General features: G+C 41.1%; 2 protein-coding genes and 23 non-coding genes across 26 annotated transcripts; 1 reads left to right on the top strand and 24 right to left on the bottom strand.

Moving 5' to 3' along the window:
* Positions 1-17,940: 17,940 nt before the first annotated feature.
* LOC120553001 (amphoterin-induced protein 2-like) lies at positions 17,941-23,883 on the bottom strand. The gene is made up of 2 exons (XM_039791040.1): positions 23,638-23,883; positions 17,941-20,748 (listed from the first exon to the last, which is right to left on the bottom strand). Exon 2 carries the CDS (start codon positions 20,663-20,665, stop codon positions 19,154-19,156), a length of 1,512 nt encoding a protein of 503 aa, XP_039646974.1. The 5' UTR covers positions 20,666-20,748; positions 23,638-23,883; the 3' UTR covers positions 17,941-19,153.
* Positions 23,884-51,506: 27,623 nt separating this feature from the next.
* trnal-caa lies at positions 51,507-51,617 on the bottom strand. The gene is made up of 2 exons: positions 51,580-51,617; positions 51,507-51,552 (listed from the first exon to the last, which is right to left on the bottom strand). It is a non-coding gene; the product is annotated as a tRNA-Leu (tRNA).
* A 631-nt stretch (positions 51,618-52,248) lies between these two features.
* Positions 52,249-52,359, bottom strand: trnal-caa. The gene is made up of 2 exons: positions 52,322-52,359; positions 52,249-52,294 (listed from the first exon to the last, which is right to left on the bottom strand). It is a non-coding gene; the product is annotated as a tRNA-Leu (tRNA).
* Positions 52,360-53,960: 1,601 nt separating this feature from the next.
* trnal-caa lies at positions 53,961-54,071 on the bottom strand. Its single transcript has 2 exons — positions 54,034-54,071; positions 53,961-54,006 (listed from the first exon to the last, which is right to left on the bottom strand). It is a non-coding gene; the product is annotated as a tRNA-Leu (tRNA).
* A 429-nt stretch (positions 54,072-54,500) lies between these two features.
* trnal-caa lies at positions 54,501-54,611 on the bottom strand. The gene is made up of 2 exons: positions 54,574-54,611; positions 54,501-54,546 (listed from the first exon to the last, which is right to left on the bottom strand). It is a non-coding gene; the product is annotated as a tRNA-Leu (tRNA).
* A 235-nt stretch (positions 54,612-54,846) lies between these two features.
* On the bottom strand, positions 54,847-54,957 carry trnal-caa. The gene is made up of 2 exons: positions 54,920-54,957; positions 54,847-54,892 (listed from the first exon to the last, which is right to left on the bottom strand). It is a non-coding gene; the product is annotated as a tRNA-Leu (tRNA).
* Positions 54,958-55,192: 235 nt separating this feature from the next.
* On the bottom strand, positions 55,193-55,303 carry trnal-caa. The gene is made up of 2 exons: positions 55,266-55,303; positions 55,193-55,238 (listed from the first exon to the last, which is right to left on the bottom strand). It is a non-coding gene; the product is annotated as a tRNA-Leu (tRNA).
* A 236-nt stretch (positions 55,304-55,539) lies between these two features.
* trnal-caa lies at positions 55,540-55,650 on the bottom strand. The gene is made up of 2 exons: positions 55,613-55,650; positions 55,540-55,585 (listed from the first exon to the last, which is right to left on the bottom strand). It is a non-coding gene; the product is annotated as a tRNA-Leu (tRNA).
* Positions 55,651-58,551: 2,901 nt separating this feature from the next.
* On the bottom strand, positions 58,552-58,662 carry trnal-caa. The gene is made up of 2 exons: positions 58,625-58,662; positions 58,552-58,597 (listed from the first exon to the last, which is right to left on the bottom strand). It is a non-coding gene; the product is annotated as a tRNA-Leu (tRNA).
* Positions 58,663-59,092: 430 nt separating this feature from the next.
* trnal-caa lies at positions 59,093-59,204 on the bottom strand. The gene is made up of 2 exons: positions 59,167-59,204; positions 59,093-59,138 (listed from the first exon to the last, which is right to left on the bottom strand). It is a non-coding gene; the product is annotated as a tRNA-Leu (tRNA).
* Positions 59,205-59,969: 765 nt separating this feature from the next.
* On the bottom strand, positions 59,970-60,080 carry trnal-caa. The gene is made up of 2 exons: positions 60,043-60,080; positions 59,970-60,015 (listed from the first exon to the last, which is right to left on the bottom strand). It is a non-coding gene; the product is annotated as a tRNA-Leu (tRNA).
* Positions 60,081-60,510: 430 nt separating this feature from the next.
* trnal-caa lies at positions 60,511-60,619 on the bottom strand. Its single transcript has 2 exons — positions 60,582-60,619; positions 60,511-60,554 (listed from the first exon to the last, which is right to left on the bottom strand). It is a non-coding gene; the product is annotated as a tRNA-Leu (tRNA).
* Positions 60,620-62,774: 2,155 nt separating this feature from the next.
* trnal-caa lies at positions 62,775-62,885 on the bottom strand. The gene is made up of 2 exons: positions 62,848-62,885; positions 62,775-62,820 (listed from the first exon to the last, which is right to left on the bottom strand). It is a non-coding gene; the product is annotated as a tRNA-Leu (tRNA).
* Positions 62,886-63,460: 575 nt separating this feature from the next.
* Positions 63,461-63,571, bottom strand: trnal-caa. The gene is made up of 2 exons: positions 63,534-63,571; positions 63,461-63,506 (listed from the first exon to the last, which is right to left on the bottom strand). It is a non-coding gene; the product is annotated as a tRNA-Leu (tRNA).
* Positions 63,572-63,806: 235 nt separating this feature from the next.
* Positions 63,807-63,917, bottom strand: trnal-caa. The gene is made up of 2 exons: positions 63,880-63,917; positions 63,807-63,852 (listed from the first exon to the last, which is right to left on the bottom strand). It is a non-coding gene; the product is annotated as a tRNA-Leu (tRNA).
* A 768-nt stretch (positions 63,918-64,685) lies between these two features.
* On the bottom strand, positions 64,686-64,796 carry trnal-caa. The gene is made up of 2 exons: positions 64,759-64,796; positions 64,686-64,731 (listed from the first exon to the last, which is right to left on the bottom strand). It is a non-coding gene; the product is annotated as a tRNA-Leu (tRNA).
* Positions 64,797-64,930: 134 nt separating this feature from the next.
* On the bottom strand, positions 64,931-65,041 carry trnal-caa. The gene is made up of 2 exons: positions 65,004-65,041; positions 64,931-64,976 (listed from the first exon to the last, which is right to left on the bottom strand). It is a non-coding gene; the product is annotated as a tRNA-Leu (tRNA).
* Positions 65,042-66,295: 1,254 nt separating this feature from the next.
* On the bottom strand, positions 66,296-66,406 carry trnal-caa. The gene is made up of 2 exons: positions 66,369-66,406; positions 66,296-66,341 (listed from the first exon to the last, which is right to left on the bottom strand). It is a non-coding gene; the product is annotated as a tRNA-Leu (tRNA).
* Positions 66,407-67,184: 778 nt separating this feature from the next.
* trnal-caa lies at positions 67,185-67,295 on the bottom strand. The gene is made up of 2 exons: positions 67,258-67,295; positions 67,185-67,230 (listed from the first exon to the last, which is right to left on the bottom strand). It is a non-coding gene; the product is annotated as a tRNA-Leu (tRNA).
* A 237-nt stretch (positions 67,296-67,532) lies between these two features.
* trnal-caa lies at positions 67,533-67,643 on the bottom strand. Its single transcript has 2 exons — positions 67,606-67,643; positions 67,533-67,578 (listed from the first exon to the last, which is right to left on the bottom strand). It is a non-coding gene; the product is annotated as a tRNA-Leu (tRNA).
* Positions 67,644-67,777: 134 nt separating this feature from the next.
* On the bottom strand, positions 67,778-67,888 carry trnal-caa. The gene is made up of 2 exons: positions 67,851-67,888; positions 67,778-67,823 (listed from the first exon to the last, which is right to left on the bottom strand). It is a non-coding gene; the product is annotated as a tRNA-Leu (tRNA).
* Positions 67,889-68,022: 134 nt separating this feature from the next.
* trnal-caa lies at positions 68,023-68,133 on the bottom strand. The gene is made up of 2 exons: positions 68,096-68,133; positions 68,023-68,068 (listed from the first exon to the last, which is right to left on the bottom strand). It is a non-coding gene; the product is annotated as a tRNA-Leu (tRNA).
* A 237-nt stretch (positions 68,134-68,370) lies between these two features.
* On the bottom strand, positions 68,371-68,481 carry trnal-caa. Its single transcript has 2 exons — positions 68,444-68,481; positions 68,371-68,416 (listed from the first exon to the last, which is right to left on the bottom strand). It is a non-coding gene; the product is annotated as a tRNA-Leu (tRNA).
* A 480-nt stretch (positions 68,482-68,961) lies between these two features.
* On the bottom strand, positions 68,962-69,072 carry trnal-caa. The gene is made up of 2 exons: positions 69,035-69,072; positions 68,962-69,007 (listed from the first exon to the last, which is right to left on the bottom strand). It is a non-coding gene; the product is annotated as a tRNA-Leu (tRNA).
* An 8,199-nt stretch (positions 69,073-77,271) lies between these two features.
* Positions 77,272-129,760, top strand: slc38a4 (solute carrier family 38 member 4). Of its 2 annotated transcripts, none has more exons than XM_039792250.1 (16): positions 77,272-77,381; positions 105,806-106,049; positions 106,954-107,050; positions 108,514-108,629; positions 110,021-110,094; positions 110,853-110,945; positions 111,540-111,621; positions 111,714-111,796; positions 113,347-113,405; positions 114,222-114,479; positions 116,280-116,359; positions 117,608-117,708; positions 118,918-119,042; positions 126,738-126,882; positions 129,064-129,161; positions 129,408-129,760. In XM_039792250.1, the coding sequence occupies exons 2-16, from the start codon at positions 105,925-105,927 to the stop codon at positions 129,510-129,512; spliced, it is 1,641 nt and encodes a 546-aa protein (XP_039648184.1). In that variant the 5' UTR covers positions 77,272-77,381; positions 105,806-105,924; the 3' UTR covers positions 129,513-129,760. The 2 variants fall into 2 exon arrangements, with proteins under 2 accessions (XP_039648184.1, XP_039648182.1); XM_039792248.1 differs by lacking the exon at positions 77,272-77,381 and adding an exon at positions 98,318-98,457.
* Positions 129,761-143,419: the final 13,659 nt, after the last annotated feature.

Here is a 143,419-nt window from a genome sequence, read left to right as displayed (position 1 = left end):
GACTTGCGAGCTGGAAAAACCAAACTCTGGTCAGGCCAATAACATCGTGTATAGAGTCGGTGGGCGGGCTTATGGCTGCTGCTGCTGGGAACAGCGGTCTTCTGGAAGACTTGGAGTTAAGCTTTTCTTTGAGAAAAGAACAAAGAACGGCACTGTAATCATTCTTAAAAACGGAAGATGTGTTCGGAGTTTTGCCGACTGGATATGGCAAAAGTTTAAAGTTTAATCTATCAACTAGCTCCGTTACCTTCTTCGTTGCTCTGCCTGGTTGTAGCGCTATCCTATTGCGTGCAGAGGGAATTTGGAAAACAACCGTTTATCCCGCCCCTTGGATTGAGCTCCGTTAATGGTGAGTTTGCCACCATATTTATTCTCCGAGCTATCCCACCATAGCCTAGAAATCTAGACGCACCCTAGTGGCAGCAAATTGAATTTGCGGCCAGGGGGGTCTAGGCACTCTCCTTTGACTTGCGAGCTGGAAAAACCAAACTCTGGTCAGGCCAATCACATCTTGTATAGAGTTGGTGGGCGGGCTTATGGCTGCTGCTGCTGGGAACAGCGGTCTTCTGGAAGACTTGGAGTTAACCTTTCTTTGAGAAAAGAACAAAGAACGGCACTGTAATCATTCTTAAAAAAGGAAGATGTGTTCGGAGTTTTGCCGACTGGATATGGCAAAAGTTTAAAGTTTAATCTATCAACTAGCTCCGTTACCTTCTTCGTTGCTCTGCCTGGTTGTAGCGCTATCCTATTGCGTGCAGAGGGAATTTGGAAGACAACCGTTTATCCCGCCCCTCGGATTGAGCTCCGTTAATGGTGAGTTGTCAGGCTAATCCCCCCAACCCTCAGCGTCCTCTACCCCCCTATTACTATTTCCCCTCTATATTTCTATTACTCTGCAGCCATTCGTAGAGAGGTGATCTCTTGGGTTTTCTCCGGGTGTCTCCGGTTCTCCCACAGTCCAACATCCAATCCGACATGCAATCAATAAGTATGTACAGTGGAGTATGTACTGTATAATTATCAATAAAAACAACTTAATCAATCTGAATCTAAATATATTTCATCCATATATAAGTTTTTAAGTTAAGTTTCTAAGCATGACAGAGTGTTGGAGAAGACTTATAAAATAAGTATTCACAGTTGTTTTTTTAAACAAACCATTTTTTATGATATGATATTCTCTGTAGATTCTAAGTAAAACAACGAAAAATAAGATTGTGTGTTATGATTACTGCTACTGGAAAAAATAAAGTATATATATATATATATATTTATTTCTTATTGCATTTCAACACAGAAAGAGCTTTTAACTACACAGGTTACTGTGACTCCAACAGCAAAGGAGTCACTGTAGCTTTAACCTAGCCACATCACAGTCAATGATGACATTAACGTTTACTTTGTGCAATTGGCTCTCAAAATTAAAAAAAAACAAGAATTGAGAATTTAACAACATTGGTAGCCAAGATGACATGTTTACTGCTGTTAGCATGTAGCTACTATAGTTAGCAGTGGACACTAATAGAATATAGCAGCACTTTCTACAGTCAAAATAAAGGCTTTTAAACGAAATACTACATAAACAGAAAATGTTTCAGGAGTAATGTGAATTGGACAGAATTTAACGACACTGGCAGCCAAGATGACATATTTTACTGCCGTTACCATGTTGCAGTCATTACCATCATTTTGAATTATAATATTCAGTGCAATGAACACTTCCCTGCTGGCTGCTAACTGGTAAGGAGACATAAGCAGCTAGTGGTGGGCGACAACACCACCTGCCATTGGCCTATTGCCTCTGAAAGCATGACGCTGTTCTAACAGCCTAATTGTGTCCCACTGCCATTACAACACTGTGAAATTAGTGTACATTCATATCAAATGTCTTTTATGTCTGAGAAGTACTGACCAACTAGTACACATGAAATAGGGTTTTTAAATTTCATTCAACATTCCATAGAGCAATTTCTTAAGGTGACACAAATAATACAGCCGAATTGTACGAATTGTAGAGTAGATTGTGTAGCTCGAGTAAGTAGGTAGCAATGTTTTTAACTTCAAAGCGTATTGTGTTCCAGGTTAAGTGATTTTTTCTCTAATACATATAATGTTGTACTTACTAGTAGCTTACTAATAGCCAGCCACTAAATTAGTCAAATTTAACAACTTAATATTTCATTCACACGCTTTTGTCACTTTTGACATCGCCAGATGATTGACAATTTATGCTAAGCATGTTGGGTGGATTTAGCAACTAGCTATTGTTAGGTTGTAAAAAGTTAAAACCATAGATATAGAACATGTTCTATATCTATGGTTAAAACTATGCTTATGTATTATGTTTTAAATAATAAATTGTATGCTGCAGTCAGGTTATGAAAATAGGAATGGAATCTTGAATGACTAGCCTACTAAGGTAAAAACAGCTGGTTATTCCTCTCCCCCTCTCTTCCTGTCTTTGGTTAAATTGATTAGGTTAAAACCAACTATTATCATATAAAGAGAAACCTTCTGCCACACAGCAGGAAATAACCTTCTGCCTCTATCAGTCTCCAACCCCCTGGTACTTTAGTCTGGGTTAGGACAATAGAATGTTAATTCCTGTAAACTTGTAAAGACTTGACATCTGCATGACATAACCTATTGATCTGTGGGTGCAAATGACCCCTAGGGGGCAGATTTTAGGGCATGTCCTTCCTAATTGGACAGTGAAGAAACCAACAAATCGCGTCCAACCTGTCACCATGCCAACAAAGAGCCTATGAGGAAGGCTCTTACTCACGAAGGAGAAAAGTAACCGCCCCTGGGATTGGAGGAATAAAGCAGGGGGGCAACCGTGATTCTGGGCGAAATAGATGTGGAAACTTAAGGGTTAAGCAACTATTTTCAAGGCCCGCTGCAGCGTAATTCTCTGTATTTTGACCTTGATTTTTATTAATAAATCTTTGTGTTAACCTTTCATTTGGACCAAGCCACTCCTTCTTCAGAGATTCTGAAACACGTAGATTCTCTACAAATGGTGACCCCGACGTGATCTCTGACAGAAGGACGGAGGAGAATCGAAAGGACTGAAAGGTTGAGGCTGTTGTCTCTTTTATGCGGGCCCAAAACTAAAAGGTAAGCCAAACCTGTTTCATCATAACTTGGCATAGGTTTATGTAGGAAATATTAGGCATAAGAGTCTCAACAGCCCTCAACTCGTAAGTCTATTAAAATCTATAAAAGTAACTGATAAAAGTAATGCCCAATTGAGAACTATGTTGAAAGCGATAAGTCAAAAGTAATTGTATTTGTGTGTGATTTATGTGGTGATGGGAAGCTTAAATGGCCTGTGAAATCCATGGTATTATTAGGCTAATGCACACACAATAAGTCCGTAGAAGTTGGCCAAAGTGAAGCCTTTGAAAGTGTTGGTACCGTGTGCATAGCCTATAGATGTCCGTACAGTCGGCCGGGGTGGAGCCCCTGAAAAAAATATTAAAATGTCCGTGAAGTCGGCCGGAGTATTAGACTTTGAAAAGAATAAGTACAAGTCCGTAAACAGCCGGCCGAGTTAGACCCTGAAAAATTTTAAATAAAAAACCGCGTGGGCGGCGACAGAGTAAGTCTCTGTAAGGCACTGAGGAAAGATTAAGACTTTTTCAAAGCCAACTTAAACAGTTTTGGGGACGTAGGCCCTGGAGAAGCTACTTTCGCGGCGGCGGAAGAAAGGCGTCAGTGGAAGACCCCCCAGTTTTTTCTCTTGACCACAGCATGGAAATAGGAAAATCAATTAAATAGGTATAGTCGAATTGTGTAAAAACACTTAGGAAATTGTACAGAGGCCTACTGTAAATATTTTTGAAATAGAATTGTGGTGTTGGGATTTGAGTCCGCGGCAGCGACTCTGCGCTGTGTGTTTTGTGAAAAATTGTAAATAAGATTGTTTTGTTTGAATCGAGAGCGCGCAGCTCAGCAGCGTTGGTTGTGATTGTAAAATAACTCATTGTATAAATAAGATTGGTTTGTTGAATTGAGAGCGTGCAAGCTCAAGCAGTGTGGTTTTAAACAGGAAAAAGCGTCGATTAGCACCTATTCTGTAGTGACTGGGAAAATGTGGGGTGGATTCTTAAACTAAAAAAAAAAAAAAGTTATCTTTACTCTGTGGAGAAAAGGGCTTGGAAATACTTGGTATTAATCACATTTGGTCACTGCATAGTAGAAAGAAAAATTGCCTGTCCCTGTGTGGCAGAACGAACAGTGGCTTCAACAGGTGGACAAAGTAACTAATTGAGAGTAAAATTACATAGGTTATTTGTTTATGAGTTTCTGTTTCTTTTTTTTTTTCTTTTTTCATTTTTAGAAGTCAGGGATAGACTAATCAACATCATGGCAGAACCAGTCCTGCCACAACCAAACCTCATGCAGTACCAGCAACCCCACAAAAAAGAAAAGCATAGAAACAGAACAAGAAGATTCTTTGGCTGCTTCATCTGCGGACAGCTTACACACTGGGTCAGAGATTGTCCTATCAGGGGTCCCCCCGCACAAATACCTTATGATTACAACAGACAATTGATATGTCTACAGACAAACAAGAGCCTTGAATTAACTGAAGAAAACATACAGAGAATGCAGGAACATGCAAGCCTCTGTGAGGACAATTTTAAAAAAAAAAAAAAAAAACCCCCCAGAAAAAAAAAAAGCCAGCGGGGCCACCCCAAAAACCCCCTCTTTTTTTTTAAAAAAAAAAAAAAACAAACCCCCCCCACCACAACCACAAAATAATTTTTTAAAAAAAAAAAAAAAAAAAAGGACTCTCACTAATTTTACCAATTCATTTGATCTGGTCCAAATCTGCACAGAACCGGACAACAGAACGACACCAACTCAGGACAGGCCCCCTCCCAACCTGAAAGTGGAGGTTAGAACTAATTTGACCACGCTGTGACCAAAAAGTAGGTTTTGGATTGGCATAATGATGAATTATGAATAGATACAGCCACCCAGAAAAAAAAAAAAAAAAAAAGGCTTCTGGTAGTTTGAGAAACTCACTCAAGAACCTTTTTGTGAAATTTGTCCCACAGTTATCTCATTTGATTTGAACCAGAAGTTTTACCAGTAACACAGAATGGAGTATGAACTGAGTAAAATTAAAATGTAATAAAATGATAAGTTTCATTTAATTACATTTCCTGTTTGTGTTTAGTGTTGTCTTATAGGGACAATATGTCGTATTGGGAATACCTTAGTCTTAGATTTCTTTAAACTTTAAATCCATTTTTCTGTTCCTTGACTAAGTTTCAGTTATTCTTCCAACAAACAAACTCTTAGAGTATTGTCTCCTGTGTTAATGAAGGACTGTCTAGGAGACACAGGGGGGTTTTCACACCTCATTCAATGCAATAGATGCAGACAGATTTCCTGAGTGAATGCTTGAATCATTGTAATCTTCTCTCTAAACTATTTGATATGTTCCCCCATGCCAGAATATTTTGTAATTGAAATAAGGGATTAATCATTATATTCTAAGTAGGTTACTGGATTTTGAGTTTGTTTTTCTTCTGCTACATTTTTAATACATTTTACTCTGATCCTTCTGTTATCTTTTTCTTTTCTTTTACTTTTTGGTTGGTTGCTTTTGAGTAGGATTGTGTTTGAGTGACTGATGAAGCCCATTGCAAGTCAGAGCATTCCAGGGGGTTCTCTGAAAAGGGGAAAATAATTTGAGGTACTTTAAGCAATTTAACATTAGCTAAAATTGGACCAAAATGAATTTAAGATTCTTAGGGGGTTTTTCAATGGATCATTTGGTAGATATATTTGGCATTTTTGTGTATCTTGACTCAAAATTGGTTTGTTTTTCACTAAAAATGATAAATAACAGGCATATGGAGATACTTTTATTGTATTTTTAAGCATTCTGATTTTACTGTAGCTAATCTTCTTCCACTATTTTATGTTTTGTTGGTTTTTATTCTTTTCATGTTTCTGATGATGTCTCTGAGAAATCATAGGGTTGATAGAGTCAAGGCAGTAGCCTTTTCCACTGATGTGTCTTTTCTAATGTGTTTGTTATTTTTATTTATTTTATCCTAGTTTGTAAAGAAATAAAAAAATGGGGGGAGATCTGAGGATTTGTAAAGCTTCTCTGTGGTGGCCACGCAGAGTGCTATGCAAATCTTCTGCTCAGAGTATTAAATGTGGCACAAAAGAGTGACACGTGACTTATATAGAAATTGATTTGCTCAAAAAATAGCAATTTGCTGATCAAATTTGTTAAAAATGTTTGAAGTAATAGTAAAAGATGAATCACGCAGCCCATTTCCCCCATTGAGAAAGAAAATTGTGGAGTTTTTATTTTTTGTGTTTTGTATTGATGATCTGTACTGTATGTTTACAATGGACTCATGACTTTTTGGGATCATTTATTGTGTTATGGACTGAAGCTTTTTGCCAATTGTCTTAAGGACTTTGGAAAACACAGATGACAGCGGAAACATTTCTCCTCTATGAGAAATTAATGGCCAAATCAAGGACAAACTATCACATTTTTTCTTCTTCCTTGTTTTCACACCTAGACATTTCCCAACAATGAAAACAATGATATGACTTTTCGCAAGGCAGTGCGTCGGCTTGTCGCAGCCATTTTATTCACAGGTAAAAGCAGCCTCCAGATTCCTGCTGATGAAGCCATTCAGCCTGATGACTACATCTGATCAAGGAGATCAAGGAATCCAGAGTGTCAAGGGGAGTCCGGGTTCAGACGCCGACGGAGAAAACCAACAATGCTGACTTCTGCAGACCAGATCATTCCTGCGGTGGTTTCCTGACAGAGCAGGAAGACTGGAGTCCCTGCTGAAGCACCGGGAAAGCCAAGGATGGCTTTTTCCTACAGGCTGGAGCAGGCAGCACACACAGCCGGCCCATCTTCATGTTTCAGAAACAGGAGCTGTCCTGTTTCTGAAAAGGAGGGAGAGAGAAACTGTGGCTGCTCTAAAGGTCTCTGAGAGGGCGTGCAAAGGACACCAACGCCAACAAGGGGAGTGATGAGAATTGGGCCAGCGGTAAAAGAGACCCTGGGCTCCCCTCTGATCTGTCACCAAAAGGATTGTTGACTCCAGAGTTTTGGGCCAATTCTCCAGACAGCCCACCCAAGGCTGCTAGGGCCTTGGTGACGATGCCATCTGGTCCTGTGTTGTCCGGAATCATACCCATGTATCTATGTAATACTCTGTCTCCGTAGGTGCTCCCAGGCGCACACCCTTCTTCATCACAAAACGTGTTTCCAAACAGAAGACACAAACACAGCAGCTCTAGTACAAACTTCATATTGTCGATTTAGTCTGAGATTTTGTCCAAATTTTCAGATTGGACAATATTGAACAAGGAACTGTCAAAATCTGGATTTCAGACTTTTATCACAAGTCTGCATCTTTCACTACAGAAAGGACATTGATGAAGACTGTTTCTTTGTGGTCACTCCATCTGAACTGATAGCATATATTGAAGTGTGTGTATCAGTTTTTAGCTCCTTTGAGATTAAGATCAAACCTAATGCATTCTTTCCTTGAGCCAGATAAAAGATATTTTCTGCCATTGAATAGATTTCTGCCCACCTGATTGCATTACAGATTTGAGACAAGTTATTACTTGTGCAGTATTTGAAGTGCAGTGTGGAAACTTGAATTTGGTTTTGTTTTCTTTGATTTCTAAGATGTTTTCCCTTCCATTGTCTTTACCTGGTCAACAGCTTTAATATCTTCTGGTTTAATTAAGTGTATCTGTTTTTGTTTCAAATGGAATGCTAGTCACTAATCACTGTGAGTAAAACCAGCTAAACATATTTTCTTAAGAGAAATAACCTTCTTGATACTAGATGAGGAGTCAGATGATGAGGTCAGAGAAGGACATGAATTTCTTTTATAGATTATGATTTAGTTCTTACAACTTTGCTAATGTCTACATTTTTGTTCAGTAACTTTATAGTGTTATTCACACCTTTTTAAGGTGTGAAGGGGTGGAGCAGGAGAAAGATTCGAGGCTTCAATCTGTGACCCCGACAGGGGAAGCACGTTGAAGTCCGCTGTTTACAGCGTATTGTTTTGTCATGTCGCATGGCTGCTAACTGTGACCCCACAGGGGAAGCGTGTTTTGCAGTCTGCTGCTGGCAGTGTTTTATGTTTCATGTTTTATATTTGATTGTGCTTTGACTGTCGTTTTCACCGTGTTGTTTTATTAAACCTTTTGCTTAATCTTTCAATTTGACCCCAGCCTCTCCTTCTCCTCAGAAATCAGAACGAACACGTCTTTTAGTGATTTCTTACAGTAGCCCTGTTTTACCTGATACTTTCATAAAGGTACAAACACATGAAGTGAGAGGTATATACACATGACTTTATTTAAAACACGATTAACCTGAATAAGGGCGGAATCATGACTTAAAACACCCAAAAAGGCTTCTAGCTCAGGCTAACTAGCGTTAGCAAATTACCTTCAAAGTTGCAAAGAAATGAGGAAACATTAAATTTGAAGCCTTTATCCAACTACCTATGTGGTGTCGTACTGCAGTGGTTCCCAACCTTTTTTCCTTGGCGCCCCCCCTACTCATGTCTAAGAAAAGCTGAGCCCCCCTCGACCCCAAAATCGAAGTTGAGGTAACTCTTGAGAGGGTCCCAGGTTAAGAGGTCCCGGAGGTTTGGCCTACTAAGTAGCCTGCCTACAATTTTAAGCGAGAACAAAAATATATAGTTTTTATACAGACTTTTGTACACGTTATATATTCTAGTGTATTATCATAATTCGTTTAACGTCCAAATATTTTTTTTTTACCTCAACCTCAAACCAGATAAAGACTTGCGCCCCCCTGAGGGGTGCCCGGACCCCAGGTTGGGAACCACCTCTAGTACAAACACAAAATACAAGTATCATCCTTAAGATGCTAAATAATAGTTGCCCTTAAAAACTCTTATTAGCAAATTCAGATGAGTCATATTAAAACAAGCCTCACTTCATACCAGGATGGGAAAATGCAAGTCATTTAAGCTATTTGTCATTTAAAAAATAGATAGATAGATAGATAGATAGATAGATAGCTGAGTAATGTATTGCCATTTCCTTTCAATACTTTTCTGCTCCTTCACTCCGTCACTTTGCTGTTATATTAATTAAATAAATAAAAAATGATTGTAATATAAATATTGAATTGAAATATTCAATATTGAACTATTCAATTGACCGTTCGCAAAACCCCGCCCTCGAACGGTCCTCGTCCAATCCTAGCTCAGCAACTGTAACTAAGGAGAAGGACCCCCGTCAAACATTGCGATTTCAGCAAGATCGTGAAACGATGCACCTATGGTACAAACGTACCCCAAACAACCTAAACGTTGTCCTTTTTGAACACTGATTAAACGAGAACTCCGGGCAATTTTTACGTTAATCTTGACCGCTATATGTGTAGGAGTACTGTCGATAGCAAAAAAGACGAGCCGAATCGGTGCTAGCAACACGGAGCTGCTAAAGCTAAGCTCCCACTCAGCTAAAACGGCAGTTTTGGGGGCATAAGATAAAGAGTGCCTTTGTGCCTCTTAACAGACACAAAATGCAATTAAAATGTGCAACATGAACAGGGCCCTTACATGACAACAAGATGCGTTTAGCAACTTAGCCATTGTTTAAATTCACCTATACCTCTGCCGTCTGGGATGAGTGAGTGTGTTCAGCCAGGCTCCGGTAATAATCATCACGCAGCAGTTCCATGTGTATTTGTAGCATATATATATATATATATATATATATATATATATATATATATATATTTTAGGGCTGTCAATCGATTAAAAAAAATTAACTAATTAATCGCACAATTTGCTGTAGTTAATCGCGATTAATCGCGTTTTTAAAATTGAGAAGCTTGTAGTAATGGATATTTAAATGCTAAATCACTTAACTTTGCAAATATGAAGAGAAAACAAACAAGGAAAGGTTCTGCTAAGTTCAGAATGTTTAATATCTTTCAGAACAACAGCAGCAACAATTTGGCTTATTTAGTCCTGCTGAACGCTGCTGAAACGGCTAGAAACTGTCCGACTTGAGAGCAGATTTTTGTTTAAATTACAATCAAAGATTTAAATTACAATGATTTAAATTACAATCTATATAATATAAATTACAATCTAGGCAGTACTTAATATCATAAATATTATAATATACATAGTGTTTAATCTGAATGACTAAGCAAAGCACATATATCTAAACACAGAAATGCACATCAATATCACTATCAATGTTACACATGAAACCAGTAACCCAAAACCACAAAGGTGTATGTTGGCCTAAAGTGAAAACATTGAGTGTAGTTTTAGATAGCGACGCTGTGCACAGCAATCCATTACCAATGTAAAGCGATTGACTTAATTTCCCTTCCAGCACCGCAACCAGGAAGTAGCTTGTGTGACAGTGAGACGCACCAATTTCAAACATTTACTGGAATATAGTCACGGATACTATCGAGTCGACAGCGTTAAACATCAGACTCCAAATAAGGTTTTTACCAGCGTGACCAACGTAACAGTTATCAAGCAAACAAATCGCGCACGTACATATCGGCAGCACAGCAGTAGCGCAACAGACAAATCAAACTTAAACTGCAGCTCTATGTAGCGAAACTGCAGCTTACCGGTGGCGCATCTCTCCTGACGAGACAACATGTCGGAACTAGTACTCGGTCCCGTTTATAGCCCGTGCTCATTCATTTCTGGATTCTAACACATCATCTTTTTTCTCTTTTGGGATTTTACTGGTCCATGTTTAAACTCTTGACTGGCCCGTAGGCCTACTTCAATCAGGTAAGTCCCTCCTAGAGTAGCGCCGCCTGCTCTTATGGAGACGTATTACGTTTCTCAGCCGCCACATGAAGTAAACAAACACAGCTGCGTTAATTTCGTTAATTTTTTTTAACGAGTTAAATATTAAAAAATTAACGCGTTAATTTTGACAGCCCTAATATATATATATCCATTTTGGCGTTGGTGAATATGAGTCTCTGCAGTGGCGAATTGTGTGGTAGCTTCCTTAGCCAGGCTAGCAGCCCCGACCGGGCATCCTTCTACTTCCTCCCTCGCCTGCCGTGGCCGACAACAATCCACAGGCGGCCGCTGGTCTGGTGGATGTCCTCCAGAGGACAGTTCATGCTTTCGCGGCGAAATTTTGAAGTTTATTCCCTCCTCAAAAATAGGTATTTGAGCACTGTAGTGGTTATGATCATATCAGTGACTATGTAACTACATGGAAACGGGCCAAATTATGCCTGTTTCCCGTACAGTAACAGCGCCACTGAAGGCTAGCTCTAGCTCAATAGTTACTCCAAGCTTCTTCCCTTGTGAACACCTCCGCTCTCCACTTTTCACACATTAAGCTCCGATCTGCACACTGCTGTTTACCTTTTCCTGCTACAACTGAATTCCCACGGGACTTAAACGCAAGACTACAGCCTTCTGCAACGCTAGTTACTCTACAAGAAACAGGCATCACTTGGTCCGCCATGGCTATGTGTCTGGTTCTCAATTGTTTGACGGGCGTAGTAACAATAACTAGGGGGCGTGGCTTTTGCGAACGGTCAATTGAACTAACTAATTGAAACTATTGTTGTCTGGCCTCCCATTTCAAAAGATGCACTTTTGAAAATAAACAAAAAGAACATTCCATCCTGTTTCTTTTGACGCATCATCATTGCATTCCATTCCTTTGATGAATCTTTAACATAGGATCAACACCCTTTAAAAAACAACAATCTCACAATCTCAACCAGAGCCGCAGACACAGACACTCAGAGACTTAACAGAGCTTAACAGACAAACTGCCAAATCTTTACGATGGAGAACTCCAAAGTTAAACAAAACAAGAAAGGCAAGAATAAAGGGAAAAAAAACATCATCCAGCCGGACGGGAGTTCTCCCAGTTCCTGGAATAACAGGATTTACTCACTTCGCATGTGGAACGAGGCTTTTATTTTTGCAGGGGAAAAGCCTCCACAGACCCTACCCAAAACCATTCTCATTAAAGAGACCGAGACACTGAAAGGGGGCCAACCACAACAGGCTGCTACAACCACGGATGCTCCACAGCCTGCTGCTAAACCCGAGGTTGCTCCATTCCAAGCTGGTGCTGCACCAGAAAATGCTCCAGAGAAGGTAGCTCCACCTAAAGATACTCCCCAGACGGTTGCTGCTACAGAACTTAATGCTAGTGACGTTACACCAATAGACGTGCACCAAAGACATGCACCAAAGGGAGATGCACCAAAACCCGTGCCACTGAAGATCCTTAAACGGACGGATTTTCTACAGCATGAAATTACCATCAAGGTGGCTCCACAGCCTGCTGCTAAACCCAAGGTTGCTCCATTCCAAGCTGGTGCTGCACCAGAAAATGCTCCAGAGAAGGTAGCTCCACCTAAAGATACTCCCCAGACGGTTCCTGCTACAGAACTTAATGCTAGTACGTTACACCAATAGACGTGCACCAAAGAGCGCGCCCAAAGGGAGATGGCCCAAAAACCCGTGCCACTGAAGATCCTTAAACGGACGGATTTTCTACAGCATGAAATTACCATCAAGGTGGCTCCACAGCCTGCTGCTAAACCCAAGGTTGCTCCATTCCAAGATGGTGCTGCACCAGAAAATGCTCCAGAGAAAGTAGCTCCACCTAAAGATACTCCCCAGACGGTTCCTGCTACAGAACTTAATGCTAGTGACGTTACACCAATAGACGTGCACCAAAGACGTGCACCAAAGGGAGATGCACCAAAACCCGTGCCACTGAAGATCCTTAAACGGACGGATTTTCTACAGCATGAAATTACCATCAAGGTGGCTCCACAGCCTGCTGCTAAACCCAAGGTTGCTCCACTGCAAGCTGGGGCTGCACACAAAGATCTTCCACAGCAGGTAGCTTCTACAAAACTTAATACTAAAGACGTGCCATTAAAGGAAGCTACACCAAAACCTGTGAAGGTTGTTAGATGGAAGGATCTAGAGCAGGAAATTCCCATCAAGGTGGCTCCAAAGCAGGCTGCAGCTACACCTGAGCGTGTATCCCTACAACTGAATACACCTTCAGGTGCTGCACAGCAGGTTTGTGAAGCCTCTGAAATGATAAGGGGCCCTGTCCAGAGGAAAACACTTTGGAAAGCCCCACCACCCTACCGTACTCCTAAAGATGTTTCACAGAAGGTTTCTCGACAGAAGGGTGCTCCACAGCAGGCTGCAGCTACACCTGAGAGCGTATCACCACCTTCAGGTGCAGCACAGCAGGCTGGTGAGGCCAGCGACCTGACAAGGGGCCCTGTCCAGAGAAAAACTCTTTGGAAGGCAACACAACCTCACCGTACGCCTAATCAAAAACACTTGGCCAGGGTTTGGGCTGGTAAGGTTGAAGCCAACGATTATAAACGGGGCCCAGTTAAACAGAAACAACTTTGGACAGCACCAACCTCTCCAAAAAAAAGAATTAACTGGACACCACCGCAGTTGCGTGAAGCTAAGGCAAGTGGGGATGAAGCCACTGATTTTACGAGCTGTCTTATGCAGCAGAAAAATATCTGCACAGCGCAACACAGCACAACTCAGGCCTGTGATGAGGCGGAGGCTTCCTCCCAGCACGCCGTGACGGTCGTCCCGGAGCACCAGCCTCAGCAGCTCAGCAGCAATCAAACGGAGGAGATCAACGCACTGAAGGAGGAGAACGAAGCTTTGAGATCTTCCCTCCAGCAGGCGAGCTGCGACAAGGAGGAGAAGATTAAGCTCAAGGAGGAGAATGAAGCTTTGAGAGCTGAAGTGGAGCAGCTGAAACAAGGGATGGAAGCAAAAAACGTTCTCCTTGATGAGGTCAATCAGAAGAACCAGGGAAAGATCAGCGACCTGGAGAGTCAGCAGCTGCAGTGGCAGGAGGAGAGAGCCCGTCTCCTCCAGTCGCTCAGCGACATCCAGAACACCCTGCAGGAGAATACATGCAGCGGTGGGAATGACAGGATTCAGAACCAGATTGAGGACCAAGGGGAGCACCTGGACAAAGGCAACAAAAAGACCAAAAAAACCTCTCTCTGGAATAGACTCTTGAGGCTATTCAAATAAACTTCCAGCAATTTGCCACCATATTTATTCTCCGAGCTATCCCACCATAGCCTAGAAATCTAGACGCACCCTAGTGGCAGCAAATTGAATTTGCAGCCAGGGGGGTCTAGGCACTCACCGTTGACTTGCGAGCTGGAAAAACCAAACTCTGGTCAGGCCAATAACATCGTGTATAGAGTCGGTGGGCGGGCTTATGGCTGCTGCTGCTGGGAACAGCGGTCTTCTGGAAGACTTGGAGTTAAGCTTTTCTTTGAGAAAAGAACAAAGAACGGCACTGTAATCATTCTTAAAAAAGGAAGATGTGTTCGGAGTTTTGCCGACTGGATATGGCAAAAGTTTAAAGTTTAATCTATCAACTAGCTCCGTTACCTTCTTCGTTGCTCTGCCTGGTTGTAGCGCTATCCTATTGCGTGCAGAGGGAATTTGGAAGACAACCGTTTATCCCACCCCTCGGATTGAGCTCCGTTAATGGTGAGTTTGCCACCATATTTATTCTCCGAGCTATCCCACCATAGCCTAGAAATCTAGACGCACCCTAGTGGCAGCAAATTGAATTTGCGGCCAGGGGGGTCTAGGCACTCTCCGTTTACTTGCGAGCTGGAAAAACCAAACTCTGGTCAGGCCAATCACATCTTGTATAGAGTTGGTGGGCGGGCTTATGGCTGCTGCTGCTTGGAACAGCGGTCTTCTGGAAGACTTGGAGTTAACCTTTCTTTGAGAAAAGAACAAAGAACGGCACTGTAATCATTCTTAAAAAAGGAAGATGTGTTCGGAGTTTTGCCGACTGGATATGGCAAAAGTTTAAAGTTTAATCTATCAACTAGCTCCGTTACCTTCTTCGTTGCTCTGCCTGGTTGTAGCGCTATCCTATTGCGTGCAGAGGGAATTTGGAAGACAACCGTTTATCCCGCCCCTCGGATTGAGCTCCGTTAATGGTGAGTTGTCAGGCTAATCCCACCAACCATCAGCGTCCTCTACCCCCCTATTACTATTTCCCCCTCTATATTTCTATTACTCTGCAGCCATTGGTAGAGAGGCGATCTCTTGGGTTTTCTCCGGGTGTCTCCGGTTCTCCCACAGTCCAACATCCAATCCGACATGCAATCAATAAGTATGTAAAGTGGAGTATGTACTGTATAATTATCAATAAAAACAACTTAATCAATCTGTATCTGAATCTAAATGTATTTCATCCATATATAAGTTTTTAAGTTAAGTTTCTAAGCATGACAGAGTGTTGGAGAAGACTTATAAAATAAGTATTCACAGTTGTTTTTTTAAACAAACCATTTTTTATGATATGATATTCTCTGTAGATTCTAAGTAAAACAACGAAAAATAAGATTGTGTGTTATGATCACTGCTACTGGAAAAAATAAAGTATACATATATATACACTTTATTTTTTCCAGTATTTTTTCCAGTAGCAGTGATCATTCTGTGTTGAAATGCAATAATAAATAAATATATATATATATTTATTTATTATTGCATTTCAACACAGAAAGAGCTTTTAACTACACAGGTTACTGTGACTCCAACAGCAAATGAGTCACTGTAGCTTTAACCTAGCCACATCACAGTCAATGATGACATTAACGTTTACTTTGTGCAATTGGCTCTCAAAATTAAAAAAAAAACAAGAATTGAGAATTTAACAACATTGGTAGCCAAGATGACATGTTTACTGCTGTTAGCATGTACCTATAAAAAACTGCTTTTGTTTCAATTGGCCTATCCATAATTTACAATAATCACTCATCTTGTTTGTTTGTTTGTTTGTTTGTTTGTTTCTTTTGTTTGTAAAGCGTCTTTGAGTTTCATGTAAAGCGCTATATAAAACTTATGTATTATTATTATTACTATAGTTAGCAGTGGACACTAATAGAATATAGCAGCACTTTCTACAGTCAAAATAAAGGCTTTTAAACGAAATACTACATAAACAGAAAATGTTTCAGGAGTAATGTGAATTGGACAGAATTTAACGACACTGGCAGCCAAGATGACATATTTTACTGCCGTTAGCATGTTGCAGTCATTACCATCATTTGAATTATAATATTCAGTGCAATGAACACTTCCCTCCTGGCTGCTAACTGGTAAGGAGACATAAGCAGCTAGTTTTCTCTACTTGACTGACAACACCAGCAGCCCTCCAATTGTCACTGTCTTGACCCGTGAAAAGCACCTTGTCAGGAAGAGAGGCGAGGGACGGTTAAATTAGTCCCAGTGGGATCCATACTGATGTCGTTATTCACCACCTGCCATTGGCCTATTGCCTCTGAAAGCATGACGCTGTTCTAACAGCCTAATTGTGTCCCACTGCCATTACAACACTGTGAAATTAGTGTACATTCAGATCAAATGTCTTTTCAGTCTGAGAAGTACTGACCAACTAGTACACATGAAATAGGGTTTTTAAATTTCATTCAACATTCCATAGAGCAGTTTTTTAAGGTGACACAAATAATACAGCCGAATTGTACTTGTAGAGGATATGTGTAGCTGTGGAACTCCAGTAAGTAGGTTGGCAAAGCTTGTTTATTCACTTCAAACATTGGATGAAGTGATTCTTTTCTCTAATACATATAATGTTGTACTTACTAGTAGCTTACTAATAGCCAGCCACTAAATTAGTCAAATTTAACAACTTAATATTTCACTAGGCACTAGGATTAGGCAATGGTTGTGGTTAGGGTTAAGGCTAGGGTTAGGTCCCTTGAAGTCAACGGTCGCAGCGCTGCCTGGAAGGAGACGATGGGGGCTTAAAACACCATCGAGCCTCAGCATCATCAGTATTAGAGAAAATAACCCCCCCCCCCCCACCTATGGCCATTAGCCACTAGCCAGTGAAAAGGCTTGTAAGAGGATTTTTGAAAATGCTACTTGCTGACTCACTAAGAGGTTATCTGTCATCCTAAAATCCTTCTGATGTAACACTACTTTTTCATTTTTCATCCAAACTGCCTTTTTTTCATTTGAGCTCAGAGTAATACCAACAAAAAAAGAAAAAGAACAGATTCTGCAGAGAGGAGTAAAATAGATACTGCACAAGTCAAATAACATTTCCGTGTAAGGGATAAAAAGAACACAGTCATCCTCCAAATTGAAACATTTTATTTCATACCTGCAAATATCAGACATTGTAGCCATGGCAAAGCTTCACCTTCACTGCTCTACTTGAATTTCATCCTATTTTTAATATAACAGAAGACATATAAGAAGTTTATATTCAGACAGTGCGAGCATGATCATAGGAAACTTGGCCCCTTGGAAATGATTCCACCAACCTATAAAACAATCAAACGAAGGGAGGACAGAGGAATGTGGGTCACGGTGGGCTCGGAGCAAACTAGCAACCGTCCTTCTGATTTCTGTGACACTAATCTTGGTTGACTGGAGCCTCAATGTCGAGCCCAAACCCCCCCCCCCCCACTGCCTGAACTGATAAGGATCAATTCCATTGTGAATCTGCTGTTTGTAAAGGTGTCGGTCGATGAAACAAGTAGGTGAGCAGAGATGAACAAGGATCAGGTTGACAAGTGTCCAGCTGGCTCAAGTGTCAATCCTCACACCCCTTTGGAGAGCTGTGGACTGAAATGTCAACGAGTACTACTTTTTTGATATATATTTGCTTCCTTCCCAATAAAATGAAGGCAAATGGAATGTTGTATGTGGTCTCGCAGCATTGAAAAATGGCATTTTAAAAAGTCAAACGTGTCCCTGTTACCCTACAGTAGATCAGTGTTTCCAGAATCTTTTTAAAGTATTGTACCCCTTCAGCCTTTTATCGTCCAGCTACATACCCCCACCCCCACCCCTGCACTCTTGCATACCCCCTACGTCACTTTGCGTACCCCTGGGGGTACACATACCCCAGTTTGGGAACCAATGCCCTAGTTTTTAAATAAGGGTTTGCGTACCCCTATGGCTACTTTGGATTACTGCACGGGGTACGTGAGATTTAAAAAAATAAAAATAAAAAGTTAATTTAACTCTGCTAACTCTGTCTGTTACTTGGTGCTAAGCAGACAGAGTTCACTGGGTCTATGCCTTCTGTGGCTTAAACAGCGTTGATGAAAGTGGTGGGACTGAGCCAAAACATTAAATTTGCGGGCCATTAATCCAAAAAAACTGAGCTGAAAGACGTTAAAATGCTTTTGAGAGCCGGGAAGAACTGTAGAGTGGGTTAAAATAATAGTTTGGCACTTTGAGTGACCCCCTTTCACATTACATGTAGTTTGATTTATTGTTAGCAAAAAAAATTATTAATGCAGCTTCAAATGTAATTTTTAGTGTGATGAACAACACAGAAAATTCCATTCACCTCCATTGTATTGGTGTGGAGACAGAAATCTCAAGAGATTGATAATCTCAAAACACAGCAGGCTACTCCGTCTGTTCTCACTTCATAGTGTTTCTTTGCTTTTGATAAAGGAACTTTCACAAGATTATAACTGATTCACATAATTCGAAGAGGGTGTGTAGCAGACACAGCGTGATCTGCAAAACATCAAAGTTCAGATAATTTCACACATATTACCGACATGTTTAAAAAAAAACATCCACAGTACGAGACAGGTGGTTGAAAATTACAAAGGGTCACTGTGATGGCAGTATTCACAAAACATACAGAGTATAATGACCATCAATGCCTCTAGCAGCTTATCAAATCAGGTGTGAATATTCCTCTCAGCCCAATTAAAAACACCACCCACATTTATATGATCTGTGTGATCCCTGCAATAACAATTTCTTGCAGTAACAGTGAGATTTCCATATGAACTCTTAATGTAAAAAACAGACACCACTTACATTCGAGACATTTTTGAAATTCTGCCTACGAAAGGACTGCATTTTCTGCCTCAGACCAAACACCAGAACCCTACAATGCATAACTACTTCACAAGAATCCAAGTACACTACTTCACATGAAATGGATTTTCTCATCGTGTACTGAAACAAGACAGTGAAAACAAAACACTTGGATCAGACTGTCAGAATTCAGGAATGTGCAAAAGGTTGTTTTCTTGCTATGCCATGTGAGCAGGGTCTGAAAGGGACAGTCCCACTGTCCTACTTCCATTCTTGAGAATTCCCTCAGTGGTAACATGACCCAAATGCATCGCTGGTGTTTTTGGACTACCAATACCAGAGTCCTCTGTCTGAGGCTCTAAGAAAGCCACCCTTTTCCCATTTGACCTCAGTTGTCCTGACTCTACCTCTCTGGGGTCTGAACAGAGGATGAAGGCTCGTCCGCCGCACCCTCTCGATCCCCGGTTTTCCCGGCATCGACAGGGAGTGAGGTAGAGGTAGAGCAGCACCAGTATGATGCTGACCACACAGGAAGCCAGGGTGGTGAATGCTGTGTTGAAATGCTCGGCGCCGCTTCTGTCTGCCAAGCCGCTGGTGGAGGCCTTGCTTAAGTTTCCGACCACCACACTGACTTCCGGAGACTCGTTGGGGTCATAGTGGCGCCCACGGGCAGCTACGCACCCATACATACCAGAATCTTCCATCAGGGCTCCTTGGATTTCAAGGGTGCCATTGGGTAAAACTGTTAGGTGGGCACTTGGATCATTGGTTGATGAATTCAACACAGTCTTGGGGGTAACCCAGAACCAATCCAACCCCTCCTGGGCAGGAGAGGCAAACCCTGGGCATGGCACTCTTAGCCATTTACCAGGCTCTACTTGGTAAGTCTGTGCCTCAAGGGGAATATCTGAAACTACCTCCTGGCTACATTCAGACCATGGTCCTGAATTGTCTCTACATGGGTATTCACCTCTGAATTCCACCAGGGGGCGATACTGTTTCCACATCCAGTACTCCTGCAAGGCGAGTAAAGCACAGTCACAGACCAAAGGGTTTTCCTGCAAATAAATTCCACTTTGCTGGGTGAGAGATAGCAGGCTCTGGACGGGCACCTTGGTGAGCCTGTTGTAGGACAGATCGAGAAAGGTCAGATTACGAGGCCCTCCAGGTTCCCAATAAAGCCCCAGGGGGAAAGCTGTCAGTCTGTTCCCAGAGAGGTAGAGCCTCTGCAGGCTGTAAAGATTGCTGAAGGCCCCTGGGTTCATCTGGATGATCTGGTTTCCAAACAGCAGCAGCTCTTTCAGTTCCTTCAACCCAGTAAAGATGGATGAATTCAGCACTGTTAGTCGGTTGGAAGAGAGGTCCAGGTGGAGGAGATGTGGCGTCACAGTGAAGGCATTAACCTCAATTTGGCTTATGGAGTTTCGGCTGAGAATCAGTGTAGCAAGCCGGTCGAACGGTCGGGAAATCCAGTTCATGGACAGGTCAGTAAGGGCATTGTGGCTTAGGTCCAACCGTGTGGCATAGCTTGGGAGATCAGAGGGTAGCGCAGACAGATTGCAACCGCTGCAGGAAATTATATCACTGGCACAAAGGCAGTAGGGTGGGCAAGTGGCCACAGAGGGAGGGAAGCCAAGACACAGGGAGAGCAGCAAAGCTGCAAATGCAGGGTTCCAACGACTGCCTCCAACACTGGTCCTGCCTAAAAGCTGTGAGGTGATGGGACGCATCCTGGTGTTCCCTCAGAATGGGGTCTCAGGTTACTGTCTCACTGGGTGTACACATGTCAGGTTTACAAGCCTCTGATAGTGAACTGAAGAGAGATACAGAGAGAGGAAACAAGAGAGAGGGAACATGGAAATTAATCTTTTTCAATTTGCTCAATACTCGATTCTGATTGGTCAATTTGGGCAGACTGGAGGACCATTTTGAAGTCAATAAAAACAGTTTTAAATCAATATTTAGATTTCTTTAGTAAGTAGCCGTGTAACAAGTGCTTCGCATCAGGGTCCTGCATCACCCTGTCGGGGTTCAATTCGCAATAATGACCCGCTCACTCTCCTTTACTTAAAGGTCCTATGGCATGAAAATTTCACTTTATGAGATTTTTAACAATAATGAGTTCCCCCATCCTGCCTATGGTCCCCCAGTGACTAGAAATGGCGATATGTGTAAACCAAGATCTGGGTATCCTGCTCTGCCTTTGCGAAAATGAAAGATCAGATGGGCCGATCTGGAATCTTGGGGGAGGTAACCTTGCTCCTTATGACCTCATAAGGAGCAAGGTTACCTCCCCTTTCTCTGCTTTGCCCGCCCAGAGAATTTGGCCCACCCATGAGAGAGAGACATCATGGCTTGCAACAAGCAGGCGGCAGTTGGTAAAGGCCACACCCCCACCCTCCACCTTGCCCCCCCCCCTCTCCTCCTCAATAGTATTTAAAGCTACAGACACAGAAATGGCACATCCTAAGGAAAGCTCATTGTGGGACTGGCTCTAGTGGCTGTAATTCTGCACCAAGGTTGAATTTCGGGAAAGAGACTTCAGATACAGTATTAGGGGACCACTAAGGCCTATATAAAAGCATCCAAAAAGCAGCATGTCATAGGACCTTTAAACTAGTTTTAGAAATAATCTTGCACTGCTGGCACTAAACAAAGTTCTTACCTGTGAAGGCTCATGCATGCCTCAAATTTCTTGTAGACAGGTGCATAGGAGGAAATGTCCAAAGGCAAGAGAGGAGAGAATTCCTGCATACTGTACTTTTGCTTGCAATAAACTTCATTGTGAAAAAAAATCCGACCTTCATCGGGTAAAGCAATATATGACAATATTGTCATTACGGAAGAGATGATTTTAGATATGGTTTTATCTTTAACTGTGTTGTTCAATGTTTGTATATAAATGTATGTGATTGCTGTCCATTATAGATTGTGGAATGTCCACCTTTGTTGGTGAGAAGTGCATTCTAGTAGACTAAATCTGAGATCTTCAACAAGGGGTCCATGACACTAAGGGGGTCCTTAGAGTTAGTGCAGGGGGGCCGCTAAATTATGTTAAAAAAAAACATTTTCAAAAGTTAAAATATGTCTGAAAATATACATTAACATATTCATAGCAAAGATAAATTGGCCTATCTGTGAAAACACATTTAATTTACACATTGAATATGCTTACTATAGGTAAGGTAGTTATACAGTTAACCTTAAGGATTCACTTTGCATTCCACATGTAGTTTAACATTAAAATAATATTTTGATATCCATTCATTTTCATCCATCTGGCCCAGTTTACTATGCAATATATTTAGTAGGGGCTCCCTACTCCGTCTCTCTTTCAGCGTAGGGGTCCTTGGCCTAAAAAACATTAGAAGACCCCTGGACTAAATGTACATAGACTGTGGTCCCTGATTGGCCTCACCTGAAGAGGTGATAACTATATCTGTCTAGAATGTTCTTTGTTCCTCTGCTTTTACCTGATGAAGGACCAAAACATTGTATTTCTGAATAGAGTATATACATACCTATTTGTTTCTTCTGTAATAATGATATTGTAAAGTAGGATAAGCATTATAGGATAGGAGTGTGGTTCGATTAAATGTTAAAATGGCTTGCCATATTCTTCTGCCTCACACACTTCTTCTCGAACTCATCCTTTTTTTGTTCTTTGATGGCATCTGATTAATTTATCGATGTTTGTGTTTTTATGCTTTTGTATGTTGAATGTTCGAGATGCATTAAGAAAAAGAAAAACAAAAGTGTGCAGGAATTCTCTCTTCTCTTGACTAAACAAAGTTCCAAATGAGCTTAACAGTCACATAAAGTAAAATTAAACAAAGTAAATAAAAAAAAAAAGGCAGCACGATAAACAGTAAGGGCACGCAGAAGGAATATATGAGAGCATAGTAATACAGGTAAGGGAACTCTAAACATAAATTGTAATCCAAATTAAATAATCATCTGCACACAGTAACTGTTAATATGTCTATCTATCACCTGTGTTGCTCCTGCAATATTTATAGTATAATTCAATTACACAACTCTATTATTTCAAATCTCCATATGCAGCTGTTTTCCCTGTCAAACTGTTCTCATAATAATCATCTAAAAAAGGTGCTGCCAAAAGCCCAGCAAATGAATAGTAACAAGCCAAGTCTAGCTGCAACTATTAATAAATCAACAGAACATCAACCGGCAACCGATTTACATAATCGATTAATCATTTCAGTCATTTTTAATTATACCAGTCACAACACCAATCGTTCTGTGGTTGCAGCATCTTCAGACGTGAGGACTTGTTGAAGAGGTCACGTTGGGCTTTAGAATAATTCTGATGAGCATTTTTCACAATTTCCTGACTCTCTGTAGCTCAAACGATCAATTAATTAATCAAGAAAATAATTAGCAAATGAATCCACTGAAAATATGTGTTAGTTACAACCCCAAGTGACTATGTAACTGTGAGAACATAAAAAAAATAAAAAAAAGCAGAAATAGTAGCTAAAAGACAAAAGACTGTTACAGACTGAGTGAGAAATGTAGGAAAGTGGCAGTGGATGAAAGATGAACTCTTCTACAGTATTAGTATTAGCCCACTCTGTCCTTCTCTGTTCTATTCCCACACAGAATCTGGCTCCGAAAGGGAGAGAAGAGCCCGTATTTGACGACTATTGCGGAACCAAAACAAACGCAGCCGACGGCTCACCTTTACGCCCACACTGCTGCCTGCTCAAATCATCTTCTCGTCTGCCTTCACATCCGCACGCGCTCTCCGGACGCGATGCAGGACCGCGTCCCGTATGCCAATCCTAAAAAAAATAAAAAATAAACTAAACCAAAACAAGTCTCCAAAGGCAACTTCGCCCTGCCCTCCGCTAACGATCCAGCCGGAGTGCGAGGAGAAAGTGTTCACCTGTAGGTCGGGTTGCATGCTGCTGTGCACTGCTGTGGGAGGGGTCGCCCTGCCTGAGAGTAAAAACGGAACACATCACCGGGCAATACACCAATAACATGAGAGAGGGGGGGGGGGTGAGAAGAAGGGCAAGTATAGCCAAGAGGAGAGAGGTGCAGCAGCAGCATCAGCACCACTCACTCACATGTTTCTGAGTATTTTGTGAAACCATTTTTAAAATACGTCATTTAGTTATCCTTACAACGGTTTCTTCTGTGAACATTTCTACATATAGCTTCTGTATAAAAGCTATTGAACTATTGAAACCAGATGGCAAGGTCATATAAAAAGGTGTTCATTGCACTTTCACACCTATTAAATATGAAAATCTATTGAAATGCAATAGTAACATCTGTTATTATGTACTTGAATGTGAATAAATGCACACTGTATACCTGCAAATTGACAACAAAGTATTTACGAGGTAGCAGATTAAAGCTGCACTAATCCATATTTTGATATCAACAATGGATCAGATGACTACATGTAATGTGAAAGGGGTCGCTTGCAGTGACACAACCAGAAAAAAAAAAGATCACCTGACTCTGCAGTTCACTTTATTAAAATATCAGTCATTTTGGAGATGTTCCTCCTCCCAAAAACGACCCTATAGGTCGTTTGTACAAGCAGATGGTTACGACCTATTATACGTTAATCGTGGTGGCGACATCTGGTGGCTGCAGTAATTATTACTGGAGTAAAGGAGGAAGTCAGCTGATGTAGTATAAAGAACCCCAATGTTCACACAAACATACTTACTTAAGTTATGTAACGTAGTAACGTGACGTAGTAACGTGACGTAGTAACGTGACGTAGTAACGCGACGTAGTAACGCGACGTAGTAACGCGACGTAGTAACGCGAAGTAGTAACGCAACATAAGGTAGTAACGTGACATAAGGTAGTAACGTAACATAAGGTAGTAACCTAATGTAAGGTAGTAACGTGACATAAGGTAGTAATGTAACATAAGTAGTAACGTAACATAAGGTAGTAACCTGATGTAAGGTAGTATCGTAATGTAAGGTAGTAACGTAACATAAGGTAGTAACGTAACATAAGGTAGTAACGTGATGTAAGGTAGTATCGTAATGTAAGGTAGTATCGTAACATAAGGTAGTAACCTGATGTAAGGTAGTATCGTAATGTAAGGTAGTATCGTAATGTAAGGTAGTATCGTAACATAAGGTAGTATCGTAACATAAGGTAGTAACGTAACATAAGGTAGTAACCTGATGTAAGGTAGTATCGTAATGTAAGGTAGTAACGTAATGTAAGGTAGTAACCTGATGTAAGGTAGTATCGTAATGTAAGGTAGTAACGTAATGTAAGGTAGTAACGTAACGCAGCAACGTCACGCAGCAACGTCACGCAGCAACGTCACGCAGTAACGTAACGTAAGGTAGTAATGTCATGCTCTATGTCACGTACATAAGTACATCACGTACTTACGTATAAAAGTGAAGTTACATAACAAACGTACTAATTTTAACACAAATCACAATCTTTTCCTTAAAAAAAACACTGACTTTCACCCAGGAGACCGCTGGTCGTGTCCAGTGTGAAACCAAAAGTCAACGTTGACTTATTTGAACTTAGGTACATATAAGTTAACTTGTAAGTTATGGGTATACATAGCTTAGTAACATCACGTTCTATGTTACATTCTTACGTATGTAAGTTAAGTTACGCAACAAACGTACTTATTTTAACCCAAACTACCATCTTTTCCTAATCCTAACCAAGTAGTTTCGTTGCCTAAACCTAACCAAACTGCGACCGCTTCACAACATTACCTTCGTGTATGACCTGCTGCCACGAGTAGGGCAGCTAACTTAGGAAACACACAGAAATGAACCGGGAATACATTCTCAAAACAGGTCCTGGAATTCTTAAATTTTACAGAAACATCTGTCCATTCGTGCATACGGTCCATGTCAATTAAAAGGTTAAGATATTATTCTTGTTACCCCTGCAGAGATTGCCAAATAGAGGCAATGTGGCATGAGGCAAAGGGCAATTTGGTTTAATTAGACATAACACCATTGTAATTAAACATCTGCGACCTTAAACATGTCTTTCTCATTTTCTCTAACAGAGCAACTGCTTCAGCGCTGCTGGGTTGCGCTGCGCTGTTAAAGGTCTTTACAAGACTATGTGCCAGGAAAAAAAAAGGATTGAGTTGTAGAAATAAGTAAACCAACACTGTTGAGCTTACAAACCTGTTTTTACTGTAAAAGAAGAGCAGCATTTAAGGATGTGCTTGTTGAGGCAGAATATTTCAGACGGCGCAAAGCTGTGCAAAGGGTTTACATAATCCCCCTCATTTTCCAACATGGTGTTCATGCGTGTAGGGTTGGAATACAGAACTTAGTCTGCTGCCTTGTTTATTGCCTTAATGTGGCCACATTCGAGCCCAAGTGTTCCTCATTGCTATGACATGAAGCTTTATTTTCAACGTGTTTTACTATATGTGCTTCGGGAGCTGTTTACCACTGTGCGTGGGTTTGTGTGCCAGTTTGCAACTAGCAAGTGGTGTCTTTCATACCAGATGAAAGTATTCTTCAACCTAATCAGTTCGTCAAGGTTGTATGCTGCAAGCTTGAAGCTCCGTCGGCTGTTTTCTCTCCCGATATTGTGGCTCCTCGCACACACGGGCAATTCAATACCTGACAAAAAGAAAGAGAAAAAAAAAAAAATCAATTGAATTCTCATTTCAAAAGATGAGTCAATTCCATTAGCTGAAAGATAAGTGAGTATAAGGCCTTGTTGTTTTACAGTCCAGACTTCAGTCTAATCACAGTGCCCTCGTAATTATGAGCTTTGTGACTGTCAAATGGCTGTACGTTTCCATGGCGCCGATCATCAGAGGGGAGGTCTCCCTTGGGATTTTGCCAGTGTCCATCTTCGCTCCAGGATCAAACAGTCATACGCTCTGTAAATACATTTCAGTCCTTCACCTTGCTAGATTCAGATGGCCTGTAGCTTTTATATTCCTCAGCAACTCCGCATCCACCTGTGCCTGCTGGTCTTACCTGGCAGTTAGATGCATGTAATTGCCTCTATTTCCCATCCCAGGTGTAAAATAGTCACTGATTGCACGGTTAAAAGACGAAAGCCAGCAGGGTTCTGAGTGCTGGCTGAGGACAAGGGTTGTAGAGCACTGGATGGTTATTAGTTGAGCTGGATTTCAACAACCCATCTATCTGTCCATCCGCTGGCTCTAACCACTTATTAGTTTTCAGAGTGATGAGGAGACCATCCTATCATCCCAGCATGCACTGAGGAAAAGTCACGAGAAACATCCTGAACTGTAGAGAGTAGGTTAACAGTTTCAGAGGTATTAGGACAGTTACAGGCAGTGAAATAAAAACTGAAATTGCAGTTCTCTGAAGGTATTCCCCCCCCCCCACATTTAAATCATTCTATCAAAACACTAGCAAGTATTTTGCAATTTTAAGATCTGTTCAATGTTTTGGGAAATGCGGTTATTTGCTTTCTTGCCAAGAGTCTGCCTAGCATCAAAATATGCATCAACAGCCAGAAGATGATTAGCTTAGCCTAGCACAAAGAATGGAAACATTGGGAAACAGCTAGCTTGGCTCTGTCCAAAAGGTAACAATGTCTGCTTTACCTGCCAATACTTCCACTCGATCTTCCGCTCAAAAAATAGAAGGGTTTTATATATACTTTATTTAATCAGGAAATCCAATTTAGATCAAGATCTCATTTGCAAGTGAGACCTGAGTACAAAGTGAAATATCAAACAGAAATACAATTAAATGAAAATAAGAAAATATTTAAATATCAAGACAAGTAAACAGCAGTATGCAGGCATCAATGGAAAAAATTATAATTTTATTTCATACAAATAAGTTAAGAATAAAAAAAAATGTCATTAAAAAACCCATTTATAAAAACAGTAAAAAAGTGAGAAGTGCATTCTAAAATGGCATTGATGCCAATACAAAGGAGCATGACTATGCTATGTAAAACAGTCACAGTTCAAATTAATGAGGTCTCTAATCTAAATTTTGAATCAACCCATTGGTATCAGTGCATCCATTTTGTTTTTAGATTACTCTGTAAATTATTCCAGAGAAATGGGGTGAAATATCTATATCTTTATACCAGTGGCAGACTGATCTCATAAAGTGGCGTATGTATGACACGGCAATTCTTATGCCATTTTGGCGTGTTATCAAGACGCAAAATCGCTTTTTAGCGTGTTTATCAACGCCGTACGGCCGCCATTGACCTATATGACGTGTGACTTTTCGCCGTAGTGAGTAGTATGAAAGGACGTAAGTCCACAGTAGGGGAGGGAGAAAGGTTGGTTGGGGTGGCAGATGGGTAAGACACAGGACTTTCACCCAGGAGAGCTGGGATTGCGTCCGTGTGTGTTGTTTTTCAACATGTGGCGACGCCACGTGGTGTGTATGTTTACATCCGCTGTATACAGCGTAGACATACACGTGGATAGCACAAAATGCGTACAGATAACACGCCGTTTGGCTTTAGGAAAGTGGCGTGTATGTTTACGCAAAGTCATGATGCCATGTTGCCAGTGGAGACTCCAGGAAGCCAGTGCACCCAGACAATAGCCAGGCACGTAACCCCACATCAACTGCAACTTGTTGTTTTTACACTCTGCACTGGATGACTCGCTTCAGAAGGGTTGAAAATCAGCAATTTTCCCTCTTTAGCGTTTAGCTTAGCGCAGCGCCATTGCAACCATGTGAACACTGGCTTGGCCCTCGTCATCCTCCGTGGATCCACCCTCTTGTCCAAGAATTGCCAAACTTGAGGCTTCAAAATGGCAGTCCAAAAACCGATGGGTGACTTCACTGCCGCTGCTATGGTCTGGATACAGATGTATGACCGGGTCAAGCAGCCAACATCTGCTTGTTGCTTGGGTCACTGTAGGATTTAGAGGGAACTTAAAGGTAAGTTAGGTCAGGGTTAGAGAATGGTCTCCCCTGTCATAGGGCCTAGTAGGGCTAAGTGGTAGGTCAAAACACCCTTTAACATTAATACTGGGCTTCCATAGGAATGCTCACCCAACCTTTGGCACATTTAACCATATAGGGATTAGTAGCAGAAAGGAGTGACCATTAAAAAAGACTTTTTTACGATTGGGGTTTAAACAAATGAACAGATAAAATTATGTGGATCTTAAAGCTGTGGTAGGCAGATTATTGTTTGCGTCGTTGGGCAAAAATTCTTCTGAAGCTCCTCTTGAATCTGTTTCCAGAATTTAGCCATGACCAGAGACTGGTCAATCACAGATCATTTCAGAGAGATAGAGAGAGAGAGAGAGTGTTCCTATTGGCTGCACGTAGAGAGTAAAAATCCAATTCATTTTCTCCATCAGGATTTTGATTATTAGCCATTATATCTTTTAACTATGCAGGGTTGACTGACCACGAGCTTGGAGGTAGTGAAAAGAAGGTTTCTGCTCCTGTTGAAGCCACAAGTTTGTATGAAATCAACCTGGTTTTTAAGGAAAACATGTTTTATTTGCAATGTCATGGAGAAGTATTACACTACCCACAATCCTAAGCGTAACAGCGACGTCTCTGAATGGTGGAGCTCGCTGTTATCGTGGAAATGTTTACCGCGCCGGCGAACCCGCTAAGCAGGGAACAGCTACAGTGAACTGCTACCATTGAAGTCTATGATCATTTAGGTACACAGTCTTGCACCTTCGCCTTTTTTGCCGTTTCCAAAATGTTCTTTTGAGCCGAATCCAGTGTTTTATGATCACAATTTATCTTCTAACTGGTTGGCTTGGTTCCAGACTAAAAAAAAATCTCTATATAAGCATTTAATGAAACCTCAAAGGTGCAATTGAATGATGAAAATCACTTCTGGAACCAGAGACAGAGAGAGGGGAGAGGAGAAGCTGCAGGAAGAGGTCTCGCTCTACTTCAAATTCTAGAGTTTTTTACTCATTTTTTTTTGGCTTTCTACCCACTGCAGCTTTAAGCAGACATGTATGGTTAAAAATGAGAAGTTTCAACTTCAAATGAGAAAAACCAATCTCTTTTGAATTCTTATCAATATGACTTTTTTACACCCGTTTAGCCAGCTGCTGCACCACCATGCATGATGTAACACCCCTTACATGTTTCAACTCTTTGTTCACTTTAGCACTCCCAGCCGCAGTGCCTATAGAGACCCTCTATGTTATGCCTGGGTGTTCATACACCAAACGCTCCTGTTTTGCACTAGAAACACTGGTGTTGACCTCCACACATTCTCCCCTGTTCAAAAGCTGCCTACCACCTCCTCCGTGTGTGTGTGTCTGTGTGTGCGTGTGTGAGTGAGTGAGACAATGTGTGGGCTTAAAAAAAAAAAAATGTACGTAGCGCGTTGCAGGACCCTTGTGACATCCAAAACAACTTTGTAGTATTTGAGTGTCCAAACCTGTGAATAATAATAAAAAAGACATCAATTGCACTGCAGCACTGAGGTTTTGGTTTTATCAGTAGCAGTACTAGGATTTATTCATCTTAACCCTGACAATCATTAACCACACAAACCGCAGTGGCATGGAAACCACTATAGCAAGATGGTTTTCATGAGACCTTGGACCCTTTTTAGGTTCAAGGGGAAGTATCATTTGAGCGTGACCTAAAACCAGTGTGTTCAAAATTCAAAATGTATGAGCTTGTGTTGACAGCAGAAGACAGACACACGTCATGTTAAAGCGCTGAGTGACATTTTGTTGCACATTATCAATACATTCTTATGAACAACTTTCAACTCTGGTTTAATTTAAGGGCAACTAGATTTCATTCACTCATGTTATCAATAAGAGACGGGTAAGGGTGATGTGTTCGATTGTAGGAACTCTCTTTTTGTGCCTCGCTGGAAGATATCAAAGTCTTAACTGCTAAAAAATACCAGCTAGGGGATATCACTAAACTGCCTGTGTATCGTCTGATTTATGTTTTAACGTTTCTGTGATTGGATGTAAAACTTCCTGCATCAGATGCAACCAATAACTTGACTCATTTCTAGTTTGAAATGTGTTACTGTTAACCCCCGCCCCGCTTAACACGCACTCCAAAAAAAAAGCCACGGTGCCGCTACAAAATAGGCTCGGAAGGAACTTGTTTTGGTGTAACGTGTACGTTTAAAAGTTGTTTTAGTCGTCAGATTGGACAGATAGTCTAGCTAGCTGTCTGGATTTACCCTGCAGAGATCTGTGGAGCAGTTAACCATAGTCCTCAGAAATCCACCGGAGTTTAGAATGCCAACACAAAGGAAGAGGAAGGTAACCGATAGTTGAATAAAATACAACAGATTTTCAGCGGCAACGGAGCAATCCCAGAAGTGGAACGTCAAGGATATAGACTATTTCTGTGTATACTGTATGTTTCAGTTGTTAAGTCTGGTCTTGGTCTTGACTCGGTCTCGCCCTGCCGTTGTCTTGGTCTTGTCTCGGGCCCTATACGCCTCAAAGTCTCGGTCTTGACTTGATCTCAACCCCTCAATGTCTAAGTCTAGTCTCGGTCTCAACCCCTGAAAGTCTTGGTCTTGTCTCGGTCTCGATACACTCTGGTCTTGGTAATGACTTGGGACTCGGTTTAGGTGGTCTTGACTACAACACTGCAAGCTGGCATTACCATCACTTCAGCTAGTGTTTTTAAATTGTAAAATGTCCCAAATAGCAAGCAACATGTTCCCCCAAGGTTTTATTAGTTTATAAAACTGAACAAAGAGCACCTACGTCAGAAACTAATCCTCAACAGAACACCGAGGAGAAACAGCTGACAGCACCGCACACAGGGTTTGATTGACAGGTGCTCTCTGGACTATTCAGTGCCGACACAGCAGATAGTACCAAAGATAAAACTAAATCAAGTGAACAAGAATCCTGTGGATTATGCTTCACATTTTCACTGTTCAGTTTAAAATTCTCACTACGAGTGATACTTGGATACTGGAATAATACATAAAATGTCCACATCACCAGAGTATACTGCAATGAAAATAACAAAGACTCCTCTGATTCATTAGGCTAATGAAGCGTAAGGAAAGAAATTGGAAGAAGAAGAAGCGCTGCTGCTGCAGTATGTTAATGCATGTGACAGATTTAGCTCTTTGTGATTGCAGCTAACAATGTCGGCTTTTAACTCTCTGTTTGATGTGAGCATGATTTCCTCAGAGAATAATGTACAGCTCTGATCCTCTAGCCGGGCACCAATTTGAAACATGTTTCATCCTGAGCCATGTCTCATTTCAAAAAACTAATTTTCATTCAGCAGCTAAAAAAGTACAGGAGCTGCAATCAGCTCAGGATTGGAAATCCTTTCCAATCTGACTGGATACATATTTCTTTCTAAATATACAAAAGAGAGAAACATCCTTTAATTGGACTGAACCCATTGAAAGTCCCAAAACAACAACATACAAATCGTCAAATAGTGAAAATGATTTAACTATTTAACTATACTGATAGAATTTGCAATCAATCTTGTTCTTTTTTTGTCTTAAGAAGTTAAGACCCGACCTGTAAGACAAGTGGCCATACCTCCACTGAATTTTTTGTAGAGAAACGGCGCTCTCAGGTGGACACATGTGGTATTTCTACTCACTCACCGCTCATTTCAGTGTGTGTAATGGACAAACTGGTCAGACATATCTTCATGTTTGGTGTCTTTTACTCTGAAAAAGTACACATTTTTGGTAGGCTACTCGCACTTTCCAATTCATGCACTCCACTACACTTCTGTCTAGACAGTTTTAGTTACTTTTCAGATCACCATTTTTCATCTACCTTCCTTTCCAGTGAAAAGCATGAATCTCCAAATTTGGTCACTTTGAATTTGAATGTTTGTGGTAAACGTAAGACGTGTTCCTTTATGTGTTGAGAAAACTCGCCTACTTCTTAAGCTAAATAAAATGTTTAAAAATCCTCTTGGATCAGCTGGAAAATGCAGCGCCACAAAGCTGAAAACAGGGCAGTGGACTTTTTATATGGTTCTCACAGGAAAGCGACACTAAGACTAAGAAAGTGGATCACATCCCTCCAGTTCTGAAGTCCTTACACTGGCTTCCTTTAACAATTGACTTTACTTGTCTTACACTGCAGCCTCAACAATTGCTGGTGGTTCAGATATTTCATAATGCCTGAAGCTTTACAGTATTAACATAACTCACATAAGTCACTTGGTTAAAAAAAAATAATGGAACTGTAGATTTTATGTATTTGTCTATTGATTTGGATTAATTATATAACTATAAATCAAGGAACCTCTGTGTGTGTGTGTGTGTGTGTGTGTGTGTGTGTGTGTGTGTGTGTGTGTGTGTGCGTGTGTGTGTGTGTATGTGTGTCTCTGTTGTCTTTCAAATATCTCAAGAATCGTTCATCTGTACTACTTCACACTTGGCTTCCTGAGTACCCAATGAACTTGGCATTTGGAATTTGGAGCACTTTGGACAGGGTTGGATATTGTAGATTGATAAACTGTGAATAAAACTAAACGGCCGCATAATAAAGGTTGAGGGGAAAAAAAAACGCTGCCATAATGCTGACTTCCCTTCGTCACATAAAAGCCGAGCCCAGCAACTTCGCTTTTTTTTGAAGACTAGATATTAAACATAAGCCAGACGCTATATATCATATTGAGTTGCTGACATTGGGGTTGCATATTAAGTGCTTTGGGACCTTATGTAAGTGCTTTTGAGGTCCAATGGTTGTGGAGTAAGCCAAGCAGCAATACAGGAGGCCAAGCAATCAGCCCGTTCCAAACAGCCACATTTTGAACGGGCACTGCTAGTAATGTACAAATTCCAAAAGGCAGCAAATGTTGGAAATCAATTAAAGCTCCAAAAACCAGAAATTCTGTAATATGCAAACAACATGTCTTGCAACAAGTCTAAGTGCTGTTGTGCCAAAAATCAGAGTCCAGTTTTTTTGACAGTGTTTTCCTCGTACTTTGTGCTTGTCTGCCGTTTTTCAGCATGTATGTGATCATCAATTAGATTAGAAGTACTGTCTGACAGATTAGACAGAAGCCTTGAATACTTATCTGACAGCACAATGGTGCATTTTATCGGAGTAGCAGCTCCACCCTTTCATATATGATCGTTACAAATGTCTGTGTCCCATACATTGTTGGATTACAGTAGGTGACGTGGTGATAGACATGACACGGAGATAAGCCCTTGAAAAGTTGCCACGTCATGAGCACTGTTGGCGTGTTACTCAGTCCGTGTTAAGAATCTTTGTTTTGGGCTGCCACATACTGTACCATACAGAGTCTATAGCCACGACGTTCCGCTTCCGGGACTGCTCCAGTTCCACCGATGAAACTCTTTTCGGCCGGATGCCCGTCACCTTCCTCATTCTTTGTGTTGGCGTTCTAAACTCCGGTGGATTTATAAGGACCGTAGTTAACTGCTCCTCAGATCTCTGCAGGGTAAATCCAGACAGCTAGCTAGACTATCTGTCCAATCAGAGTTTTCTGTTGCACGACTAAAACAACTTTTGAACGTACACGTTCCACCAAAACAAGTTCCTTCCCGAGGCTATTTTGCAGAGGCACCGTGGCTCCGTCCGGCGCTTAGCTCCGCCCAAGACGATTGTGATTGGTTTAAAGAAATGCCAATAAAGCAGAACATGTTTTTGTCCCATCCCGGAATGCTGTGTGGACTAGTCAGACCCTCCACCACAGCGCTGTGGAGGAGGGTCTGGCAAGATAGCTTTATATCAGAGTTTTTCAATGCTACATATCTTCATGACATCTTCAAGTGCATGTTTATTACAAATGTTTTAGACCATTTCATGTAAGACTGGTCGGCAGCTAACCAGAGAAATACAATAGGATCTCTTAAAACGACAGCAGGATCAGTCTTGTTATAATCATATTTCCAATCACAGAATCACATTACAGCTGCTCTGCTCTGCTACATGGACCAGGAGGCGGCAAACACTTGAGATTAAAAGCCATTTGGGGGGAAGTCAATGGAAAAAACAAAGTCCCTTTACAGGTTGCTGATCTCAGAGATATCTTCATAAGACGTTGAATGTTGAGGAAAGCTTGACATGTAACTCTTTTAAGTCAGTGTCAAGCATATACATTGTCATATACAAATGTTTAAATCCACATGTTCTACTTTTCCATTATGTTTGTGTAGCTGTATGTTCTGTATGTATAGGTGTGTGTGTGTGTGTGTGTGTGTGTGTGTGTGTGTGTGTGTGTGTGTGTGTGTGTGTGTGTGTGTGTGTGTGTGTGTGTGTGTGTGTGTGTGTGTTTTGAGCCTGCTTGTCAAGATACTGTAAGTGTGTGGCCCTTCATGTTTGGGATCTTTTTTGCTTTTTTCCGACATGTTGACACACGTGTGCTTGCAGTGACAACTGCGGGAGGTAAAAAGGGTTGTGCAAGTCATACATCACGCTATCATCACTGTATGAACATGAAAACAAGCTCAACACACACACACACACACACACACTCCCCTCTTTCAGCCTTTACCCAGCAGCCATTGCAGGGGAAAGGTGTAGCTTGGTGGAGGTTGGAGAGTTCACATTCCAGGTAGAGGACATGGGGAAGTCCTTGAGTGAAACTCCAAGATGCAACAGTGTCAATTGTTCCACCAGCTTTGAGTTTGTGTTTTATTAACTCCATTATGCTTTCTAACCAGTGATGGAATATGGAGTATTATCAGGAAAATGTAGGCTACTTAAAGTATTAAAAGTAAAAGTACTCAATTAGGGAAAATCCTTACATATTTAGAAACTGGAAACAAAAAAGTTAAAAACATTTAAAAAAAGGGTTGAAAGCATCAAAAGAGCATCAAAAAAGCTACTTTGTGTGCAAAAATCTTAACTTGTGAAGTAACTAGTAACTAAAGCTGTCAGATTAATGTAGTGGAGTAAAAAGTACCATATTTCTCACTGAAATGTAGCAAAGCAGAAGTAGAAAGTGTCATGAAAAGAAGAGACTCCAGTAAAGTAACTTAAATGGGTACTCAAGGACAGTGCTGGAGTAAATGTACTTGTAGTTACATTCCACCAGTTTCCAACATGCAAAACTGCTCCTTTTTAGAGCCGCTGATTTTGTTTTTACACCAATTTCCTGCTAAGTCACCCCCACTCTGTGGCAGGTCAGAGGGTCAAATCCAAAAATATAATGTTGACAGGAAGGTGGCGGGGCCCATGCAGGTGGCAGGCGTTCAAACAAAGCGGTGAGCTCGCGCTCGACAGATCCTCCCTCGGCCGTTTAGAAGCGTGTCATCTGCAGCTCCGGAAACAATAAGATTCTCCCACAGGGACCGAACCCCCCTTTCAACCTTCCAGACAAAAGCCCAAGGAGAAGAAGGGGGGAAAAAAAAGATTCCCCTTGATAAGGCACGGCCCGCTTAAAAGCTCCCTGAGGCCCTTTCCATTTGTTCAGCTGTCCGAAAAGTTCAGGGCTTGGGCCCGCCCGCACCGCCCGCCCACCAACCCACACACCCACCTACACGCATGGGTGGTAGCATCTCATCCTCCTGAGCTGCAGCTCTGTGTGTGGAATTAGAGCAACTCAATTTGTGAAAACAACTGGCGCATGACGTCCTGTCAGACAAATCCCTGTTTGTGCGAACATCCTCACGAGGGGACAGCGTCTCATCATGAGTTTGGACACAGCAGGGACAAAACAAGACAGGGAAGGACACTGGCATTTGCTGAGGTGCTCCGAGACATTAAAAGGTCTATGTAAATATCTAAATATATTTTTTCCTCGATCACATGTTCCCTTTGAGCGAACGGATCAGACATGAACACACAACTTTCTGCCACAAACAGTTTGGGTTATTTCACAGAGATTTCTGTACTTGCATTTGCGCTGTGGTCTTGCCACTGGTTTAAAATGGCTGAATTCGTAAAGAACGTGAGGTCACATCCTTTGAAGACTTGAACTCCGATCAAACTGTAAAACTTAGCAGCCCCGATCAAAGATAAATCAAGACTATTTCCGCATTGTCTATTTCTCGCCTCAAACATATTCTACACATATTCCAATTACCATTTAGCAGTAAAATGAGAAAGCTTGCTCCCACCTGTGGGGGCGGTGCTTGGTTTTGGCTCGACTTGGTCACAAACTTTTTAAAGCTAAACAGTTCACTAAAATCATCATCAAAAATCACTGACACTGTGTTGGAGACTTCTCAGCTCTGATTGGGTGTTTTCCTTCTGGCGTGGTGGAAACTTGCAGTTCAGTAGGTCTACTGAACCTTTTTATGGGCCATAAAACGAGTTTAAGTAATATAATAATAGTTGCTGCGGGCCGAAAGTAGTTGAGCATGTACAGCTAAAGAGCCAGATATTTCCCTCAGGAGTCGGTAGAGACCAAAGCGAAGCAAAAAGGACAGTAAATATTAAGACTTATATGCTACATTCTCAGATGGCCATTCATTTGGATGAACAATGCTAATGTTGCTCTGTATGATATGTAAGTAGGCAAATGTTTGCTAGCAAGTCAACCACTCTTAGATAAGGCTAACAGCCCTATTTGATTTGGCAGCACTCCACTCTCGTGACGTTGGCTGTATTGTGACAGCTTATCTAGAGCCACTGTGGCCTTGACTGCCCACTCCCCAAAAGAGATTTGACACATTTTTGTATCTCCTTTCAAAGCATTGTCCTTTTCACCACAGACTGCAAAATGTTAAGAGTTGATATTGCCAAAACTCTGTTTAGATGGAATAATGTTATATAATATCCTTCTCCATTTTCCTGCAGAAGTGTCTTTGAGCATGACATTGACATTGACATTCCCCTGTGGCTGCAGGAGGGCAGTAGACACAAAAAGGGACAAATATGATGAATGTATCCAGTGAAGGTAAATAACCTTTGTTGGTCACATGGGGAGAAAGATAGCTGATGATGGCTATTTTGGGGTTTCAAAGAGAGAGGTCTGCTTGTTGGGTTTTGTGAGAGGGTTATATTGCAAGGTTTGAGTGCCTCCACATATAATTTATTTTTATATAGTAGGCTAAGGGTTATTTTTAGATAACAGATGGTGAACTCTAATGGTTATGTTATAGCAGATTAGATGCTAAAAGATAGAAAGGGTTATGTGTACAGTAGGTATTTGAGACTGGAAGTATGGAACTAATTCACAGATGGTTTGGATTTTACAGTAGGCTATAGTTTTAAGTTAGAGTAAAAAGTTTAGGATGGTCACTGATATGTTAGATACATGATACAAGTTACTTCTGAGGCTCTCCTCCAGCTGCACTGATATCTAAAGAAAATGGAAAAAATAAAACAGTCATGACACATTATCACCTGGAAAGGAGGCCAAACTGACCCCAAGCTCAGGATTAAGAAAAGAGAATAGTTTATATGCTTTTTTTCCCGTGGATTACAAATGTAGTTTTAATTAGTCTCTCATTTACAGGAGCAGTAGGTAGCCGTTTTCAGCAACAACAAAAAATTCACTGTATGCTACATGCCCCAGCAACAGACAGATAGTTAGCAACTAGCTAGTGAACACAAAGGAGCATTTAGCTGCTAAAAAAACCCAGATAATTGGTGGAGAGGAACGCAGAGCTAAAAGGAGAGTAAATTAGCTCATTGCTTTGACTTTATGGCTCACACATTTACTGTTTTGTTTAGTCTCGTTTCCAGCAGCAGCAGGTAGCTGTTTTCAGCAAAAAAAAAGATTGTTAATTGACTGTTTGCTACATGCGGGGCACCAAACATTAAACTTACAGATTTTGTAGCTATTGAAGAAGGTTACATCTGGCTAATGTTAGCTAAAGACTGGTGTTAGCTGAAGGAGATCAAGCTAATGTTAGCTAGTAAAGACTGATGTACTTCAGCTAACTAGCTGAAGAAGATGTAGCTAATGACCCAGCAATTTTCTCAGGAGTTGTTGGAGACCAAACTGGGCTAAAGAGAGAAGGAATATTGGATTTAGGTGGCTAGTAACAAGATTTGAAATGAATGCTAATGATGCTCTGTTTGCTAACAGGTTTGTTGTGTTTAGCTAGTTTTGCCAAGTAGCCAAAATAGAATGAACTAATGTGAGTTTAAAATGACTAAACGACTTTATGTTACAACTAATAAATTAAACTTCATTAAAGGATTTCATGAATGCAGTGTTTCCTCTAGGATTTTTTTTGGCAGTGGGGGCAGATCTGTCGGACCCCCACCCCCCCGCCGGCAAATGATTTACGTATTAAACAGAACTGACACTTCGCTGCTTTTGAGGAACTGTAGGTCTACAAAATGAATTTTACAAGAAATTCTTCATAGGGAAACCGAAACCCAAAGTAGGCTGAAACCATTCATAATGAAACTAATTGCATATTTGCCTCAGTGGCAAAGTTGGCAGCCTTGCAGTGTGTATTTGATTTTTCTTGGCTTTTGGAAAAAAAACTCCAAGGCTGGGTTACACTAGAACGGCCAGGACGGTCATTTTGACCGTTTTCGAAATTTATATGTGTAATACTGTAACTTTGCTAAATAAAAAAATACAATCTTGCTGGTACCTGACTTTTCCTAAAAGAGTCTTTATTTTCATTTAAAATAGTTTTTATATACTGTACATTACACAAAAGGCAAAGAAAATACAATCACTTTGACCTATTTTGGCCATACTGTCATATTGACCGCTCAGATTTTCGCGGTTTTGTTTTTAATCTTTTGCGTGGTTGAAGATGCATCTTGGTTGCTTAGTAATAATCATACTCTCTGTCAGAGAAACGTAACTAGCGGTCTCGAGTAACAAGTGTGGGCAATGCATCACCGATGGGCCGAAGGCAAAGCCAGAGTCGGTAACATAGGCTACAGCGTGGATGGTTCTGAATCAGAAGAAAAGCACCGGGCGATCGCTCTGTGAAAGGCGCAGTACACGTAGACGGTAGCTGTCTACGTGTTCATATAACTTTATACATGCTACAACTGGCTGGAATCATTGCACACATCCTCTCCAAGGCGTGCACCAGCTGTAAAATGTCCCGGAGGAAGTTCATGCAGCAACTGGCAGAGGAGCTGAGAGCGGAGGAAAAAAGGGCAGCGGCGCACGGTCCGAGCTGCGCTGCGCACCGCAGCAGACACCAAATCGGAGGCATTGCCTGCCAGGTTAGGTTACGTTATAAATGTTCAAATAACTTTTACTTTTAATTGTTATTTGGCTGTGAATTATGTTGAATGAATTTCCCCCAATATGTTTCATGAATGTAAGAAATAATCACGGTTTAGCCTACTAGGCCATGATATGATATCAAGGGCGTTGTATTGAATCAACAGCCACGTGCAATTTAGCTAGCAGGTGAAGGTGAAACTAAAAATGTGCGAGAACTATAGACTAATACAGGCTTAAATGAACTGACAATATAAGTTATACGACTTACAGATGTCAAGAATGCACACATGCCATCTCAACCGGTCCTCCGGACAGCCTGTCTCTTTTTTCTTTCTCCCTTTTCTCCGAGTGGCGCGCGTGCCCACTCGCGTTGTGAAGCGCGTGTCTGCGCTATTCTCCGTCGACTCGCTCTTTACAATCACTGCTGATTGACGGCTTTTTGTATATATATATATATATATTTCTGATACCGTGGCGGGAGAAATCTAACCGTGGCGGACCGCCACTTGCCAATCAACATAGAGGAAACACTGGAATGCATCAAACAAATACAAAGTCCTTCCATTTATCTTTTGGATTAATGAGGATAACCCAAGCTGTGCAGTAACTGACAAACTGCACGTGCAGCCCTGTTTTCCCCAAAGCTATTTGGGACATGTGCGCGTCATGGCGGTGGTCCCTCCAACCCAGCCGACCGTTTGGCCTGTTTGGGTTTGTTTCGGCTGGACCCCGACAGCAGGGGACAAGCCGGGGGCTCCTTTCATGAATGCGCATGTGAATGTCAACAGCAGTCCTGAGCCACCCCAAAAACCTGCCCCCAGACCCATTAGCAAGCAGGGGCCAGAAAAATAGACGCCGGAAAAACACATTGCATAAGACCTTATGCAACACGCCACAGAAATTAATAGCTGAAGCAGAGAAGCGGAAGAATCGGGAAATTATGGAGAGGCCTTGAACTATTGTGTTGTCGTCCTGGCATGAGGGGCACACAGGAGTTCTCAGAGGATTCACAAACAGGAACGATATGACTTGCTTGTCACGGCTATAGTCACTGAGAGGGACAGTTTCAAAAAGCTGCAACAAGTGTTACCTTTTTGTATTTTGTATTTATTTGTTTATTTCAAGCATGTGAAATTCAACATAAAAAGACAACAGCAGGTGTTGAAAACATAGCCAACAAAATAGAAAAAAAGAAGAAATAGATAACTCATTTCATTAGCGATTTCCTTGATTTACATGCACGAAAAGGAGTAGGAAGAAGTATAAACTTATTTAAGCTTACCCCTTAATAATTAAATCATCATTTACTAACGCTTAATATAAGTATAGAGTTTGACAGACGTGGCACTTAACCACACCCATAGTTACCTAATTACAGTTAAATACAGTACATAGTTGACATAGTTTCTTGAAAGGCAAACACAATGTTCTTTTAACTCCCTCTAAAGTCTAAACTGTCACATTTTTCGGTAAAGGGGTTAAGATAACACAACAGCAACATTTACTTTCACATCTGCAATCGTTTGTGTACATTGGTTACAATCTGATTCTGGAAATAAAGTAAAGATGAAAGTGAATTGACTCAGACAAAACATATTAAACATGTATATGAAATGAACAGTAAATACTTCTACAGAAACAAATACATACAAAATAGCTGAATATAAAACAAAGGAACCATTAAGAAATATATTTTTCCTGTAATTCTCTAAACTGTCACTCTTGTTTCTCCACACCTATTTGAGCTGTATCTGGGGCAAAATATGTCATAATCTGTGTAAAGTATTAGCAAACATTCTTTAACCTAAGTAAAGATAAGAAGAGACCTGTCAGTTTCCTCCTCCTGGTTGTTTACTGTGTGAAAGGGCAAAAACCTTTTTGCAGTGATATCTCAGTGCTGATAATGAAGCTGCAGGTTCATTTCCATGTGATGCAGCACATGCATGCTCATGTGCAATAAGTTGCAATATTATTTTTGACTCCTTATGCCAACTCCTGGAAGTAAGGCTGCTGCCGGGGCAAACTAAAAAAAGGGAATGTCAACACAAGGATTTCAATTAAAAGCTATAGAAAACCCTTCTTTCCCTTCCTTTTATTTGACAATCACAGTCAAAGAGTTTGGACAGGGCAGATTGGTAAGGAACAGAGAAGTGAAACAGGGTATAAGGGTCATACAGTAATGAGCTGACAAACTCCCGACACACATTGCTAGTAAATAAAAGTTTGGAACTTAGAGCAACTTGATGTGATATGAAGCTCAGCTTATTCCCTAAATTAGGTAGAGTATGTATTGGAAGAGCAAGATGGTGTCTTTGTAAAATGGTGACTCTGCTCTCTGAGTCCGAATCAGTTTGAAACATTTCAGAGCAAAGTTACTGACATGAAACAGACACAAGAAGCAACGGTTTCTTTTTTCTTCTTTTTAGATTCAACTTTATTGTCATTTAGCAGAGTGCAGGTACAGAGCCAATGAAACACAGTTGACATCCAACCAGAAGTGCAAAACAAGCATTAAATACCAAAGTGCAGTATTCTTTGCAGTTATCTAGACCAGTGGTTCCTAACCTGGGGTCCGGGCACCCCTCAGGGGGGCGGCAAAGATCACAGGGGGGTGCGCGTCTTTATCTGGTTTGAGGTAAAAAAAATATATATTTGCACATGTTAAACAAATTATGATAACACACTAGAATATATAACGTGTACAAGTCTGTATAAAAACTAGATATTTTTGTTCTCGCTTAAAATTGTAGGCAGGCTACTTAGTAGGCCAAACCTCCAGGACCTCTTAACCTGGGACCCTTGCTGTCATCAGGTCAGCTGCTAGCTGCTATCATCCTCGTCTTTCCTGCCGCCACGGCATCACTATTTTATGAATGAAACATGGCGGAGGGGCGGGGGGTGTGCTCAGCTTTTCTTAGACATAAGTAGGGGGGGGGGGCAAGAAAAAAAGGTTGGGAACCACTGATCTAGACGATAGAGATTAATTATATATTAACAGTGTATAGTGAGATAAATACAGGTTTTCCAGATTACATGTCTACAGTGACATACCATAATATAGAGGGTTTATGTACAGAGATATCCCTAGTATAGATACTAGGGTTAAAAAAGACTTCTGTAGAAGTTGAAGTATCAACTCAAGCTTTTTACTCAAGTCAAAGTGTAAAAGTACTGGTTTCAAAACTACTTAAAGTATAAAAGTAAAAGTAATGTAAGGGGGAAAAAATGCCATTAAGGACAAAAGCTTAGGCCGCCCCACAGGGGCCTATAGTGCACTACCCCCACCTCCACAAAAAAACATTTTTTAAATGCCATCATGACTATAAGGTTATATTAAAATGTTAATGTTGAAAAATGTGGGATGCACCTGATTCAGCCGCATTCATGCCCATTGAAAATGAACACATTTTAGTACAACGCAAATACATTAAAGAACCATATATGTACTACTGAACATTAACGTGTTTCATGGAGCGGAAGATATGATGACTAGTTGCCTATAAATATTGTAATGGTGCAAAAAGTCAGAGGCATATTACCAATAGCCTTTATTGGAATGTAAATGTCCATCCAAGCTTAGCTGCAGGAATCTGTGAGGGCAACGGATGTAAGATAACCAAACTGGACAACAAAATTGCCGCTGCTTGGTCTGGACATTTCGCTTGAGTTCTCTTTGAGTCTCTGCCACGGACATCTTGGTACTAGGCCACATACGTCTGCTATTTCCTTGCTGGAGCGTGACGTAATTTGTGTCATGTGCAGGTGCGATGGATCGCATACAAACCAATAGGGTGTCGGAATGGTATATGTTTATACTTCTCATCCCTCCACAATCAAATTCACTCTATCTGGATGCCACAATTTACAGTATCTCACAAAAGTGAGTACACCCCTCACATTTTAGTAAATATTTCATTAAATCTTTTAATGGGACAAAACTGAAGAAATGACACTTTGCTACAATGTAAAGTATTACGTGTACAGCTTGTATTTTTATTTTTAAAGGCCAGTTATTTCATGGATCCAGGATACTATGTATCCTGATAAAGTTCCCTTGGCCTTTGGAATTAAAATAGCCCCACATCATCACATACCCTTCACCATACCTAGAGATTGGCATGGTTTTATGTCAGTTAGCCTAATAGCTGGTTTGATTTGCATTGAGAGATGATTTTATGGAAAGTACCCCATGCCAATCTCTAGGTATGGTGAAGGGTATGTGATGATGAAAAGTTGAAAGAAAGGCAGCTTGCTGTGCTTTGCAATTGTACACTTGGAAATAACTGTTCAACAGACTAACATACAGTAGAAGCTCTGATTAGCTAATACATTATTTATGCACAGCACAGTCTCCTCTAGATCACCGTTAAGGAGTCAGCAATGCATGCTGGGAAATCGGTGACTCTTTTTGACTCCATGTCCACTCTTTATGAATTGACTTTTGTTGTTGCGACATGTCAGGTTTATTAAGCGTTCTTATTGAAAGGCTTCAACCTTTCCAGTTCAGTTATTGGTGTTGGAGACGTGAGGCTATTCTTAGACTTACAGTCTTTGCTCTCATGGTCAAAATAACACCCATCTGGATAAACATCCACTTGTAAGAGGTTAAGAGGTCTGTGCTCTCTCTCTCTTCTACAGATGAGCTTTTTTTTTTTTTTTTATTACTCCGAGTCGAGCGGACAGATGTTGGATTTAAACAAAACACATACATGTACACTGGATCTGAGTGTTCACCCTCCAGGGCTGTTTGTCCGTCAGACTTTCAACCACAGCACAAACACAGATGGGCTTGTTATCAGTGGTGGAATGTAACCAAGTACATTTACTAAAGTACTTTAGTAAAGTACAAATGTTGAGTCTTTTCTTTTCATGCCACTTTCTACTTCTACTGCGATACATTTCAGAGATGAAATATTGTGCTTTTTACTTCACTATATTCATCTGACAGCTTTAGTTACTTTACAGGTTAAGATGTTGGCACACAAAAACACACGTAGTTTATAAGTTGTTTTACTGTGAATTACCTGCAGCTGAAATGATTAGACCATTAAACACAGAATTTGTTTTTTTACACTTTCTTTGACGCTTTTAATGCTTTTTTTGGACACATTTAGCGCTTTTATTTGTTTCCGGTTTCTAAACTGTGAGGATTTTTCTGCACTGAGTGCTTTTATTTCCAATACTTTAAAGTAAATTTCCTTGATGATACTTGCATATTTTTACTTAAGTATCATTTTCAATGCTGGGCTTTTACTTTTACAGTGTGGTATTAGTACTTTTACTCACGTAAAAGGATCTGAATAGTTCTTCCAACGCGGTTTATTATCGAGGAAACAGCGGGGGATTGCACCACGCGTTTCTCTCTGACCATGAGCAAGGCACTGCCACGCTGAGAGCTTCAATTTTCCTACATTTCAGTTTTTTTTAGAAAGTCTGCGTTCGTTCAAACAAGAGCAGACATTTGCTCTGCACATTTGTGTCATTTGTCATCCGGTTACATAACGAGAGCTTTTGTTCGACTGGTTTGCTCAATGGGAGTTTCCCCGCAGTAACAGGTAGCCTGTGTTCCAGCCTGGAGTTTATGTAAGCTTTATTTGTCACCGTTATGCTCGAGTCCAAACCATCAAGTTCAACAGTGTTTGAAAAGAGCGGACAGGGACGGCTGATGTGGGTTCAGACCAAATTTAATCTGGGGAAACACCAGCAGCTACTGGGCAGAGTTATGTTTTTGTTTTTGGTCTTTGTTGGCCTATATTCGATAGGACAGCTGAAGACAGGTAAGGGGGGGAGAAAGTTGGCAACGACAAAGGGCAAAGGGCAGCAAAGGGCCGCGGGTCAGAATCGAACCCTGGTCCGCTGCGGTAAGGACTGAGCCTCAGTACATGGGGCACATGCTCTATACCCAGGGTTTCTACAGCTTTCACTGAGTCACATTTAAAGTGTTCATATTATGCTTGTTGGCATTTCCCCTTTCCTTTATTGTGTTATATATATATATATATATATATATATATATATATATATATATATATATATATATACAGTACAGGCCAAAAGTTTGGACACACCTTCTCATTCAATGTGTTTCCTTTTTATTTTCATGACTATTTACATTGTAGATTCTCACTGAAGGCATCAAAACTATGAATGAACACATATGGAATTATGTACTTAACAAAAAAGTGTGAAATAACTGAAAACATGTCTTATATTTTAGATTCTTCAAAGTAGCCAGCCTTTGCTTTTTTATTAATAAGGGAAAACATTCCACTAATTAATCCTGACAAAGCACACCTGTGAAGTGAAAACCATTTCAGGTGACTACCTCATGAAGCTCATTGAGAGAACACCAAGGGTTTGCAGAGTTATCAAAAAAAGCAAAGGGTGGCTACTTTGAGGAATCTAAAATATAAGACATGTTTTCAGTTATTTCACACTTTTTTGTTAAGTACATAATTCCATATGTGTTCATTCAAAGTTTTGATGCCTTCAGTGAGAATCTACAATGTAAATAGTCATGAAAATAAAGAAACACATTGAATGAGAAGGTGTGTCCAAACTTTTGGCCTGTACTGTATATATCTTTTTTGTGCATGTTATAGGTTTACTAAGTGAAAAAGCCCAAAGTCCCCCCGAAAGGGACTTACCATCTCCAACAGAAAACACTGTTCACAAACTGCTCCAAACAGCTCTATTGTAGTCCAGCCTTTACGTGACGAACGTGCGTCACTTTGTAACACACGTTATAATGCTCGCCTAGCTGCTGGCGTGGCACTCCCTCATACTCTGCTTCTGACTGGCTAGTAGTCCTTACCTAGGGGCTGCGCACAAAGATGGAACAGAAGTGAGATGTCTCACTCTGTAGCTAAACCAGAGAGCTCAACACACAGGGTGAAAAGAGGAGTTGCAGCAATGTGCAGTACAACAAAAATGTGGTGTTTTTTGAAAATGAAACCATGTAAACCTATTCTGATATAACCTCTAAATACAATTATGAACCTGAAAATGAGCATAATATGAGCACTTTAAGACTTTTTCATGCCATTATGAATGGAATTTAAGACCTATATCACGGCATCAAAAAAATATATAAACTTATTTAATCCTACCCCTTAATAATTAAATCATCATTTACCAACACTTAATATAAGTATTTTGTATGTATGTAATTTGACATACGTGGCACTTACCACACCCTTAGTTACCTAATTGCAGTTAAATACAGCACATAGTTGACATAGTTTCTTGAAAGGCAAACACAATGTTCTTTTAACTCCCTCTAAAGTCTAAACTTTCACTTTTTCCAGGTAAAGGGGTTAAGATAACACAACAGCAACATTTACTTTCACATCTGCAATCGTTTGTGTACATTGGTTACAATCTTCAGAATTGGATACAGGTCATGTAAACAGCATACCATCCGTTTGGATATTCCGATTAAGGCCTTTTTCCCCAATATAACATTTTCCGATTAAGACATGGGATATGCTGGTATAAATCGCGTTTTAGAGCATTCTTTGGACATGTATACAGCGCATTTGGAATATCAGAGTTTTTACCACAGTTTACGGCCTGTTTACGGCTTACGGTCAACTCTGCGCGTCAATATGGTTGTTGTATAGTGTACAAACCAACAGTTTGTAGGGCTGCGGTAGAGATGAATTTTAAACATTATGAAAAGACTTGGATATCAACAGGTTTTTGCATATGTGCAAACATTGCAAAGCTGACATTTTCAAGAAGGTGGTTGAAGGAATGAAAACAGCAATAAACAGCTTAGTCGGTATTAAGGATGTAACGGTATGAAAATGTAACCTCAGTTACAGTGACCAAAATGATCACGGTTTTCGGTATTATCGCGGCATTTTTAAAAGTGTGTTCAATATGTTCAGAAAGCACTGATAGGCCTACACAAGCTGAAATAGTTTCAAAAAGTTTAAGTGTTTATTATATTACAAAAATATAGGCAAAACCGTATCAAAAGTGCAACTTTTAACATCAAAGGAACAAGGGTTCAGCATGTAAACAGCTTATTTGTCAGGAACATTTCCAGTAGTCCAGGTTTAAATTATACAAATCCAATCATTCAAGCTATTACAGAACAATAGGTAAACAAATCAAAGAAATGCCACTAATTATAGACTTGTTTTCTTCATCATCAAAATTAAAATGTAAAACCGTACACATGAACACTTTAAAGTAAACCTTAAATAAACAAGACAAAAAGTGAAGCTGGTAATCCACTGTGATAATGATGATATTTTAAATAAAAACGGTAATTGCTATCGTCAACATTTTTATCGTGGTTTACCTTTACACCGGTAATCGTCACATCCCTAGTCGGTATATTGTCTTTTTTCAGAAAACAAGGGCAAAAAAAAAACGGAATATTGTGTGCACGTTGACATGCCATTTGATCGTTAATGTTATTAGACACACATGGGATTTTGCTGCCCCTTAAGTAACACCAGGACACCTCTAAGTCAACCTGCAATAGGCTTTTTTTTTCTTCTCCACATTAGACATTTTGACATGACATAGAAGGAAAAGCACACGTGTAAAAAAAAAAAAAATGAAACGAATGATGGCTGCATTCCATTTAGCTGCCTTGATTTCAGGGTCCAGAGGTACCGTGCGTGCTGGCTCACTGCCACTCTCACAGAGCATCCGTTAGTGGTATTGGTAACACCTGCGCTGTTCCTTTTATGGCAAGTCAACATTTCTGCTGTTAGTTAGCTCTGCAATGCAAAAAAACTAAAAAATAAACACTTCTCACTGAGAAATACTTTTTCATGTTCAAATCAATTCCTTTGGTATTTGGCTATAAAAGGTTCAACCACGGATGTATTTTATTAACTGGATCCCGGATCCCAAAATGGTGCCTATTCAGTTCAATGGCATTACTCACCTGGCGCATATGCCAAAAAAGTTTTTTACTGCAGCGATATGCGACCCACTGAATATGCGCAGTAGTGTTTCTCCCGCCTGCCGCTGATTCAGATATTCACTCACATTCGTACATGTCGTACATCATTCCATTTCGTTTTTGTTTTTTTTATCTGATATTGAGGTCCACTACTGTCAAATTCATTGAATGGGTCACTAAAGCCATGAACTTCCGTGCCAGCCTTTAGGTCACAGTTAAAGTTTCATCTTAAACCTTATGGCAGGATATCACTGTTGGTTTAATTATTGACTAACTCTATGGTTTGTTTTTCTGTTTGCCTTGTCTTTTTGCTTGCTTTATTTTTTTTGATATGTATATATTTTGCACGTGTTATACGTTTCACTGTTTGCTTGTTGTATTTCTAGTATTTTTTTGTAGAGTATAATTTTTTTTATATTTGTATTAGGGGAGGACTCTGAATAAGCCTTATAGGCTTTCCATTCCTGCACTGAATTATTATTTTTTATTTTTTGGGGTTTTAAATCCATTGTATTTACTTTTAAATCTTCGTTCGTGCAAAAAAAAAACTAAAGTAAAGTAAACTAAACTTAGGAGAGAGGGTTGCATTGTGAGGTTCCACCATGTCATCAGCAGCTTTAAGTTTCTCACCTCTCACCACAAGTGAATGGCATTTTCTATTTCGGCTAACTGGGTCACTCGGCTTTGTGAGCCACGATTCGCACGCTTTGGACGTGCAGTCCAGTATCTGAGCCTGCAATCCTCAGTCTCAGGTACAGTATGTAGCTACTGGATCAGCAGCTATCGTGGAATTAGTTCAACTGTAATTAGATAGATAGATAGATAGATACTTCTTCTGGTGAACTTAAATGCTCTCGAGTCGCTTTCTTCCCTGGAACTAAACCTGACGTCTCACAGTATTTAATCATTATCAGCTGAAGGACGCCTGCTCTCATGTGAGATGATTTACTGAGTCTTTTTGTACTGTGATTTAGAACATGAGACAACTCATGTCACAAATTCTAGCAGCGCCAACGCAGTGAGAATCCCCGCCCCCCCCGACACAGGCATGGGTGTATTGTAAAGACTCATCAAAGGGTGATAATGGGGCATTCTGGCGCTGCAACTCAGTGGCAGCTTTTCATCTTTCTATGTTCAAGCATATTCTTTTGTCTTTCGCATGAGTGTTAGGACCCTGGCTCAAAGGAAGCTACAGGAAGGATGAAATGTAGATGGATAAACTATGTTCTAAGCTTATTAAGTAAATGAAAGAGAACAAAGAGTGACCAAAGTGGTGTTGAGAGACTCCGCTCCAGCAGTCTGCAGGGTGAGAGAGCGAAGGAGGAAGGGCCTTTTGTAGATGGACCAGGTGCCACTGATTGGACAAGAGGAGTTGGTTAATTAGGAGCTTCCTGAAACAAGGAATGGCAGCCAGGTACACACAGAACACTACATTGGTCGTCATGAAAATCAGGAAATACAATCCAGCGATCTTAAGAACCGCACAGTTGATGATTGTCTTTGCATCCCTGCATGCTTTATGTGCACTTACACTTTGGTGAACACTTCTTAAAATGTTAAGGTATAAAGGTAAAAAGAAAATGACTGCATTCTACTGTTGTTAGGTTGGCCAAGCGGTCTGAAGCGCACTCAAGGTTTGACTCCTTCCTGACTTAAGGGACTTCTAGTCTCCAAATGGAGGTGTGGGTTCAAATCCTGCTCTTGACACAGCTTTACTGCATTTCATTTTTCTGAGTACCTGTACATCTATAAATGATGAGAATAATGTTGAATCTGATACAGAAAGAACATTTTGCTCCAGCGCAGCTGCATGAATATAATCTAACCATCTCAATGTCAACTGTTGGCTTCAAAAGGAAACATACATAATCATACCACTGACAGCTCACTTAACCCCACCCCCAAACAGTGATTGTCCAATCATAGCTTAGTAAAAATTGAAATACAGTAGTGGTAGGAAGTGGATTTGAACCCACACCTCCATTTGGAGACCAGAAGTCTGGCACCTTAGACCGCTCGGCCATCCTGACCACTGCTTTAATAGGATGGACTGCTATGATTTTTTACCTTCTATGTTAATATTTAAGAAATATTTACCAAAGTTTCAGTGCACATAAAACATGCAGGGATGCAAAGACAGTCATAATCTGTGTGGTTCTAAAGATGGCTGGATGATATTTCCTGATTGTTAGGACCAGTTTAGTAAAATTTGCACTGAGGCTAAAGCTACGTTTAACAGCGGGACAACAAAATGCAGTAAAGCTGTGTCAGGGGGGATTTGAACCCCACGCCTCCATTTTGAGAGACCAGAAGTCCCTTAACTCAGGAAGGTGACTAACCTTGAGTCTGGCTCAACCGCTCGGCCATCCTGACCACTGCTGTAATAGGATGGACTGCTATGATTTTTTACCTTCTATGTTAATATTTAAGAAATATTTACCAAAGTTTCAGTGCACATAAAGCATGAAGGGATGCAAAGAAAGTCATCATCTGTGTGGTTCTAAAGATGCCTGGATGATATTTCCTGATATTAGGACCAGTTTAGTAAAATTTGCACTGAGGCTAAAGCTGCGTTTAACAGCGGGACAACAAAATGCAGTAAAGCTGTGTCAGGAGTAGGATTTGAACCCACGCCTCCATTTGGAGACCAGAAGTCCCTTAACTCAGGAAGGAGTTAAACCTTGAGTCTGGCGCCTTAGACCGCTCGGCCATCCTGACCACTGGTGTAAGAGGATGGACTGCTATGATTTTTACCTTCTATGCTAATTTAAGAACATATATATAATTTGACTAGGGAACTATATAACAGTGGGAAACAAAATGAGTAAAGCTGTGTCAGGAATGGATTTGAACCCGCCTCCATTTGGAGACCATTTAAAAAAAATTTTTTTTTTTTTTTTTTTTTTTTTTTTTTTTTTTTTTTTTTTTTTTTTATATTATTTTAAAATATATTTTTTTTTTTTTTTTTTTTTTTTTTTTTTTTTTATTTTTTTTTTTTTTTTTATAAAACATGCAGGGATGCAAAGACAGTAATCATCTGTGTGGTTCTAAAGATGGCTGGATGATATTTCCTGATTGTTAGGACCAGTTTAGTAAAATTTTCACTGAGGCTAAAGCTACGTTTAACAGCTGGACAACAAAATGCAGTAAAGCTGTGTCAGGAGAGGATTTGAACCCGCGCCTCCATTTGGAGACCAATAAAACATGAAGGGATGCAAAGACAGTCATCATCTGTGTGGTTCTAAAGATGCCTGGATGATATTTCCTGATTGTTAGGACCAGTTTAGTAAAATTTGCACTGAGGCTAAAGCTACGTTTAACAGCGGGACAACAAAATGCAGAAAAGCTGTGTCAGGAGTAGGATTTGAACCCACGCCTCCATTTGGAGACCAGAAGTCCCTTAACTCAGGAAGGAGTCTAACCTTGAGTCTGGCGCCTAAGACCGCTCGGCCATCCTGACGACTGCTGTAATAGGATGGAATGCTATGATTTTTTACCTTCTATGTTAATATTTAAGAATTATTTACCAAAGTTTCAGTGCACATAAAACATGCAGGGATGCAAAGACAGTAACCATATGTGTGGTTCAAAAGATGGCTGGATGATATTTCCTGATTGTTAGGACCAGTTTAGTAAAATTTGCACTGAGGCTAAAGCTACATTTAACAGCAGGACAACAAAATGCAGTAAAGCTGTGTCAAGAATGGGATTTGAACCCCGCCTCCATTTGGAGACAGATTGGAATTAAAAGGTAAGTACGTCATCCTGAAACTGCTGTAAAGGATGGAATGTATGATTTTTACCTTCATGTTAATTGATTACCATTGGCAATAAAACATGCAGGGATGCAAAGACAGTCATCATCTGTGTGGTTCTAAAGATGGCTGGATGATATTTCCTGATTGTTAGGACCAGTTTAGTAAAATTTTCACTGAGGCTACAGCTACGTTTAACAGCTGGGACTACAAAATGCAGTAAAGCAGTGTCAGGAGTGGGATTTGAACCCCCTTCCATTTGGAGACCAGAAGTCCCTTAACTCAGGAAGGTGTCAAACCTTGAGTCTGGCCTATGGAGCCGCTCGGCCATCCTGACGACTGCTGTAATAGGATGGAATGCTATGATTTTTTACCTTCTATGTTAATATTTAAGAAATATTTACCAAAGTTTCAGTGCACATAAAGCATGAAGGGATGCAAAGACAGTAACCATATGTGTGGTTCTAAAGATGGCTGGATGATATTTCCTGATTGTTAGGATCAGTTTAGTAAAATTTGCACTGAGGCTAAAGCTACGTTTAACAGGGACAACAAAATGCAGTAAAGCTGTGTCAGGAATAGGATTTGAACCCACGCCTCCATTTGGAGACCAATAAAACATGGAGGGATGCAAAGACAGTTATCATCTGTGTGGTTCTAAAGATGGCTGGATGATATTTCCTGATTGTCAGGACCAGTTTAGTAAAATTTTCACTGAGGCTAAAGCTACGTTTAACAGTGGGACTACAAAATGCAGTAAAGCAGTGTCAGGAGTGGGATTTGAACCGACGCCTCCATTTGGAGACCAGAAGTCCCTTAACTCAGGAAGGTGTCTAACCTTGAGTCTGGCGCCTTAGACCACTCGCCCATCCTGACGACTGCTGTAATAGGATGGAATGCTATGATTTTTTACCTTCTATGTTAATATTTAAGAAATATTTACCAAATTTTCAGTGCACATAAAGCATGAAGGGATGCAAAGACAGTAACCATATGTGTGGTTCTAAAGATGGCTGGATGATATTTCCTGATTGTTAGGATCAGTTTAGTAAAATTTGCACTGAGGCTAAAGCTACGTTTAACAGCAGGACAACAAAATGCAGTAAAGCTGTGTCAGGAATGGGATTTGAACCCACGCCTCCATTTGGAGACCAATAAAACATGGAGGGATGCAAAGACAGTTATCATCTGTGTGGTTCTAAAGATGGCTGGATGATATTTCCTGATTGTCAGGACCAGTTTAGTAAAATTTTCACTGAGGCTAAAGCTACGTTTAACAGTGGGACTACAAAATGCAGTAAAGCAGTGTCAGGAGAGGGATTTGAACCCACGCCTCCATTTGGAGACCAGAAGTCCCTTAACTCAGGAAGGTGTCTAACCTTGAGTCTGGCGCCTTAGACCGCTCGGCCATCCTGACGACTGCTGTAATAGGATGGAATGCTATGATTTTTTACCTTCTATGTTAATATTTAAGAATTATTTACCAAATTTTCAGTGCACATAAAGCATGAAGGGATGCAAAGACAGAAACCATATGTGTGGTTCAAAAGATGGCTGGATGATATTTCCTGATTGTTAGGACCAGTTTAGTAAAATTTGCACTGAGGCTAAAGCTACATTTAACAGCAGGACAACAAAATGCAGTAAAGCTGTGTCAAGAATGGGATTTGAACCCGCGCCTCCATTTGGAGACCAATAAAACATGAAGGGATGCAAAGACAGTCATCATCTGTGTGGTTCTAAAGATGCCTGGATGATATTTCCTGATTGTTAGGACCAGTTTAGTAAAATTTGCACTGAGGCTAAAGTTACGCGTTAAGCAGGACAACAAAATGCAGTAAAGCTGTGTTAGGAGTAGGATTTGAACCCACGCCTCCATTTGGAGACCAGAAGTCCCTTAACTCAGGAAGGTGTCTAACCTTGAGTCTGGCGCCTTAGACCGCTCGGCCATCCTGACGACTGCTGTAATAGGATGGAATGCTATGATTTTTTACCTTCTATGTTAATATTTAAGAATTATTTACCAAATTTTCAGTGCACATAAAGCATGAAGGGATGCAAAGACAGAAACCATATGTGTGGTTCAAAAGATGGCTGGATGATATTTCCTGATTGTTAGGACCAGTTTAGTAAAATTTGCACTGAGGCTAAAGCTACGTTTAACAGCGGGACAACAAAATGCAGTAAAGCTGTGTCAGGAGTAGGATTTGAACCCACGCCTCCATTTGGAGACCAGAAGTCCCTTAACTCAGGAAGGTGTCTAACCTTGAGTCTGGCGCCTTAGACCGCTCGGCCATCCTGACAACTGCTGTAATAGGATGGAATGCTATGATTTTTTACCTTCTATGTTAATATTTAAGAATTATTTACCAAAGTTTCAGTGCACATAAAACATGCAGGGATGCAAAGACAGTAATCATCTGTGTGGTTCTAAAGATGGCTGGATGATATTTCCTGATTGTTAGGACCAGTTTAGTAAAATTTTCACTGAGGCTAAAGCTACGTTTAACAGCGGGACAACAAAATGCAGTAAAGCTGTGTCAGGAGTAGGATTTGAACCCACGCCTCCATTTGGAGACCAGAAGTCCCTTAACTCAGGAAGGAGTCTAACCTTGAGTCTGGCGCCTTAGACCGCTCGGCCATCTGGACGACTGCTGTAATAGGATGGAATGCTATGATTTTTTACCTTCTATGTTAATATTTAAGAATTATTTACCAAAGTTTCAGTGCATATAAAACATGCAGGGATGCAAAGACAGTCATCATCTGTGTGGTTCTAAAGATGGCTGGATGATATTTCCTGATTGTCAGGACCAGTTTAGTAAAATTTTCACTGAGGCTTAAAGCTACGTTTAACAGTGGGACTACAAAATGCAGTAAAGCAGTGTCAGGAGTGGGATTTGAACCCACGCCTCCATTTGGAGACCAGAAGTCCCTTAACTCAGGAAGGTGTCTAACCTTGAGTCTGGCGCCTTAGACCGCTCGCCCATCCTGACGACTGCTGTAATAGGATGGAATGCTATGATTTTTTACCTTCTATGTTAATATTTAAGAAATATTTACCAAATTTTCAGTGCACATAAAGCATGAAGGGATGCAAAGACAGTAACCATATGTGTGGTTCTAAAGATGGCTGGATGATATTTCCTGATTGTTAGGATCAGTTTAGTAAAATTTGCACTGAGGCTAAAGCTACGTTTAACAGCAGGACAACAAAATGCAGTAAAGCTGTGTCAGGAATGGGATTTGAACCCACGCCTCCATTTGGAGACCAATAAAACATGCAGGGATGCAAAGACAGTCATCATCTGTGTGGTTCTAAAGATGGCTGGATGATATTTCCTGATTGTTAGGACCAGTTTAGTAAAATTTTCACTGAGGCTGAAGCTACGTTTAACAGCGGGACAACAAAATGCAGTAAAGCTGTGTCAGGAGAGGGATTTGAACCCACGCCTCCATTTGGAGACCAGAAGTCCCTTAACTCAGGAAGGAGTCTAACCTTGAGTCTGGCGCCTTAGACCGCTCGCCCATCCTGAGGACTGCTGTAATAGGATGGAATGCTATGATTTTTTACCTTCTATGTTAATATTTAAGAAATATTTACCAAATTTTCAGTGCACATAAAGCATGAAGGGATGCAAAGACAGTAACCATATGTGTGGTTCTAAAGATGGCTGGATGATATTTCCTGATTGTTAGGACCAGTTTAGTAAAATTTGCACTGAGGCTAAAGCTACGTTTAACAGCAGGACAACAAAATGCAGTAAAGCTGTGTCAGGAATGGGATTTGAACCCCGCCTCCATTTGGAGACCAATAAAACATGAGGGATGCAAAGACAGTCATCATCTGTGTGGTTCTAAAGATGGCTGGATGATATTTCCTGATTGTTAGGACCAGTTTAGTAAAATTTCACGAGGCTGAGCTACGTTTAACAGCGGGACAACAAAATGCATATAATGAACAGGAAAGAAGACAGTTGGTAAATAAAATAAAAAAAAAAAGATAAAAAAATGGTTTAAAATGTGGATATATTTCTTACATTATAAAATTTGCACTGAGGCTAAAGCTACGTTTAACAGTGGGACAACAAAATGCAGTAAAGCTGTGTCAGGAGTAGGATTTGAAACCACACCTCCATTTGGAGACCAAAGTCCCTTAACTAATTACTTATTAAGCGATTAATTTTATTCTATTTATATTAAAATATTTAAAAAATAGGTGAAAAACTTGTGTGGTTCTAAAGATGGCTGGATGATATTTCCTGATTGTTAGGACCAGTTTAGTAAAATTTTCACTGAGGCTAAAGCTACGTTTAACAGCGGGACAACAAAATGCAGTAAAGCTTGTGTCAGAATTGGATTTGAACCCACGCCTCCATTTGGAGACCAGAAGTCCCTTAACTCAGGAAGGAGTCTAACCTTGAGTCTGGCCTTAGGCCGATGCCATCCTGACGACTGCTGTAATAGGATGGACTGCTATGATTTTTTACCTTCTATGTTAATATTTAAAATTATTTACCAAAGTTTCAGTGCACATAAAACATGCAGGGATGCAAAGACAGTCATCATCTGTGTGGTTCTAAAGATGGCTGGATGATATTTCCTGATTGTCAGGACCAGTTTAGTAAAATTTTCACTGAGGCTAAAGCTACGTTTAACAGTGGGACTACAAAATGCAGTAAAGCAGTGTCAGGAGTGGGATTTGAACCCCACGCCTCCATTTGGAGACCAGAAGTCCCTTAACTCAGGAAGGTGTCTAACCTTGAGTCTGTCGTATGGGCCGCTAGACCCGCCATCCTGACGACTGCTGTAATAGGATGGAATGCTATGATTTTTTACCTTCTATGTTAATATTTAAGAATTATTTACCAAATTTTCAGTGCACATAAAGCATGAAGGGATGCAAAGACAGTAACCATATGTGTGGTTCTAAAGATGGCTGGATGATATTTCCTGATTGTTAGGACCAGTTTAGTAAAATTTGCACTGAGGCTAAAGCTACGTTTAACAGCGGGACAACAAAATGCAGTAAAGCTGTGTCAGGAGTAGGATTTGAAACCACGCCTCCATTTGGAGACCAGCTTACAAAGGAGTCTAACCTTGAGTTGGCCTTAACCTCCATCCTACAACTGCTGTAATAGATAATGCTATGATTTTTACCTTCTATGTTAATATAAAATTATTTACCAAAGTTTCATGCACATAAAACATGCAGGGATGCAAAGACAGTCATCATCTGTGTGGTTCTAAAGATGGCTGGATGATATTTCCTGATTGTCAGGACCAGTTTAGTAAAATTTTCACTGAGGCTTAAGCTACGTTTAACAGTGGAGACTACAAAATGCAGTAAAGCAGTGTCAGGAGTGGGATTTGAACCCCACGCCTCCATTTGGAGACCAGAAGTCCCTTAACTCAGGAAGGTGTCTAACCTTGAGTCTGGCCGTTTAGACCGCTCGGCCATCCTGACGACTGCTGTAATAGGATGGAATGCTATGATTTTTTACCTTCTATGTTAATATTTAAGAAATATTTACCAAATTTTCAGTGCACATAAAGCATGAAGGGATGCAAAGACAGTAACCATATGTGTGGTTCTAAAGATGGCTGGATGATATTTCCTGATTGTTAGGATCAGTTTAGTAAAATTTGCACTGAGGCTAAAGCTACGTTTAACAGCAGGACAACAAAATGCAGTAAAGCTGTGTCAAGAATGGGATTTGAACCCGCGCCTCCATTTGGAGACCAATAAAACATGAAGGGATGCAAAGACAGTCATCATCTGTGTGGTTCTAAAGATGCCTGGATGATATTTCCTGATTGTTAGGACCAGTTTAGTAAAATTTGCACTGAGGCTAAAGCTGCGTTTAACAGCGGGACAACAAAATGCAGTAAAGCTGTGTCAGGAGTAGGATTTGAACCCACGCCTCCATTTGGAGACCAGAAGTCCCTTAACTCAGGAAGGAGTCTAACCTTGAGTCTGGCGCCTTAGACCGCTCGGCCATCCTGACGACTGCTGTAATAGGATGGAATGCTATGATTTTTTACCTTCTATGTTAATATTTAAGAAATATTTACCAAATTTTCAGTGCACATAAAGCATGAAGGGATGCAAAGACAGTAACCATATGTGTGGTTCTAAAGATGGCTGGATGATATTTCCTGATTGTTAGGATCAGTTTAGTAAAATTTGCACTGAGGCTAAAGCTACGTTTAACAGCAGGACAACAAAATGCAGTAAAGCTGTGTCAGGAATGGGATTTGAACCCACGCCTCCATTTGGAGACCAATAAAACATGCAGGGATGCAAAGACAGTTATCATCTGTGTGGTTCTAAAGATGGCTGGATGATATTTCCTGATTGTTAGGACCAGTTTAGTAAAATTTGCACTGAGGCTAAAGCTACGTTTAACAGCGGGACAACAAAATGCAGTAAAGCTGTGTCAGGAGTGGGATTTGAACCCACGCCTCCATTTGGAGACCAGAAGTCCCTTAACTCAGGAAGGAGTCTAAACCTTGAGTCTGGCGCCTTAGACCGCTCGGCCATCCTGACGACTGCTGTAATAGGATGGAATGCTATGATTTTTTACCTTCTATGTTAATATTTAAGAAATATTTACCAAATTTTCAGTGCACATAAAGCATGAAGGGATGCAAAGACAGTAACCATATGTGTGGTTCTAAAGATGGCTGGATGATATTTCCTGATTGTTAGGATCAGTTTAGTAAAATTTGCACTGAGGCTAAAGCTACGTTTAACAGCAGGACAACAAAATGCAGTAAAGCTGTGTCAGGAATGGGATTTGAACCCACGCCTCCATTTGGAGACCAATAAAACATGGAGGGATGCAAAGACAGTTATCATCTGTGTGGTTCTAAAGATGGCTGGATGATATTTCCTGATTGTCAGGACCAGTTTAGTAAAATTTTCACTGAGGCTAAAGCTACGTTTAACAGTGGGACTACAAAATGCAGTAAAGCAGTGTCAGGAGTAGGATTTGAACCCACACCTCCATTTGGAGACCAGAAGTCCCTTACTCAGGAAGGTGTCTAACCTTGAGTCTTGGGCAGCTCTCGGCCATCCTGACGACTGCTGTAATAGGATGGAATGCTATGATTTTTTACCTTCTATGTTAATATTTAAGAATTATTTACCAAATTAGTACATAAAGCATGAAGGGATGCAAAGACAGTAACCATATGTGTGGTTCTAAAGATGGCTGGATGATATTTCCTGATTGTTAGGACCAGTTTAGTAAAATTTGCACTGAGGCTAAAGCTGCGTTTAACAGCGGGACAACAAAATGCAGTAAAGCTGTGTCAGGAGTAGGATTTGAACCCACGCCTCCATTTGGAGACCAGAAGTCCCTTAACTCAGGAAGGAGTCTAACCTTGAGTCTGGCGCCTTAGACCGCTCGGCCATCCTGACGACTGCTGTAATAGGATGGAATGCTATGATTTTTTACCTTCTATGTTAATATTTAAGAAATATTTACCAAATTTTCAGTGCACATAAAGCATGAAGGGATGCAAAGACAGTAACCATATGTGTGGTTCTAAAGATGGCTGGATGATATTTCCTGATTGTTAGGACCAGTTTAGTAAAATTTGCACTGAGGCTAAAGCTACGTTTAACAGCAGGACAACAAAATGCAGTAAAGCTGTGTCAGGAATGGGATTTGAACCCACGCCTCCATTTGGAGACCAATAAAACATGCAGGGATGCAAAGACAGTCATCATCTGTGTGGTTCTAAAGATGGCTGGATGATATTTCCTGATTGTCAGGACCAGTTTAGTAAAATTTTCACTGAGGCTTAAGCTACGTTTAACAGTGGGACTACAAAATGCAGTAAAGCAGTGTCAGGAGTGGGATTTGAACCCACCTCCATTTGGAGACCAGAAGTCCCTTAACTCAGGAAGGTGTCTAACCTTGAGTCTGGCGCCTTAGACCGCTCGGCCATCCTGACGACTGCTGTAATAGGATGGAATGCTATGATTTTTTACCTTCTATGTTAATATTTAAGAAATATTTACCAAAGTTTCAGTGCACATAAAACATGCAGGGATGCAAAGACAGTCATCATCTGTGTGGTTCTAAAGATGGCTGGATGATATTTCCTGATTGTCAGGACCAGTTTAGTAAAATTTTCACTGAGGCTAAAGCTACGTTTAACAGTGGGACTACAAAAGAAGCAGTGTCAGAGTGGGATTTGAACCCACGCCTCCATTTGGAGACCAAAAACGATAAAATCTGCACTGTGTAAAGGAAGCTATGATTTTTTTACCTTACCCTATATTTTAAAAAGAACATATATATAATTTGCACTGAGGTACTACGCTATTCTAACAAGTGGGACAACAAAATGCAGTAAAGCAGTGTCAGGAGTGGGATTTGAACCCACCTCCATTTGGAGACCAGAAGTCCCTTAACTCAGGAAGGGGTTTAACCTTGAGTCTGGCTTTTTAGACCGCCCCGCCATCCTGACTACTGTTGTAATAGGATGGACTGCTATGATTTCTTTTACCTTCTATGTTAATATTTAAGAAATATTTACCAAAGTTTCAGTGCACATAAAACATGCAGGGATGCAAAGACAGTAATCATCTGTGTGGTTCTAAAGATGGCTGGATGATATTTCCTGATTGTTAGGACCAGTTTAGTAAAATTTTCACTGAGGCTAAAGCTACGTTTAACAGTAGGACAACAAAAACAATAAGCAGTGTCAGGAGTGGGATTTACAACCGCCTCCATTTGGAGACCAAACTTAACCAGGAAGGTGTCTAACCTTGAGTCTGGTTGGACCGCCATCCTGCGACTGCTGTAATAGAATGGAATGCTATGATTTTTACCTTCTATGTTAATATTTAAAAATATTTCAAATTTTAGGCACATAAAACATGGAGGGATGCAAAGACAGTATCATCTGTGTGGTTCTAAAGATGGCTGGATGATATTTCCTGATTGTTAGGACCAGTTTAGTAAAAATTTTGCACTGAGGCTAAAGCTACATTTAACAGCGGGACAACAAAATACAGTAAAGCTGTGTCAGGAAGGGATTTGAACCCACGCCTCCATTTGGAGACCAGAAGTCCCTTAACTCAGGAAGGTGTCTAACCTTGAGTCTGGCGCCTTAGACCGCTCGGCCATCCTGACGACTGCTGTAATAGGATGGAATGCTATGATTTTTTTTACCTTCTATGTTAATATTTAAGAAATATTTACCAAATTTTCAGTGCACATAAAGCATGAAGGGATGCAAAGACAGTCATCATCTGTGTGGTTCTAAAGATGGCTGGATGATATTTCCTGATTGTTAGGACCAGTTTAGTAAAATTTGCACTGAGGCTAAAGCTACGTTTAACAGCAGGACAACAAAATGCAGTAAAGCTGTGTCAGGAATGGGATTTGAACCCACGCCTCCATTTGGAGACCAATAAAACATGCAGGGATGCAAAGACAGTCATCATCTGTGTGGTTCTAAAGATGGCTGGATGATATTTCCTGATTGTTAGGACCAGTTTAGTAAAATTTTCACTGAGGCTAAAGCTACGTTTAACAGCGGGACAACAAAATGCAGTAAAGCAGTGTCAGGAGTGGGATTTGAACCCACGCCTCCATTTGGGAACCAGAAGTCCCTTAACTCAGGAAGGTGTCTAACCTTGAGTCTGGCTATGGCCGCTGCGGCCATCCTGACGACTGCTGTAATAGGATGGAATGCTATGATTTTTTACCTTCTATGTTAATATTTAAGAAATATTTACCAAAGTTTCAGTGCACATAAAACATGAGGGGATGCAAAGACAGTAATCATCTGTGTGGTTCTAAAGATGGCTGGATGATATTTCCTGATTGTTAGGACCAGTTTAGTAAAATTTTCACTGAGGCTAAAGCTACGTTTAACAGTGGGACACAAAACAGCAGTGTCAGGGTGGGATTGAACCCAGCCCCATTTGGAACCAAAGAACAAAGGTGCTAACTTGAATCTGCTAGGCCTTCGGCCATCTGACTGCTGTAATAGGATGGCTATGATTTTATATCATATTTTAAAAGCAAACATATATATAATTTGCACTGAGGATAACGCTATATCAACAGTGGGACAACAAAATGCAGTAATGCAGTGTCAGGAGTGGGATTTGAACCCACGCCTCCATTTGGAGACCAGAAGTCCCTTAACTCAGGAAGGGGTTTAACCTTGAGTCTGGCGCCTTAGACCGCTCGGCCATCCTGACTACTGTTGTAATAGGATGGACTGCTATGATTTCTTTTACCTTCTATGTTAATATTTAAGAAATATTTACCAAAGTTTCAGTGCACATAAAACATGCAGGGATGCAAAGACAGTAATCATCTGTGTGGTTCTAAAGATGGCTGGATGATATTTCCTGATTGTCAGGACCAGTTTAGTAAAATTTTCACTGAGGCTAAAGCTACGTTTAACAGTGGGACTACAAAAGGCAGTGACAGGAGTGGGATTTGAACCCACGCCTCAGTTTGGAGACCAGAAGTCCCTTAACTCAGGAAGGTGTCTAACCTTGAGTCTGGCGCCTTAGACCGCTCGGCCATCCTGACGACTGCTGTAATAGGATGGAATGCTATGATTTTTTACCTTCTATGTTAATATTTAAGAAATATTTACCAAATTTTCAGTGCACATAAAGCATGAAGGGATGCAAAGACAGTAATCATATGTGTGGTTCTAAAGATGGCTGGATGATATTTCCTGATTGTTAGGACCAGTTTAGTAAAATTTGCACTGAGGCTAAAGCTACGTTTAACAGCGGGACAACAAAATGCAGTAAAGCTGTGTCAGGAATGGGATTTGAACCCACGCCTCCATTTGGAGACCAGAAGTCCCTTAACTCAGGAAGGTGTCTAACCTTGAGTCTGGCGCCTTAGACCGCTCGGCCATCCTGACCACTGCTGTAATAGGATGGACTGCTATGATTTTTTACCTTCTATGTTAATATTTAAGAAATATTTACCAAAGTTTCAGTGCACATAAAGCATGAAGGGATGCAAAGACAGTCATCATCTGTGTGGTTCTAAAGATGGCTGGATGATATTTCCTGATTGTTAGGACCAGTTTAGTAAAATTTTCACTGAGGCTAAAGCTGCGTTTAACAGCTGGACAACAAAATGCAGTAAAGCTGTGTCAGGAGTAGGATTTGAACCCACGCCTCCATTTGGAGACCAGAAGTCCCTTAACTCAGGAAGGTGTCTAACCTTGAGTCTGGCGCCTTAGACCGCTCGGCCATCCTGACTACTGGTGTAATAGGATGGACTGCTATGATTTCTTTTACCTTCTATGTTAATATTTAAGAAATATTTACCAAAGTTTCAGTGCACATAAAGCATGAAGGGATGCAAAGACAGTAACCATATGTGTGGTTCTAAAGATGGCTGGATGATATTTCCTGATTGTTAGGACCAGTTTAGTAAAATTTGCACTGAGGCTAAAGCTACGTTTAACAGCAGGACAACAAAATGCAGTAAAGCTGTGTCAGGAATGGGATTTGAACCCATGCCTCCATTTGGAGACCAATAAAACATGCAGGGATGCAAAGACAGTCATCATCTGTGTGGTTCTAAAGATGGCTGGATGATATTTCCTGATTGTTAGGACCAGTTTAGTAAAATTTTCACTGAGGCTAAAGCTACGTTTAACAGTGGGACTACAAAATGCAGTAAAGCAGTGTCAGGAGTGGGATTTGAACCCACGCCTCCATTTGGAGACCAGAAGTCCCTTAACTCAGGAAGGTGTCTAACCTTGAGTCTGGCGTTGACCCGCTCGGCCATCCTGACGACTGGTGTAATAGGATGGAATGCTATGATTTTTTACCTTCTATGTTAATATTTAAGAAATATTTACCAAAGTTTCAGTGCACATAAAACATGCAGGGATGCAAAGACAGTAATCATCTGTGTGGTTCTAAAGATGGCTGGATGATATTTCCTGATTGTCAGGACCAGTTTAGTAAAATTTTCACTGAGGCTAAAGCTACGTTTAACAGTGGGACTACAAAAGGCAGTGTCAGGAGTGGGATTTGAACCCACGCCTCCATTTGGAGACCAGAAGTCCCTTAACTCAGGAAGGTGTCTAACCTTGAGTCTGGCGCCTTAGACCGCTCGGCCATCCTGACCACTGCTGTAATAGGATGGAATGCTATGATTTTCTTTTACCTTCTACCCTCATATTTTAGAAAGCAACATATATATAATTTGCACTGAGGATAACGCTATATCAACAGTGGGACAACAAAATGCAGTAAAGCAGTGTCAGGAGTGGGATTTGAACCCACGCCTCCATTTGGAGACCAGAAGTCCCTTAACTCAGGAAGGGGTTTAACCTTGAGTCTGGCGCCTTAGACCGCTCGGCCATCCTGACTACTGTTGTAATAGGATGGACTGCTATGATTTCTTTTACCTTCTATGTTAATATTTAAGAAATATTTACCAAAGTTTCAGTGCACATAAAACATGCAGGGATGCAAAGACAGTAATCATCTGTGTGGTTCTAAAGATGGCTGGATGATATTTCCTGATTGTTAGGACCAGTTTAGTAAAATTTGCACTGAGGCTAAAGCTACGTTTTAACAGTGGGACAACAAAAGGCAGGCAAAAGGTGACAGGAGTGGGATTTGAACCCACCACCATTTGGAGACCAGAAGTCCTTAACTCAGGAAGGTGTCAAACCTTGAATCTGGCTTTAACCGCCGGCCATCCTGACCACTGCTGTAATAGAATGGAATGCTATGATTTTTTACCTTCTATGTTAATATTTAAGAAATATTTACCAAATTTTCAGTGCACATAAAGCATGAAGGGATGCAAAGACAGTAACCATATGTGTGGTTCTAAAGATGGCTGGATGATATTTCCTGATTGTTAGGACCAGTTTAGTAAAATTTGCACTGAGGCTAAAGCTACGTTTAACAGTGGGACAACAAAATGCAGTAAAGCTGTGTCAGGAATGGGATTTGAACCCACGCCTCCATTTGGAGACCAGCTTAACGAAGGTGCTAACCTTGAGTCTGGCTTTAGACGCCGGCCATCCTGACCACTGCTGTAATAGGATGGACTGCTATGATTTTTACCTTCTATGTTAATATTTAAGAAATATTTACCAAAGTTTCAGTGCACATAAAACATGCAAGGATGCAAAGACAGTCATCATCTGTGTGGTTCTAAAGATGGCTGGATGATATTTCCTGATTGTTAGGACCAGTTTAGTAAAATTTTCACTGAGGCTAAAGCTATGCGTTTAACAGCGGGACAACAAAATGCAGTAAAGCTGTGTCAGGAATGGATTTGAACCCACGCCTCCATTTGGAGACCAGAAGTCCCTTAACTCAGGAAGGTGTCTAACCTTGAGTCTGGCGCCTTAGACCGCTCGGCCATCCTGACGACTGCTGTAATAGGATGGAATGCTATGATTTTTTACCTTCTATGTTAATATTTAAGAAATATTTACCAAAGTTTCAGTGCACATAAAACATGCAGGGATGCAAAGACAGTCATCATCTGTGTGGTTCTAAAGATGGCTGGATGATATTTCCTGATTGTTAGGACCAGTTTAGTAAAATTTTCACTGAGGCTAAAGCTACGTTTAACAGTGGGACTACAAAATGCAGTAAAGCAGTGTCAGGAGTGGGATTTGAACCCACGCCTCCATTTGGAGACCAGAAGTCCCTTAACTCAGGAAGGTGTCTAACCTTGAGTCTGGCGCCTTAGACCGCTCGGCCATCCTGACGACTGCTGTAATAGGATGGAATGCTATGATTTTTTACCTTCTATGTTAATATTTAAGAAATATTTACCAAATTTTCAGTGCACATAAAACATGAAGGGATGCAAAGACAGTAACCATATGTGTGGTTCTAAAGATGGCTGGATGATATTTCCTGATTGTCAGGACCAGTTTAGTAAAATTTTCACTGAGGATAAAGCTACGTTTAACAGTGGGACTACAAAATGCAGTAAAGCAGTGTCAGGAGTTGGATTTGAACCCACGCCTCCATTTGGAGACCAGAAGTCCATTAACTCAGGAAGGTGTCTAACCTTGAGTCTGGGCCTTAGACCGCTTCGGCCATCCTGACACTGGTGTAATAGGATGGAATGCTATGATTTCTCTTTACCTTCTATGTTAATATTTAAGAAATATTTACCAAAGTTTCAGTGCACATAAAGCATGAAGGGATGCAAAGACAGTCATCATCTGTGTGGTTCTAAAGATGGCTGGATGATATTTCCTGATTGTTAGGACCAGTTTAGTAAAATTTGCACTGAGGCTAAAGCTACGTTTAACAGCGGGACAACAAAATGCAGTAAAGCTGTGTCAGGAATGGGATTTGAACCCACGCCTCCATTTGGAGACCAATAAAACATGCAGGGATGCAAAGACAGTCATCATCTGTGTGGTTCTAAAGATGGCTGGATGATATTTCCTGATTGTTAGGACCAGTTTAGTAAAATTTGCACTGAGGCTAAAGCTACGTTTAACAGCGGGACAACAAAATGCAGTAAAGCAGTGTCAGGAGTGGGATTTGAACCCACGCCTCCATTTGGAGACCAGAAGTCCCTTAACTCAGGAAGGTGTCTAACCTTGAGTCTGGCGCCTTAGACCGCTCGGCCATCCTGACTACTGGTGTAATAGGATGGACTGCTATGATTTCTTTTACCTTCTATGTTAATATTTAAGAAATATTTACCAAAGTTTCAGTGCACATAAAACATGCAGGGATGCAAAGACAGTAATCATCTGTGTGGTTCTAAAGATGGCTGGATGATATTTCCTGATTGTCAGGACCAGTTTAGTAAAATTTTCACTGAGGCTAAAGCTACGTTTAACAGTGGGACAACAAAATGCAGTAAAGCAGTGTCAGGAGTGGGATTTGAACCCACGCCTCCATTTGGAGACCAGAAGTCCCTTAACTCAGGAAGGTGTCTAACCTTGAGTCTGGCGCCTTAGACCGCTCGGCCATCCTGACGACTGGTGTAATAGGATGGACTGCTATGATTTTCTTTTACCTTCTACCCTCATATTTTAGAAAGCAACATATATATAATTTGCACTGAGGATAACGCTATATCAACAGTGGGACAACAAAATGCAGTAATGCAGTGTCAGGAGTGGGATTTGAACCCACGCCTCCATTTGGAGACCAGAAGTCCCTTAACTCAGGAAGGAGTCTAACCTTGAGTCTGGCGCCTTAGGCCACTCGGCCGTCCTGACGACTGCTGTAATAGGATGGAATGCTATGATTTTCTTTTACCTTCTACCCTCATATTTTAGAAAGAAACATATATATAATTTGCACTGAGGATAACGCTATATCAACAGTGGGACAACAAAATGCAGTAAAGCAGTGTCAGGAGTGGGATTTGAACCCACGCCTCCATTTGGAGACCAGAAGTCCCTTAACTCAGGAAGGGGTTTAACCTTGAGTCTGGCGCCTTAGACCGCTCGGCCATCCTGACTACTGGTGTAATAGGATGGACTGCTATGATTTCTTTTACCTTCTATGTTAATATTTAAGAAATATTTACCAAAGTTTCAGTGCACATAAAACATGCAGGGATGCAAAGACAGTAATCATCTGTGTGGTTCTAAAGATGGCTGGATGATATTTCCTGATTGTTAGGACCAGTTTAGTAAAATTTGCACTGAGGCTAAAGCTACGTTTAACAGCGGGACAACAAAATGCAGTAAAGCTGTGTCAGGAGTAGGATTTGAACCCACGCCTCCATTTGGAGACCAGAAGTCCCTTAACTCAGGAAGGTGTCTAACCTTGAGTCTGGCGCCTTAGACCGCTCGGCCATCCTGACCACTGGTGTAACAGGATAGACTGCTATGATTTTCTTTTACCTTCTACCCTCATATTTTAGAAAGCAACATATATATAATTTGCACTGAGGATAACGCTATATCAACAGTGGGACAACAAAATGCAGTAATGCAGTGTCAGGAGTGGGATTTGAACCCACGCCTCCATTTGGAGACCAGAAGTCCCTTAACTCTGGTGAAGGGTTTAACCTTGAGTCTGGTTTTAGACCGCCGGCCATCCTGACTACTGGTGTAATAGGATGGACTGCTATGATTTCTTTTACCTTCTATGTTAATATTTAAGAAATATTTACCAAAGTTTCAGTGCACATAAAACATGCAGGGATGCAAAGACAGTAATCATCTGTGTGGTTCTAAAGATGGCTGGATGATATTTCCTGATTGTTAGGACCAGTTTAGTAAAATTTGCACTGAGGCTAAAGCTACGTTTAACAGTGGGACTACAAAATGCAGTAAAGCAGTGTCAGGAGTGGGATTTGAACCCACGCCTCCATTTGGAGACCAGAAGTCCCTTAACTCAGGAAGGAGTCAAACCTTGAGTCTGGCGCCTTAGATTCCTCGGCCATCCTGACCACTGGTGCAATAGTATGGACTGCTATGATGTTTTACCTTCTATGTTTATATTTAAGAAATATTTACCAGTTTCAGTGCACATAAAGCATGAAGGGATGCAAAGACAGTAACCATATGTGTGGTTCTAAAGATGGCTGGATGATATTTCCTGATTGTTAGGACCAGTTTAGTAAAATTTGCACTGAGACTTAGACTGCTATGGTTTTTTGACATTTTACCTTAATATTTTAAGAAGTACTGTGTATAAAACCCCTGGTGTACTTACAAACTTTCCAATCCATCGTTTTATGAGTGCATAACCCATTTGTACTACTGTAGAAGTTTGGTATCATTTGGGGCATTATTAGTGGGGTAACTTACACAGTTGGATCCATTAGCGCCTGCACTAAGCTACTCAGCTGATCACGCTAACTCATCCAATGTTACACCCAGCTGAAAAAAAAAGCTCCTGGGGGGGGGTTGTTTGGCTCGAGGTCAAGGTGCAAAGGACCCTAGGGTGAAATTACTCTGAAACATCACTTCAACTCAGGAAGGTGTCAAACCTTGAGCCTGGCGCCTTAGACCGCTCGGCCATCCTGACTACTGGTGTAACAGGATAGACTGCTATGTTTTTTTTTTTTACCTTCTGCCTTAATATTTTAAGAATGAAAACAACAGTAACCAAGGGTGTGGGGCTTAGCGAACAGTCGAAGGCAGACCAGTGTACATTTTAGCCACTGGTGACTCCTAAGTGGCTCCTTGTGAAGATGATTAGGGACTGTGCGATTATTTTTGCCTGTATGTCTGTAGGTTTTTATTTTCATCCCAATCAAACAGGCCTGTTTTAAAAAGACATGCGGACCTCATAAGTTAGAACTGACTAAACGTCTCTTGTACAGTGTAAATCTTTTTCCTGTACAGTCGCTCCTTCATCCTGCATCACAACAAAAGCTGAATTAAAGCGTAGAGTATAACATGATGCATGTTCAGTACCACATTTGTTATTCTGATTGGTGCAATGAAACACGTTCACTGTGGCTGTTTACAGTTTGGAACGTTAAGAATATGGTCACTTTCGGGCACGCATCTTTCCTTCAGTCCACAAACCGATCCGAACACATACTTTTATCATGTGTTCCGTCACAGTTAGTCGAGCTGTAACCATAAGACACTTTGTTTTCATGTTGCACTTAGGTCGTAGGGCCAGCTGTGTGTCAAATGAAAGCTTACCGGTGGCATACACAGCTGTCTCCATCTCTCTGTGTGGGCAGCGACTTTAACCAGTTACTGACAGCGATTCACTTGTTTTGTGATATTATATTATTGTTTGGCTCGGCAGGAAAAAAAGTTCCCTCTGAGTCTCCAGCTGCAGCTCCAAAACACATCTGGTCAATGTTTGCGGTCATGCGACTGGGATTCATGTAGCCCACTTGGTGAAATCATGCCAATCAGACACCTAATCACCATCAGACCTGATTCATATGAAGTTTATGAAATGCAGGGGTGAGGCAAAGATATTACAGTGTTCAAGCCCCTCAGAAACAACAAGTGGCTGGATCCTGGTGCTGAATCAGTGACCTTCTTTTAAACCACTTCTTAAAACACATTTTTGTAGACCTGCTTTTGTGTGATTCCGTCATGTTATCGTCTTTCTCATTACGGTATCTTTTTTTTCCCCCCATATCACCCGTTAACTTGATTTTGTTTATTGAATCGTGATTTTATTTTTTCTGTCCTTTATTGCTGACCCATCTTTCCTTTTTCACTCTTACAATGATGTGTATATATGGGTATGCATATTGATTTAATGGGCTTTTATTTCCTCTGTCAAATCCCTTTTTAAACTATTCTTTTTAAAGGTACTATACAAATAAAGTTATTATTATTATAATTATTATTATTATTATTATTATTATTATTATTATATCAATGTACAGTAGAGCTCATTGTGTGCAGGGGGGCCAGATGTTTCATAAAATGATCATTTGTGGTCATCGAAAATGGATTTGTGCAAATTTGTAATAATGTAACACAAATCCATTTTAAATTCAATTCATACCAAAATTTGCAGCTAACACATAATAGGTCTGCTCCGAATAGCATCTTCTCCGTCAAAAGCGGCACTCACAGGGGAGCAGACTGCTTTAAAACTTCTGTTGGCGTGGAGAGAGGTGAAAAAATGTGTGCAGATGCTGTCAAGCAGACATCAGCTTCCGCTTTCCACCCTGTGATTACAGGAGGAGGAAGTAGCAGAGAACATTAGATACGAATTGGAAATCCAAGAAGGAAGAAGAAAGGCATGCCGTCCATGTGCCGTCTTAATGGCTGTGAGTGTGACGATCCCTCAGCTCTACTAAGGCTACGTTCAGACTGCAGGCCAAAGTGACCCAAATCAGATTTTTCCCATTGATAAAATGAAATACCATGTTAAACATAAATATATATATATACTGATTTGATTACAGCAAAGACAACGTCGGCAGTATTGACGGCCAAATAGGCTACAGAATATTTTGTATATTAGAAAATCGATTTTAATTAAAATTACATTTATATCAAAACCTAGAGACTTTCAAACATGAACATGTCATTTATTAATATGTATTTGTGTCTAAACGACATATAAACATCTTTTCCTATTCTATTTTAACTGGAAACGCTTCCAACATGCTTGGGTGTCGTGTGAAAAATAGGCGTCGGCCCTATTTCTAGCAGGCACGCGTTTTCGGTGCGGCTCGAGTGTCACGCAGGCAGTGTGTAAGCTCGAAGCTGTTAACATGGGAGCCGAAATATAAACGGACACGCCACGCAGCGGACACGGTCGCGCAACGCATCCAGTGTGTAACCGGCCTAAGCAGTCTGCAACACCTGCAAACAACTGTTAGCCTGTTTAAACTTCAGGAAGCTAATTGTGTGACTTTATTGACTGTGTACTATGTTTAAAGTTTCAGTTTCATTAAATAATTGCTCAAAGAATTTAAACAAACTTTTGTGTTGGAGTTTGTAACATTCCAAAATGTTAATTTTGACTTAAAGATTTCCATTTTTACTGTAAATGCATATTGGTTCCAAAAATCAGTTATCGGTTTTACTAATGGTGCATTCTTTTTGTCCACCGAAGTCGTTTTACGAGTTGTTTTCCGGAGTAAAAAGAACGCCCCCGAGGTCGTATTTACGACTCGTCAAGTCGTCTGAACTCAGAGGACCCCGAGCTCACTTTCAAAGATGGCTACGTCGTGCATCACACGTAGTAAACATTGTGGTTATCTACAATTTTAAGCACTTTTGTCTTTGTTGTAACCAAATGAAGAAGTCGTACACATAGCGCTGTATACTGCTACCTATAGGCATGTCGCTACAGTCTTATTAGGAGTTAAATACCGCCTAATTAGTTATTTTGTAGCTTGTGCAGCTGAAATTGGCTAGAGACGCTCGGTTGCTATATGACAACAATGGCTTTAAGCCGAGTCTTGAGCAGAAAGCACAGCAGTAGCCTACGTTAACGTTAATCAAAACGTAATTTTCATGTATCAAACTGTGAAATATATGTGTGTAATATGTCAATAACTGGGTGAATAGAATCCTAAATGTTACTAAAAATGTTACAAAAATCCATCTTTTCTCCGACTCGTAGTATTGTGTGACAAAAGAATGCAACAACCCGGCCGTCGTTCGTTTTTCGACACGGATGTGACGCGTTACGACCTAGCTAGTCGATGTACAAGACAAAAAGAACGCACCATAACTACTAATAATCGGTATTGTACCCTACCCAATACTTTAAAGGGGTGATAGAATGATTATATAGGGTATTTCACACTGTTCCTTATGGTCTCCTAATGGGGTATGTAACATTGGTTGGGCTGAAAATGGCCTGGTTGATATTTTATTGGCCCTTATGCATCCCTGTGTTTTGGCCCTATTTGTAACAAGAGCTTTTCTTCCAAATATGGTATGGTCATGAATATTTAGATGAGCTTGGCGCTGATGGGTTGAGCGACTTGCCATAACGCCAATATTAGAGCACGCCCGCGATTGGTTGAGCCGAATCCCCAATACACATACATTAGAGAAGGCGACAGAATCTCATATTCCAGACACTGCAATGTTTCATTACCAAATTCACTTCTGAGACTTTTTAAGCGAGAAATCAACTATATAAAGCTGAAATATGGGCCGCGTTTACAAAAATTTGATGGCTAATTGAAATTTGGTAAGATCGTCGGACTTTAGGAGCTCCACACAGTCCGACGGAAAGCGCAGCCTGCTGGGCTCCATACCCAGGGCAAAGTCACCCTTTGTGGATACTGCACTACGGGCTCCGCGCCAGCTGCCCGGCATAACTATAATAACTTTGATTTTAAGGCATTTTTATGAACGGAGGGCGCGTCTTTGTAGGACCCAGCTGCTTCGCAATATTCCATCAATAAAATGGGGAAATACCGCAGCTAGCTAGCTACACTGTCGCCATAACTAAATTATATTTACAGTTTGAAGAGGCTTTATTTCCCCGATTGTTTGATTAAATAACTCACATACAAATAACACACATACCCATTATAAGATTTACTGGAACCTGCGGGCTGCCGTAAAAGATTGCGGGCGTAACAAGCTCGCTGACACTGCGGTCAGGGCGGCGATGTAGCAACCCAGGCAGCACCAACACCGGTGTTCTAACGGAACACCATACCCATCAGAATGGGATACCTTCCGGTTAATGCGCACGCGAAGTGACATTTGGGATTGCGCATGCGTTAAATTTAAACCATCATTTCAGCATACCTAAGATTACAAGCGGTAAGTGTTGGTGTATTATATATACCAACCCGGTCTCCGCGGCGGGGAAGTGTAACGGCAGTTCGTAACTGATCGCAATCGATACGTTCCGCGGACGGAGTTGTCTTTTGTCTTGTTTTTACGTAAATGTAACGTTATTTTTACGTAAATGTAACGTTATTTTAGGACTTGTAAATTATACCGTTATTTTCTCGGGTAGGGGACGGAGGCGCGTCGGCAATCTCATAAGCCGGATGCGAGCGCCGCTGGTGAAATACATTACTTTACATTTTTCGTCTTGTCCACGAAAACCGACAAAAACGTCTCCCGTGAACCGCATCAAGATTCAAATAACGTCACAATTAACGAACTTCCATGAGACCGGGCTGTTATATCGCATTAAACAATGGGCTATCAAAACAGCATTACCTTTTTATAAATAAAGTATTTTTTTATTAAACCGGGGGTTATCAAAACAGCATACCCCTATAGAAACTGTATTTTTATTAAAAAATGGGCTATCAAAACAGCATACCCCTTTATAAACTGTATTTCTTTTATTAAACCAGGGGTTATCAAAACAGCATACCCTTCACAAACACTGGTATGCTGTTTTGACAAAGTAGGCCAAATTGACAGACCCCGCTATAAAACTAAACTTCCGGTATGCTATTCTGACAAAGTATGCTACATCGACAGAACACCGGCACTAAACTCCGACACACAGTCGGAGAAAATTTGCAATTAGCCATCCTTTTTTGTAAAGCGGCCCATATTTGAGCTTTATATGGTTGATTTCTCGCATAAAAAAGTTTCAGAAGTGAATTTTGTAATGGAATAGCAGAGATTTGCGTGATCTAGCTAGATTCAGAAGACTACCTGATCTCAGGTCAGTTGTGTAGCCTATGTAAATGTTGGGGCGTGACTGTTCTCTTAAGGTTCCGGATTTTGAGACGCTTGCGTAAGCAACTCAGCTTTGTTGGGATTCGCCCGTTTTCAGCGGCAGTTTCAAAATATGAGATTTTCATAGTAAAGGGGTGTCAGTGGGACTTTGAGCTTCTATGTATGTCCTATTTACCCACCGAACTGTCGTTATTCAACTATGACAGGGTAAAATCGGTTTTGCATTCTATCACCCCTTTAAGTTACATGAAAGATTTCAGTTTTTTTTAAACATTGGTGATGCACAGAGACTGAGTTTGCTTTCCACATATGAAATATCTGAGGCCATGTTCTGACCTGGTTTTAACATCTGTCCTGAGTGAAAGATAGTGCTAGTACTTTTTTACTTTTACTTCAGTACAATTTTAAATACAGGATACTTGTAACAAAGCATTTCTACTGTGTGATTTTGCTGCTTTAAATATCTGAATACTTCTTCCACTGACTATCAAGTTATACAAACATGGTACTTAAGAAGTGTTGTAATGTAACAAAGTACAAATAATTTATTACTAAGTAGAATTTGCACGTATCTTTACTTTGTTTTTTGTATTTCACAAAAATTTTACTTTTACTTCACCACATTTCCTTAATAAAATGTATATTTTTACTCCGATACATTTCCTTCTAAGCATCTTCGTTAATACAAAATACAATCAGAGGAAATTTGTTAGACCGCAAAAAAGCAGTTTGGCCAATAATCGCTCCTAAACTTGCAAGTTATTGCACCTCCATTCCAGCTGTTGACTAAGATTGGGCATCGAGAACCGGTTCCAACTTGGAATCGTTTCAATAATTACGATTCCAGTGGAATTGTTTCTTTATTGGAATCGTTTGGAAAATTTGGTTTCCGTTTTGATGCTCGGTTCCAAATTTAACATGCGCAAGTTTTGGTGGTTTAGTGGCCAGGCGCTTGTTGTGTTGCAGCCATGGAGCACAGTAAGCAACCGCTCTGATGCTGCGTTCCACACACAATTTTTAACCCGTAAGTTACGACTTCAAGTCACGACTCACGACTTGGTAGTGTTCCAGGCAAAGTCACGACAAACCCTTCTAGCTGGCTAGCTAGCGGCTACCTAACAATTTCTGTAGCTACTGAGGAGGAGAGAGGGGCAAGGTGGAGGGTGGGGGTGTGGCCTTGACCAACTGCCACTATGCTTGTTTGAAAGCCATGATGTCTCTCTCTCATGTGTGGGCCAAAGGTAACCTTGCTCCTTATGACCTCATAAGGAGAAGATTCCAGATTGGCCCATCTGAGCTTTCATTTTCTCAAAGGCAGAGCAGGATACCCAGGGCTCGGTTTACACCTATCGCCATTTCTAGCCACTGGGGGACCATAGGCAGGCTGGGGGAACGCATATTAATGTTAAAAAAAATAAAGTGAAAATTTTCATGCCATGGGACCTTTAATAAACATAACCTGTAGTAGTACACAATCGTATGCGTATTGTTTTGATTACAATGTGCGGAATTACTTTACGTTGCCTATTTATGTCTATTTATTTATATTTCTCACCGTTAATCACAGGCGTCTGTACAGCATCAACAGGGGTTGCCATTGTTGTTTATGTGTGTGTGACGTTAAAAACTGTAACTGGGAGTACAACCATCTGGTACGAGTTCACGTGTAGTAAGTTATGGGTTTGACTGCCGTTCCAGGGCACTTTCACGGGTAGAAGGTTGTGAAAACACGAGTTACGGGTTGCCTGGAACGCGCCCTAAAGTGTGGCTGAAAAAGCCCGGTAAAACTGTAAATCACCATTCAATCAAAATATTATCTGTCAAATAAGGATGTGACCCGTTTCAACTCCACCCTTCAAAGAATCAGAATCGAGAATCGATAAGAACCGGAATCAAAAGGAAGATTCGGAATTGCAGCTCTATACAATAATACAGTAGCATTAATACAGTAATAATACCAAAGTGGGTGGTTTTGCTGCTTTAAATATCTGAATTTTTCTTCCACCACTGACTGTAAAGTTACAGAGACAAAAACCTTAAGTAGGCTACAATACTTGAGCAGGCTACTTGATCATAACATACAGTTCATGTTATGATCAAGTAGCTGTTTTGACTCCTTTCCTTTCCTACTTTCCCTTGAACGCATCTGAGCAGTGAGTGCAGCAAACAACGTGGCCGGGCGGAATGTAAACAAAGGATCCCAGTCAGTAAACGGGCCCAATCATTAAATAAACCTTCTCTTTTCATTTTATCTGAAACGTTGCAAAAACACCCTTTATAGCCTGTATATACATGCATACTGATTATTCTATCTTAAGATAACGCATTTGATATGAAAAAAGGGAACAATTAGACCGAACGAATCCACTTTAGAATGTCATTTTAAGTCAATATAAGCTGTTTCCCCAGCTTAGGTTTCTTGCCAAACGATAGCCTACCTGAAAGGGAAAGGGGGTGATTGAGAGAATAAGGAGCCCCCAGCGATGATTGGCGGTGTAACACGACGCTTCGGGAGTCCGGCATCATCACATGGCAGATGGAAATTTCCACTCAGTCTTCTCGCTTGTTAAATGGAAAGGGTCTCCAACTCTTGTCTCCACTAAGTCCGCCTGCTAGCTGCTGCAGCTGTCCGCCTCCACCGAAACATTAGGTAAGCCCCTCCAACATTTACATATCTATTACACTTTAGGCCTACATTTATTACATTTTTTTTTTACAAATCTACCCGCGAGTATGACTTGCCTCCTTATTTTGATGTTTGACGGCGGGTTGCTTTGATTCGGACGGTTGCTTTGATGTCAAACGGAATCGAGAGTTTTTTTTTTTTTTTTTAAACAGGCTAATGTAGAAAACGTAGGAAAATAAAAAAAAAAAACAAAGCTTGTGCGCGAGTTTTCCAAAGACTCGTTTCCCATTTATAAATTTTTTTGACCTCCTTGACTTTTAGTTTAGTAGTTTTTTCTCAGATACGTTCATATTTGCAAACTAACACTCAAAAGAGAAAGAGCAACAGCAGCTGTTTGTGGAGTGCTTCCTCTGGGTGTTGCCTGTAGTCAAGAAAGCAGGGTATACGCGCCAAACACGCGTCTGTATTTCCACAAGAGAAACAGGCTCTAATAGTCTGGCGCACGGGGTTCATTTACTGTCGTTTTACGTTCACAAACAGGCTACACGTTTGCACTGAAGGCACCAGTTGATGCTATGGTTCGAAAACTCCCAATTTGCACGTTGTGTTGTGTTCATACTGTGCTGCCTTTCCGCCTTTACTGACACAAAGGCGACTATTATTATTGTTTTCCAGTTTGCATCATATTAGGCTAGGCTGCTTTTGTGGCTGCTCCCAGCGTCTATGCAAGTCACAAATCATAGAGTTTAAGTTATTTGGAAGGGATAAACAGAGGAGGAATATGCATAACGGTATAATATGGGGCATGTCTTTATGTAACAGCCAACAGACAGTAGCATGCTGAGTGTGGCCTGCTGCAGGGCCCACTGAGGGCTAATAAATATGTTATGACTGTAATCACAGGCTTACGGAAGAGGATTAGGGCCACATGCGAAAAATGTATATGAGTTAATGAGTTTAAAAAGTCTGAATTCTGAGGGGGGAAAAGTCAGGATTTTGAGTTTAAAGTCAGTTTAAGGGGGCTCGGAAAGTGCCGGAAATAATTGGGATTCTGAGTTTAATTTCTGAGAAAAAAGTCAGAAAACTGAGTTTAAATTCAGTTTCAGGGGCTGGAATTAATGTGGATTCTGAGTTTGAAGTCAGATTTCTGAGAAGAAATTCAGAATTCTGAGTTTAAACTTCTGACTTCTTTCTTAGCATTCAGACTTTAAACTCAGAACTCAAATACATTTTTCACATTGGCCCTAGTCCTCTTCCGTACAGGCTCAAACTGCTGCCATGCTCTGGTTGGAAATATTTTTTATATTCTTTTTAACTTAACTCCATGATGGGCTACCCTCAGTATCACCACAAAAACTAGATTTTTCTTTCTTTTATGTCATCCCTTTCTCATCAAATGTATTGTTGTTGAATGTAGTCTTCCTCTGTTTGATTATGTAATTACTTGGGAATCACTTTGAGAAAGAAATAGCAATAACAGGGGTCAGCAATGTTTCCAAATGTCTCTGTTTTAGGGGCTCGGAAAACGTCGGAATAATGTGGACGCGAAGCGTAAACATAGCAAAACGTATTAGTATGGCTGTAGTAGTAGTAGAGCTGCAAAGATTAAGCGATTAGTTGTCAACTATTAAATTAAGCGGCAACTATTTTGATAATCGGTTTATTTTTTATGAAATAAAAGCAAAGATTCTCTGATTCCAGCTTGTTAAATGTGAATATTGTTCTAGTTCCTTCTCTCCTCTGTGAGAGTAAACTGAATATCTTTGAGTTGTGGACAAAACAAGACACTTGAGGATGTCATGTTCGGCTTTAGGAAACACTGTCAGACGTTTTTTACCATTTTCTGACATTTTATAGACCAAACAACTAATCAATTATTCGAGAAAATAACGGTTATGTTGCTGCCCTAAGCCTAAAACAGAAGGGTATCCTTTTGCTCTTCGTGGAGATTTCCAAAACGTGCCTTTACTTGGATACTTTTCATACACATGCTCAGTTGTTGCCACTTTCTTTGCTGTAATACTTTATGTTTATCCTCTTAAGCCACTATTAAGTTAAGCATTTGAAGTGACAGCCCATGATCGCAGCCACATACAGCAGAGCGACTGCCCATAGGCTGAAAACAAAGACTAGACTCAGCCAAGAGAATATCTTGGCTTTGGTACAGTTAAGTGGTGTGTTCAGTTTCTATCATTGCTCTTCTGACTGCTAAAAATACCCCGTTGCCACACAGTGACTTTCAAAACCCGCTCTGTTCTCTGTGCACCTTACTTACATAACAGTTCGAAGGGATCTGGCAATGTCTTCCCTTAGCGAAGCTCCACCTATGTCTTTGTCAGACAGCTTTTTAAGTTTCTACACTTAGACAGTAACAGGGCTGCAACTAACGATCATTTTCATTGGCGATTAATCTGTTGATTATTTTCTCCATTAATCGACTAGTTGTTTGGTCTATAAAATGTCAGAAACTGGTGACAAATGACAATGAGTGTTTCCCAAAGCCCAAGATGACGTCCTCAAATGTCTTGTTTTGCCCACAACTCAAAGATATTCAGCTTGCTGTCACAGAGGAGAGAAGGAACTAGAACAATATTCACATTCAAGAAGCAGAGAACCGATGAAACGATTAATCTTTGCAGCTCTATACAATAATACAGTATCATTAATACAGTAATAATACCCAAGTCGGTGTGTTTTATGGTTATGTTAAAGCTTTAGTGCATAACTTTTTGATATTAATGAACATCCCTTACATTCAAGCCATTGCCAAATAAGTTGCTACAAATCTAATGAAGACTATCAGCTCCACACATCTCTCTCTCTGTATTTCTCAGTATGGCTATCTTCAGAAGATTGTGGCGCCTGGTGCACAAACTTGAGTAAAGATAATGACCTCTTCTGAAGAGTCCATCATGTTTTTTTAATCCTCCCTGTCCTCCTTGGCTACTAGCAACTGTGTGGAGGAGGGGTGGGGGTGGTGCACGATCACTGAAGGCTTGTATCATGTGGACGCGCTGACAGTTTTGTTGTCATTACTTAGAATTCCTCATGGGGGCGACCGAAACTACGCACTATAGCTGTAAAGCTTTGAGGCGCAAACTCATGGCGCTTTAGTAAAAGCTGCATGCATGCACACACAGAGTTCTCTCACATTATTTTTTTGAAAACACTGTCAACACACTAAAACGGTTTTCTTTAAAGAAATGTGCCTAAATAGGGATGAAAAAAACAGGAAACGAGAAAGATCACAAATGTCAGTTATTAAAGAAAGTGTAAAGTCACATTGCCTGACTGCAACTACCCATTTTAGAACAGGAGTTTGGAGTAAATAAGGTGTAATGAAATTGATTAAAGTTGACTTGTAATCTGTTAAATTGCATTATTAAGCCCTCTAGTTTAAGGGGTCACTCCAGCCATATAGTATTGCACTTCCACATAGATGGGGGACACGCAAGGGACAAATAAAAAAGAATGGTCAAAATTGAAGAAGCATGAGCTAGGGCTGCTCGAATATGGAAAAAAGAAAACATGAACACAATTATTTACCACGATTACTCACGGACTTTGTTGCAATTATTGAAGTTAAAAAAGCAAATCAGTTAAACAAGTCAACAGTGAAAACACCTTGAAACGGTGAAATTTCCCCTTAATACTTTTGCCATTTGAAATTCTTTTTCTTCCTTCAGAACACGAGACAAAATAAGAGTTTGTGTGATCGTTAGGATACGAAATAGTAATTTAGCGCTTAAAATTTCGATTAATTACACAGCCCTAGCTTAAACTGAAATGTACTGACTTTTAGTCTTTAGTATGGATGCTGCATTTCCCATAATGCATCTTGATAGTGTCTTTCATTCAACCCTCCCTGACTGCTATATGCCTACATTTTTCAAACTCCGCGCCTCCAAGTTTGTAACGCGGGCTTTCTGGTCAATTCTCCAGCCCAAGCTGAGGTGACCCTGATGACATCAGTACAACATCAGCTGCTGCTGGTGCGGGCTGATGTAAGTCATGGTGCAAATGAGCAAATGATGTGCGAGCCAGATGCCGAGACAGTTTGGAAAGGAGTGGATATCACGCACACAAAGACACAGTGACTACGTTTACACGCACCTAATATTCTGTTTTTTGTCCTTATTCCGAAAAAGACGATATTCCGACTAAGCTGTTTACATGGCTAATGGAGGTGAATATTCCACTAATATTACCGTTTACGTGTAACCGTGCAAAACAGGATTTTTTTCAAAGTTTTCCAGCAGCGGCGGATTATTGGAGCGTGCGAACACAGTGTCCGTCTTTCATTCCTTCAACCAGCTTCTTGAAAAGGCGATGTTTGTGCTTATCCAAAACCCTGTTGACATCCAAGTCATGTTTCTCCTTCTTATTGGGTCTGCAGCCTTGCAAACTGTTGGCTGGTTGGTTTGTGTACAGAAACCATAGCAACGCACAAAGCTGACCATGCAGAAAAACCGCCCGATTGAGATGCATATTCCGAATGCGCTGTCCAAACAATGGCTCTAAAACCCGAATAATACCGGAATATCCCATGTGTCTTAATCAGAAAATGCTATATTCGGAAAGAGGCCTCATTCAATAGAATATCCAACCGGAATATGCTGTTTACATGACCTGGATCAAATTTGGAATATTGTCATATTTGGAATAATAGTGGAATATTGGTGTGCATGTAAATGTACTGAGTGAGGCAGGGGCGCAGATGGGAAGAAGCATCTGGCAGCTTTCCAAGACACTGTCAACACATTGAGTTAAAACCTGAGAAGGTGGCACTCTGTAGAATGTAAGCAGCTGCCTGTTGTTTTACCTGCGGGATTGCATAAGTCAATGGCGTGGAAGCTGCATTGAGTACACTTGTAATGGTCACAAATTAACCATGTGCATCAGAGCTTTTTTTTTTTTTTTCAAATGTGAACCAGGGCTCATTATTTAACACGATTACTTATTGACTTTCGGAAAGATGTTGCATTTAGTGAACTTCAAAAAACACGTCCACATTAAAAAACTTTGAACTGTGAAATTTCCCTAGTTATTAGATAGTCTCTGTCGCCCCCGTGAGGAATTCTAAGTAATGACAACAAAACTGTCAGTACGCCCACATGATACAAGCCTTCCGTGATCGCGCACCACCCCCACCCCTCCTCCACACAGTTGCTAGTAGCCAAGGAGGACACGGAGGATTAAAAAAAAAAAACATGATGGACTCTTCAGAAGAGGTCATTATCTTCACTGGAGTTTCTGCGCGGGAAAAGTCGTCGGACGCCACAATCTTCTGAACACAGCCATACTGAGAAATCCAGAGAGAGTTGTGTGGAGCTGATTGTCTTAATTAGCTTTGTAGCAACTCATTTGGCGACGGCTTGAATGTAACAGATGTTCGTTAAGCTTTAATACTTTTTCCCGTTCAACTTTTTGAAGTCCCTCTTAAGCTAAATCATACGTTATTACAGAAACGTGCAATGAAAAAGCACTGCCTACAGTGTGTCGGTGTGCCGTAGGACGTAACTTTTCTGCGTCCAATGGCGGTATGCGTGGAATATGTTCGACTATTTGTTTGTACTTCCACATATCTGCTTAATTTTACCATTTCATGTTATAGGAGTCGTGTTAAGTTACTACTGATAAAGACCCAACATATACTGGTGTTGCTGCTTCATAATAAAAGCTTTTAAATTAACGAAATAACGAGAGACTTTTATTGCGAAGAATTTATGGGAAATGAACATCCACTGTTTTACAGCCACTCCTTTGACTACTCGGGCTTGCCGGCTTCTAAGTTGTGACGTTAGAACAGGGGCTGCAGTAACATCCCACACGCTCGTGAATTCTGTTACATTTTATGAAACAAAACAAAAAAAGGTTATTGTCTACCGGCGTTTTCCAGGGGGACAAGAACACAATACAAAATAGAAAGAAAAAAAGAGTCTACTCGCAAAACGAAATGTGCAAAATAAATCCTTTTCAGAAATTGAATCTGTGATCAAAACCCAATGTATTGCAAGCAGCCTTTAATGTGAAATGTGTTGATCCTTGCAGTGAAAGTCTGTTATTTACTCAGCCTCCACGTGGAGGTCAGGGGTCAGCCGCGGGTAGTTCAATGTCTCGCTGAAGATCCTGTAAACATGGAGGGATGTTTGCAGACACAGCTGCTCGAGCACTTAGTTCACTACACAAAACCTTTTTTACAACTTGTGAGTTCTATTAACTACAGGGTGTATGTGCTTCTATCATAGTGTGCGTCCAGTAAAGGTAAAAACCAGTTGCAAAAACATTGCAACATTTAACTTGCACACTTTATAGGTATACTTTTTCATCACGTTAAACAAAAAATAAAAAAAAATAAAGCACAAAACGGCATCCCAAACTGAAAACACGGCTTGTTTTAGCTATTAACATGTCATTTAAAAAAAAAACGTAAAACTTAGAGGTAATAAAAAGAGAAAAAACAGACAGGATTCTCAGCAACATATAAACAAAAAATAAGCAACTCAAATAACATTGTTCATGTTCAAAAAGGGTAGGAAGAAGTTAAAAACTTTTCTGGTCCTATATTTTTATACATTATTCATAATAGGAATTCAATTTGCATCTAGTGTCCATGTTCAACTCGGCCGGCTCGAACAAATCAAACCTTTTTTGGACGATAACAAGAACAAAGACAACAGGAACATGTGCCAAGAATGTGAACCAGAATCCAACACGCATCAGTATTGATTAATTAGAACTGCGATCAATAACATCTTAGCGATCGGTGACGTCATTACAGTGTCTAGTTGTCACTCGGTAAAGTGTTTCAAAAACTAACAGGTCTCTGGATAACAGAGCAGGACAGGTGCAGGGCCGCTGATGCAACGGGACATGAGTAAGAGTCCCAACACTGTCTCGTCTCAACGGACACACAGAGGATAATGAGTTCATTCGGTGCATTCTTATGACCCATTTTGCATAATTAAATTGACCTAATTTATGTATTTATACTTGCATAATGTTAAAAAAAATGCTATTCAGCTTCTGCTGCACTTAATTTGACCGGCTACAGATTGTAGAAAGGGTCCTGGCAGTAGGGCTGCTCAATTATGGGAAAGAAGGGGGGGGGGAAATCATAACCGAGATTATTTTGCTCAATATTGAAATCACGATTATTTAACACGATTCCTCATTTAGTGAACCTAAAAAAACAGAGAAAAAGTTAAACAAATTCACACTGAAAACACCTTGAACTGTGAAATTTCCGCTTCATACTTTTCCCCTTTAAAATAACAAATATATATATATATATATATATATATATATATATATATATCTCAAATGTTAAACACATCTTTTGAAAACAAGTCAAATAAATACATCGTACAAATACAAAACGGACAAAAATAAATTATATCAAAAAAAAATTGTATCATAAATCCGTGTCATTCAGAACACAGAAAATAAATAAGACTCAACTCGCAAAACAATCATTTTTCTCAATTACATTGTTTTATGTGATCGCTAGGAGCCCAAATCGCGATCAGAAGTTGATTAATTGCACAGCCCTATTTGGCAGTCGAGTTGCGAGTTTAAAGTTTTCCTACCCACAAAATATCTTTTTTTTAAAAGGCAGACTCAAAATACAATACTGCATGCTTTCTTTAGAGGATATAAAAATGTCAACCCTGGGTAAATAAGCAGTCAGATTAGTTCGGTGTATAACAACCCCGCTGCACTTCACTAACAAACTTGGAAATGTACAATGTTCTGTACAGACTGTTTGTTTGTCCTGGTCTGTGTTGGCCAGTGTTCATCATGCTGCAAACAAGAAAAGTATTCTCTAAATGCGGTGTTCTGTCAAAGGAGCCGTCTGTCCCAAATGCTCGGTGGCCAATGACGTCTTGGTATAGGTGACTCAGATATTTAGACAAAGGCAGCGGCCGAGTGCTCACAAATTACACTGATGTGGTGTTTTTGTGGTGGGCACGTTGTGAAAAAGAGCACAGGATGAACTTTGTTTTAGTCAAACAGAAACTGAAGTCATTTAAATCTTTTTTTTTTTTTTTTTAAATAGACAAAATCCTCTTAGGGCCATTTTCCTGTGTCCTCTCGGGCTGCACAATTATCATCAACAGGCACAATAAAGACATTGGGAAAGGCTGCGACACATCGAGAAAGACACTATTCTTTTGTGTTAGTTAATGGAAAATATCAGTAGAAAACTGCACTTTAAAATGTAACCGTCGTTCCTTTTTTTAGGGCTGTCTTTTATATTCAATGTTCAATTTGTTTAATTCAAGAATGATTTCCTTTCATTTGTTTTAAAATCAACAAGCAATTTGTTGTATTTTAGCAGAATACTGAAAGCAGCAGAGCTGCAGAACTGAGTGCACTTTAATATCTGTTTATTTATCGCAAGTAATATCGCTATTAGGGCTGGGGACAGTATGCTTTTGTCCCGCTTCGATTCTTTCACGATACATGGACGCCGATTCCATTTGTATTGCGATTTTCATTTCCTTCTTTAACAAAAAAAAGTTGAATAATACACTTCTAGAGACAATATATCATGACACATTTCAAAAAAATTCTAAGAAATCTGACATTTGTACTGAAGTACATAACATGGATTTTCTGCATTTTCTGCTTTTGCTCTGTTTTGCTGGAAACGGATATGATGTAGTGTCAACGGTACTGTATGAACAGAATATATTTTTTTTATAATATAATAAACATTGTTGCAAAAAAAAGAAACACGATACATATGATTTTGGATTTTTTTTCCCAGCCCTAATCGTTATTGGGATATTTTCGATACGATTATCTGTGGCAATACTGTATTGATACACGGAAGTCAAGTATCAATCTTTTATTATATAAATTGCACTTGAGAATTTACTTTTTGGGTACTAGAATAATATAATCAATTGCTTTATTTCAGTCCACTGGATGGACTCGTTGAAGTGAAATGAACAAAGAGAAATATATCCTTTTAGGTAAAACAGATGTTGACAAAGTTTTCCTTTGGGGACATAATGTCGAAAAAAGGGGAATAAACATCAATATATCGCAGAATACCATGGCAATATGTTAGGTTTGTGTTGCAAAAATATCGCATTATCGTATCGTGGGGCCTCTGGTGATTCCCCACCCCTATCATGCAGCCCTAGTGTCCTCCTCCTTCTACTAAAGTCAAGGTTGAAACCTTGAGCTTGAAAAGAATGACATATTGTTACAAAGCAAGATGCTGGCGTCATCAGGGCAGGCAGATCAATACTAACTGATAAGATCAGAGCGAGGGTCCGAAAACCACGGCTTCACAAACAAGGTTAGGACATACCAGGTTTGTGTTCAAAAGGCCAACATGTTGTGTACTGAAGTCAGAGTTTCTGTCAGTGTGTTTTTTTTGTGCCTTTGGCTCGAACTGCAGTGTGATATAATATACTAGATCCTTCACAGCAATGTCCGTTTGCCTTTTTGAATTATCCTGGAATTTCAGCGTCCTCTAGGGCGGCAACTAATGATTATTTTAATGGTCGATTAATGTGTTTTTATTCGTCTCGATTAGTTGTTTGGCTTATAAAAAGTCAGGAAATGGGGAAAAATGGGGATCAGCGTTTCCCGAAGCCCCAGATGACGTCCTCACATGTCTTGTTTTGTCCACAACTCCAAGATATTCGGTTTACTGTCCCAGAGGAGAGAAGAAACTAGAACAATATTCACATTTAAGAAAAAAATAACTCCAACCGGTTAATCAATTATCAAAATAGTTGTGCTCTATACTACTGTTCTTTGTTTGGGGTTTTTAGTGTGCTTTCCAAGAATTTTTCTAAAACTTTTCAGCATACAGAACCTATTAGTTGCGGTTGTCCTCATTGGATCAGTCAGTAATAAGGAACAAAGATTAGCTTTGTTAGCTTTTGTACTGAACGTTTGCCATTTTTTATGCTCAATTTATTGAATTTCAATGAAACAGCCTGCACTGCTGCTTCTGTGGATTTATGGCCCTTTGTTATAAATATTCCAAGTGTGACAGTCAGTACAGTAAATGGTTTGAACAGTTCAATGTCCATTTTGGTTGCAGGCCAGATAAAATACCCAAGGTCCTCCGGTTAAAATGACAAATCACCACTCTGAAATCTATCTGGAAATACTGGGCTTGTGCAAGCTTGCTAAAGATGTTGTCAGACATCAGAAATGTGGTGAGAGAAGAGTGAAACGTTCGCCAGTCCCGCTCACTGATTTCTCTAGGGAGTTCTGCAGACTTATTATTTCGGCTCACGTATCGTACATCCATAAATTGGAGCCGTCCAAGCTCAGCCAGAAGGCATGTGCTAGGGCTCCTTTTTATGTGTTACGTAAATAAACACTTTACATCAGCTCAGCATTTGGGACATTGGCTTGTATGATCTGACTTGTGGGTTTTTAGCCATGCTAGCGGGATGTGGCTCAAAGGAATGGCAAATTTGGTCCAGGCTGAAATATCTCAACAACTGTTTGATAGATTGAAAACTTGAATTTGGTACAGTAATGTTGATGGTCCCCAGAGGATGAATCCTATTGATTTTGCTTAATGTAGTTTTGTACCAAAGAGCAAATGTTAGCATGCTAACATGCTAAACTAAGGCTTTTCACTACAAAGTTTTGGTTAAAAAACAAATATCTTTTGCTATACCATGGGTCTGCACTACTGTGGGGTTTCTGAGCCCCTAAAAACAGGAACACACCCTGTTTCAGTTTGAAAATACGGGCACAAACGGAGACTTTGGAAAACGACAGCCGCGTCACTTAGTCTTTTCGGTTTGGTATAGGCTTACATACCTTTTAGTAGCAGTTCTCCACCTCGTCGTTGGTCCAAGCTAATAAATCCCTGGTCTTACTTTTGGCCATTGTTGTTCTTTCTCCAAAGAATTTTTCTGTATTTTCAACTTCCATCCAATATCCATGATTTTGAACGGCAGAGTAACGTTGGGCAATCTGCTTACTGTTTTCACCGGCACGTGCATGCGATATGCCAGTCTGGTCTAATGGCAATTCGTGATATGGTTACGTTATTGAATCTATTGAGTCGTGGACAGGACACGTAAATCTGGTTTATTTCATGTGGCGATTACGAATATTAAAGCAATGTATTTCAATGGGAAGCATATTTCGTGATCACAGAACGATTACGGTAGCGAGTAGTATTGATAAGGCGAAAGTCCGCGCAGGGAGGCTGGCTAGGGTGGTGGATGGGTCAAAAAACACAGGACTTTCACCTCGGAGACCGGTGTTGCAGGACATTTCCTCGTTATTCTCTTCCTAACCACAACCGTCCCTCTGTTGTCGGCGTGCCCCACGTGTGACGATTCCTTTCTCCGTTCATCTTTTCCTAACCATAACCGTCCCGTTATTGTGGCGTTTAATTTCCCCGTTGTTGTGTGCCCCTGCGCCCGGGGATCGTGTCCCGCGAGTGGCGGCCCGTCCCATTGTTGTGGCCGGCGTGTGGCGCCTCATTTCCCCGTTGTTCCGTCCCCCAGAGCAGGTTCGAAAATCGTGACCTGTAAACGATCAAAATACGTGGCGTGTACACGAAATAAACGTCAAAATCGTGACCTGTACACAAATTAATAAATCAAAATAACGTGACTATTTCAGGACCTGGCGTGTGACCGGGTTGGATATGCGTTGTCAGATCTGTTAATATGAACTGAAATTAGTGCTGCCACTGGAACTAAAACTCTTGTGTGGACAGAAGTTGTTTTTTGTCTCAAAAATAAAACCTAATAGTGTGGATGTAGCCCAACTGGCGAACAAGATAAATATATTGTAAGAATGATGATGTTAGCATTTATGTTGTTCTGGGAGACCATGAGACAGACGTGTCTTGTACAGTGCTCAGTAATTCATTACAAACATACATAAGCCTACATGATGAATAGAAAAACATGATGTATTACTGTAGGTGTTGGTTTGAAACACACCTACTGTACCTGTGAGGTGATAAATGACAGCCCTGACTTAAACACTTGTGCGTGTGCCTACTTTGGAGGCAAGTCTGTTCAGCCTGAGATTCAGAAATGTGCAGCTGAATATGAGCCAACACTAAACATCAGCGTTGTCAGGCCTTGGTTCTTTATGACCATGGGGATCTCCTTAAAATATCAAGGGGCTGCTAATGTATCAGATTTTAGGAATTCTTGGATGGGAGGATTTCTAGGTTAAATGTAGTGTAAAAGAAAATACAGTGATTTAAAATGGAATTCTACAAGATATGTTTTTATTTCAACTTTAAGCTACGGCAACCTGGTTCATGGGCTTCAACAAAGATGGGAGACCAGATGAGGTATGCGCTTAAAATAGGCATTTATTTACCAAAAAAAAACAATACTAAAGAATAGAAGAAATGTGGAAGTCAGTAATCAGTCGTGTATGCATGCATGTATGGGTGTGTGGAAATGTTGTAACAAGCAAAACCAAAAAGACACATGCGGTGAGGGAATACCGGCAGACCGCAGCTATTCAAAATTCAAAACCTCATAGACTAACATTCAATACAAGCATTTTTCATTCCCATCTGACTATATCATGTTCTATAGAGCCCCCCACCCATCTCCAACTCTGCTTTGAAGCATTTAAGAGTGACAAGACAGAAGTGTAGAGAGATTACACAGTGGTACAGCCAACATTTAAGAGCAAGGTGCTCTTGACAGAATATCTGTCAGGATGGGCAGAAGCAGTCCATGCCATCAACCTGTGGTTTGGGCCATGCAAAGAGTTCAACCAAAGTTATTGGATTGTGGTCTGTATAGACCAGAGGAAGACTACACAAGCCAACAGACTTCAAAATGTTGCCAACATTTGCTCTTCAAAGATGTCATTTTAACTTTAGCAACCTCTAACCCTTTCACCCAGTCTCGCCTCAGCCACCTTAGATCCCAGGAGCAAATTAAGAGGGAGAATAAACAGGAAGAGCAGGAGGATAAGCCAAAGAAAGCAACTAGGGAACAGTGAGATCTTATACCGAATCCGTGAGATCTTTTTGGCCAGTATGTACACCCAGTGTTACACCTTCTGACCCAAAATACTCTTAATGTTTAAAACAACGAGTACCTGTGTTCAGTTGTCCAACCAAGTGATCTGCAGCTACACAAAAACATTAACCTTCAAACTGCCTTGCCTTTTTTTGAATTACAGCTAACCAAAGCTCACTGAACTGGAAGCGCACGAGCTCAACCAAACGTAGCAGCTAGAAGGTCCTTCCCCAAACAAAACGGCTCACTAGCCAACCATGCACAATACAACGGGGACCAAAGCTACAACAAAACTAACCCAACCAAGGCATGAGCTTTAGCAACCTTCCAACAGAACTGCTACTTAAACCTTCTCAAGTACTTTAACTTTTAAAGTTTTTCACTTTACAACAAAATTGGGCACCCTATCACCCTAATGTCTTCCCGACTCATTTGATACCAAACCATGTTGAAGAAACTCACTTCTTTAACTCTGAAAAAGTGCTCCACTAGCCATGATTTACGGAAACAAGGGCATTAACTTATCTGCCCAAATATCATACAATCCAAAACTGATGCGAACAGAATGTAAACCACCGTAACACGCTAACAAACTACCTGCAAGAGCTCAACACTCCAATACACAGCCATAGCATCACTGCAGCCCCTTCCCTCTAACTATCTAACCAGAAACTAGCTAAACTCCATGCCATTTTCTTGGCTACCAGCCAAAGTTTATGTAAGTGTGCACTAATTGCGACAGGTGTGTTGCACACATCGAGGTTGAAAGTGTTTTTGAGTATGGTTTTTGGTGTGTGGAAACGCAGTAAGGTGGAAAGTAGAACTGTGGAAACCGTAGAACGTTATATGGTGTTTGAGTTATTTTGTTTGATTAGTTTTGTTATCATGTAAAACTAAACGGATTGACATATGCAACTTAAATTTGCAGATTTTTTTTTCTTCTAATTATTTGAGTCAAAATAGAAGTTAGTTTTGAAGCACGCCACCTGCACCGGACCCACAGCTACACTACGGAGCAAAAAACAAACGTGCGTCAACAGTATTTAACAAACTCCAAAGATAATTCACTCTTAAGCCTACAGGGACAGCAGCAATTTACCAGCCGTACACAGGAACACACAAACTGCACCACAAAATCACCTGCAAACACAACACAAAGCGCTCCGTGGAACAAATCAGAGACTTGTGCAACCCAAACAGCCTACTTACCACACTCGACAAATGTCTCCCAAACAAACCAGATGCTAAAGCAAAAGCAGAGACCAAAGTAGAGCACACATCATCTAAAACCTAAATACAACAAAGATTAGATATCTTGGAACCAAATGTTAATAATAGACCATGGCATGGTCTAATAGTCCACATGCTTCGGAAATGTGTGAATAAAAAAATTCCGCAAAAGAAAAGAGGGAGTTGTCTCAACGTGCCTCATATAATAAATTCTTCCCAAGTGGAAGCACTGACGCTGGATCATCTGGAGGAGGGTGTGTGTGTGTGTGCGCGTAGTTTAACACAGATGTGTGTGGCTCTCAGTTCTGTATGCTCCACCATCGGTCGGCCAAGGACTCAAGTGTTAAATATTATAACTTGAGCACAGTAGCCTCCTGAGTTACAGCACTTCACATAACCAGCAGCTGTAAATCTCTCCCACTGTACATGAGATGCTTCAGCAGTAGCTATTATTGGTTGGGTATGGTTGAACCAGCCTCGACAGGCTCACGCACTGGGAGCATTGCAACCTTTTTGCAGTTTATTGTGATCACGTTTCTGGTGCCATTAATGTTACAGAGATGACAACGAGACAGTAGTGATTTAGGCCGAGGTGCTAATGTGCTTTATCAATTAAAAGGAATGGTCTGGCATTTTGGGAACTGTGCTTTTTTTTTTTGCTTTCTTGTCGAGCATTAGATGAGACGATCGATACCACTCATATCTGTATGCTACAAACAAAACAGGTTGCCTGGCAACTTCACGGTGACTCACTGCTCAGAAAATAGGAATGTTTTCACATTATTAAACTAACAAGATATAACATGTTATTCAGTGAGCTGCAGAGGTTGCTGGTATGTAGGTTTTGTTATCTTTGGACATAGATAGGAAGCTATTTCCAGTCATTATGCTAAGCTAAGCTAATCAGTTGCTGGCTGTGGCTTTATATTTAGTGTACAGATGTGAATGGTATCAATCTTCTCATTGAACTCTCTGCAAGGAAGTGCACAAGATCCCTGAATTTCAAACTATGCCTTTAACTCATGTCACCTCAGAGAGGGTGCATGTATTTATGGTTCAGCATATGTCCTCAACATCACAGAGAAAGTGGGTGATTTGTAGCAGCACGTTGTAGTAATTCTGACTGAGTTTAGTTTGCTAGTGATACTTATGCAGCTTGGAAGTCGCCACAACTTATTTGTAATAATTTATTTTGACACATGAGCGGTTAGATAGGCAGGTTGGTTATGTCAAGAATGAATAACCCAAACATCCAACAATAACTGAATTTTCTACTTCCACTTAATTGCATTTGCTTTGTGGCTTCCAGTGGAGGATTGTGATTGCAATTTCCAGCTCCCATGACTTGTGTGAATTAGTTTAACTGAGTAAAGTTTGTTCTTAAATGACCTACCTAGCTTTAATACAGTTAAAAGATGTAATGAAATTGTTCTTGTCTTAATCGCAAAATGTCCTGAGGAGGAAAAAAAACAAACGTTGGTCACATTTCTATAAACAATAAGTGTAATGTGATGTATGTTACATTATATAGCCGTCGCCTACTTGCAAACAAGTACACAGTGCTGATAGATTTTGCACGCAGGGGCCAGAAATATCTGTTGCCTTGGACATGTGAAATTCTTAGAGGCCATCTTATTTTTAAAGACTCAAAGAGATTTAGAATATTATTCTAACATATATACATATATAACACGTTTATCTTTCACCCTTTTTAGATAGTCCAAGGACTGTTTTATTTGATATTTGAGCAGATATTGGATGTCATCTGGCCAAAGATTTGTGTGTGTGTGTGTGTGTGTGTGTGTGTGTGTGTGTGTGTGTGTGTGTGTGTGTGTGTATCGTATTCATCCATTCAAATAACCAAAAGGTACTAAGTTATAGTCCATGGTGTCACATTAGTGATGTTTTGTTTAAAAAGTGGAGGTTAATAACCCCTTGATCCATGGCGGACCTATGTTGTTCAGCTGATGTTAACACTGATGTTATTCTCCTGCGACAGAAATTCACACATTAACACGTCCACGTCAGGAAATCTAGTTGAATGTTGATAAGCCAAAGAGGAGACCAATTTGTACGGCTGCAGCTATTGATCATTTTTATTGTCGATTAATCTGACGATTATTTTCATAATTAATCAATTAGTTGTTTGGTCTATAAAATGTCAGAAAATGGTGAAACATTTTGACAAGTGTTTCCCAAAGCCCAATGTGACATCCGCAAGTGTCTTGTTTTGTCCACAACTCAAAGATATTCAGTTTACTTAATACATAAAGGAGTGAATAAGCTATAAATTATTCACATTTAAGAAGCTGGACATTTTTACTTGTTGGTGACTCAATCTGATTAATCGATTATCAAAATAGTTGGTGATTAATTGTATAGTTGACAACTAATCGATTAATCGATCAATCTTTGCAGCTGTACCATATTTTTTAAACAGAATTTTCAACGTCAGGGTTTTCAACAGGTCTTACGTTCTCAAGTTAAAACACACAGAGGTGATTAAAAAAAGATCAGCAGCTGCACACTGAATTAGAGAGAAATAATATCATAGTATTACCTCATCTCCTATTTGAGCAATCACTTCACCAGATCCTGTTTCAAAACTAGACACTTCCTTGTCATATCAAAACTATATTTTGGAAAATTAGGCTACGCTTCAAATGAACTTCACAAAAAAGTCAAAATGTGTTGGCAAGCTCAGCAGTAGGTGGACACTGTCCGTAACATGACTCAGTTTTACAAATATGCTTATTACAACAAGTTTGAGTGAACATTGATCAACATTTACTGGAAAGAGTCAAAAGAAAACTGAAAGAGTAGAAGACCATACAACTGTGTCCAAGTTAGAGCAACCGGTTCAGCTGTTGTCAGTCTATGTTCTGTTAAAGAGAGACCCTTTTCATACAACATACATATTTACCTGGATGATACAACTGCATTAAGGTGGACACTTGACAATTCATCATGTCCCAAATCAAGCGAACTAAACCTGTGTATTTCAAAAACTAACCATAGCCTACAGAGTGCCATATTGACACTGTATCACACTTCTAAGAAACAAACATAATAATAAAATACTTAAAGGTCCAGTGTGTAACGTGTTTAGTTGTTAATTATCAAAATCTGTGTTGCCCGTTCACAAACTTGTCCTTTTTCATGAATATTTACCACCTCCATCAATTCCAACTATTCCTTTTGGCTTGAAATTTTACATTTGCATTCACATGAACTGGGGTAGACGCTCCATATTCATGCGCCATCTTGAAATACGTTAGCCGGTGAGGGACATACAGGACATACTGCTCCGCCTTTCGCGTTTTCGCTGTCACAGGATATGCTCACAGGTGCTGCTAATGGGTATCGTAGCTTACCGGCCCCGACAAGTTTGAAGAAGGAAACATGGAGGGCCACACATATTCAAAATCCAATTTCTTCTTCCCCCAGAAAAAGAGAAAGGATATTTAAAAGAGCAAGAGACTGACTTTTTGAAGCGCGAAGGCTACCGTAGCTGTAATACGTACTTTGAACTGCGTGGTGCGAGAGAGTTGATTGCAATATATGATCTCAACGCTAGATGGGAGAAATTCCTACACAGTGGACCTTTAAACTACAATTCTTGTCATAAACATGCAGCTAACGATTATTTTCGACATGGATTCATGTACCAATTCTTGTGCAAATCAACTAATTGTTTCCGCTTTGCAACATTTGCTATAGTGCACATACTAACTGAACCAATGTTTGTGTTTTTTTCAATTTTCTATTCTGAGAGAATATATTTAAAATTTGCTATTCTTTTACACCTAATATAATATTAAATTATTCATTCATCGTTATTACTCTGAATTCGTTATTATCTAGGGGAATACACTTATGCAAAATATACACACAAAATATAGTAAGTCCCTTGTGCCCAAACAGCCATCCAGTGTCCAGCTGTTCTTCGCTGGTAAAGGTCCCAACTTTAAAACTCTATGTCCCCACTTCGTATCAAAGACTTGAAAATGATGTGAAAAGTCTCAAGCCCTGACAGAAGATGACATCATCAGGGTTATTTTGTCAGACTTTGAGTCTAAGCGTCCTACACAACAACAGAAGACGTTATACAACTGTTGTCTGAACAGTGCATCTTGTGATGATTAAACTGATCTTCATGTGTAAAATTGGTGGAGTGTCCCTTTAAGTTTTTGCACTACAGATAAAAGAAATCTCTGTTATCGTGACAAACCATTACACCTCTTTGTGTTATTTTATTCCTGCCTCAACAGGTTCTGGCATTATGCCACAGAGATATCAGTTACCCATGGTTCTTTGCCTCAACAGGACACTTTGAATCGTTTGGTTTTCATGTGTATGTGATATCTTTGAGCTCAGTCATATAGCTGGCTGCTGCTCCACTCTGAGGTTTATGACCCCCAACCCCCCCCCAAGCTAACCCTTATCTCTGTTTGGTAAATCACAGGATTGGCTCAGGGACAGCTTTCTAGTCACAGGTGATTGGCTAAGCATGTGAAGTCCAAAAAAAACACTTGAAGGACTGCGATGCCATTTAAGGAATGTCCCTGCAGCTACAGAAAGGATTGTGGGGACGAGTTCGCGGTTTGTGGGAATTTGACTTTCACTGCTATTCACTTAGTTGTTTTCTGTAGGGATTCCTGTATATACAACTTGTCAGCTGTCTTGTGGCTTTGCTTTTTTTTCCTAAATGACCAATACCCACATTGCTTGACTCTAAGAAAAGTTGTGTTTCTTATTTGGGGGATGGGGACTATGGTTAACTGCTCCTCAGATCTCTGCAGGGTAAATCCAGACAGCTAGCTAGACTATCTGTCCAATCTGAGGTTTCTGTTGCAAGACTAAAACTACTTTTGAACGTACACATGTTCCACCAAAACAGGTTCCTTTCCGAGGCTTCCCGTTGCTCCGTCCGGCCAAGACGATTGTGATTGGTAAAAAGGTCCCATGACATGGTGCTCTTTGGATACTTTTATATAGACCTTAGTGGTCCCCTAATACTGTATCTGAAGTCTCTTTCAGCCTTGGTGCAGAATTACAGCCACTAGAGCCAGTCCCACATTGAGCTTTCCTTAGGATGTGCACACACAGATGCCCAAGAGTGCTGCGGGCAACTGGCAGTGGTTTTGGAGTAGGCTGTGCCGCCGACCGACCAGCCATTTCTGTGTCTGTAGCTATTGAGGAGGAGAGGGGGGGGGGCTTGACCAACTGCTTCTTTGTTCGTTTGAAAGCCATGATGTCTCTCTGTCATGGGCGGGCCAAATTCTTTGGGCGGGCAAAGCAGAGAAAGGGGAGGTAACCTTGCTCCTTATGACCTCATAAGGAGAAGATTCCAGATCGGCCCATCTGAGCTTTCATTTTCTCAAAGGCAGAGCAGGATACCCAGGGCTCGGTTTACACCTATCACCATTTCTAGACACTGGGGGACCATAGGCAGGCTGCGGGAATGCATATTAATGTTAAAAAACCTCAAAGTGAAATTGTCATGCCATGGGACCTTTAAAGAAATGCCAATAAACTGGAGCATGTTTATCTCCCATCCCAGAATGCTGTGTGTGGACTAGCCAGACCCTCCGCTGCAGCGCTGTGGACGAAGGTCTGGCAATGCGAGACTAACCATCAACCAACTTAAAACAATCCTACTTGTCATGATTGAAAGTTAGAACGCTGAAGCGTTGCTGTTGTCTTTTTTGTTAAGTGGCTGTTGTCGACAGGAAGTCTCATTTGCAGCCTGTCACAGGCACACTCGAAAGATTCGGATTCTTTTAATCTAACCACATTGATTGGGCTTCCATGATTTGAACCCACTTGAACGATTTTGTCTTTTGTCGATAGAAAGTTTTTACTCAGATTTAAAAAGTTTCGAAGTTGCTGTGTTGCAGTTTGTCCCTCACATGCTGCACTTGTGTGTGTGTTCCTCCTTTAGGACAGCATTACAAAGTGGACAGAGATAAAAACCTCATCCCTGACATGAACATGACCTTGGGCATGGCGATATCCCCAACGCTGTGCTCTGGTTGGTCGGTCGGCGGCACAGCCTACTCCAAAACCACTGCCAGTTGCCCGCAGCACTCTTGGGCATCTGTGTGTGTGCAGCTGCGTGTACAAACATGTGTGTCTGTCTTTGTCGGTACCGAAGAGACCACACAGTGACAGCAGTCAGTTGTTTCAAGCGTGTGTGTGTGTGTGTGTGTGTGTGTGTGTGTGTGTGTGTGTGTGTGTGTGTGTGTGTGTGTGTGTGTATGTGTGTGTGTGTGCGCGCAGCATATTTAAAAGCATTGGTGCACTCTGGTGTCTTCAGTCTTACGGTGGCAAACATTCTGGCCATGTAAAAATTTTGATTTCTAGATTACATTTTCTCTTCATTAATTTATTTAACATCTATCTATCTATCTCTCTCTCTCTCTTTCTCTGTCTCTCTCTCTCTCTCTCTACCTACCTACCTACCTACCTATCTATCTTATCTATCTCCCTAGCTATCTATCTAGTTACATGTTTCCTTTCTTTCAATCAGGTTTTTTAGATTTTTTAATTAGTGTTATTACTTTTTTCTTACTTTTATGTAATTTCTGTGAAGGCAGATGTGGGTGCCTGTGTTTGTGTGTGTAGTGGAGGAGTTACGAGGGTGCTGAAAGAGGGAGGGGCCCCTGTCTTCCCTCATTGGTCAACAGAGGCCCTCCCTGCTCCCTTTTAAAAAGCCTGCTCTCTCTCACCTGAGACACAAAACAGCTGCAGCCGCTCGCCCATTCACCTGTCCTTCATCTTGTTTAAGAATACATTTATTCCAAAAGAAAGTAAAGGAACAATCCGGATACCAATTTAAGGATTTTTTATTTATTTTTATTTTTTATGAAGTGAGTATGCCTGCTTTGCTTAAAAAAATGTGGTTCATGATGTGCATGAAAAAAAGCGTTTCAAACCCTGGAATGATGGAAATTCTCCAAGTAGTTCTTTGGAGCGAAAGTCTTTTCTTGACTCTACTTTTTGAGCTGCAGTAGGGTGTGTTTAAGGAAAACACACTGGCTTTCGCTGTTACAAGTGAAGTAGACTAGAGTTTCAGCAGTGTACATTGCTGGAAGGAATGTTGCTTTCAGGTGGCTGATGCAAGAGTTTGTTTGGGTGGAGGAATATCAGATAGAGTTTTTCAGAGGGAATTCAGGAGGTTTTAAATGGATTTGTTGCTAGACCTGATCTACTAGTTGTTTCAAAGTGTTCTTTTAATTTGAAACTATGCAAAAGTTTGGAAAAGTTAGTTTTTTCCGCTTTTTGATTTTCAATGAATGTTTCATATTACAATCTGTACACATAGTGACTACAAGACATTCCGTAAATCAAATGAAGCTATGAACATAACTGCTTATCGCTTGATCTGCAATTCAATGCATGCAGTTTTTTGGCCCTAAACTTGTTGACTTAGAACAAAGTTCACGCATTTCTGCATGCTTTCCTTTGATGCTTTGGGTTACTCTGTGAACCTGCTAACAGGAAGTGTGGTTACTAATAAGTTTGGTTGATTTGCTTGTGTTTTCCTGTTTTCTATTTTCACAAGTCACCATGCAGGTTTGCTTCTGCTTTCAAAATTAGTGGCAGCATGTTGGACCAACTGAAATTTATTTTTAAAGCTGGTCATCATATCTAAGACAGTTTCAGACATCTAAGACAAAAAACGGAATATATTTTTGAATCATGAGAAAGCTGTAAGCTTACTTGTGTGTGTTGGCCAGTGTGTGGCCTGGCCCAGTATTAAAGCCAACAGCTGTAAAACAAAAAAAAAAAAAAAAAAAAAAAAAAAAAAAAAAAAAAAAAAAAAAAAAAAATAAAAAAAAAAAAAAAAACAAATGTGTAGCAATGGGAAGGAATAAAAGAAAAAAAAAAAAAAAAAAAAGGAAAAAAAAAAAAAAAAAATTTTTAAAAAGAGGGAGAAAAAAAAAAAATTAGAGAAAAAAAAAAAAAAAAAAAAAAAATGTTGGGGGGAGGATTAAATGAAATGTAAGCGGGAAATCAACTTCCAGCAACACAGGTTGGTGACCAGACGTCCCAGTTTGTCCAGGTTTGTCCCAGTTTCAAGCTGGGGTGTCCAGAGTCCCGACAAATATCTGTGAAACACTCAAATGTCCCGGTTTTCGACATTCACTACAAAATTGTCCCGTTTTCACCGCAATTGGAATAATAATATTACACTTGTTTTCAGCGCTTACATTATTACCCAACCCAAAAAACATGAACAATGCACACACACCATCAATCAATCAATGGGTCACTGTCAGGGCTGTTTTATATATATATATATATATATATATATATATATATATATATATATATATACACACACACACTCACCTTAAACATTATTAGGAACACCTGTAAGATTTCTCGTTAATGCGATTATCTAATCAACCAATCATATTGCAGCTGCTTCAATGCATTTAGGGGTGTGGTCCAGGTCTAGACAATCTCCTGAACTCCAAACTTGCGTGGCATGGTTGTTGGTGCCAGACGGGCTGGTTTGAGTATTTCCCAATCTGCTCAGTTACTGGGATTTTCACACGCAACCATTTCTAGGGTTTACGAAGAATGGTCTGAAAAAGGAAAAACATCGAGGATGCTGCAGTCCTGGGGGGCCAAAATGCCTTGTTGATGCCAGAGGTCAGAGGAGAATGGGCCGACTGATTCCAGCTGGTAGAAGATCAACATTGACTCAAATAACCACTTGTTACAACCGAGGTACGCAGCAAAGCATTTGTGAAGCCACAACACGCACAACCTTGAGGCGGATGGGCTACACCAGCAGAAGACCCCACCGGGTACCACTCATCTCCACTAAAAATAGGAAAATGAGGCTACAATTTGCACAAGCTCACCAAAATTGGACAGTTGAAGACTGTAAAAATGTTGCCTGGTCTGATGAGTCTCGATTTCTGTTGAGACATTCAGATGGTAGACTCAGAATTTGGCGTAAATACGTTGGTGTAATGGTATGGGGGATGTTTTCTTGGCACACTTTAGGCCCCTTAGTACCAACTGGGCATTGTTTAAATGCTACAGCCTGCCTGAGCATTGTTTCTGACCATGTCCATCCCTTTATGACCACCATGTACCCATCCTCTGATGGCTACTTCCAGCAAGTTAATGCACCATGTCACAAAGCGCGAATCATTTCAAATTGGTTTCTTGAACATGACAATGAGTTCACTGTACTAAAATGGCTCCCACAGTCACCAGATCTCAACCCAATAGAACATCTTTGGGATGTGGTGGAACGGGAGCTTCGTGCCCTGGATGTGCATCCCACAAATCTCCATCAACTGCAAGATGCTATCCTCTCAATATGGGCCATCATTTCTATATATATATATATATGAAACACCTCTTTCTGACAGAACCTGTCAGTAAGCTAAGGGTTAGATGTCATGCCGAAGAGAAAGTCTTGAGTTGCTTAAGGCAGACACTATGGATGTCGACCTTGTTGTTGATGTTACCTGGATGGTTCAACACAAGGCAGTGAAGCCTATTCCAATAGTCATCCTGTACTTCAAACAAACTGACCGGGTAACGATCAAGATCCTCAACTTCACATCAGTCCCACGTGATACAATTCTTTTTGGGAGTCCACACAGTGGAACATAGAGAAACCAGCAGACGAGCGCTGGGCGAAGACGTTTGCCCATTTCAAGACAAGGGGTGTAGGTGTACACTGTCAGTTCGCCAATTCGTGTTTATCTGGCAGGAATGCCCCTTTAGAGCAGATCTTTTCCATGATGAATAACACCTGGGTGGACGAGAGGAACCGTATGGGACTGACAACTCTTTATTTAAAGGCTCTTCCTTGGTTTTTGTTCTTAACGAGGTCCCATAAGCTGACTTTGTCCACGGCATCTGACATTTTCGAGAAGCCCAAGAAATATATTACGAGTGCATGAAACATCTTGGGCAATGTGGTTTTCCTGGAACACGCAAACGAATAGACCCAGTATGCATTGTTTTGATTTATTTTTCCTTAAATTTACCGGCAGACTGGGCATGGCAAGTGCACTGTTGCCTCCCGCTGGTTAAAAACCACAATGCATTGTTATCACTGAAGTGGTCACTCAAGATGCATGCATCCGCCTGTTAAAAACCACAACGCATTGTTGTCTCTGAAGTGGTCACTCCAGATGCATGTGGATGCGCAGTCTAATGCCAGGTGTGAATTGGCGTACTTAGAGCTGTCCACTTGTGATCACATCGCCCAAGACACATGTTAATGCCAGGTCTGAACAGGGCCTGTGGTAATCGTAGGCGTCAACTGCAGTCAGTTTCACCTATGCAAAACTGATACTGCGTCAGAGCCAGGCCACTGTGGCATGTTGCCAAAAGTGTGCTTCCATAGTGTTATGGTTGTAACAACAGCAGCATTGAATCCGGGAATGCGTGAAGTTAACCAAGTCAGACAGGTTAATCCTCTTGGCAATGAAAAGTGAAAACCGCTCTCTCGTCACACAGCAGAGAGCGACAGTGAGAGATTAGGTGTACTAGCCTGTGTGATGCGGTTGTTAATGGTAATATAGCCGCTTAATCTCTGTTGGCTCAAAGATATTGGAGGTTTAAAGATCACAGGGGAAACAACAGCCTACCAATGACTGAAACTTTATTTAAAAGAGTTTAACCTTGTAGAACCAACTGCATGGGGTCAGGGTGGAGAGTTGTAACACCTGTTGGCAGGTTGACTGTACACATTGTGATGTAAACATCCCGCTGCTAAACCACTTTTCAGTAGAAACTGTTACTAAAAGCTAAGTTCCTAATACAAGACTTCAACATCGCCGGCTCGCTGTACTATTCACATTACACAACTTGCTGTCTTGTTGTTATCTTTTCACACTACCTGACTGACTGGCAAATGGGGTTCACACACTACTAGATCTTTCACCAGGGGAATCCCATAATCTAGTCTCCAAAATACATTTTTGTCACGAAAACACACGCGAGAAGTGACACGGGAAATGGCGTAATTCCAATACGCGAGACAGGATTTTTGGATGTCCGTCAGAAACAAGTAGTTGGTGGCTGATTTGCAGCAACAACAAAAACAGAACGTTTAGACATAGCCATTTCAGGGGGTGTTTTGCTGTTGGCACACATGTTCACAAAATAGCCCGTTTCCACAGATCTTTACTTTTTATAGCCTGTGTTCTCTATTAGCAACAACTTTGGTCCACAGTCAAGGGTGTAACTTTGGTTTGAGAAGTGGGGGGGGCGGGGGGACACAAAACAGGGGGTCCTATACCAGAATTGTTTTTTGGATTTGAATCCCAATTCCTGCATTTCTACACACATTTAGGGACTATCCAGACAAAATCTAGCAAATAATAAAGTTGATCATAATGACAAATTCTGCCAGAAAGAACGGTACTGAACTATGTAAAAGGAAAAAAAAGTCTTACTTTCTTTACTGTTTATTATAAGGGCGATCGCCAAGACTTGACAGAATCATTTTATAGAGTCAATAATGTTCTCAATTTGAAAGTGGGGAGGACACAAATGGGTTTTTTGAAAAGTGTGGAAATTACACCCTAGCACACACTAAAGTAACAGGCGACACCTCTGCCTGGTTTCCCCTCAGCCCGCAATTTTGCTCCCCAACGCAAATTTACATTTCCTAGGATGGCGAAGGCATGACCGGCCCTACTCTGCCTCTGATTGGCTTGTATTCTTAGCCTTTGTTGATTGGATTGGTTAGGATAAGCATATTCGTATCCCCGACAGCTCCAGATATTTATCCTGCTAGATAACTGGAATGTGTCAGCGACGCACCAGGGGGCCTCTCGTCTCACGTTTTTTGAACAGTCCACACACCACGCTCGAGCATGTGCACGCAAGCGCCGAGCCAATGCCGACTTGCCTCTGATAAGGGGCTTTTTGTCGGGAGCTCCAAAAACTGTTGGCGAGTGGAAAATCTGAGCTCAAGTCCTATAGTGGGCACTTGCCATAACAAACATCCGTTGGTAGTTTTCACAAGAGTAGTGATCTGTACTTGTGTACCGTTTTGAGGTACTTGTACTTCTATTATTTCCATTACTATTTAGCTCCCACTTTTAACAAAAGAGGAAGCTCACACAAACATATCCGGAACAAACAATGAATGCTGTTCAATTGTTTTGTTGCGGTCTGTTATCTGTTATTTCTGTCTTCCTATAATTGTAAAGTGCACTGAGACCATGTTGTATGGTGATTTATACACATAGTAAATGTGACTGATTGAACGGTTTTATTGGGCCAAACTAGATATAAGCATAAACTTCAAGGCAAACATGGAAGTAAGTAATGTCAGTAGTGAAAGGAGCGTATGGGTGAGTGTAACATGAAGTGTGTGTAAAAGGAAAAGTCAAAATATAGTGGCTAAATGAAGCGCCCGAGTGTCCCCGGGGGTGGTGTATGGTGATGAGACAAAAGAGACCAGTGCATAGTTGGCAGCCATCTTAAATACATGTGAGCCAGGCCGAACAGGTGTGCCACATCTCCTCCGGACGACCCTGGCCTAGTTGTCGTACGTCGCTACATTTCTGAGGGGAATATTTTACTTTTAACTCCACGACATTCATTTCACACTTACTTTGCAGATCGAGATTTTACAAACACTTGTCCAGCTACAATATTACATTATGTTTACATGTTCTCTAATAATAATGTAATAGTATAGTTCAATATACCGGTATACTATTCTTTTACTTAGAGCTGGGCAATATATCGATATTATATCGATATCGTGATATGAGACTAGATATCATCTTAGATTTTGGATATCGTAATATGGCATAAGTGTTGTCTTCTCCTGGTTTTAAAGGCTGCATTACAGTAAAGTGATGCACTTTTCTGAACTTACCAGACTGTTCTAGCGGTTCTATTATTTGCCTTTACCCACTTAGTCATTATATCCACATTACTGATGATTATTTATCAAAAATCTCATTGTGTAAATATTTTGTGAAAGCACCAATAGTCAACGCTACAACATCGTTGCGGTATCGATATCGAGGTATTTGGCCACAAATATCGTGATATTTGATTTTCTCCATATCGCCCAGCCCTACTTTTACTTTTGTTTAGTTTTTCCACCCATCAACCTTATTGTTTTGGTTCACTCTCACCACTTTCATAGTGCCATTTTTGGCTGCAGCAGCTGTTCTGAACGACATAACAGACGTGCGCTACTCTTCGAGGCACCAAATGGCAGACAGAAACGTTAGCGATTAGCTGGTGAACACAGTGGAGTGTTTAGTGGTATTCAACAAATATTTTAAATTGTGCTCCGGCATTCCATTGGGATTGGCATGACCCAATTGCTGCTGTAAATACTTTGAAACAAAAGATAATTTGAGAGCTACATTTTTCTCGTGTGACACCTCCGTTGTTGCGGGTGTGTACGTGTTGCTATGTTTTGTGTTTCGCCAAGGGCTCCACCCAATCAAAGAGCTCACTGTGTGAGTGACAAACAGCCCTGTAAATAATTTGGCTGTTAGAGGCCATTTATAATCACACAGGCTTTGTTCACTGTTTTTTGCACTCCTTAAACAACTTAATGATGAATGCTAGTGATGGAAAATGTGCGTTCCCCCTGTGCAGCACTGTTGGCTTTTTTTCTTTAATGGTAGTGGGTGAGGCTGAGTAAACCATAAACAAGCAGCCTGTTATTGGTGGCCATCAGGCCATCTCTTGAACTCATTGCATCTTTGACCTGGTTTCAGGGTTTGTTGACTCAACTCCGCCCAGGAATTTCTATGTACCTCGAACATTGTAATATCTTCCTAAAGATAGATCAGACCCAAGTGAGACATCAATTAGTATTTGTATTATATATTGTATTTTGCTAATAGCCATTATAAACAAAATATAGTTGTTAGCGCCATGAAATCAAGCTGGTGTGAAATGGAAATAGCCATAAAGCTAACAGGACGGCAGCCCTGCTAGTGTTGGTGGCGCTGTGTGAGGCACCAAGGTTGCATCATGTCCCAGCTTTCCTCTTCGAGGTAACATAACAAACTATCCCTCAGTTCCAGGAAATGAGATGGACTGATTTGCAGGGCAGAGAGCCCCATTTTCCCCAAAGTGTTCTTCATCCAATGCCAAAAGGCATTCCTGAGGTATAGCCTCTGTTGCTGGAGATGTGAACCCAACATCTTCAAAACTGTCTTAGTAATTTCCTCTGTTTCTGTTTTTCTATAGGTCTTTTGTAACAACTTCTAGCAGAGGTTACAGAAGAAGCACATCGACGCCTTGTGAATACCAAACGCTGAAATACTGAAAACCGAACTTCTCCGCCTCTCGCCCTGCCGCGCACCACTATGCCGGGAGCCGTGGATCGTATGGAGCTAAGTAAAGTCTCCACAGAGGCTGATGATGACAGCACCGACAGCCTGGATGACCGCTTCACAGAGCCCATCGACTCTGAGAAGGCCACCATTGACAGGTCAGCATCCATGATGTGATGTGAAGATTTCCTGCCCCCATATTAGCGGGCACCACCAGTCATTTGACATTCAGATTGAGGCAGTTGTTACAGCCGTGGGACTTTAGGGGGCTGCTCAGAATGCTCTAACACTGTTGATTGACAAGGACGCGGCGACTGGTGTGTGGTGGCAAGGATTTAATTTTCACACATCTAAGTAAATTAAAGTGTTTATTTATTTATTTAAATTTTTTTCAACCTGGACCCCATTTTCCCATGCTTGGTGTCTAATGTGGACAAAAATCGTTGAAATTGGTCCAGTATTGAGCAACAATGCTGTAAGCCGCAGTCCCGAACCAGGGTGCAATGTAATCATATCGGGCAATTGCACACCGTCAATTTCCATCCACTAAAAGTGCTGTTTTTGCAACTGACAGGCTCTGGTTGTTATTTTAAGTGTCTGACAACATTATGAAAAGGATAGACCTTTTTGTTCAAGAGTAAAATCTTTTTTGTTTAACCAGAAACAGCCCTGAGAGCGCTATCGCTGGCCTCTCCACACATAAACGATCATTTTAGCGTGTGTAGAGCCAACATATTTCCACATGTTAATGGGTGAATTACGGATTTATTCCAACCAAACTAGAGTGGTGATTGTTGGAACAGCGGAAAGACGAACCACAGCAGCTTCAGATTTTATTTTTTTTCTGTCGACTTTGAACCCAACACCCAACTTAACTTAGGTCAACCGATCTGTTTGCTCTCACAACACAAAGGATACAGTTGATGGCGGGATGCAAGGCTTTTTACATTTTTTGTCATGAAATGTAACCTAAAAGTTGACATAATATAAAGTGAACTGTCCACAGTGTATGCATGTGTTCATTTATGCTTCATTTTTTTATTTTATTTTTTGCCCCTGCAGTCAGTTTATGGATGACAATGAGGACGGAGAAAGCCAGAAGTTCCTGTCAAATGGTTTGATGAAGAAGAAGAAATATGAGGAATACCATGAAGAATATGTAAGTAGTTTGCGTCCTGCAATTACAGTCGGTTTATTCAAAGTAAGCCTTGCCACATTAGTCACTGTGAGAGCAGCCATAAAGGTTGTTAGAAACTGGTATAACAGTATGTTAGCAAACCAGAAATATGAGCGTGTCCGTTTATATTTCGGCTCCCATGTTAACAGGTTAGAGCTTACACACTGCCTGCTAGAAATAGAACCGACGCCTATTTTTCACGCGAGACGCGAGCGTGTTGGAAGCGTTTCCAGGCAAAATAGAATAGGAAAATATGTTTATATGTCATTTAGACACAAATACATATTAATAAATGACATATTGATGTTTGAAAGTCTAGGTTTTGACATCAATAAAAAATTTCACAGAAAAGATTTTCAAATATTGCACCTGTCATACAGAACGAAATATTCTGTAACATATTTTGCAGTCAATACTGCCGACGTTGTCTTGCTTTAATCAAATCAGTAGGCTATATATAAATGGTAGGATAGGCTACGATAACAACGTAGTGTGTGTTCTGAGTGACGGTCCAACATCAGATAGGCTATATAGGCTCTTTACAGCTACACAAAGTTGTTCAGACAGCCCACTTACCCATTTATCAGAGTTTGAATCTGTTGGCACTATGTCCCGAGATCAGCCCTCCCTGTACCTAGCAGCAGGAGCAGCGCCGCGTCAGACACGCTTCTGGTATGTAGGACACAGAAAAATCCACGCAGCTGAGACGCAACAGAAACGCCACGCTCGCGAGACGCGTGCAGTGTGTAACCGGCCTTACACTGCAGCAAATGTATTTTTAAACATTACATTTTCCAGTACAAACCCAAAACTTTGGATTTTGTGTATTGGACTAAAAAGGCATTCTGGGAAATGTTTGCACTTACGTGTTGAAGTAGAAGTAGAAGTTGAGTGTGAATGGGTCAATTCAATAAAACTTAACTGTATCCAACAGTGTAGGAGAATTCAATTCAATTTTATTTATAGCATCTAATCATAACAAGAGTTATCTCGAGACACTTTACAGATAGAGTAGGTCTAGACCACACTTTATAATTTACAAAGCCCCAACAATTCCAGTAATTCCCCCAAGAACAAGCATTATTGGTGGCTAATGCGACAGTGGCGAGGAAAAACTCCCTTTTAGGAAGAAACCTCGGCAGACCCAGGCTCTTGGGAGAATTTGAGGGTGTATACAGTATTTCCTTGAATTACAGCTTGTTGGTGACAAAATATTTACTATTGGCATTAAAGTCTTGTGTGGTTTGCCGCGTCATTTACCTGTGCATGCACATGCCAAATGTTTGCCTTCTTTCTTATTGCAACGACTACACTACCGATGAATTGTCAATTTCGTCAATTATCTGAGACCGATTTTTTTTATTTCAAAGGCAGACTTTTCAGCAATGTTCATCTGTTTTCCTCATTACATATCCCTCTTCCTTCTTTCTTTTCTCTCTGAGCAGCATCCCGGCCACACCTCCTTCGGGATGTCTGTGTTCAACTTGAGCAACGCTATCATGGGCAGCGGCATCCTGGGCCTGTCCTACGCCATGGCAAACACCGGCATTGTGCTCTTTACGTAAGTACTACTGCGGCAGAGTAGCTGTTGATATTATTTCTCTAAAATCTTCTATTTTCTGTGTATCGACATTCCATCGCCTATCTATTCTTGGATAAGGGGGGAAAAAAACGCTCTGGCTTGTTTGTATTTCTTTAAACCAATCACAACTGTCCTCGGCGACGCTAAGCTCTGATAGCGAGAAGGGAGGGACGATAGGCTTTATCCCACCAATGTGCATCCATTTAGCCATTAGCACTATATTTTAAGTATATATGTTGTTGTTGTGTACTGTACATTTCGCTGTTATCAGTACAATGTAGTTTTGTAAATCAAAGTCAAAGTTTTGATAACATTTGAAGATGTAAAGAAACAAGAAAGAAGAGTCTACAGCCATGCTAGCAGCTCTGTAAAGCTGTGCTAAGACACAGGTGCTTTGAGCTAAATGCTCTTGTCACAAAGACAATGCTAACACACTGACGTTTGGTGGGTACAGTATAGGCCTAATGATAACCATTTTAGATTTTTTCTGTATTAGTGTGTTAGCATGCTAACATTTGCTGATTAGCACCAAACACACAGCACAGATGAGCCTAATGGGAATGTCATTAGTTTTACAGATATTTGGTCATAAAACAAACTCCGACAAATAAAAAATCTGACCTGATGATGGCACTAGATGAAGAGTCATGGCTTTATTACAATTCATCCTGAAGGGGGACATGAACGCGTTTGAATTTAATAAAGTAGTTGTCGAGGCATTTCACCGAAAACCACCAGTGCTGGTGGCGCTAGTGGAGAAGCATACATGGGATATATGGCTATGTGTTGGCTGGCCAGTGGGACAGAATTAACTCTTGCAAAAATATAAATGATAATCACATTACCACCTGGAATATAGAGCAGCTCTGCCCCACAGACATGTTTGAACTCCCTGTGGCCGCAATTCCTCTGCCATATTTCTCCCGGCTCTGTCTGCCCCCATGCATTATCAGCATTCATGGGTGGCTTTAAACATCCGATACCCTGCTGTCACCGTACACCTCCTGTCCACTATCCATGCCCCTGCTGCGTGGCCACCTCATGACCTGGTGGTGCTTTAAGGAACAAGAGAGCACTCCTCTGAAGCTCAGTGTCAATGGAGTAGAGGAATATCACAATAGCTACTTAACTTATAGCAGAAAAGGGAATAATAATGAACTCCTGCTATCTTCTGCCACACATTTCGTCAGACACCACCAGCACAAAAACCTTCTCCATACTGTTGACTTTTCTCTTCTTCCTTTTCGTCTCTTTCCCTAGTCTCTAGATTGAAAGGATTCAAATTACCAAAGCTGACTTCATTCACACAGGGGTTGTTTTCATGTCTCATTTTTGCACTGATCACTGACTTTTGCTTTCCCTCTCTGCAGAATCCTCCTCGTCGCTGTGGCCAGCCTCTCCTTATATTCTGTACATCTTCTCCTTATGACAGCTAAAGAAGGAGGTTGGTGTTTTAAGTTGATTTACAAATGATGTTAGAGTGTGGGTCGGGTTTGACCTTCTTGACATGGTGCTTCGAGCTATTTTTAGTCTAAATACAGTGTAAAAATAACAAAAAATGATGGATCTGCTGTCTGTGTTGGGCTATTTTTGTTCAGTGCTGGGGTTTGCTACGTGACGGCCCCACATTGGCTATTTCAGACGGTAAATGTTCATGTAACGCAAACTCTGTGCTTCAGCCGGTTCGGACAGAAAAAACTGAATGCCTATCGGGTTCAGGTTGGGCTCATTTACTACTCTCTCTTAGTCAGGTTCGGACAGAATAATGCAGCCCGAGTCACATTCTATTCCCAACCTGGGGTCGTAAGATAAATCTGAGGGGTTGCGTGCTGTTTGTTTTTTTACACTTTTTATCCAATCTTTGCTTCCTTTTTTTGTGTGAAATAATGTTAACGATCAATACTTCTACCTCTTCAGGCCTGTCTTTGAACTGCTTACAACTAATAGACATGCAGCCTATGGCTAGGGGTCACAAGTACGTATTGCTTAGTATTAAGGGGTCAATAAAAGGTTGGAAACTTGTGCTCTAAAACACTATTGGCAAAACTGTCTTTTTGTACTGATCCACCCCCTTGTGGTCATAAAAAGAAGTTGTGCTTGAGATATACTTCAAATGAACCTGATGCTTTTTGTCTCTGTTCTTGTTGTGATGGCTGAAATACATTTTTCTCACGGCTAATGTGAACTTGTCTGTTCTGGCAGGATCCCTCATCTATGAGAAGCTGGGAGAGAGAGCATTTGGTTGGCCCGGGAAAATGGCAGCATTCGGATCCATAATTATGCAGAATATTGGAGGTAGGCTGTGAATTGGTGTGTGTGTGTGTGTGTGTGTGTGTGTGTGTGTGTGTGTGTGTGTGTGTGTGTGTGTGTGTGTGTGTGTGTGTGTGTGCGCGCGCGCGCCAGCTTGATTTGAAAAGCAAGAGTTAACTGCAGGTCCCAAATCATGCTCATTTTTAGGTTCATACTTGTATTTTGGGTTTCTACTAGAAAATGTTTGTTTTTATGTTTTAATGTTAAAAAAACACTTAATTCTTTATTCTGTACCTGAGTTCACCCTCTGTCTGAAACGATCCGTTTTAGCGCCTGTCTCTTTAAGCCCATATATATATTTAAAAAACATTGTGACATCACAACCGTAAGGAAGTCCTGGCGGCTCGTTTAAAGGCACAATTTCTGAATACAGGCTGTGTGCATTTCTCTGCGGATTGACCGTTTTGATACTTGATACTTTCACAGTATTTAAATAGCACCTCAACTTGTTTTATATTTACAAAAGACATGGATATCTCACTTTTTACAATATGGGACCTGTAATAAAATTGCTAAAACTATATGTGCATGTAATGTAGCTTCTCTGTCTGACTGAAGTTTCTCTGTCATGTCCTGCAGCCATGTCCAGCTACCTCTTTATCGTGAAGTATGAGCTACCTGAAGTGATAAGAGCCTTCTTGGGTTTAGATGAAATCTCTGGGTGAGTGTGTGTGTGCATGCGTTAGAAGATAACTATTGTGTGTGTGTACAGTATTTACAGTAAAGGCTTTAACCCCTGTGATGTGTTTGCAGTGAATGGTACCTGAACGGGAACTACCTGGTGGTGTTTGTGTCCATTGGAATCATTCTGCCTTTATCGATCCTTAAAAATCTGGGTAGGAACTCACTTTACACCAGCCATTGTGAATAGAGAGGCAAAGTCCTTCCCCTTCCGGTGGATCACCATGGGACCTTATTTCGGAGGCGGGAAATGTATGGTAGTGAACGGGGAGAGACTAGTTATTTTTTGATCCCGTTTGAATTGAGCCATGAATTACACATATGACGTTTGTCCATTGAAAAGATAATTTTGCAAGTGAAGAAAGTTCTCAGTTTGTCGTAAAACTGTTTGAAGTACAAGACTGTGAAAAAATACGTAATTACAAAGACTACTCACTTCACAGTTGCATGGGCGACGTCTCGCTAAAGCTGCGATACTTCTGTTTGGTACCGGGACGTAACTTTACTTGAACGAGCAGCAGATTTTGCTCGTTTTTTCTCTTCCCGGGCTGATAAAACTTTGCTGAATAAAACACATGAAGTAAGATAACGTTACGTGTGCTGTGGTATCAAGCTAGGCTAGCTGGCTAGCTAGCAAGCAAGGTGATGTTACGTGTGCTGTGGAATCAAGCTAGGCTAGCTGGCTAGTTAGCAAGCAAGGTGATGTTACGTGTGCTGTGGAATCAAGCTAGGCTAGCTGGCTAGTTAGCAAGCAAGGTGAATTTGGTGAATGTGAGACGAGATATTTACTTCACTGAGCGGTTTCACACAAAACTAAGCGGTAATACGACAAACTTACGACAAACTGAGACTTTCTTCAGTTGCAAACACTTTTTTCAATTGACCAACATCATATCACAATTCAAAGTCTCTCCCCGTTTACTGCCGTACAATTTTTTTTCTCTCAAAATCAGGTCCCATGGTGGTCCTCCGGAAGGGGAGGGACTTTGCCTCGCTTTTGTATATTGTTCAACTATTTTACCACATGCTCTGTAATTTAGTATTCAGAACTAATTCAGAAGCAGGATCTATGTCACTTCCTGTAGTTGGGATCCTTTTTCTTTGCAAGTTCTTGCAGCTGTCTGTATGCAACTTGGCCAAACCAGAAGTAATGTAACACTAGTGGAGCCCTTAGTCAGCTCTGGCAATTAGGAGTTACTGTAAGGGAACCCTGCTATTAAGCGTGCAGTCAGCTCCAACACTCAGATGTAATTTATGAGTGCAGATCCGCCTCAGCTTGCTGAGCTACAGAAAGACTACATACTGAGCCTGCTGCACAGCTTATGTGATTAAACCAGTTAGACATAAAGAAGCAAACAGGATCAAAACCTCAATTTCATTGAATAAATGACAACAGCATTTCTGATTTTGGTGTTTCAGTCAGATTTGTATTCGTGGGTATTATGTTTGATCTCTGTTCCATCCAGACCTTATTAAAGGTTTGATTCCCACTGCAGGTCAAATCTAAACTGCCGCTCATATCAAATGTATGTTTTGTTGATGTAACGATGTATCATGAATCGGTTGAAAGTGATGTAATGTGTAACGATTATGTGTAACCGTTTGACATAAAAAATGAATTTCGATGCAATTTTTAAAACACCTAGGGCGGATCTACTTTTGATTTCACTGATGTTCTCAATCACTGATGTTCTCTCCTCTTCAGGCTACCTGGGCTACACCAGCGGCTTTTCCCTTTCCTGCATGGTCTTCTTCCTGGGTGTGGTAAGTTCAGCTCTCTAAAAACTTCATGAGCAAAATGTTGGATTCAGACACAGTTAGTAGATTTGGGAGAGGGTTGTTCACGTTTACATTTATTCTTGAAATGTCTTATGCTGTGTTCACACCACCCACGTTTCGCGCAAATTGCTTGGCGGGAATTACATACAAAGTCATTGCAAAGACGCGAATAGACGCAAGTTCGCGGCGGGCGAAGCGAATGACAAGAACACGCTAACTTTGCGTTGTTCTTTTATCAACGTGTGTTGAAAATATTTCAGTAGTAACGTAGCGCAAAGCGGTTTTACACGGCCAGTGTGAACACATTAGACCATAGGAATAACATGCGTGCATTTTTAAAATGGGCGTAGTTCCCCTTTAAGAATGTATCCAATGATTGTGTGTATGTGAAAGGGTTCGCTGTCAATGTTGTGTTTACAGCTTGTTTCTACTGCCCTCAAGCTCATGCAGTTTCAACAACATAGCAGAACCAGATTGTTAACTAGCTGCTGCTTGACCCTGTCCTCCCTACTGATGTAGACAAATGTGGAACTAGTACCAGTCTATTGGAAAACAAGTCCAAGACCACTGTAATTGGTTTAAAGAAATGCCAATAAACCAGAGCACGTTTTTCTCCCATCCTGGAATTATATATGGACTAGCCAGACCTTCTTCCACAGCGCTGTGGAGACTAGTTGGAAAAAATGCCACAATGCCAACTCTTGTTGCAAGCAGAGAATTTTTGTCGTGAATTTCCTTTATTTGTTGTTCTCTCGTTTCATTCGGACGAACGGAACGTGACTCCATATTTTTATTTTCCAGGTGATCTACAAGAAGACCCAGCTGCCCTGCCCTCTTCCTTTCTTTTACCACCACTCAGCCAACCTCAGCATGAACGCCACAGACATACAGGGGTTGTACCCGCTAAACAACTCGGCGCACATAGATTTCTCCCGGGCCGACGTTTCCCCGGCTGTGCTCGGCACCCACGACGGCCACCACTCCACCGGCGTCCACGTCGAGCCTCACCCCAACGACGAGGAGATGTGCACGCCCAAATACTTTGTCTTCAACTCACAGGTACGATGGGGTTAGTGCTAGCCTACAGGATAGGATAAGATAAGATGAGAACAACTTTTTTGTCGGTCGTGAGTGACAGAAATTTGTCTTTGACAGGGGCAGGCTCAAACGACATAAAATACATATATAAGAAACATAAAAGATACAAATAGAAACAGTGTTGGGAAGGTTACTTTGGAATGTAATAGGTTACCGACTACAGGTTTACCCTATTTAAAATGTAATAGTAGTGTAACTATTTAAATGACTTTATCAGACTAATGTAACTTATTACATTTAATTACATTTTGATTACTTTTCTAAATTTCTAATGAATGTTTTCAACTGTTAACCATTTCCAAATGTTTAAACCTGGTAGTGCTAACGCTAACAGACGGGTGGCGCTGCAAATTCAAAACAGGAGAACCAATCGAAAGCATGAGAATGCATCAAACCTTGCCAAAAGAAGACATTGTGTACATGGTAAACACACACAAGCAACAAAATGAATATTATTCAACATATAGCCTAGCTTTTTACAGAAAATATTCAGACGCCACCCCCAATGTAATCATGAACATCTTCATAGGTAACTGCCGCCGGGCCTTCTTATACACAGTGTCAGCGTGCTGCGAGACAATATTTAAAAGCTTAAGTTACGTTGTAATGCTGTCACGGATACCTTTTGTTTGTCTTTCAACTCTCGCTGACGCCAAACATTCGTCCAACTTGTTCGAGTTCATTGTCATATCATGTGCATCCATAAACAAGTCTCATTTGCGAAGGTTTAAAGGGTGGGGCTTTTGAAATGCAGCCCCAGTGGGTTCGATCAAGGTGTGTCATTTACTCGCAGGCACAATGGATAGACAAAAGATGGGCAGGATAAAGTAGGGGTGTGCAATTAATCAAAAAATGTTATCGCGATCACGATTTCGGCTCCTAGATATCACAATCTCGTGTGATCGATGAAAAACGCACGTAACACACATTACGTTTCGCAAGTAAACTCTTATTTTGTCTTGTGTTCTGAATGAAATAAAACAAAAAAATGTCTTCAAACGGGAAAAGTATTCAGGTTAATTGCCCTTTCAAAGCGTTTTCACTGTTGATTTGTTTAACTGTTTCACCGTTTTTTTTTTTATTTCAATAAATGCACCATCTTCCCAAAAGACGTTAGCAATGAGGAATCGTGTTAAATAATCGCGATTTCAATATTGAGGTAAATTATTAAATAAAGAAAACATAGCTCAATCCACATAAATGCTCTACGTTTGTAAAAAAAAACAATGTCAGAAGGTTGGGCTCACACACAGGAATGCATCTTAAAACCTACAAATCCAACAGAAGCTGATTGCCAAGTATTCGCCTGGACATGTTAGGTAAAGGTGTGGTTTTTAAGGTGTGTTTTGACATCTGTGTGTGTGTGTGTGTGTGTGTGTGTGTGTGTGTGTGTGTGTGTTGTGTGTGTTCATTTAGCCAGTTTTTGCTTGGCCCTGATCATAAACCAGGATAAGAATATGACACATAGCATTATGTTCCCATGTTCATTCAACCAAGATTGTGATCTTCACATTGTTGAAGAAGTGTAGGCAATCATTTCACGAGATGACTACATCTTTCTTTTGTGCTATAATGGGCGTTTAAATCACATGCCAGTTGCAGTTCGAGGAATGAAGGCACAGGGTCGGGGGGGGGCGGAGTAAATACAATGTTGAAATCAACGTGTTAGCATGTTTTTGGTAAACATGCTAAACTTGTTTTTGGACTGCCTGAAGCTGAATTTCTGTGTCTTAAATCTTTCTGTGCATCGTTTGTCCCCAGACGGCGTACACCGTGCCCATCCTGGCCTTCGCCTTTGTCTGCCATCCCGAAGTGTTGCCTATCTACAGTGAGCTGAAAGAGTAAGTGCGCTTCTTCCCTCTACATCAAGCTGTGGAACACCATCACCATCTCCTAAAATAAACTTTAATGGGGGCTGTACCATAGATTGTATATTAGGGATGGGCGATATGGCCTAAAATCCATATTGTGATATACATTGCAGCCTCTTGCCATAACGATATATATCACGATATATAGATTATAATAGAACCATTTCAGACCAGGTTACATAGGCCCTAAGGAAAGCCCAACTGCTAAATGTATTTTTTTTTTTAAAGAGAAAGAAACGTAGTATGTAGTTTTGAGAACATTTATTGTGCAAAACTGTAATTATACAACATGGTGTTGCAGATAAATAAAATTCAAGTGCACTAGTTGCAGAGACTTTAACAAAGAAAAAGCTTCAAGTATTGGGTTTCTTTCCTTTTGTGCAAACACAGATACTTCAAATGAAAATGTAATAAAGTGCAAAATGAAAGCACAATAATTGTTTTGAATAAAGAAGATACTTCCAGAATAAGGCCATATACTCAACTAAAGAAATATTTCAAGTATAAAAGTTTCTTTACAGTAGTGCCATGCCATGCACGGTAAAAAGTGCAAAACAGTGACCGAGCACATTATACGTTCTATAGTGAATGGTCAGGCTGATGAAAGGCTCCATGGTACGGCTCCGTTGTAGCGGCTTAAATCCGGACCAAGTCCAAATAATGGATGTTGCACCGGTCTTTTTCACCAGCTCCTCCGTTTCGCTTTCAGCCATGTTTACTCAAGATGACGATGATGCGAAATATGCAAATAACGAATAAAACACTTAAACAAACATCAGCGTAAATAAACACTACCTAAAATGACCTGAAACTAGCTTTTAGGGAAAAATGAATTGCAAGTACTTAGATTTATTTTTTTTGTCTGGCCGATGTCCCATCAGCCTAAATGGAGGGGGGCGGGATTTACGGCACGGCCTACGTGGGGGTGACGCTGTGGGCTGTGACAAAGCGCCAGTATTTGATGAGTGGGGAACGGTCTGCGAGAGCAGTGTGGACCTTTTCTTTTCTTTTTTCTCAACTACAGCACCTTTTAAGGGTCAGTTCACCCAAATGAAACCCGTTTTCTCGCTATCGAGCCATATGATAGTCTTATTTGGATGATGAGAAGTGTATCAACCTGCATATATTTATCTTTATCTTTACTGCAAGTCTCGAGTGCGGCTTCATACCTTCTGAAAAGTGACGTGACCTCTCTAAATGTGTATCTTGTTTCTACAGTCGCAGCCGGAAAAAGATGCAGAACGTCTCCAACCTGTCCATCCTGACTATGCTCATCATGTACATGCTGTCAGCCCTGTTTGGCTACCTCACCTTCTATGGTAAGAACATCCATACACAAGAGCGGTAATAATGAACTCTAATGATAGACAAAAAAATGGCCTCAAACAGATAGATAGTTAAGTGATATCAGTCCCTTATTCAAGACAAAGCAAAACAAATACTGCTTACTTTAGGTGGAAAGGGAACAGTGATTTGCTTTGAAATCCCAGAAAAAAACCCTAATCAACGCCATTTAATTGACCAATAATCTAAGTAGGCATGCTAATTTAGTTTTTTTTTCTGGCCGATAGCCAACCCACGTTAACCGATCAATAGCCTATATCCACGTCGTTCCACTTCTTGGGATTGCTCCGTTGCCACCGGAAATTCCACCCGATGTTGTTACCTTCCGCTTTCTTTGTGTTGGCGTTCTAAACTCCGGTGGATTTCTGAGGACTTTGGTTAGCTGCTCCTCAGATCTCTGCAGGGTAAATCCAGACAGCTAGCTAGACTATCTGTCCAATCTTAGTTTTCTGTTGCACGACTAAAACTACTTTTGAACGTTCACGTTCAACCAAAACAAGTTCCTTCCCGAGGCTATTTTGCAGAGGCACCGCGGCTCCGTTCAGCGCTTGGCGCCGCCCAAGACAATTGGGATTGGGTTAAAGAAATGGCAATAAACCAGAGAACGTTGTTCTCCCATCCCGGAATGCTGTGTGGACTAGCCAGACCCTCTTCCGCAGCGCTGTGGAGGAAGTTCTGGTAATGCGAGACTGACCGATCATTAACTGTTAACCGACAGAGTTCCAGTCAGACATACTTTCCGTACTACATACTTTCTATGGAAAGCTGTGGACAGCTGTGGACTTGCAGTGGTCAGGATAGCCACGATGTTCAGTGCATTCAGAGCCACTGGCACACCAAAAAAAGAGCAAATTAAAATGCAACTTGCTCCCTTTACTAGCAGGTTAAATAGCACTTAAGAATTGTTTGGCTTATTTTACTTGTATCATGCAAATAAGTTTGTTTTAATAATTGTTTTTAACTGTTTAACTGAAAGTATTAAATCATTAAAAATTCTTATTGTCGGTCAATGGTTAAACAGTTAATCATCTGAGCCATCTAAAAGCGTGGATCTTGCGGATGTCCCCTACAAATCCTGGAAATTTGATTTTGACACTAGTAATTAGTAGATTTTGCCTCAGCATCTGTCACCTTTCGTTAACAAATTGTTCCATGTTTTTCCTTCTGATTCTCCTCCAACACAGACAACGTAGAGGACGAGTTGCTCCACACCTTCACCAAAGTGTATAAGTTTGACACGTTGCTGCTGCTGGTGCGTTTGGCTGTTCTCACTGCCGTCACTCTGACTGTCCCCATTGTGCTGTTCCCTGTGAGTACATCACACACAAACACCTTTTGTTGTCTCTTAAAAAAGCCCAATATGTTTGTTTGGCTAGTCTTCTCTGAGGAAAAACAGGCGGCACACAGTGGTGGAATGTAACTAAGTACATGTAATCAAGTACTGTACTAAGGTACTTGTACTTTACTTGAGTCTTTTCTTTTTGTGCCACTTTCTACTTCTACTAGAAATATTGTACTTTTTACTCCACTCCATTCATCTGACAGCTTTAGGTACTTTACAGATTAAGACTCCCCAGATAAGAACTCCCCAAGCTCCCCATAGACCTGCAAGTCCAACGCTTAACAACAGAACTGTTTTGATGGTTTCCAGTTTCTAAATTGTTTGAGTACTTTTACTTTTAATACTTTAAGTACATTTTCCTGAGGATACTCTCAAATTCAGGACTTTTACTTGCAATCATGTTATAGGCTCATTTCTAGGGCTTTTACACTGATGTTCATTACAGCATTGCCCTCCTTTTCGTCTTTCATTGAGCCTGTTTACGCACTGATATAATTTGATTCGCGTCAAGAGTGCACGCAAACCTACACCACCCTTGTAATTAGACATATCTGGCCGCTGCGTTCCGCCCGACGCCGACCAGCGACTTGTAAAAGCATTCATTCAGTGGAATGTCACTGCCACTTTGAGTCATTCTGCTGACAGACAGCGTTCTGTGTCTGCTGCCGAGTCAGTCTTTAGTTGTCTTTTTCTGGAAGCAGCTTGTTTTTTTCCCCTGGAAGCTAGGTAAGAAAGAAGAACATGCTGTTCGGTTTGGCACTCCGCTTGTGTCGTCATCTCAAATCCCAGAGCACGCAGGCTGAGGTCATAAACGGCCACACCTCTTAATCACGTCGAAACACACACACACACGCCTACATACACTTTTAAGATCCTAACTGTAAAGCCTCTCTTACTTAGTTTCCCCATTCTCCCACAAGCTGGGGTCACAGGTTAACCGTGTGCATGCGATGTCCAGCTACCAAACTTATCGTCTCTGTCACATTCGTTCACACACACTCCTCTTACTTCCCGCCCCATATATGTTCATGGGCTAATTTTAGCGTGGCCCCTGTCTGACATGGGGGGGGGAACAAAAACGGCTGCTGGCCAGAGGAAGTTTCATGACCCGTTTTAACTTCCAGTGCGTTCACACACACACACACACACACACACACACTTGGTTTTATGTACAGTAAAGCCAAGCAGCTGCTAATTTGTGAATCATTTCTGAAATGGCTGCAGCGACCGAAAGCAGCCACCAGGGGGCGGCAGATTTGTGGATATTCAGTCACAGGGAAGCAGACAGAATGATGCAGCAATGACTGCACGTTAAGGCTTGACACAGCGCACACACACACACACACACACACACACACACACACACACACACACACACACACACACACACATTTACATAGTTACAGAATATAAACATGCTCCTATATATCCACTGTCTGATATTCATGTGTCACCACATTCTGTTACATTTTAGCCGTTAAGCTGATGCTTGTGTTATTACGCTGGATGTGGATGGTCCCGTTCTCCCTCTTACTCTAACACACACACACACACACACACAAACACACACCTCCCCCCTCCCCACGGCAGACACTGAGATAGGATCCCCCTCTCTCTGCAGTGGAAGTTTACAGGCAGTGGACAGTGGAAAAACCCTCACCCTGACTGCTACCTTCAGGGAGATAGGGAGGCGGAGCCAGTGAGTCAGGGTGGGGGTTTGGCTGACAGGGGAGGGGAGGGGAGGGAGACAGAAACACAAACCATCGCCAGAGCACAATCCTCTAAATGCGCTGTGATAGAATTGTTGGAAATCTGCATCAAAGATAGTGAGGAACATTCTATGGATTATCTGATGGTGGCTGTGGAAGAATACCTTAAGCCCCTCTCTATTAAATTTAGGAATTTGCCCAAGATGGAATTGTACATAATGGAAAGGAAGTCAGATTCCACTGAGATGTGACTCTTTAATTTAGTTAGATTTGGCTTCATTGTTGCTGCAGTGCCATCTATAAGTGGAAATCTATTAATTTTGTACAGGTTTGCCCAGTTTACATGTGTGTTCAAGAGTTATGACCCTACCTCTAAGAATTTATAAGCAATATGGTATGAAATATTTAAAAGAATAACTTTGGGGGCACATTCAGATATACCTTAAACCAAATTGCAAAACGGAATACTAATATCTGTAAAGGAAAGCAATTTGGATTTTTCTTTGAGATGATACTTCCTCAGAAAATCAAAATGACAACCTCACAGTTAGCCTGGTTAACTGCAAACATGCAGTCATATGCACGTTTTCCGTCTTTGGCACAACTTATTCATATGTGATACTCTAACTCTCTCAAATGGAGTGGTACTCACAATGATTGTAAATGTAATTGAAATATAGAAGAGAAATGCCGAGGGAGTGAGAGGGAGGAGGACTAAGATAACAGAGGAGATACAATTTTGATAAGTACGGAGAAACACAAGACTGAAATGGGATGCCTCGAAGCAGCTGTGGCGAATTGTAGCTTAGTGAAAAGAAAAATACATAAACGTAGCAAGGGTTTATAGTTCCTATCCCACTGTTACAGCAGAAACCTGTGTGCTCATGGGCCTCAAATCGGCTATGACGCTTTTAAAAAAGTCAATCAAATTAGTTGTGTTAAACTGGTTTTTGCTTGTCTTTACCTGCATGGAATTCCTATCAAAAGATGTGAGTCATAGCCTGCTTTACATTAGTCAGTGTTGGTTTTAAGCTTTAGTTGCTGGGAGACAGCAATGTGAACAAAATGGCCGACCTTAGCCATTACTCTTTTGTGGCGTGGGGAACAAAGTTGATTTGTGCGTGAATTTCTGATTAGGAATGTGCGTTTGTGCAAAGTTGGGAATGTTTAATTAACTGACAGTCACTATTCTTGTAGTGAATTAATCGCTGTTGCTGTATCGTGGTCAGAAGATTGGCGAACCTGGATGCATGCGAGGCATCAGATCAAAAGAACTACTCGGTCGCGTCTTCGCTCTGCCAAGTTTCCGTTTGACATTTGAGAATCTCGCCTTGAATCCTCCTGACCTTCATTTTGCATGGAAACTGCTACCGGCCTTCAGCGAGAGATTAACATTAGCTTTGTCTGTCACTGTCCTTGGCTCCAGTGGGGGAAGTTCTGTATGAGAGAGGAGAGAATGTATGTGTGTGTGTGTGTGTGTGTGTGTGTGTGTGTGTGTGTGTGTGTGTGTGTGTGTGTGTGTGTGTGTGTGTGTGTGGGAGTGTGCATTTGGAGATATGTGTTGGGGGATGAAAGTGTATAGTGTGAGTGTATGGGTGTGCGGTCACGTGAAGGATAGATGCTAACAGAGGCCAGCTCACACAGGGCTTTGCCAGGATCCAGTACATAATGAAAGGGCTTTATGTGGAGTCAAACATGCTTCAGTTCTCAGGCTCCAGCTGGAAAGTAAAGCCATGGGAGACGGCTGCAAACGGGCTGATTTACAGCGCCACCGTCACCTGTATGTCTTACCACAACGTAGTAAAATATCAGTCTTAATCCACAATGTCAAGCTAACGCTTGAGTAGCGCTAGCTTGAGTACACTGTAATAAATTTCAAGTTAGTTTAACTTGGAAATGCAAGTTCCCCTGCTGCCTTGAAAATCGAAGTTCACTCAACTTGAAGACTGCCTTTGTTTCAACTTAGAAATTAAAGTTAATGATGTTGATGTAACTACAGTGTTCTAGTTTTGTTAAAGTTGTTCTTTTAGTTGATTTGACTTTGTATTACTTGGTTTAACTTCATACTTTAAGTTAAAACAAATAATTTATTTTCATTAATAATGCAAGAAACCTTCCTTGCCTAGTATAACAGACATACTTTTCTGCTTTATTTCAACTCACAGTTTCAAGTTAAAACAACATAACCACATTTATAGTGGAGACAGCGTGGGTGCTTGGGTGGGGCCACCCCGGGGCCCCGTGCGAAATAGTGGCCTCTCTGCTGATCTTGCGTGACATAAAGTGGCCGCTAGTGAAGTGACACACCAATCAACAGCTGAAGGAAGCCTATTACTGCTCAACGTCTAACACCATAATACTCCAGCTCTTCTTATCAAACGTAACAGTCACTTAACTCATGGTTACAAATGTAAACCAGCACAACAATGACAATTACCAGGCAACAAAACACTACATTCTAAACACACGTTTAATAAACGGAATTCATATAGTTACATTTGTATTTCGAACAAACTGCAAATTTTTCAATTTTTTAACACAACTCTATTTACCGCCTTGCATCATGGGAATTGGCCAGCCAATGAACCAATTGCAGTCCTGACTGCAGTACGCAGATTGGGGTTGGGCTAAATGTGGGCGGAGCTAAACATTTGACTTTTGAAAAGAACTTTCCATTTCAATTTGAGATGAGTTGTTGACAGGTACTCCCTCCGCTGGTGGCACCAGTGCTTTCTTGTTTGCCATAACACGTGTTTTATTTTAGTAGAAATTTGAATAGGCTACATCACTTATCGGCGTTGTATAATTAATTTATTGTGTCCATGCTTTAACTTTGCCGTGGAAGTTATTTTAAACTCGAAAGGCAGCTCTTTTATGTTGCAACACACACACATGCTTTTTTTTCAACTGATTAGTTAACTTACATACCCAAGTTCAATCAACACATACATTTTTTTAATTAGTGAACCCAATGAATAAATGCAAGTTTAACTTTCAAAAACTCATAAAGTTGAGTTCAAAATCCACAACTTGTATAAGCTCGTTCAGTTAAAAATAAGAAATAAGTGGACATAACTAAATGGGTCTGTAATATTTTACAGTGTACTTGTCTCCAAAGCCTTGTATGCTAGCAGTTGGTTTGTTTTTCAGTCTTGAATATTTGCAGTTAGCTAATGATTTTATTTTTCTTAAATAAACAGAGAAAAGTGGAACTATCTTAGTACTATCTGGTTTTCTTTCACATAACAGTAACCTCATAGTTACATCAACATTTCAAACACTGCGATTGAAGTTTAGCTAGCGAATTAGCTAGTAAGAATTAGCTTGCGTGCTATAGGCAGCATTATTCAACCCAACGTACACTGCGTTTGTCATATCTCTTAATTAGTATAAACATCTGCAGTTATCTTAAACTTGTGACTGACATTTGGAGTTTGAAAAGTTGTGTGCAAAACACATGCACATCTTTCTTTGCCAAAAACTGTAACTGCTGTTTGTGTTCTTCCTTTTTATATTTCAGTCCCTCTTTCTAGTAAAGCACCCTTTTATAAAGGGTTTGTAGGTTTTAACTCTGCTCTATAAAACATTTACTAATGCTTTACAGATCAGTTATAATCATTAGCTATTAATAATGGCACCATGATAGCAAGAAATGTCTACCAGTTTTATAGCCATTGTTAAGAAAACATTTTGGGGTTGCCAGGTGGTGAAAAATAATTTTTTTGCTGTTTTTTCTCCTCCTCATCAGCGTTTAAATTGTTTATTCATTAATTTTGGTTCAGATGCACGTCAGCTTTTTCAGGTCAGAGTTCAAACAGGCCATTGGAGGGGTTCTCTGATTCATTAAAGAGCTAAAAAGATGATAAAAAAAGTGTCATGCTGGAGGAGGATTTACACCAGAACGAGATATTTCCAAACCTGGCTGCCCAAAAATGGTTCTTATTAAATGTACAGAGGGAGGTTTTATAGGCGTCACCACTAGAGAGCTTGTTTCTACATTCATGGCATCATGGTTGGGATCTGTCTTGCTCTTAAGTGTGTTTTTTTTTTCAGCCTAATTTGACTAGTGTCGATGTGGTAAAAAAAACTTGATATTTTTACTTGAAAGGGACTTTTCCCTTATGTAGTTTCAGTTCACACCCAGGATCTGTTATATTTAGCAGCTGTCACAGAGTGTCTTCTACTTGGTCTCGCGCTTTGAATGTACTTGCACCAGCAAATGTGCACAAAGAGAGGAAACGCAATCATAGTTTGCAGTAAATAGGCTGAAGTGCACCTGGTTTGTTTTCAGCTACTTCCTTTGCAGAACTAGCTTACATACATAGCTCAGACCTAAGCCCCTGATTTGTTGCTAACTGGCTGAACCCAGATGTGGATGGGTGAATCTGGCTGCCTACAACTCCAGTCCATCAGCTTCCTCTGTGTGTGTACGTGTGTGCAGTGCCTTTGACAGGTAAAGAGTAGGGGGCAAAAAGTGTGCAAACATCACCCTGTGAACTCCAAAGGCTTTGCGCCAGGTAACAGTCGGGTGCTGGATAGTTTGGAGCCTTGGAGAGAAATGCCGCATCCAGGCTCTAGTTTTCCAAGCCTGGCCTAATTATGTCACAGCTGGTGGGAGGGAGGGGGGGGGGGGGCAGTGGAGGGGGCACGCTTGAATAACTTTAGGAAAGATGCAGTTAAATTATTGTCAATATCTCCCACAAGAAATGAGTTTGGGCTTAAAAGTGGGGGAACTTTTTTTTGGCAGTGGACAGTGAAGCGCAGACCTCATGACAGTCGTGATGGAGGTCACTTGGTTCAGTCTGACAGTGCAGAAAATCCAGTTAATGTGATTTTTTTTTTCCCATGCTAACTGGACATAAATCTTGTGCTTAAGTCAGACTTGAAAGGATACAAAGACGGCATGCGGTGTTCTGCCAAAAAAAAAAGGAAAGGATTGTTTTGTCCTTTTCAGGTAAACTAAATCAAGAAGTTACTTTCCCTAAAAGTCCATTTGCATCTCATATTTCATTCTCCACACACAAGTGTCTGCCAGAGCTGTAATTAAATGTGTTGTCATGGCGACTGGTGGCCCTCATTTGTCTTTTAATGTGGGTCTAGCCAAGTAAAAGAGGAAGGAAGACAGGCTAAAAAGGAAAAATCACCGGTGATATGACAATAGCTGCCCTCCTCCCACCCCCCCAACCCCACATGCAGGCGAGCCCGCCCTCCTCTCACTCCCGGCTGATGCAATCCCGTGCTTGTATTACGCTGTGGGAGATAATCCTGCCCTGCCTTTTTGAATGGCCACCGTAAGCAACGCCCCTTGTAACCTTTCCCTTTGAGGCCTGCGGGTGCTTCAGGTTTCACCTGACACCCGCAACCTTTCACCCACTGGAGGCTTGAACAGGCTGCCTGTGGCTGAGCAGCAGCAGGCGTCTTAGCTGGGATCTCCCGGTTCTCTCTGTTTCTCACACACACACACACACACACACACACACACACACACACACACACACACACACACACACACACACACAGAGTCTCACAAGTACACACACTAGCCCCGTAGCACTTGACACACTTCAAACAGTGGCCAAGTTTGGGACTCGGCCTCGGGCACAGACCTGCAGACACACAGACTGTTGTTGTTTATGGTTTGTTTCTTTGCCAGAGACAGACTGTATGTACGCAGAAGACTAACAATGCTGGATTTAGTGCTGAATTCAGTGGATTTAGTGCTCAAATGTAATACATTTGTATTCTATCGAACCAAACTTATAACTTCTGAAGTCACAAGCAAAAAAATTGCTGCGATTGTTACATATTCCCCCATTCTCATCTCAGTCAGCTGATGGTGAACTTTATACAACTTTGTCGTAAAATAAATGAACGGATTTGTCTGAATTTCTCTGATCAAAGCAAAGAGACTTGAATGTCAATACAATGTGTTTTTCTCTCCCCCCCCCCCCAGATCCGCACTTCCATCAACACACTGCTGTTCAGCAATCGAGACTTCAGCTGGGCTCGCCACATGCTGATTGCCGCCGGCATCCTGGCCTTCAACAACATGTTGGTCATCTTCGTCCCCACCATCAGGGACATCTTCGGTTTCATCGGTGAGTCCCGCCTCCAAACACTTTGACGAACAGCCAAGGATTTTCTGTTAACAGTTCCTGTTTTTTTTTGTTTTTTTTTTGCAAAAGAAACTCAAAAAAGGGCCCTATTTTAACGATCTGAAACGCAAGTATCAAACGTGAAACGCAAGTAGCTTTGTGGGCGGATCTCGGGTGCTGTTGGCGGGATAAATGAGTCTTGCGCCCGACGCAAATCTAAAATGGGTTGGTCTGAAGTAGCTAGGTGTGGTTTGGGCGTAACGTGAAAATAACCAATCAGAGCGTCATCTCACATTCTCTTTAAGAGCAGGCGCGCTTGTTCCATGGCGGATTGCTATTATGACGGCGGATTTGCCTGGCGCACGCCAGCGGGAGCTGTCCAGGATGCGGCAAAGTAATAAATGCCCGTCTTGGCCGGGTGCCGATGTTGCTGCGGCCTCTCGGCCGCATCTCCTCAAGTCTGGAGAGGATTGCTGCAGCCATGGAGCGTGGGCCTCCAAACGCACCACCTGCACCTGTTGTGCCCATTCCTCCTCCCCCCCACTCCATCTCCGTCCACCGCTCCACCAGGAGCGCATCGAGTGTCCAATCCCGCCGTAGTTCAACATCACGTCTCCTTAAGTCCTCTAATATTTCCTCATTTATGTCATCAACACATCCATGATTCATGGAAATGTTGTGTAAAACATAACAAGCCACAAAGAATGCTGCGACTTTTTGAGGACTGTACTGTAATGTGTCTCTTGACCTATCCAAACACCTGAAGCGCATTTTCAGTAATATTTTTCTTTTTCACGCTACATTATGGCCAAGCATGCGCCCCTAAAATAGCATCTGAATAACGCGCCACTGACTTTAGACCAGGTTTTTCCTGGTCAGTGGCGGAATTGTTTTCTGAAACTGCAAAATAGCATCAGGGAACGTTTGCGCCGGAACACGCCTCCTCTTTTCGCTGAACCGCCCCGAAATTCCCTAATTTACCGACGTGCGTCTATGGAGGGAAAAGTCCGCTGTGCGTCGGGTGCAAAATAGGAATGATGCATGCGTCGGTGTACAAAGGCAATTGCGCTGAGTGCAAGATAGGGCCCAAAATGTGACAATATGGCGAGGAAGATGTCGTTTACAGACAATAAAACATGCAACATGAAGAACCCACAACATGGACAAATGTGAGTTAATAAAACAGGCAGTCAGGCAGTCGAGGCCCGATTAGCACCTTCGGTTCAGGGGTCGTTTTATTAAGTAATGACGTTGGAAGCACAAAAGCTTAAAGTGTCGGGTCGAGTCAGCTGTGCAGTCGCGTGAGCTGTTTGTGACCACTGATCAACAAACCTATCAAATCTACAAATATGTAGACATGTCTCCCTGATATTAAGCTGCAGCGTCTTTGCATGTTTAGCACGTGTAGCTCTAATGGCTAATGGCTTTTCGCCTACCATGAAAATTAGAAGTGTCCTACTCCCTTCCCTACACCTGGTGAAACCAGGGTCCAGAGTGTTCCAAACTGTACTAAATGTACGAAAATTGATACGTCCATTTCAAGCAATGCCCACATCCATCCATCCGTCTTTTATGTTGGCATGGATGTTAAGCAATACATTCACTAGAGGGAGTTTGAACAATTCGGTCTCGCACGGACCTCAACTTTTCCCTTGCTACCATCCAACTCACGTGCACAATCACGGGCGAAATTAACGCAGAGTACGGACTTCTGCCGTATACGTATCTAACGTTGGCACATAGATGAGCCTTTTAGGAGTTGCCAAGAGATAGCGTTTCAGGCAAAGGCTTGCGTGAACATGCTGTGGGAGGGAGGAAGGTTATTGGGGGGAAAAAATAAGGTTAAAAGCAAACAAAATAGTAAATCTTGTGATGCAAAAAGAGCACGTACGGGTGCACCGTGAAAAAAAAAAAAAAAAAGGTCATTGCAGTTGTGACAAAAAATTCAGCTTCGGATTTAGTAAACGCTTGATTCGCTCTTACAGCAGTTCAGATAATGCTCAGATTCATTCATTTCCACAAGCTACATGCATTGTGGATAATTATTTATTTAGAATGGCAAACTTTCCTATGTTATTTGCCTGTAAACATAAAAAAGTGACATCTTAAAAATATATATAATATTTAAAATAGCAGCTGTCTGAAAACTACAATTCTACAAGTCATATATTTTTGTGTGTGCAGGTTCCTCTGCAGCCACTATGCTCATCTTTATTCTACCTGCTGCCTTTTACATCCGCCTGGTCAAATCCGTGCCGTTCCGCTCCCCGCAGAAAATCGGGGTAAGTGTGCAGAAACACACACACACACACACACACACACACACACACCCCGTCTTTCTCACTGTATCATTTTTCCTCACTCCATCCCCTGAGGGGCGGATAACATTTTCAAAATGTGACTCGTCAGAAGTTTCTAATGGACCCCGCTGTGCATCATCGCACATTGAACTCACATTTAATTTCTCATTCTCTCTCTCTCTCTCTCTCTCTCTCTCTCTCTCTCTCTCTCTCTCTCTCTCTATACAGGCGGCCGTCTTCCTAGTCGTGGGAATCGTCTTCATGATTGGCAGCTTGTCACTCATCGTCCTCGACTGGGTCCACAACCCCCCAGGCTCCAGCGGCGGTCACTAAGCTCCTTCTTCCCTCCTCAGATTCACATTTGACAGTGCAGCAACCACCCCCTCCCCCCCTTCATCAAATCACAAACATCAATTATAAAACCCCTCAACATATGGACATAATATGCTGCATAGAATATCACTGGAGGGAGACTTTTTTGGCTTGGTTTCTATTTTGTTGTTGCTGTAAAAGTTCACAACGCAAACGAGAGAATCAAAAAAAACCAAAAAAACAGAGAGGGATCCGGTTTGCCACAAAGACAGCCTGAAATCATTGCCTTATTGTTTCCAGCTATGAAGAGACGGAACAAACACATACTGTGCAGCCCTCACCTGAAGCAGATCTGTGAACTGCGATTTACAGGGCTGGAAAGACGATGCAAGTCCCTCAGTCCTCAAAGGAGACATTTGGAGGTGGAGTGTGTCGTCCTCTATGAAACAAGGAGCACTTCTAGCATTATGTTTCACTTTGTGTAGCGCTTACACACACACACACACACACACACACACACACACACACACACATAGACATAGCAAAACACATCTACACCTCTGTTTTTAAGCAGCTATCCATGAAAAAATCTCTGAAATTAACCAAACAACGTAGACTGGGTAAACCCAGCCCGATCTGCTGGCGATTTGATTTCGCCCTGCAGCTCTATCCTGCTTCCGTTGCAAATCTGCGGGGACCAATCACAAACTGGCTTATCCACCTGGCGCGCTATTGGCGGGTTTAACACGATGGTGATAGAGAAGCGACGGCAAGCAGCTTTTTGTTTACATTACAACATGGCGGCCACCGAAGCGCAGCGACCCGTTGATGCTGCTGTCGCTGCTACGTCACCCAGATCGTTCGTCTGATTGGTTGAAGGACTATCCAATTACGTACAGAGTCATTTGAACTATGCCAGTTGATCACGCCTCTTGTGCAGTAGAAAGTACAGAGCAGACTCCCCAGACTAATGTTCAATCTTAAAAGATTGAGCTTGGTCTGGTGATAGCCAGGCTACAAACAACGCTTAATCAGTAACTGAATTTAATAATTTAAAACTTTTTTTTTTTCAGGAAAGTTTGTTTTATTTTGCTGCTATGCTACATTCACAATCAGAAGCTTTGCCAAAGTCAACGTACAGTTTAAGTCGATCAGGTTCATGCTAGAGCTCTGAGTCTCCCGGATCTTCCTCGCTGGCTGTTTTAATCTTTGCTGTGTACACGAAACAAGGAGATGCTTTCAGTATTCCTATCACAGAGGGATCTGAACATGCAAGGTATCAATGTACATAGTTAAGTTTGTCTACTGAAAAAAAGATTGTTGTACAAAATGAACAGTCTTTTCTATTCAGGTCATATGAAGCTAAGTGATCATTTCCAACACGCAGTATGCATACCTGCTGGAATAATTTATTAGCCACTTCACATTGGGCTGGACAACTAGGTATAACTGTAGGTTGTTGTTATTTTTTTTTATAATTGGCACAAAATTTGTGTGAAGAACTATTTAAAATAAGCAGTTCATCAATATGCAATTGGACAATTCAAAAGTGGATTTAATTCAACCAAAAGAGCCAAACATAAAATAGTTAATTTAAAATCGGTAATTTAAAGATGCCAAGATCGCAGTAAAATATTTTCAACACGTGCCATACTATCCTACTCACTGTCAAAAGAAAACCCTCACTCTCCCCAAAATGTAATTTCAGAAAGGCCTTATCTTTTATTTTTAAGGTGATTACATGCTATTCAGCTTAAAAGAATAGTTAGATTTTTGGTAAAATGCGCTAATTTGCTTTCTTGCCGTGAGTTAGATGAGAAGGTTGATACCATTCTCGTGTCTGTACGTTAAATGTGAAGCTAACGTTACAGCCAGCAGGAAATTAGCTTGGCACAAAGACTGAAAACATAGGAAAACAGCTAGCTAACTCCCCGTTTTTTTTTATTTCGGTTTTCATACAAAGTCGACTCATGAGATAGAATGTTTGAATGGTTAAGCTTTGGAGGCGCTGGTGATAGATTTTCACTCTAGACTAGCTACTTTAGCTAGCTGTTTTCTCACACTTTCATTTTCTATGCTAGGCTTAGCTAACTGGTGCTAGCTTAATCTTTAGCACACAGACATAAAAGTTGTGTTAGTCTCTGCAACAAATTGAATACACTTCTTTTTGCTCAAAAGTGTAAAAAGTTTGTCTCTTATGAGTGGTGATTTGGAACAAGGTTAATGATAAACAATATCACACACATCACGACGCTTGGTTGTAAAAGAGAGCTAGATTAAGTATTGGTACATTAACTCTTTAAAAATCAGATACAAAAAGTAACAGGATTAATATTTTAAACTGTGCCTTTGGATTGCCTTTTTTTATAATTGGCCTCTAATACTGGTGCCTTTGGTAGAGTCATTGACGACAACACTAAAACCTCGTTTCACCTTTTCTCTGATGCCGTTACGTGTCACCGACGCATCCAGCCAAAGTGGACAACATTTATAGATCCTTTGCGGATCTACGTACATGAAACAAATTGGTATTTTAAATGAAATAGTGTATTATGTGCATGTTTTTGGATTACAAATATGGTCTTTTTGGACAATTGTATATGCTCTGTAAATAATCTTTATTTTATGGTACACTTACACTCATTGTCTGTGAGTGGGTTGTTGGGGGATTCTGCCTTTCAAAGTCTTCTGCAATCCAGTCTATGTTTTAGTATATAAAAGTATACATAACGTTTATTAGAACTTTTTTTTCTCTCTTGCTGTATGACAGTGGATTTTTTTTCTTTATTTCAAACTTGTATATTTGTAGAAAACTTGGTCTCTATATATCCATTTTCATGTTTAAATGTTAACTCGTCATATCAGGTTTAATTAATTAATCATTGACCTGCATTATAACACGGTTTAATCCCAGAAGTCTCAGAACCGAAGCAATACATTTCTGCAGTTTATTGGTTCCTGCCAACCAACACTGGGTTCAAATTAAAGCCACAATTTAAGCAGTATTGATGTTCGGAAAAAAACGTGCTGTAACACTAAACATTAGTATTTCGTGACCACACTACAGTAAGGTTCTTAAAGGGCAGAACACCTTAAAAGCTCATGGCTTTTCTGCTATTTATTGCATGGCATAGCACGGATGCTAACGTGTAGCCATATACCTAGGCTAATGTGTAGCCGTACACCTATGCTAACAAGAACCCTCTGTGTTTGCCCATTCTGAAGATCATACAATCATACACAGTAGTTACTTACCTTACTGTGGCGATGACTGCCATCATAAAAAAAAAACTTTTCAAATCCACGTGAGGTTTTATTTCCATGACGTTACTTGAACTGAAGCTTTCCACAGCCTGATAAAGTCTGCAAGCTTTATGACCGAAGGGTCCATGCAGCCTCTTCGGTACCCGCAATGAATGTTCAATAATGGATTGTTCTCAGTTTGAAAATCTGGCTCCTCATTTCTTCATGAATGTTTAGCTGTAACTTCCTTAGCCTCTTGCTTTCAGTGGCTTATACTGGTCATCGGTAGTCAACAGCTTCGTCTCTTCCTCAGGTTGGGTTTTGTCTTTTCAAATTGGTTTTAAAAGGTTTTTAATAGAATGCTCCCAACACAACACCTCTATTTCCTTTAGTATCTCAGGTATACGGTCTGGATGAATATTTCTATCTCACTTTTAGACAACTTCAAATATCTTCACCTCTTTTGCATGATTGAGCCAAGCTGTACAATGCTGTTGTTTATGTGCTGGCCTTGATAAGAAATTGTCTTGTGAATCTGTAAAAGCAGACGAGTCCCCAGCTAATTTTGACAGTGTTAAGAAAGAAAGGAGTTGTACAGATCCACCTGCCTTATTTTTCTATGGACCTCTAGCCGTGGAGAAGCACTGGCTCAATGTGTCTGCTGTTCACAGTGTCTCTGCTTCCTGTGGATCAGGCCAAACGTTCAGATTTGTAATTTTACACCCACACAAAGGGGATGTTTTTTTGTATCCGTGATGCTGTTTCATTATGATGAACAATAAAAATGTGAAATGAACAAAAGTTTGTGTTTTTGTACATTCTTTCACCTACTTTTTTTTTTTTTTTTTAAATAGGTTGCACTTTACACAAAACCTAGGATTGATTTCAAGCAAGTAGTATAAATGCACTGATGGTATTGGCGTACTATTATATAAGTCCAATTTTGAATGTGTGTATGACTTTCTATATTTAAACACTGGCAAAAAAAGAAACGTTTTGTCACACCAGGGCTTACATAACATGTCTCTGTCCCAGACTGGCGTATCGGCATGTAACAGCCAAAGCCCTATTTCTGGCAGATCAGATATTAGGCCTCTGAAAATAAAATAAATGCTTCTGTAGCTGTCTAGGTAGCATCTACTGTTGACATGTAACACCATCTTGTAATGCTCCCAAAGATGGTGGAGGAAATGAGTAACCTTTTTTCTTTCCAGATACAAAACCTTGATTCCAAAATGAAACTGGGGGCCATTTCAGAAAGCAGGTCATTCATTCATTCATTCATTCATTCATTCAGTCTGTATTGGGCGCATTTTAGCGCAGTATGTTATCTGCATGAATAAAAAAACAGGGTTGGTTTATTAACTGTGTTAACGATCCCGTTGATGAAGAAGCTGTATGACTTCGCAGGGAGTTAAACATACGTCGGGAGATGATATTGAGGCCCCGACTATAGATGCATTTTCATTTCCAGATACTAGCCTACCTATTTGAACGGTATCGTTTTTCTTCCCAGCCTATCAGTTATGTAGCCTACATAATCTTATCCGTCCTCATATCACTAACGTCCCCCATCATGGACATGCTCTTACATCCCAGCACATTCTTTGTGTCACATTACGTTTTTTTGCGGCAGTTTTCCTTACAACATTGTTGATGCTGAGCATATTAGTAAAGCCACTGTATAGTAAAGCCACTGTATAGCAAAGCGCCGTTAGAAGAATGTGACTTGCTGTGAAACATTTTTTAAACGTTTTTGTAGTGTCCCCTGGACACAAACCAGTAATAGCCATTAAAAAGGAGCTCCACAGGATTGCAGGTGAATGATGTAAACCCTTTGAAATTAAAGATTATGAATTATAATTCTGTTAATGATGGTGCTGCAGCCCCAGAATGGGATCAGTAGGCCTAGGACTTTTTCACCTGCAGGATTGCACCTAAATGAAATAGATTATAGGTTCAATACCATTTCACCAGTAATATTATACTCATGATTACATACGATATTAATACACTATATTGGAACTTACGCATTTACTCTAGCAGCAATTTTCTCCCACGCAAATTCTCTTTTGCAGCAGCCACTGTGTTGCTTTTTTTTTTTTTTACAAAATACATGTTCAAACTCGCTGTATGTGCACATGAGTTTTCCACCGACCAGTTTGTTTGTGGTTGTTACCATGGTGAATCGTAGTATCATGGCTCCATTCATGCTGCCTTTTTATAGTGGTGGTATACGCGCTTAACTCTGAGTGAACCTACTCGGAGTTGATTGAACCAACTCAAATCAGCTGTTCTGGAACCGAAAACTGAAAGTTTCCCATCTCAGGGTAAATCAGGGTTTGTTAAACCTCCTTCCTGAAACGGGCCCCTGGTCAAAATCAACTGAGGGCCCAGAGATCCTTAAACGTTCAAGAAATTATTTTCATTTTAAATAGGTGTGCATGTGTGAGTGAGTGGTTGTTTGTCTATGTGTGGCCCTGCGATGGACTGGCGACCTGTCCGGGGTGTACCCTGCCTTTCGCCCGACGTATGCTGGGATTGGCTCCAGCCCCCCCACGACCCTGTGCGCGGGATAAGTGGTTGACGATGGATGGATGGATATTACTACTATTCATAGGTTATGTTGTTATGTTTGTGTATTGGCCCTGAAACTACTTGGTTAAGGTGAGCAATAAATCATGGCCATGTTTAAAAGAAACAAACGGTGTTGGTAGAAAAAGAGAGAAGTGTGCAGTGCAGCTTAGGTGGGTTCATATCCTGGTATTTTTGTATAGATTAAAGGAAAACATTTACCCAAAATTAATGTTAAAAGGCACAATGAGTAGGATTTATCAGCTGTACGACAAAAATAGGATGTAGGCTCTACAGGAGGTTTTTTTCCTTGGCAACTACTATGTTTTTTCCTAAATGGTTAACACATTTTTAGGCATTCTAAAAAAAATAGTGCATATAGATGCTGTAAATGGGGGGGTGGCTATCCCTAGGTGAGCATACCCTGGAGCCCCCCAGGTTTGGGATGAGCCCCCAATGTTTACAACTTTTGGCTCCGCCCCTGCTGCCCTTTGCCTGCATTTTCTTATTATTCTGTGTTTGGGACGTTTCTGGGCGTCAACTTCTATAAAAAATTAAATAAAAAAATGGTAGCACCCAGGTACCTTATCATAAGCACACATGCATGATGAAGCTATGATAAAGCTTGTTCCAAAATGAGGGCAAATGTGGGATTGGCATTTATCCGCTGGACATAACCGTAACCCTTGTTAAAGTGGCCAACTTTGAATGTTGTTTTTAAAAAACAGACTATTCCTACTCATTCGGTTTTTAAGAATATTTTGTAATTTCGTTCTTTTTGTGGATTTTGCTTTTTGGGTTGTTTCCTGACGTGTAAAGTAAAAAAAATCATGAGGTCTGTCATCAGTACTGTATTTAAGAACAAGATTAAGCACAAGTTTTAGTACTTTACTTGACTATTTCATTATGTAGATTTCATATTTTTCAGAAGTAAATTCAGCATTAAATGTAGCATACTAGTTTGGTTGTATTTGTAGACTGAGATTTGAAGGTGAAAATGTGATCATAAAATGTGATATGCAGTTGAGCACGTGAAATAATAAATGATTTCCGTTCATAAAACTAAAAGACACGTGGTGTGCCAACTGCTATGGTCATAGTCAACAAGGTTAATGACCTTTAATTGGAGATGGGTTTTTTTGGGGGGGGGGGCACAGACATGCTGCTCACCTGGGTCTCGATTTTCTGGAAACCAGCGACTAAAAGTTTTCATTAAGATAGATGAGAAAGTATGTTGTGTAACAAAGATTTCATAGGCATGTTTAAATGGCTGAGGCTGCAGGTTTGACTCTGCAACATCACCAGAATCAGCATGGTCACATTCCACCACACGGGTTGGTCCTGAATCTGTTTACACAACACCCGTTGGCTCTGACCTCCGGATGATAACCTGCTGTATCCTCGCTTCACCTCTCTGTGCCGTCAGTGCTACGCTTAGGACATCTTCCCTCTGCCAGCGGTGGGATGTTAGTACATTTACTCCAGTGCTGTACCTAAGTGCTAATTTGAGGTGGGTTTTTTTGAGTAATTTGAGTCTTTTCTTTCCATGCCACTTTCTACTTCAGCTCCGCTACATTTCAGAGAGAAATATTGTACTTTTACTCCACTACATTCATCTGACAGCTTTAGTTACTAGTTACTTTACAGGTTCAGATCTTTGCGTATAAAACACATGTAGTTTAACAAATACGATGTTTTATTGCAAATTAAACTACCCAACAATATAACAGCCTACACATCCAGCTGAAATGATTGGACGATTCAAAGCAGAATGCTTTTTATGCTTTTTGTTTTTATGCTATCGACCCCTTTTTCGTTTCCAATTTTTTAAATGTGAGGATTTTTCTGCATTGAGTACTTCCATTTTCAATACTTTAAGTACATTTTCCTGATGATACGTACATACTTTTACTTAAGTAACATTTTCAATGTGGGACTTTTACTTGTAACAGAGTATTTTTACAGTCAGTATTAGTACTTTTACTTAAAAGGTGCTCTAAGCGATGTCGGGTGACGTCACTTCTTGTTGACGTTCAAAGTATTGTCAAACTAAACGGAGGCTAGCTCGCCCCTCCCTCCTCATCCCGTCCCCCTCCCTTCCACTTCTCCTTACTATGGTTATTGGCTGGAACACTGTTTGTTATGTTTGGTGGTGCAGGTTGGCGCAGTTTATTTTTGTTGCCATTTGTGGAGCCTGGGCTGTCTACAGAGACCGCATTTCTTTACAGTGTGTTCAGGGGACCGGCAGATAGCGGATAGTGAGGAGATGTTTGCTGTATGTGACAAAAAAATATTGTAGCCTAAAAAACGCGTGACATCGCTTAGAGCACCTTTAAGTAAAGTATCTGAATACTTCTTCCACCACTGCTCTCTGCTGTCCTTCTCTCTTGTCTTGATGCAAAAATGTTCAAATCCCTCTATCCTCACGTAGTGTTGTACAAATAGTCTATGATCCAATTGACGACACAAATTAGATCTCCAGTATGCATGGCTGTAGTTAGTGTACTGCGAAGTTCGATGAAATGCTTTTATTTCCCAGGAGTCCACGCGTTGTTAGTGTTTGACTTATCCTGTTTGCAGCAGCTAGATGGGAGAGTTTGATGCATGAGCGTTTCATTTGAAAAGACAAGTACATTCATCTGCCGCATAGAAATGCTAAAGCAAACCATAACCCAGGATGCAGAAGTGTTCCACCCAAGGGTGACTCATTGTACACAAACCAGACGCTTATCTGGAGCATTTATTTATATATATATATACACACACACACACATACACACAATAAGTGTAGCTGCAAAGAAATTCAGATGCAGAACGTAATTCAATAATTTATGATTTTATATATATATATATATATATATATATATATACATATATATTTTGAAAATGATTCACCTATATATTTTCTGTTTATACTGTACTTCTGACAGCGACTACATCATATCCGTTTCCAGCAAAACAGAGCGAAAGCAGAAAATGCAGAAAATCCATGTTATGTACTTCTTTACAAATGAAATGAATGTCAGACTGACTGACTGACATGTGATGTGCATTCTTCTTAGAAAACAATTAGTTTGTAGAAATGTCTCATGATATATTGTCTCTGGCGTATTATTCAACTTTTACTTTTTGTTAAAGAAGGAAAAGAAAATCGCAACACTCGAAACTATCGAATCGCAATACTACATTTACATACAGTAAATGAAAATCGCAATACATATATCGGCAGCCATGTATCGTGAAAGAATGGAATCGGGACAAAAGCATATGGTCCCCAGCCCTAGTGCTTGTCGCGTATGTGTTTGGTTGAATGAATCCACACTTTACTACACACTCCTGCACTCATCTTCTTTTCTGTGTTTCAAGTTGAGTCCCCAGGTTTCTCTTCTAATTCTTCTACCCTCTTTCTCCATCCATCCATCCATCCATCTTCGTCCGCTTATCCGGTGTCGGGTCGCGGGGGGAGCAGCTCCAGCAGGGGACCCCAAACTTCCCTTTCCCGAGCAACATTAACCAGCTCCGACTGGGGGATCCCGAGGCGTTCCCAGGCCAGGTTGGAGATATAATCCCTCCACCTAGTCCTGGGTCTTCCCCGAGGCCTCCTCCCAGCTGGACGTGCCTGGAACACCTCCCTAGGGAGGCGCCAGGGGCATCCTCACCAGATGCCCGAACCACCTCAACTGGCTCCTTCGACGCCAAAGGAGCGGTGGCTCTACTCCGAGCTCCTCACGGATGACTGAGCTTCTCACCCTATCTCTAAGGGAGACGCCAGCCACCCTCCTGAGGAAACCCATTTCGGCCGCTTGCACCCTGGATCTCGTTCTTTCGGTCATGACCCAGCCTTCATGACCATAGGTGAGGGTAGGAACGAAAACTGACCGGTAGATCGAGAGCTTTGCCTTCTGGCTCAGCTCTCTTTTCGTCACAACAGTGCGATAGATGGAATGTAATACCGCACCCGCTGCGCCGATTCTCCGACCAATCTCCCCGCTCCATTGTCCCCTCACTTTGCGAACAAAACCCCAAGGTACTTGAACTCCTTCACTTGGGGTAAGGACTCATTCCCTACCTGGAGAAGGCATTCCATCGGTTTCCTGCTGAGAACCATGGCCTCCGATTTAGAGGTGCTGATCCTCATCCCAACCGCTTCACACTCGGCTGCGAACCGATCCAGTGAGTGCTGAAGGTCGCCAACCCTCACCTGAAACGAGTCCGACTTACTGCCGAGAACCCGGACACAGCTCTCACTTTGGTCGTACAGAGATTGGATGGCCCTGAGTAGAGACCCCCTCACCCCATACTCCCGCAGCACCTCCCACAGTATCTCCCGGGGGACCCGGTCATACGCCTTCTCCAAATCCACAAAACACATGTAGACCGGTTGGGCATACTCCCAGGCCCCCTCCAGGATCCTTGCGCGAGTGAAGAGCTGGTCCGTTGTTCCACGACCAGGACGGAATCCGCGTTGTTCCTCCTCAACCTGAGGTTCGACTATCGGCCGAACCCTCCTTTCCAGCACCTTGGAGTAGACTTTACCAGGGAGGCTGAGAAGTGTGATACCCCGTGGTATTGGCACACACCCTCTGGTCCCCTTTTTAAAAGGGGAACCACCACCCCGTCTGCCACTCCTTTGGCACTGTTCCAGACTTCCACGCAATGTTGAAGAGGACGTGTCAACCAGGACAGCCCCTCCACACACAAACCCTAGAGCGCATTTCTGGGACGGATCTCATCAATCCCCGGGGCTTTGCCACTGTGGAGTTGTTTGACTACATCAGTGACTTCCGCCCGGAAAAAAACGACAATCCCCCGTCATCCTCCAGCTCTGCCTCTAACATAGAGCGTATTAGTCGGATTCAGGAGTTCCTCAAAATGCTCCTTCCACCGCCCTATTACCTCCTCAGTTGAGGTCAACAGTGTCCCATCCTTACTGTACACAGCTTGGATGGTTCCCCCCTCCCCCTCCTGAGGTGGCGAACAGTTTTCCAGAAGCACTTTGGTGCCGACCGAAGATCCTTCTCCATGTCTTCTCCAAACTTCTCCCACACCCGCTGCTTTGCCTCTTTCACGGCAGAGGCTGCAGCCCTTCGGGCCCGCCGGTGCCTGCAACTGCCTCCGGAGTCCTCTGGGATAACATATCCCGGAAAGACTCCTTCTTCAGTCGGACGCCTTCCCTGACCACCGGTGTCCACCACGGTGTTCTTGGGTTACCGCCCCTTGAGGCACCTAAGACCCTAAGACCACAGCTCCTCGCCCGGCTTCAGCAATGGAAACTTTGAACATTGTCCACTCTGGTTCAATGCCCCCAGCCTCCACAGGGATGCACGAAAAGCTCCGCCGCGAGGTGCGGAGTTGAAAGTCCGTTGGACAGGGGCCTCCTCCAGACGTTCCCAATTTACCCGTACTAACGTTTGGGCTTACCAGGTCTGTCCAGAGTCTTCCCCCACCCCTGACCCAACTCACCACCAGATGGTGATCGGTTGACAGCTCTGCCCCTCTCTTCACCCGAGTGTCCAAAACATACGGCCTCAGATCAGATGAAACGATTATAAAATCGATCATTGACCTTCGGCCTAGGGTGCTCTGGTACCAGGTACACTTATGAGCATCCCTATGTTCGAACATGGTGTTCCTTATAGACAATCCATGACTAGCACAGAAGTCCAACAACAAACAACCACTCTGGTTTAGATCAGGAGGCCGTTCCTCCCAATCCGCCTCTCCAGGTGTCTCCATCATTGCCACGTGTGCGTTGAAGTCCCCCAGCAGAACAATGGATTCCCCCACTGGCGCCCCGCAGGACTCCACTCAAGGTCTCCAAGAAGGCCGAATACTCCGAACTCCTGTTTGGTGCATATGCACAAACAACAGTCAGAGTTTTCCCCAACAACCCGGCGGCGTAGGGAGGGCGACCCTCTCGTCCACCGGGGTAAACTCCAGCACGGCGCGCTCAGCCGGGGGCTTGTTAGTATCCCCACACCCGCCCGGGCGCCGCACACCCTGAGCAACTCGGAGAAGAAAAGAGTCCAACCCCTATCCAGGAGTACAGTTCCAGAACCGAGACTGTGCGTAGAGGTAAGCCCCACCAGATCTAACCGGTAGCGCTCCACCTCCCGCACCAGTTCCGGCTCCTTCCCCCACAGAGAGGTGACGTTCCACGTCCCCAGAGCCAGCGTCTGCTGCCCGGGTCTGGTCCGTCGAGGCCCCTGACCTTCACTGCCACCCTCTTTCTCCCTTCACTTAATTCCTTTCTTCCTTCCTTCCTTCCTTCCTTCCCCCCTCCTCATACCCCTTTACCTCTGCAACTGTGCAACATACCCCCCCCTCCCCTTTCCCTTCTCTCCCTTCATTTCCCCTCTCTATCTTCCTTTTATGAGGATTAGCTGTACTGTTCCGTACAGTGGGGTGAATTCCAGAGAATACGCTCACCGTTAATAACTTACTATCTGTGTGGGAAAAAAGGCTTCAGCAGCAGAAATCTGCAGAGATTTTGAGTCGAGCCAGCCAGCTGTGGGTAGTATTCACTGAAAAAGTCTTTGAGAGAGTGGTGGGGTCGACGACGAGAGAACCAAACACTGAAAAGCAGTTAGCAATTTGGCAATTATGAAAAAAAAAAAAAAACAGTAATAAAAGCCTGTAATAAAAAAATTCTAATTGCACCAGGCCTTCCAGCCTAAAACTATAGTGTCTTTGTACAATAAATCCAAAATTATGAATCTATAACTCAAGTTACGTAATGTTCCATTTCCCCGGATCGCTTCATGCTAGCGTCATTCAGATTATTTACTGTGATACTATATAAATCTTGTTTCCAAAAATTGTTCCCCCCCCCCCAAAAATTAAAAAAAAAAAAAAAAAAAAAAAAAAAAAATAAATCACAACCTGGAAATTATTAGTCACAATCCTGAATCAGAATAAATCAGGCGAATATCAGGTGTGTCGCAATCAAAGGTTATCCTTGTGACTCCAGAATGTTATTAAGGGGGGGGGGAAAAAAATTTATCTTTTTCTTTGGTGTTTTCATCCGCAATGTTGCAGATGCTGCCACTTTCCTGACTGTGTCACTTTGCTGCTATATACTAAGGGCTGTGTGTGTGTGTGTGTGTGTGTGTGTGTGTGTGTGTGTGTGTGTGTGTGTGTGTGTGTGTGTGTGTGTGTGTGTGTGTGTGTGTGTGTTATGCTAAGCAAAGATAAGCTAACCAGCTGTTGGCTGTAGCGTCATATCTGCCGTATAGACATGAGTTGAATTAATCTTCTCGTCTAACTCTTGTATTTCCTAAAATAATTTTCTAAAATGTCAAACTATTCCTGTACCATAATAGAAACAACTATTGCCCTATGTATTCTGTCTAAGATAACAAAAAACTGGCAAAGAGATGCATCATTTGATTTTGTTTTTAGACTACTATGGATTAATTATGGATGAAAAACAAATTTCAAATAATCGCTGCACCCAAAATGATAATAAAAGCAAAAATGCCATTGCCAAATTGAATAAACTACTCTGGAAAGAACATCCTTGGTGCACCCTCCACTGTGAAGGGTGAAGGACTCTGGTAAATGTGCTGTTATGTAACACAGATTCAATTTCCATAAGAGCTGAGAGGAGTCAAAAAGAGCATGTGTGTGTGTGTGTGTGTGTGTGTGTGTGTGTGTGTGTGTGTGTGTCTCTGTCATTGGTGATGTGTCTGGTACATCGTTGCTGCAGGCTGCTGTTTAAAAACAAGGGCTCTTCTGAGAGCAGCATCCTGCATTCGTCAAAGGGTCACGTGTGGCAGATGTAACACACACACACACACACAAACACACAGGCACACCCACCCCAACATTCAGTGAGCACAGACACACTAAAACACACACTGCAAACAGGTTTCAATGCCAATAAGCACAGGGTGTTTGATGTTCTTATCATGTGACTTCCAGGATCCTATCAGCCTTCTGTACACACACACACACACACACACACACACACACACACACACACACACACACACACACACACACACACACAGGAAGGATATTGGGTCAATGTAGGCAGGCATTTGTACAGTTTTGCAGACTCTGCTGACGGTATTCTTCTTGGAATTTATTTAAGTCATTGACAAAAATTT

Source organism: Perca fluviatilis, chromosome 23 (genome assembly GCF_010015445.1).
Source record: "Perca fluviatilis chromosome 23, GENO_Pfluv_1.0, whole genome shotgun sequence".
Classification (NCBI taxonomy): Eukaryota; Metazoa; Chordata; class Actinopteri; order Perciformes; family Percidae; genus Perca; species Perca fluviatilis.
Note: the sequence above shows the minus strand (reverse complement) of the source record. Positions and strands in the feature narration are given on the sequence as shown.

Excerpts from the sequence above, each read along its gene's own strand:
- LOC120553001 (XM_039791040.1), bottom strand. The coding sequence starts at position 20,665 with ATGCGTCCCATCACCTCACAGCTTTTAGGCAGGACCAGTGTTGGAGGC.
- slc38a4 (XM_039792250.1), top strand. The coding sequence starts at position 105,925 with ATGCCGGGAGCCGTGGATCGTATGGAGCTAAGTAAAGTCTCCACAGAG. Across the intron at positions 106,050-106,953 it reads GAGAAGGCCACCATTGACAG|TCAGTTTATGGATGACAATG; the intron begins GTCAGCATCCAT and ends TTGCCCCTGCAG. Across the intron at positions 129,162-129,407 it reads GCTCCCCGCAGAAAATCGGG|GCGGCCGTCTTCCTAGTCGT; the intron begins GTAAGTGTGCAG and ends CTCTCTATACAG.